Source organism: Letharia lupina (genome assembly GCF_014066315.1).
Source record: "Letharia lupina isolate WasteWater1 chromosome Unknown contig_23, whole genome shotgun sequence".
In the NCBI taxonomy this organism is placed as follows: domain Eukaryota; kingdom Fungi; phylum Ascomycota; class Lecanoromycetes; order Lecanorales; family Parmeliaceae; genus Letharia; species Letharia lupina.
Window position 1 is genome coordinate 277982 of NW_023502992.1, and position 142730 is coordinate 420711.

General features: G+C 42.4%; 29 protein-coding genes across 29 annotated transcripts; 20 read left to right on the forward strand and 9 right to left on the reverse strand.

The window, feature by feature from the left end:
• Positions 1-26906: 26906 nt before the first annotated feature.
• HO133_006108 (uncharacterized protein) lies at positions 26907-27649 on the reverse strand (the record flags this gene model as incomplete). The annotated part of the gene is made up of 2 exons (XM_037297010.1): positions 26907-27345; positions 27504-27649. The coding sequence occupies 2 exons, from the start codon at positions 27647-27649 to the stop codon at positions 26907-26909; spliced, it is 585 nt and encodes a 194-aa protein (XP_037147584.1).
• A 5370-nt stretch (positions 27650-33019) lies between these two features.
• On the forward strand, positions 33020-35363 carry HO133_006109 (uncharacterized protein; the record flags this gene model as incomplete). Its single annotated transcript, XM_037297011.1, has 5 exons — positions 33020-33033; positions 33095-33413; positions 33515-34063; positions 34117-34715; positions 34790-35363. The coding sequence occupies 5 exons, from the start codon at positions 33020-33022 to the stop codon at positions 35361-35363; spliced, it is 2055 nt and encodes a 684-aa protein (XP_037147585.1).
• A 2016-nt stretch (positions 35364-37379) lies between these two features.
• HO133_006110 (uncharacterized protein) lies at positions 37380-38575 on the forward strand (the record flags this gene model as incomplete). Its single annotated transcript, XM_037297012.1, has 2 exons — positions 37380-38228; positions 38411-38575. 2 exons carry the CDS (start codon positions 37380-37382, stop codon positions 38573-38575), a joined length of 1014 nt encoding a protein of 337 aa, XP_037147586.1.
• A 1399-nt stretch (positions 38576-39974) lies between these two features.
• On the forward strand, positions 39975-40797 carry HO133_006111 (uncharacterized protein; the record flags this gene model as incomplete). The annotated part of the gene is made up of 3 exons (XM_037297013.1): positions 39975-40114; positions 40168-40601; positions 40706-40797. The coding sequence occupies 3 exons, from the start codon at positions 39975-39977 to the stop codon at positions 40795-40797; spliced, it is 666 nt and encodes a 221-aa protein (XP_037147587.1).
• A 1868-nt stretch (positions 40798-42665) lies between these two features.
• HO133_006112 (uncharacterized protein) lies at positions 42666-43410 on the reverse strand (the record flags this gene model as incomplete). The annotated part of the gene is made up of 2 exons (XM_037297014.1): positions 42666-42916; positions 43233-43410. The coding sequence occupies 2 exons, from the start codon at positions 43408-43410 to the stop codon at positions 42666-42668; spliced, it is 429 nt and encodes a 142-aa protein (XP_037147588.1).
• A 1167-nt stretch (positions 43411-44577) lies between these two features.
• HO133_006113 (uncharacterized protein) lies at positions 44578-46118 on the forward strand (the record flags this gene model as incomplete). Its single annotated transcript, XM_037297015.1, has 3 exons — positions 44578-44837; positions 45028-45112; positions 45279-46118. The coding sequence occupies 3 exons, from the start codon at positions 44578-44580 to the stop codon at positions 46116-46118; spliced, it is 1185 nt and encodes a 394-aa protein (XP_037147589.1).
• A 297-nt stretch (positions 46119-46415) lies between these two features.
• Positions 46416-48786, reverse strand: HO133_006114 (uncharacterized protein; the record flags this gene model as incomplete). The annotated part of the gene is made up of 5 exons (XM_037297016.1): positions 46416-46477; positions 46536-46629; positions 46695-48042; positions 48093-48356; positions 48575-48786. The coding sequence occupies 5 exons, from the start codon at positions 48784-48786 to the stop codon at positions 46416-46418; spliced, it is 1980 nt and encodes a 659-aa protein (XP_037147590.1).
• Positions 48787-50400: 1614 nt separating this feature from the next.
• HO133_006115 (uncharacterized protein) lies at positions 50401-51144 on the forward strand (the record flags this gene model as incomplete). The annotated part of the gene is made up of 2 exons (XM_037297017.1): positions 50401-50665; positions 50693-51144. The coding sequence occupies 2 exons, from the start codon at positions 50401-50403 to the stop codon at positions 51142-51144; spliced, it is 717 nt and encodes a 238-aa protein (XP_037147591.1).
• A 1786-nt stretch (positions 51145-52930) lies between these two features.
• HO133_006116 (uncharacterized protein) lies at positions 52931-53801 on the forward strand (the record flags this gene model as incomplete). Its single annotated transcript, XM_037297018.1, has 2 exons — positions 52931-53174; positions 53203-53801. 2 exons carry the CDS (start codon positions 52931-52933, stop codon positions 53799-53801), a joined length of 843 nt encoding a protein of 280 aa, XP_037147592.1.
• Positions 53802-55045: 1244 nt separating this feature from the next.
• On the reverse strand, positions 55046-55432 carry HO133_006117 (uncharacterized protein; the record flags this gene model as incomplete). The annotated part of the gene is made up of 2 exons (XM_037297019.1): positions 55046-55246; positions 55313-55432. 2 exons carry the CDS (start codon positions 55430-55432, stop codon positions 55046-55048), a joined length of 321 nt encoding a protein of 106 aa, XP_037147593.1.
• A 1332-nt stretch (positions 55433-56764) lies between these two features.
• HO133_006118 (uncharacterized protein) lies at positions 56765-59748 on the forward strand (the record flags this gene model as incomplete). Its single annotated transcript, XM_037297020.1, has 2 exons — positions 56765-58050; positions 58131-59748. 2 exons carry the CDS (start codon positions 56765-56767, stop codon positions 59746-59748), a joined length of 2904 nt encoding a protein of 967 aa, XP_037147594.1.
• Positions 59749-62045: 2297 nt separating this feature from the next.
• HO133_006119 (uncharacterized protein) lies at positions 62046-64250 on the forward strand (the record flags this gene model as incomplete). Its single annotated transcript, XM_037297021.1, has 3 exons — positions 62046-62321; positions 62392-63736; positions 63793-64250. The coding sequence occupies 3 exons, from the start codon at positions 62046-62048 to the stop codon at positions 64248-64250; spliced, it is 2079 nt and encodes a 692-aa protein (XP_037147595.1).
• Positions 64251-64698: 448 nt separating this feature from the next.
• HO133_006120 (uncharacterized protein) lies at positions 64699-65895 on the reverse strand (the record flags this gene model as incomplete). Its single annotated transcript, XM_037297022.1, has 4 exons — positions 64699-64920; positions 65004-65438; positions 65522-65834; positions 65885-65895. 4 exons carry the CDS (start codon positions 65893-65895, stop codon positions 64699-64701), a joined length of 981 nt encoding a protein of 326 aa, XP_037147596.1.
• Positions 65896-66773: 878 nt separating this feature from the next.
• Positions 66774-68053, forward strand: HO133_006121 (uncharacterized protein; the record flags this gene model as incomplete). Its single annotated transcript, XM_037297023.1, has 3 exons — positions 66774-67023; positions 67085-67238; positions 67312-68053. 3 exons carry the CDS (start codon positions 66774-66776, stop codon positions 68051-68053), a joined length of 1146 nt encoding a protein of 381 aa, XP_037147597.1.
• Positions 68054-71812: 3759 nt separating this feature from the next.
• On the forward strand, positions 71813-74519 carry HO133_006122 (uncharacterized protein; the record flags this gene model as incomplete). Its single annotated transcript, XM_037297024.1, has 2 exons — positions 71813-72125; positions 73090-74519. The coding sequence occupies 2 exons, from the start codon at positions 71813-71815 to the stop codon at positions 74517-74519; spliced, it is 1743 nt and encodes a 580-aa protein (XP_037147598.1).
• Positions 74520-75804: 1285 nt separating this feature from the next.
• On the reverse strand, positions 75805-77095 carry HO133_006123 (uncharacterized protein; the record flags this gene model as incomplete). Its single annotated transcript, XM_037297025.1, has 2 exons — positions 75805-76585; positions 77064-77095. 2 exons carry the CDS (start codon positions 77093-77095, stop codon positions 75805-75807), a joined length of 813 nt encoding a protein of 270 aa, XP_037147599.1.
• Positions 77096-78643: 1548 nt separating this feature from the next.
• On the reverse strand, positions 78644-80319 carry HO133_006124 (uncharacterized protein; the record flags this gene model as incomplete). The annotated part of the gene is made up of 3 exons (XM_037297026.1): positions 78644-78668; positions 78734-80178; positions 80260-80319. The coding sequence occupies 3 exons, from the start codon at positions 80317-80319 to the stop codon at positions 78644-78646; spliced, it is 1530 nt and encodes a 509-aa protein (XP_037147600.1).
• Positions 80320-84631: 4312 nt separating this feature from the next.
• On the forward strand, positions 84632-86514 carry HO133_006125 (uncharacterized protein; the record flags this gene model as incomplete). The annotated part of the gene is made up of 4 exons (XM_037297027.1): positions 84632-85065; positions 85375-85408; positions 85526-85792; positions 85876-86514. The coding sequence occupies 4 exons, from the start codon at positions 84632-84634 to the stop codon at positions 86512-86514; spliced, it is 1374 nt and encodes a 457-aa protein (XP_037147601.1).
• Positions 86515-87875: 1361 nt separating this feature from the next.
• HO133_006126 (uncharacterized protein) lies at positions 87876-88517 on the forward strand (the record flags this gene model as incomplete). The annotated part of the gene is made up of 3 exons (XM_037297028.1): positions 87876-88005; positions 88166-88257; positions 88317-88517. 3 exons carry the CDS (start codon positions 87876-87878, stop codon positions 88515-88517), a joined length of 423 nt encoding a protein of 140 aa, XP_037147602.1.
• Positions 88518-93885: 5368 nt separating this feature from the next.
• On the forward strand, positions 93886-95848 carry HO133_006127 (uncharacterized protein; the record flags this gene model as incomplete). Its single annotated transcript, XM_037297029.1, has 6 exons — positions 93886-93923; positions 94182-94393; positions 94457-94615; positions 94749-94755; positions 94934-95332; positions 95383-95848. 6 exons carry the CDS (start codon positions 93886-93888, stop codon positions 95846-95848), a joined length of 1281 nt encoding a protein of 426 aa, XP_037147603.1.
• Positions 95849-99220: 3372 nt separating this feature from the next.
• On the forward strand, positions 99221-100330 carry HO133_006128 (uncharacterized protein; the record flags this gene model as incomplete). Its single annotated transcript, XM_037297030.1, has 1 exon — positions 99221-100330. One exon carries the CDS (start codon positions 99221-99223, stop codon positions 100328-100330), a length of 1110 nt encoding a protein of 369 aa, XP_037147604.1.
• Positions 100331-102158: 1828 nt separating this feature from the next.
• HO133_006129 (uncharacterized protein) lies at positions 102159-103782 on the reverse strand (the record flags this gene model as incomplete). The annotated part of the gene is made up of 6 exons (XM_037297031.1): positions 102159-102480; positions 102533-102608; positions 102655-102972; positions 103501-103568; positions 103630-103643; positions 103735-103782. The coding sequence occupies 6 exons, from the start codon at positions 103780-103782 to the stop codon at positions 102159-102161; spliced, it is 846 nt and encodes a 281-aa protein (XP_037147605.1).
• Positions 103783-106904: 3122 nt separating this feature from the next.
• On the forward strand, positions 106905-109226 carry HO133_006130 (uncharacterized protein; the record flags this gene model as incomplete). The annotated part of the gene is made up of 4 exons (XM_037297032.1): positions 106905-107368; positions 107430-107955; positions 108039-108225; positions 108301-109226. The coding sequence occupies 4 exons, from the start codon at positions 106905-106907 to the stop codon at positions 109224-109226; spliced, it is 2103 nt and encodes a 700-aa protein (XP_037147606.1).
• Positions 109227-111487: 2261 nt separating this feature from the next.
• HO133_006131 (uncharacterized protein) lies at positions 111488-112504 on the forward strand (the record flags this gene model as incomplete). Its single annotated transcript, XM_037297033.1, has 3 exons — positions 111488-111549; positions 111605-111618; positions 111879-112504. The coding sequence occupies 3 exons, from the start codon at positions 111488-111490 to the stop codon at positions 112502-112504; spliced, it is 702 nt and encodes a 233-aa protein (XP_037147607.1).
• Positions 112505-117771: 5267 nt separating this feature from the next.
• HO133_006132 (uncharacterized protein) lies at positions 117772-118622 on the forward strand (the record flags this gene model as incomplete). Its single annotated transcript, XM_037297034.1, has 3 exons — positions 117772-117844; positions 117909-118403; positions 118471-118622. The coding sequence occupies 3 exons, from the start codon at positions 117772-117774 to the stop codon at positions 118620-118622; spliced, it is 720 nt and encodes a 239-aa protein (XP_037147608.1).
• A 3355-nt stretch (positions 118623-121977) lies between these two features.
• On the forward strand, positions 121978-123869 carry HO133_006133 (uncharacterized protein; the record flags this gene model as incomplete). The annotated part of the gene is made up of 2 exons (XM_037297035.1): positions 121978-122721; positions 122778-123869. 2 exons carry the CDS (start codon positions 121978-121980, stop codon positions 123867-123869), a joined length of 1836 nt encoding a protein of 611 aa, XP_037147609.1.
• Positions 123870-128136: 4267 nt separating this feature from the next.
• HO133_006134 (uncharacterized protein) lies at positions 128137-129096 on the forward strand (the record flags this gene model as incomplete). The annotated part of the gene is made up of 1 exon (XM_037297036.1): positions 128137-129096. One exon carries the CDS (start codon positions 128137-128139, stop codon positions 129094-129096), a length of 960 nt encoding a protein of 319 aa, XP_037147610.1.
• A 607-nt stretch (positions 129097-129703) lies between these two features.
• Positions 129704-130756, forward strand: HO133_006135 (uncharacterized protein; the record flags this gene model as incomplete). The annotated part of the gene is made up of 1 exon (XM_037297037.1): positions 129704-130756. One exon carries the CDS (start codon positions 129704-129706, stop codon positions 130754-130756), a length of 1053 nt encoding a protein of 350 aa, XP_037147611.1.
• Positions 130757-133302: 2546 nt separating this feature from the next.
• On the reverse strand, positions 133303-136611 carry HO133_006136 (uncharacterized protein; the record flags this gene model as incomplete). Its single annotated transcript, XM_037297038.1, has 8 exons — positions 133303-133802; positions 133857-134072; positions 134131-134261; positions 134442-134717; positions 135227-135576; positions 135674-135969; positions 136001-136191; positions 136346-136611. The coding sequence occupies 8 exons, from the start codon at positions 136609-136611 to the stop codon at positions 133303-133305; spliced, it is 2226 nt and encodes a 741-aa protein (XP_037147612.1).
• Positions 136612-142730: the final 6119 nt, after the last annotated feature.

Here is a 142730-nt window from a genome sequence, read left to right on the forward strand (position 1 = left end):
GGGCATCATAATACTGCAAACGCCATAACGCGCGAGCGACCCGCAATGCTTCTACATAGCTCGCTGGCCCAGTCCGAAGAGGTGTACACATGCGATCCTCAGGCCGAGTCACGAACGGATCGTTATCAAAGTTGTGGCTTGGGTTGACTAGGTGCATGGGTCGTATGGCATTGATACGGTTGATGTAGGTTTCGAAGAAGAAAGTTGTAAGATTGTGTATGCGACATGCCACCCGAAGGAGCTCTCGGACGGATACGAGTGTGGGATCGCATAGAAGCGGATACTAAGTTAGCTCGGCGAGAGAGGTTTTGTAGACTTGCTCCATCATATGGGTCAGGCCAGACTCAGGTACCCCATCGTTTGTCCAGGCCTTTGAAAATGAACCAGAGATAATCAGGATGAGCTCTGCCACGTCTGATGGCAGTGTATCGATCAAAGCCTCTATTATTTCGACCGGGAGCTCTTCGAAGATGCCATTGATGGTAGGTGAGGTTTGTGTAAGATGATCGAGAGATGGGAAATCTGGCACGAGCTTGATGATCATGAGCAGGATTGGAGCCGGGAGTTGCTGGAAAGTGTCATGCATCTTTAAGGAACTATATATCGATCAAGGGCTTAGAGGAGTCTCTCCTAAAACAACTGCCGATTAGGTAGCTGCGAATGTCAAGTGAGGTGGTTCTGACTTCACAGCAACCGAAATTTGGCGGGAAGATTGAATACGCCGTGAGCTGTTGTTATGCACTGGTTCTAAGTAAAAGTTACTGCGCCTGATGGATGCAGAAGCACCAGGATCGTGAAGACAGACCATGTTGTTACAGGTCGAGTGTGTTGTCTTCGATCGTGGGGGCAACTCAGAAATTTGCCCTGAGCGATAACTGCGACGTCGGCTTTACCTCGGGGGGTAGATCTACTACGGTGTTCTGTAATAATTGTGTTAGCAACTCAGCTAAAAAAGCTTGGTCCCGGGGGTGTCTGCGCTTGACAGCCAGACACCCCTATTTGGACCTAAATAGGGCCCCGTAGGGCCTACGTAGGGCCCCCGTGGGGGGCTACTGCTAATAACGCCTCCCCCTCTAGAGGGCTCGTCCTCGAGCTTCGAAGACAGACAGTGCTAAAATCGCAATGTCCCGGGGACTCTTCCCCGAAAGATCCACGATTTTAAGAACAATATACCCTATGCTCCGAGGTTCACTCCCCCGAAGACTTCTAAATGCCCGCCTCATTGCGGGGCTTCAAATTACCTCTGGGGCTTTTTGCCCACGAGGCTACCAAGTGAAAGGCCTTTGGCCCGCCTTCGCATCGGCATAATGTGGAAATGGGGCTATATTCCGAGCCTGTGACCCCGCCTTAGCGCATATAAATCAAATTCAGACCTGTTTTTAGCCGGCCTCGAGGTTTCTTTCCCGGGCGTCTATTTTTTAGGCTTTTTGCCCTGGGGCGTTCTATCCGAAATATCCTTATTGAAATAGAGCTATTCTACCCGAAAATCTCATTTATATAAGGCGTCCTGCCCGAAAGTATTCGGCTTCAGGGCACGCCTTCGGCGTGATTATTACCCGAGCGACCCTCTAAAAAAATCAAGTTTCTAATTTTTGATGAGGGATTCAAGTGTCCTTAAACCCCCGACCCTTAGTAGACTAAGCGTGTTACTCTCGACTATGACTAGTGTCGCTCCGGGGTGGCTATTAGTATAGGCTGATCGACTCGAAAGAAAGCGTAGATACTATTATTAGCAACTCAGCTAAAAAAGCTTAGTTTCGGGGGTGTTTACGCTTGATAGTACGCTGCGTAACGAGGCGAGGGACCTCGACGGGGTTTCGAAGGGGGTTGAGGTCGAGGTGGGGTTTCGAATCGAGGTTTCGAGTTTTCTCGAAATCTCGATCTCGTTTCGACTCGGAGCGAGATTTTAGAATATATCTCGTTATATTATTAACTCTATAATTATAACTTAGCGTTAAAAAATAACTTTTATATAAAAATTTATTATAAGATATTTATTTAGTATATATTTATAATAAATAAAAGATTTTAATTATATTTCTTATAATCTTTTAATTCTAATTATCTTTTTTATTAATATTAATATAAAGTTATTCTAGAATATTCTTAATAATAAAATAATTTTTAGAGATTATATAAGATTAATTATAATTTATTTCTTTTTTATATTCTTTATAATTATTATAATTATTATTAAATATAAATAAACTATATTTATATTATTTATTAAATTTAAATAAATATATTTATAAAAAGAATCTTTATTATTAATTCTTAAACATCGCTACTCTAAAAATCTATTTTTTATATTATTATTTTATTTTACTCTCTTAATCTATTTAATTATATTCTTATCTATTATTTAAATTTAAATTCTTAATCTTATTTTTTTAATAATTTTTAATATCTTATCTTTTTTTATTATTATTATTTAATTATTAATAATTAAAAATCTTAATATATATAATCTTTTTTATATTTTTTTCGCTTATAATATTTATATTAAAAATTTATTAACTCTTAATTTTAATCTTATTAATAAAAAGTATATTAATAATATATTATCTTTTATTCTCTATTCTATTATATTTTTATTATTTTTTTTATTATTATTAATATATTAATATCTAAACAAATTATTAATTTTTTTTTTATCTTTTAATTTCTATATTAAGCTCTTCTTTAATAAAATTTATAAAATAATATATTTTAAGATTTTCTTTAAAGAAATAATAATTAATTATTATTATAGCGAAGAATATTTTAAAATTAAAATATTAATTATTTTAATAAATATTATTAATAATATTAAATATATATTTATTATCTACTTTAATAATTAATAATATTAAGATTATATAAACTATATAATTTAATATTAAAAAATACTTATTAAATTTTTTCTAATATTTAATAATATTTTTAATAAGATAAAATATTATTCGCTATTAATTTAAAGATTAATATTTAAAATAATATTTAGAATAATATTTTATCTTTTAATTTATATTAATTAAACTTATTAAAAAATAATATTAAATTATTATTATTATAAGTATATTTAAATAAATATCTAAGTCTTAAAAACGATTATATCGCTATTTTATAAAATTAATAAGCTAAGATATTATTTAAATAAAATCTTTATTATATTTATTAAAATTCTCTCTAAAAGCGTCTTAATAGAATTTATTTTAATTTATTATCTCTTATTAAGAGTAAAAGATTTTATTTTTTATTTTAAAATCTAATAGTATAGCTTTATTATAGAAATATTTAATAAAAAATTAAATTCGTTTATAATATTTAAAAAGCTTATTCTATACTATATCTAGAGATTTATATATCGCGATTTTTTATAATATATACTTCTTTTTAAATTAATTTTTAATATTCTCTAAATAATTAAAGAGTTTATTATAGATTTTAAAGATTTAATATATAATTAGTTTTTTTATTACGCTAATTAATTATATAAAGATATAAAATAATTTAATAATATTAATTAAATATTTAATTTATAATTATTTTAAATTATTAAATTAAAGATAAAGTATTTAAATTTATAAAAAACTCTTTAAATCTAATTTTAATTAAAAGTATCGTATAAGTATATATAATATAAAGTCTTATCTTATTTTTATATTCTAGAAAACTTTAAGTATTTTAAAATTATTAGATTTTTTTTTAAAAATATTATAGAGTTAATAGATTAACTTAATCTTTTTTTACTTAATTCTTTTCTTCTAAATATTATTAAAAATCTCTTTTTAATATAAATTAAAATTAATAAAAATAGTAATTTTTTAAATTTATAATATAGTATTTAATTAGTAATTAGAATTAATTATAAAGATAATTAAAAATCTTATTTTTACTAATATTAATAAGATATCTAAATTTATCTTTTTTTAAACTTTATTAAAGTTTATCTTCTTATTTTATATATTTTAAAATTTCTTATTTATTAAAATAATTTAAATTTTATTAAATAAATTCTTAATTATTAATTAAATAATATAGATTAAATATAAAAGATAATTAAATATTATTATATTAATATTATATTAAATATTAATTTATAAAATAATATTCTTAAATATCTTATTTAAATATCTTTTTATATTTATAATTATAATTTTATTATTAAAGACGCTATTAATAATAATTATTAAGATTAAATATTTAATTTTATAACTTTCAAACTTTTTCTATATAATAGCGATAAATTTTTTATTAATATAAAAATTTAAAATATATTAAAAAATTAAAAGAACTTTATAGAGATTTTATTTAAGATTAATAAAATACGCGTTAATAATAAAATAATTCTATTTATTTTTAAAAGACTAATTATTATAGAATAAAGAAATTTTAATATTATTTTATAAAAAGATATTTAAAAGTTTAAGACGAATTTCTTAATATTAAGTTAGAATTTTAACTTTTATTATATTAGAATTTAATAATTATATAATAAAATCGAGATAAAGATATAATCTTTATAATTTAATATTATTAATATAATAAAATAAAAGTTATAAAGATATAATAGCTCGAATAAGCTAATTATTCTAATTATCTTAATATATTAAAATTATATATTATTATTAATTTTTAAGATTAAGTATTTATTTTATACTTAGTTAATATAATTCTAATTATTTTTCTAAGTATTATTACTTATACTTTATTAATTATTTTTTTATTTTTTTAAAGCTTTTAATTCTTTTATTATTATTAATTTTAAATACTATTTTATCTATAAATAATTTAAAAGATTTATTATTTTATTATTTATTAATAGATATTAAATAATATAATAGTATTTCTAATATATTACTTTTAGCTCTTCTCTTATCTTTATAATAATCTTAATATAATAATTTTATATAATTATAAATTTAGAGATTTCTTATAAAATCTTTTTTAAATTATCTTTATTTAAATAATTTATATATTATTTAATATTTCTTTATTATTTAAGAAATATTTTTTTATCTAAAGTCTTAAATATATAATAAATTTTATCTTTACTTTATATCTCGAAATTAATTATATCTATAAAAGTATAAATAAATTTATTTATATTAAAGAGTTTATTAAATATAATTTAACTATTTTAAAAAAAAGATTAATTTTTAAATATTTCGATTTTAGAGATAGCGAAGATCGTTATTTTAATAATATAAAAATAAATAATATAATAAAAATAAATTATAAAGTAGAATATAATAAGAAGTAAAATAATTTATATTATAGAGCGTAATTAAAAATATAAATAATTTAAAAAGTTTATCTTATTCGATATAATCTAATAGTTACGATAATTATTAATTAAATAATCTTTATATAACGATTTATTCTCTTACTTATTCTCTTATTTATTCTTTTATTTATTCTTTTAAAAATTATAAATTACTTTATTTAAGTATTAATATTTAAACTAATTACTTTAATCTTTTAATTAATTATTCTATTTAAAATCTTTTTATATTACTATATTCTATAATAATAATATTATTTTCTTTAATTTTAAAATCTTTTATTTAATTTTATTTAATTTTAAAATTCTCGATTAAATCTCCTTTAACTTCGTCTTTACTATTCTTTATTAAATTTAAAATCTCTTATCTTAATATTAAAGTCTTTTATTTTAATAATTCTATTTTTTTAAAGTAATATTAGTAGTACTTTAAATAATAAAGATAATAAAATAAAAAAAATAGAATTTAAAAAATATAATAAATAAGAGAAGCTAGATAGTAAAGATATTTAATTTTAAAATTAAAATAGTAAAATAAAAAAAATAGAATTTAGAAGATATAATAAATAAGAAAAGCTAGATAATAAAGATATATAATTTTAAAGTTAAGATAGTAAGATAGAAAAAATAGATTTAAAAAATATAATAAATAAGAGAAGTTAGATAGTAAAGATATTTAATTTTAAAATTAAAATATAAGATTAATTAAATAAAATAATATATAAAGAATTTTCGTTATTATTCGCGAAGAATAAGAACTAATTAATATATTAATAGATTACTACTTTAAATAAATTTATTTAATATAATAATTTAAAAAATATATTAATAAATTATAAAAGAGTTAATATAATTACTAAAAAATTAGTTTTTTTAAAATTAATTAATATAAATATAATAATATATAGAAATATAATTATTATATTATATAGCGTAATTTAATAGATTAAATTTAATAAATTTCGCTAGTGTAACGCTAGATAGATTTTAAAATATTAAAATTATAAATAAAAATTCTCTCTTTCTTTCTTTCTTAGCATCTTATTATAAATTAAATATTTTCTCTTATTAATATTTTATATTATAATTATTTATCTTATTTACTTTAATCTAATTTAATAATAATATATTATTAATAATTATTAATCTCGATAGTAATTTTATTATATTATTATTATATAGAGATAGTAATATTAATCTATATATTAAATCGACTTATTTAAAAAATAATATAGATCTTAATAATCTTTTTAATAATATAAATAATTAGTTAAATAATTACTTATTTAATTTTTATATTAAGACTTTAAATTAAAAGAAAATCTTAAAGTCTTCTAATTATAAAAAGATAATTATAAAAAAAATCGAATAGAGTAAGTTTTTAGTTATTCGCGCTTTTAATATAAAGATTATAAGAAAGAGTATATTAAGATCTTTATTTATAAAGACTAAAAATTAATATTAGAAGTAAAAAAGTAAATATAGTAATATAATATATTAATAAGTAATATATATATATAATTAATAATATTTTAGCTATTATTTTATAAGAGATTAAAAAATATTAGAAATTAACTAATTTACTTCTTTTAAAAAGATCTTTCACTTATATAATATAAGAGATTATTAATATAATATTACTATCTTATTATATTATATGAATTTAAATTTCTATATTAAATATATTATAAGAAGTTATTAAAGTAACTTTAATATTAAAATTCTATTATATATTAGCTTTCTATTAAATTATTATTCTATTAATAAATTATATAATTAATAATCTTTACGCTATTTATAATAAAAGAGTTATATTAATAATTAAGAATATAAAGTTTATATAAATAATATATTAATATATAATAAAAGAAAGTATATAAAAAATAAGAATAAAGTAATTAAAAGTACTTTATTTAAATAGAAGAGAGTTAAAATACTCGATATAAAATAGAATTCTAATTATCTTTCTAATTATCGAAAAATATATAAATTTATTCTTCTAATAATAATCTCTTTATATTTTCTTTATTAATAAGAATTTCTTATTTAAATAAATATATAGCTAATAATTTTAATATAAAAAATAAATTCTTAAATTCTTAAATTTTAAAGTATTATAAATTAAATAATAATTATAAATAATTTTAATATAAATTAAATTAGAAATAAGAATTTAAATATAATTTATATTATTAATAAAAAGATTATTAAGAAAAAGATAATATTTAGCGTTAATCTATATTTTCGAATATATAAATAAGATATAATTAAATTATAAAACGCGTTTAAGAATTAGATAAGAGTTCGAATAATTTATAAATATAATTTTTTCTATAAAAGCTTATTAAGATAATTTATAAGAGTATAAAATCTTTATTATTTCTATATTCTTATATTACTAATAGCTTTATTTATAAAAATATTTAATAAAATAAAAATATTAAGATTAAAGATTAATTAATAAAAATTTCTTTTTAATCTATAAAAGTACGCTAAAAATTTAATTAGACGTCGAGAATTAGAAATTTATATTTAATTATTATAAAGTATTATTTTAACTTTATACGAAGTTTAAAATTTAAGATCTAAATTATAAAATTAATTATATTTATTATATATATAAGAGAAAAGAGAAATATTAAATATAAGTAAATAAAGAAATATTTAAAATATAATAATAATTATTTTAATAAAGAATCTTAAGCGATAATATTAATTATATATATATATCGAGAGTGTAAAATAAGATCTTAAATTCTCGAACGCTATAGTATTATAAGTTAAATAATAATTATAAATAAACTTAATATAAATTAAATTAGAAATAAAAATTTAATATAATAATAAAAATTTAAGATATTATTTATAAGATTAAAGAAGAAAAAGTTAAAAAGTTAAGAAAGAAAAATAAAAATAAATTTAATAGAAATATTAAAGCTAATAAGAAGAAAGATTTAAAGAAAATAAAATATATATTTAATAAATATAAATATCTAAACGATTTAAATAGTCTTCTAATTAATAATATCTATAAAAATATAAATTTTAATTTTAATTAAGAAGTATTATTTATTTCTAAATATATTTATAAATAAAAAATATTTATTATATAAAAAAGATATTATAATTAAAATTAATTATAACTCTTAATAGAAATATTAAAGAGACTTATAAGATAGATAGCGTAAACGACTAAAAACTTAATAATATAAAATTATTACTTCGCTATTATTAAGTATAAGAAATAACTTTTATAAAGAATTAAGAGATTAATAATAAAGAGCTATTAGATAATATATTAGTAAATCTACTATCTCTTAATTATTTTAAAAAAAATTTATTAACTTTAAAACTTCGAAAGAGAATATTATAGATCTTAATAAGATTTTAATAATAATTAATTTAATTAAAAGTAGATAATAGCCCTCTTATTATTAGTTAGATATTTTTTCTTATTTTCTTATCTTCTACTAGTTTCATTTATAAGAAATATTAATTAATATCTCTTTAATAATATTAGCTAACTCGCTATCTTTTAATAAAAAATATTATTAAAGTATATAAATCTAAATTATTATATTATTTAATAATTATAAAATTAATATTAACAATAAAAAATTTTATTCGCGATTTTTATTATATAGCTTTTTAATATCTATATTATAATTTATAAATATTTATCTTATTTAATAATAGATATCTTTTCTAATTAATATAATTATATAAGAAATTTATATCTTCTTTTATATTTATTATAAATTTTTATCTTCTTTAATACTATAATTTATTTTTTTATATAAATTTTAAATTTATTATAATATTAAAATAATCTAGATTTTAAATAAAGAATATAATATATAATATAAGAATTAGCGTTTAATATAAGGGAAAAAAATTTATATTATAAAATTCTAAGTATTTTTCTAATTAATAGATAACGAAATTTATAATAATCTCTTCTTTTAAGCTCTTATACTTAAATATTTATATCTTAATAATAAAAATTAAAAACGATTCGAAATCTTATTATTATAATTATTAATTATTATTCGAAAGATCTCTTTTATCTTATTATTATTTTTATTTAACTCTTATTTATTTAATATATAATTATAATTCTCTAATTATTATTTAGTCGAGTCTAATAAATCTAGAAAATTATTATTATTTATATTAAATTACTATACTATTAAATTTCTTTATACTATATATTTAATCTTATTAAAATAAATATATAAAGATAGTAAATCGAATTTTAATTAATTAGTCTAGGTGATTTTTAATATACTTTTATTAAAAAGAGAATAATAAATAAAAAGAGTATTTATTATAGAATTCGTTTATATATAATTATATATTTTTTAATTTAAAAATTATAAGTTAATAATTTTATATATATAAGAAATAATAATAATATATCTTATAATCGATTTTAGAAGAATAGTCTTATATCGTAAAATCTCTATATTTATATATTTTAATTATATAATAAAATTTATAGTTATAAAAATTAATATATATTATTTTCGCTTATAGAGACTAATAAGCTCTCTATTAAAATTTTTAGATTATTATAAAAATAGAAAGTAATCTCTATTTATAAAATTATTTAATTATATTAAATAATCTAATTAATAGCTTTAAGTTATTATCTAATAATATACTTATCTTTTATTCTTTCTCTTTTTTTATTTATTTTAAAATTATAAGATAGATAAAATTATTTAATATTTTCTTCTCTATTAAATAAAATTATACTCTTATTATTATTAATAGCGCTTTTCTATTTTTAATTATTTAGACTTAATTATATAGCTAATATAAATATATATTTTCTCTTTAGAATATTAAATAAAAAAATTATATATATTAATATTTAATAATATTATAATATAGTTAATTTTATTATTTATAGAAGTATATATCTTTAATCTCTTATAATATCTTTTTCTATTTCTCTAAATTTATATTATTAAATTTATTTATATTTTTAACTTTATCTCTCGCGATTAATATTATATTAAAATAAATATTATATATTTTTTATAAGCGAGCTTTAAGTAAGTTATATATTTTAAAAATTATTATATATTAATAAAATTTAATAATATAAAAATTCTAAGAGAGCTCTTCTATCGCTTTATACTTATAATTTTTAATATTAATTAAATAATTATAAAATCTTAATAACGATAAAAATAAAAAGAATTTAGCTAAAAGATTATTATTATAAAATTTTTTATATTATCTACTTCTATATATATAATTAAAATTATAAATTTAATTTTACTTTATAATAATAAAGAATCTTATCTTTTACTTTTAATAATAGATTATTTATAATTCTATTATTATTTATCTTCTCGCTATATTTAATTACTATTATATTAATTTTATAATATATATATTTATTAGATTTATAAATAATAGTATTTAAATAATAATATTTAAAAGATATTTTATAAAAAGAAAATGAAATATAACTTTTAAATATTTTTCTAATTATTATAATATTATAATAAATAAAAGAAAAAAAGAAAAAAAGAAAAAAAGAAAGAAGTAGTATATAAAAAGTTTATAATTTTTATTTTAATTTATAGCGCTTATATAAAGTTTAAAATAATAATTAATATTATAAAATTATAAGATTTTTAAATAAAGAAGAATAAAATAAATATAATAAAAAACTTAAAAAAGAATTTAAATTTAAATTTTAAAAAAGGTTTATAAGTTTAATTATATATTAATAAATTAGTTAGTAATTAATAATTAATTTTATAAAAAATATAATATCTTATAAATTTTAATAGAATCTTTTATTTTTTAAGATAATAATAGAAATCTATTATTAAATATAATACTTATTAATTAAATAAGAAAATAAAATATTTAAATTATAATTATAATATTTATAATTTTATTATAATAGATTTTTTTTATAATTTAATATAATATAATTTTTAATATAATATAATTTTCTAAAAATATAAATTAAATACTTTATATAGTGTTAATTATAAAGATAATTTAAATTTAAATTAAGTATAATATAAAATTAATATAATAATTAAATATCTTATAGATTTTAATTAAAATATTTTATTTTTTCTTAAAATAATAATAAGAATTTATTATATAATTAGAGTATTTATTAATTAGATAAATAAGTATAATATATCTTTATATAAAAACTATAATAATAATATATATTTATATATAAATTATAATAATAATATATACTATTAATATATATAATAGAATAAGATAGAGCTAAGCTTAAAAATCTTGAATTTGTATATATAGTTAATTATAAATTCGAGTTCTCTACGCTTTTTAATTAGATTGACTAAGTTATTGCGAGTAAATAAATTAGCGTCTATAATCATCAAAATCTCGCCCTCTCGCGCCTCTCTTATTAAAAAAATAAGTATATATTATTAATATATAGAATAACTTTTTAATTTTCTATTAAAATTTTGAGATTTTTTTTTAAATTATAAAACGAAATATGGGCTTTTAGATAAAAAAGGAATTTTTAAATTTAGTCTTATAATTATCAAAGCGCAAGGAATTCAAATATCGCTTATTAAAGTTCGCTCGACAGCTCTAATTAAAAAACAGATGCACATTATTTAATTTTAGAATAACTTTTTTATTTTCTATTAAAATTTTAAGATTTTTCTTTTAAATTATAGAACGTAATGTGGGCTTTCAGATAAAAAAAGAATTACTAAATTTAGTCTTATAGATATCTAAAAGTAAGGAATTCAAATATCGCTCACCAAAGATCGCTCACCAAAGACCGCTCACCAAATTTACTCGACAGCCCTGATTAAAAAAAACGGTTATGAATTTAATTCATAGGCCTTTATTCGTTTTATAAGAATAAATTATTTTTATTTTTTAATATAATATAATTTTTTAGAATTATAAATTAAATATTTTATTTAATATTAATTATAAAGATAATTAGAATTTTAAATTAAATATAATTTTAAGATTAATATAATAAATAAATATCTTATAGATTTTAATTAAAATCTTTTATTTTCTAAGATAATAATAAGAATTTATTATATAAATATAGTATTTATTAATTAAATAAATAAGTATAATATATATTTATATTAAAACTATAATTATAATAAAGATAATTTTATAATAATAACTTATTTTAATTTTTTAATATAATATAATTTTTTAAAATTATAAATTAATTATTTTATATAATATTAATTATAAAGATAATTAGAATTCTAAATTAAGAATTAATATAATAATTAAATATATATAGACTTTAATAAAATCTTTTATTTTCTAAGATAATAATAAGAATCTATTATATAAATATAGTATTTATTAATTAAATATATAAATATAATATATATCTATATTAAAACTATAATTATAATAAAGATAATTTAATAATAATAATTTATTTTAATTTTTTAATATAATATAATTTTTTAAAATTATAAATTAATTATTTTATATAATATTAATTATAAAGATAATTAAAATTCTAAATTAAGAATTAATATAATAATTAAATATATATAGATTTTAATAAAATCTTTTATTTTTTAAAATAATAATAAGATCTATAAAAATATATAATTATTATTAATTAAATAAGAAAATATAATATATATTTATATTAAAATTATAATTATAATATAAATAATTTTATAATAATAAATAATTTTAATTTTTTAATATAATATAAATCTTTTAAATTATAAATTAAATATATTATATAATATTAATTTTAAAGATAATTAGAATTTAAAGTAGAATATAATCTTATAAATAATATTATAATTAAAGATTATATTATAAATTAAAAAAATTAATAATTTAAATATAAAGTTTTTTATTTTATTATTTATAATAATTTAATAATCTATCTAAATTAAATTATAAGCTTTTAATTTATTATTATATTTATATATAATTTAATATTAAATAATTTTAAAAGTTTATATAAAAGTAATATATTTTTAATTTATAATATTATATATTTAATATAAATTGCTAGTAGTTAAATATCTATATTCTATTATTAGCGATTTTTATATAAAAATAATAAAAAGTCTTATTTAAAAGATTATTAGATAAGAAAGCTTTTATCGCCTTCTATATCGCCTTAATAATAAAACTTTATTATTAATATTTAATATAATTCTTAAATTTATCTCTTATAATTATTATAATTTCTTAAATAAGTTTTTAAAATAAAGCTTTCGAAATTAATAGTATAGTTAACTTCTAGAAATATTTAATTTTATAAAGAATAATAGCTAATAGACTATAATTAGAAAGATAATTAGAAATATATATAAAATTAAATTTACTATTTAGATAGAATTTATATAATCTTTTTATTTTAAATATATAATTAATAATACTTTTTTTTTTATTTATACTTTTTTTACTTATAGTAGATTTTTTAAAAATCTTATTATTTAACTTTCTAACTACTTTTATTATTAATAATATTTAAAATACTCTCTTACTTATTACAGCCGCCGCGGGAAGCCTAATAAATTTTCTCTTTTTAAATTTCTTATTATATATATTTATTTTTAATAATTTACTTATAAATAGATATTCTTTAATTATTATAATTTTAATATTTTTATTATATATATTATTAAAATTTCTACTTTTATAAATAATATCTCGAGATTAAAAATTAATTTAATTTTAAAATAAAGTATTATTATTATTATTAGATATATCGTTATCGAATATATATATTAACTCTTTATTCTCTTTAATAACGTATTTTTAAATTTATCTAATTTAAAAAGTTGGATAATTAAAATAATAATTAAAAAAGAGAAGATTATATCTAAATTCTTTTTTATTATAATAATTAAAATTATAAAAATTATTTCTTCTTTTTCTAATTATATTAATTACTTATATATTAAAATTAATAAATTTATATAAATTTATTATAAAATTTATCGCTAAGTTATAATATTACTATTTTTATTATATATTAGAAATTTTTAATCTCGAGCTTTTTTTATAATAAAATTTACTTCTTTTTTTTAATATAATTAAATTTATTAGCGAATTATTATTTAAATCTATTAATTAATTACTTCTAGAACTTTATAATTAAATATCTTTAAAACTTTTTAATTAATTATCTCTAGAACTTTCTAATTAATTACTTTAAAAACTTTTTAATTAATTATTTTTAGAATCTTTTAGCTAATTTAATATTTTTTTAATATTAAGAAATTAAATAGCTAATTAAAAATTTATTAATAAAAATTCTTAATTAAGAGTATTTATATTTATTATTATATCTTTTTAAATATAAGTATAAAATAAATAGTATTCTAAAAGTAAGTAATTTAATTAATATTCTAATTATCTTTCTAATTATTCTTTAAAAGAGAAAATATCTATAATAAATTAAAAGTGTAAAATAAAATTTTAAAAAAGATAAATTTATTTTATAAGATTCTTAGATCTAAATTCTTAGAAGCTTAAAATAGATATTTATTATTATATAAAAGTTATGAAAAGTCTATTATTAATAATAATCTTTAAAGATTTTAATTAAATTATTAAATTCGAAAAAATTTAATTAAGATTTAACTTTATAATATTAAAAATTAATATTAAATATTTTTATAAATAATGTTTTAAAAAAAATACGAAAACGCGTTAATAAACTAGCCTATTTTTTTATTAACGCGTTTTTAAATTTTCTTATATTTTAATTTTTTCTAATACTTTTTCTAATTATATTATCTTCTATAATAATATAATTTTATTTAAATTTTTTTATTATTTTTATTATAATACTAATATACTTTTTATAATATATTCTTTAATATTTTATAATAAGCTTTTTATATAAAAATTATCGTTATAATTATTTTAAATAAGAATTTAATTAAATAAATAAATTTATATACTTTTTATTATTTCTTAATATTATAAAAGTTAATATTATTAATAAAGATAATAACTTTAATTCGTCTTATTATATTATTTCTAGAAAAATAAAAATATTCTAAAAATTTAAATGATAGTAAAATATAAAAAATAGTAGATAAATATTTTAAAAATAAAAATATAGTAAAGTCGTACTAGTATTTAATAAGTTTAAATATATATAAATTATTAAAAGTAATTTTAAAAAAATAAAATAATATAAATATAATAGCGAAATTTATAATTAAAAAAAACTTCTAGCTTTTTTAAAATATTAAATAATTACTTCTAAAAAAAAGAAGAAAATAAAAAAAAGAATTATTAAATATATTATATATAATTAATATACTTATTATAAATTCTAATTATTATTATAATTATTCTAATATCTTTTTAATATTATAATTAATATTTATATATAATATTTTATATATTATATTAAAAATAATAAACTTTATAAATAATTAAATTTATTAAATATAATTTTAATTCTAAATTTTATTAAGAATATTAATATAAAGTATAATAAATAACTTAATATAAAGAAAGAAGATAAAAATATAATTATCGATATATAGTTAAATATTATTAATTAAAAAATTAAATAATTTAAAAATCTTTAACTTTTTTTAAAAAATATAATTTTTTTAATAATATTAATAGAAAAGATATTAATATAAAAAATTAAAAAATTAATTAATATCTTTTTATTATAATAACGAATATAATAAACTATAATTAAATCTATTAGAAAAAAAATTAAATATCTAGAAATTTTTAAAGATATAATAAACTTTTAAAAAAATATCTATTTTTATTATATAAGAGTCTTATATAATTTATAAAAAAAAATTTAAAAAAGAATTATTAAAATAATATTTATTAATATAAATTTTTTTCTATATTAATTTTAATTTTAATATTCTAATCTATATTTAAATAGACTTATTATTTATATATTAATTTTATTTATATTAAATTTATTTATAAATTATTTTTAATTATAAAATCTAAAAAAAGTTTATTATTTTCTTCTTATATATATATTTTTTATTAAAATAAAATATATAGTTTTTAAAAATTATATAATATAGATATTTAAAAAAAAAAAAAAAAATTATTATTAGAATTAATTAGATAATAGTTTAAGAATTGAAATATAATAAGATATAAATTTATATTTAATAAGACGAGTAAAGAGATATAAGAGACTTTTAAACTTATTAATATTAAATTAATATATAAAAATATTATTAATATATTTAAGCGATCTAAGCGTTTTTATAAGAGTATAAATTATTTAAATTTAAAATCTTAATAAATTAATTATATAATTCTAATTCTAGATTAAAAATAAGAATATAAATATTTTTCGCTATTATAATTATTTTTAAATAATAATAATTAGAAAGATAATTAGAATTCTCTATCGCTATAAAAATATATACTATATTTTATAATCTTTTATATAATAGATTTTTTTTTAATTAGATTATATTTAAAAGTTTTAAATAATAAAATATTATTTAATATATAATTAGATATTTATATAAAAATAATATATAAACTTTAATTTAATTAATAAACTTAATAAGAATAATAAGATATTCTTATTATCTCGAGAGGAAAACTCTACTCTAACCCGACTTTACCCCGTTAAAACCCCGATCTAGAGCGAGGTGATATTGGGTATCCAAAACCTCGCCCCACCTCGCTCTGTTACGCAGCGTACTTGATAGTTAGATACCCTTATTAGAACTTAAATAGAGCCTCGTAGAACCTATATAGGGTCTTCGTAAGGGCTACTACTAATAAATAGCCTCATCTTTACTATAAGTATCTTATCTCATTAAAGTTTAATTCTCAGCTAAAATTACAGTTAAAGTTAATTATTATTTTATTTATTTATTTTATATATATATTAATTATATTAATTATCTATTTAAATAATATTATAAAATAAATACGATTATAATTTAAATTTATAATATTATATCTTTAAATTAAATCTAATATAAATTAATACTATCTATATAAATAATTTATATATACTTTTCTAAAATCTTTATAACTATTATCTCATATATATTATAATTTAAATTATAAGTATTTATTTTATATTAAAATCTTTTTATATTTTTAATTACGCTACGTAACGAAGTAAGATAGAGCGAGGTTTTAAGTACTTAATACTATCTCGCTTCGAGACGAGATTTTAACGAGATGAGTTAGAGTCGAGATAAGATTTTCTATCGAGGTAACGGAGATATTTCGTTATTCTCGTTAAGTCTATTAATTAAATTAGCTTCGAACTATTACTCTCGCTAAGTCTATTAATTAAATTAGTTTAAGATTATTATCGCTATAATAACTTTAAATATAAAACTATTATCTTCGTAACGAGCTTTAAATATAATAGAAGTTTTTAGAGTAATTTCGTAGGAATATTCAAAGTGTGGAATTTTCAGAGTTCTTACTATGAAATATTCGACTATTCTAAATATCTTACTATTAAATAAGTTTAATTTCTATTATTTTTTTAGAAATTCGCTTATTAGCCCTAGTTCTAAGTGTAGTTATAACTTAATTATTAGCTTTATATCTTCGAGTATTTTCTAGCCTCTATCGATATAATTATCTCTACTTTAATTCTTATAATTATATAATTTACTCTTCTTATCTTATATATAGAATTAATTAATAATAAGATCTATATCTTATTACAACCATTTAATCTTAGAGTTATAAGTTCTTTAAGTATTAGAGAGAGTAACGATAAGAGTAGTAATGAGAGTAACGATAAGCTTTCTCTTTCTTATTATTAGTATATACGAAGGTCGACATCAAAAGTTCTAGACAGCGCTAAAATACTTGACACTCTTAATATTCTTGGCACTTTCTATATAATTACATTTATTTAACGATAATACTTTATATAATTACGTATATACTTATTAGCTCGCTCGACGAAGTCGTATAATCGTATATTATCTTCTTTATAATCTTTTCTATACTTATTACTATCTTTAAAACGTATTACCTTTATAATATATCTCGATATTTACTCTATTTACTTCTAAATTCTCTTTTAAATAAACTTATAATTTTAATAATATAGTTATTATCTTTTAACTTTCTTATAAGTTTTTAATATATCTTTTTAAATAATATAACGTTTTATTTATAATTAATAAGACTTAATAAGTATTTAAATTTAAATCTTATTATTATAATTAATACTTTAAGTATTAGATATATTAATAAAAGATAATTAAGATAGAGAATAGTAAGAAGATTTCTATTTATTATACTATATAAATAAGACTTATATATTAGAAGTCTTTATACTCTTTCTCTATTTCTCTACGCTATAATTAATACTTTAATATTATCGCTATTATATATTCTATTAATATCGCTATTATATATATACTACGTCGCTATTATATAGAGTATTAATACTTATTAAAATAAAGAATAATAATGCTATCTATGAAATTTAGAAGTATATCAAGTACTTAGTTCTATCTAGATCCTTATCTTAATATATCTAAAACTTTTAATATCGACCTTCGTATAATAGAATAAGATAGAGCTAAGCTTAAAAATCTTAAATTTATATATGTAGCTAATTATAAATTTAGAATTACTACGCTTTTTAATTAGATCGACTAAGTTATCGTAAGTAAATAAATTAGTATTCGTAATTATTAAACGTTCGTAACTATTTAAAAAATAGATATACGTTATTAATATATAGAATAACTTTTTTATTTTCTATTAAATTTTTTATTTTTTTTTTAAATTATAGAGCGTAGATTGCGCTTTTAAATGCTTTAAAAAATTTAAAATTTGATTTTATAATTATTAAAAGGCAAGGCACTTAAATATCGCTTATCAAAGATCGCTTATCAAAGATCGCTTATCAAAGATCGCTTCTTAAAGATCGCTTATCAAATTTACTCGATAGATCTAATTAAAAAAATAATTATAAATTTAATTTATATGCCTTTACTCGTAGTATATTAAAAGAATATAGACGTATAGAAGATAGATAGAAAGAATAGAAAGGCTTAAATAATATACTCGAAATTTACTTAAAATAGTTACGTAAAGTATCTACGACTATTTAAATATTCGAATATTTAAATATTTCATAATAACTATACTTTTTTGAAGGTTATTCTCGAAGATAAAATCGTCGGAGTTTCGAAGTTTTAGTGATTCGCCATTAGATTTTAATAGCGAATTACTAAAACTTCGAAACTCCGACGATTCCACGCGGAAAAAAGTTACTTTGAAAACCTCTAGTCTATTATATCTTTTTAAATATCTTTCTAAGTATCTATATCTACTATATATATAATATTAAAATTTAAGAGATTTACTTAGAGGTACTTAGAGGTACTTAGAGTTCATCGAAGTAGCCGAGATATATCTCGAAACCTCGCCTTCGGGTCGAGGCGGGGTCGGGGTTTTAAGGTGACTCGAAACCTCGACTCGGAACCCCACCCGACCCCGACCCTCTCCGAAATCCTATCGAGGTCCCCCGCCTCGTTACGTAGCGTATTTTTAATGTAATTTATTTAAAATCTTTATATAATCTTTATAGTTTATAATTAATTTATATATATATATAAAATTTAATATTATTTATTATTAAATAAATAATATAATATAATATCTAGTATTTTATTTTTTATATATTTTTATATTAATTTTTTAAATATTATAATTAAATTCTTAAAGTTATTATTTACTTATATTTATATTATATTATTATAAAGATATATTATAATTATAAAGATATATTATATTAAATATTAAAAATATTTCTTATAGAATTATTATTATAGTAAACTATTTTATTTTAATATATTATATAATACGAGTTTATATTTATAAAGAAAGAAATATAATTTATTTTCTTAATTAGAGCTATTAAATAAGTTTAATAAATAAACTTTAATAATCGATATTTAAATTCTTTATCTTTAAATAATTATAAGATTAAATTAAAAAAATTTAAATTATTAAATTATTTAAAGTATAAAATTTACATTCTATAATTTTAAAGATAAATTGAAATTTTTAAATAGAAAATAAATAAGTAATTTTAAATTTAAATAATAGCTATTTAATTTCTTACTTAGAACTATTAAAATATAATCTCTTTTTCTTTAATTAATTAAATATTAGATTTAAACGTTTATTTTAATATATCGTTTTATAGACCTTATTATTTATAATTTATCTTATATAAAGATTTACTAGCCTTTTCTTTAATAGTCGTAAATATCGCTCTCTTCTTATTTTTCGAAAATCTTAAATCTTAATCTTTCTCTCTTTCTTTTCTTCTTTAAAAGTATAATATATATACCTTTTCTATATTTATATTCGATATAATATCTTAAATCTTAATTAAGTATTAGAGATATTTAAGAAGCGATATAGAGAGATAAAGAATAGTTTATTTATTAAGAATAAGAATAACGTTTATAGCGGTAATTCGTTTTTCGAGTAGCTTAATATAGATAAGATATTCGAATATCGTTTCGAAGCTAATATATTTTAGAGTATAGAATTCTTTAATATTTATATAAATTTACTATTACTCGTAAGTTAATAAAGTATAATTAATCGAGATAGTATTAGAAAGTAACGAGTAAAGGCCTATGAATTAAATTCATAATTATTTTTTTAATTAAGGCTATCGAGTAAATAGGTAAGCGATCTTTGGTGAGCGAACTTTGGTGAGCGATATTTGAATTCCTTGCGCTTTAATGATTATAAGACAAATTTTTAAAATTCTTAAAAATTTGGAAAGCGCAAATAGCGTTTCAAAATTTAAAAAAAAAAATTTAAAATTTCAATAGAAAACAAAAAAGTTATTACTATTATGAATAATATATCTATATTTATAATTTAATAAGGGAGGCGCGGGAGGGCGAGATTTTGATGGTTGCGGACGCTAATTTATTTACCCGCGATAACTTAGCTGATCTAATTAAAGAGCGTAGTAACTCTAAATTAATAATTGACTGTATATATAAATTCAAGATTTTCAAGCTTAGCCCTATCTTATTCTTTTATATATACTAATAATAAAATTCGTTAATAATAAGTTATTATTTAATAAGATAATTAATAGTAGTTATTATAATATTAATAATTTCTATAGAGAATTCTTTTTACTTAGTTAGAATTATTATAGTTGAGAACTCGAGAGAATTCTCTTAAGTATACTTCTATAGCTTCTATTTACGTAATAAGATATATATATCTATAAGCTATTTAAAATAGTTATTCTTATATAATTAATAAATAGATAACTTAAAGAATAGATTAAGGATAGCGCGTTAAGATATAGTAGTAGCGAGATATAATAATAAGATAATATAGTAATAAGATGATATAATAGTAGAATAATATAACAATAGCGAGGTATAGTAGTAGCGTTTAAATCGAGCTTATAATCTATTAAAATATTAGATATATATTATATAAAATAGATAAATTAATTCTCTAATTCTATTCGAGACTAGATTTAAAATATAATATAAAATTAAGTAACTAATTAATACGATAACTGAGAAGCGTAAGAGTTAAATTCGATATTAGTATATATAATAGAGTAAGATAGAGCTAAGCTATAAAATCTTAAATCTATATATATAATTAATTATAAATTTAAGTTCGCTACGCTTTTTAATTAAATCGACTAAGTTAGCCCGCTAGCTCTCTCGAGCTCTCTTATTAAAAAAATAGATATATATTATCAATATATAGAATTACTTTTTTATTTTCTATTAAAATTTTAAGATTTTTTTTTAATTATAGAATGAAATATGAGCAGATAGTGAGCTTTTAGATAAAAAACGAATTTCTAAATTTAGACTTATATTTTTAAATCGTAAGAAATTTAAATATCGCTTATTAAAGTTCGCTCGATAGTCGAATAGCTCTAGTTAAATATATATTATCTAATTTTAAAATAACTTTTTTATTTTTTATTAAAATTTTAAGATTTTTTTTATAAATTATAAAACGAAATATAGGCTTTTAAAAAAAACCTATATTTAATCTTATAAATATTTAAAGATAAAAAATTCAAATATCGTTTATTAAAAATTTATTTACTTTATTAAGATTACTCTTTTATATAAGCTTAGATAGTCGAGTAGTAATAACTTAATAAATCTCGATCTTCGAAATTATTCCGCTCCGTCCTCGGTTCGAATTCATAAATCTCCCTCGCTAAAAGATTATAAAATCGTAAAATCGTAAAATTCGTAAAATCGTAAAATTCGTAAAATTCGTAAAATTAATAAAAATTCCATGAATTATAAAATTTAAAATAATAATAATTAATATAAAAGAATTATTACTAATTTTAAAATTATCTTCTTATTAATTAAATTTAAATTAATTTAAAGTTAATTAATTTTTTAGAAACTTATTATTTATATAACTTCTCTTATTTCTATTATTTTCTTTCTATTATTATTTTTAATTATAGAATTTTCTACGCTTTTTTATAATTTAAGATTTATAAAATTTAATCTTATAATTCTAAATAAATCTTAAATTAAAGTATTTTCACTCTTCGAGAGTTAAATTCAATCTCGAAATAAGATATAAAAATAAATTACTTTTTATAATTTAATTTATAGATCTAAACTTATATCTCTATATTAAGTTTCGATAAGATTTATTTATAAAATAAAAGATAGATAAAAGTAGAAAGTAAGCGCTTAGTGTAAAGATAATAAGTTTTTAAGATTATATACGATTTAAATAAAGTTAAAGTAAGTATATATAAATAACTCGATATTAAAGATCTATACTCTTTAAATTTAAAATATATATCTTAAATCTTTTTAAATATTATTATTAATAGCGAGAATCTAATTTTCTTTACTTTCTAAGTAATTTCTAATTAACGAGTTAATATATTAGATTTATTACTCTCTTTAAAAGTATTAAATTTTTAATAAACTTCTAGATAAGAAATAAGATAAGATTTTAAATCTAAATTTAAGTATCTTAATTTTAAGAGTTTTTAGAATTTATAAGAGATAGAAATTCTTCTTTTCTTTTAATAATAGCGAGAGTTTTTATAAAATAAGAGAAGTAGTAATATAAAAAGATAAGATTATAGTTAAGTATTAGAGTAAAGTTAACGTTAATAATATAATAATAAAGTTATAGATATCTTAAAATTATAAGATAATAATTTAAATCTATAATAAAAAGAAGTAGTCTCTCGATATAAGTATTAATTATTAGTATTATTTTTATAATATAAGTAATATACTATTAAAATTATTTATTTATAAAAAAATTAGAGATAATAAGAATATTTAGTTAATACTAAGAAAAGTTTTATTATTATATAAAGATTTTACTAATAAAAGCGTAGATGAAGATATTATAATTATTTAAAATAAGAGTTAATATTTTAATTTATTATAGAGTATAGAAAATAGTTATATAATTATCTCTAGGAATAAAATTAGATTTAAATAATTTTAAAATATAAGTAATATATTATTCGTTTAGTCGATAACTTATTTCTTAGTCTCTTACTATTACTTAATCTCTCGTAGTAATATATATAATAAAATCGATATATCTATTAAAAGAATCGATTTAAATATAGAATTTTAGTTAAATAATACTCGATAATTAACGAGTATATATAGGTTTAGGCTTATAAATTAAATTTATAAAAAGTAATTTATTTTTAAATCTAATTTCGAGATTGAATTCGATTCTCGAACTTCGAAGAGTGAAAATATTTTAATTTAAGATTTTCTTAGAATTATAAAATTAAATTTTAAAAAAACTTAAATTATTAGAAAGCGTAGATTAAGTTCTATAATTTAAAAAAAAGTAGTAAAATTTTAATAGAAAAAAGAAAAGTTATATTAATAATAGATTTCTAGAAAGTTAATTAACTTTAAATTAATTTAAATTTATTTTAATATCTATTATAGTCTTTTTATTTTAATTACTATTATTACTATCTTTATAAAATATGAAATTTTTATTATTTTACGATTTTTTACGAATTCTACGATTTTACGATTTTACGATTTTTATATTTTTATATTTTTACAATTTTATAATTTTTTAGCGAGGGAGATTAATCAATTTAAATCGAGGACGAAGCGAAGTAGTTTCGAAATTTATTAAAATTATTATTACTCGACTATCTAAGCTTATATAAAAGAGTATTCTTAATTAAGATAATAAGTTTTTAATAAGCGATATTTAAATCCTCTACCTTTAAATATTTATAAGACTAAATTTGAAAATTCTTTTTTTATCTAAAAGCCTATATTTTATTCTATAATTTAAAAAAAAATCTTAAAATTTTAATAGAAAATAAAGAAGTTATTTTAAAATTAAGTAATATATATCTAATTAGCGCTATTCGACTATTAAGCGAACTTTAATAAACGATATTTAAATTCCTTACGCTTAAATAATTATAAGATTAAATTTAAAAAAATTTCTTATCTAAAAGTCTATATTTTATTCTATAATTTAAAAAAAAATCTTAAAAATTTAATAGAAAATAAAAAAGTTATTTTAAAATCAAATAATATATATCTAATTAAGGCTGTCCGGCTATCGAGCGAACTTTAATAAGCGATATTTGAATTCCTTACGCTTTAATAATTATAGAATTAAATTTAGAATTTTTTTTTATCTAAAAGCCTATATTTTATTCTATAATTTAAAAAAAGAATTTAAAAATTTAATAAAAAATAATAAAGTTATACTGTATGTTAATAATATATATTTATTTTTTTAATAATTATAGATACTAATTTATTTATTCGCGATAAGTTAATCGATCTAATTAAAGAGCGTAGTAAACTCGAATTTATAATTAACTATATATATAAATTTAAGATTTTTAAGCTTAGTTCTACTTTATTCTATTATATATATTAATAAGAGTCGACTTAAAGCGAAGTACTATTAGATTTTAATATAGACTTTATATAAATATCTAGAATAACGTCTAAATACTTTATAAAGTAGAATTAGATATTATTATTATTTATTTAAAAATAATATAATATAACTTATTATTATAATATAATTAAAAAAAATTCATTACTTTATATAGTTTATAGATATAAATATATAAAGAAAAATATACTTAAGTTTAATTAGAAAGATATATCGAATATAAAGAATTTATTCGTAATAATATCTCTATATAATATTTACGCGTAGAGATTATTCTAAATAATTACTTTTCGAAATTATAAAAATAAAGTATTAAAATCTATAGAGATATATCTCTAGCGAGTATACTCGAAAGATCGTATAGTAAAAGAATCTTTCTTTTTAATTTAAATAAATAATTAAATAATAGTAAATACTTAAGAGTATAAAGTTCGCTTAAAAGTTATAGAATTAATTCGAGGGTTATAAACTTAATTTAGATCGATCTCGAAGATCTTAAATAAATTCGAAAATTCGAATCTAATAACTTAATCTCTCTAATTATAATATACTTTAGATTATTAAAAATTATATATATTTTATATATTTTAATTTTTTTCTAAGCGTATAATTAATAAGTGTATTTTATATCTAGTTTTAAATAGCTTAAAGATAAATTATAACGAATTAAATTGTAATTACTTCGATGATTTAGAAAGTAATTCAAGAAGAGCCTCGAGCCAGCTTCGAACTCTCAAGGCCAGATCACATATATACTTATCAGCGAAAGTATTTCGCACTGATTTCCAAGACATCTACAAACACCAAGCCGCATATTTCCAGGAACACCGTTCCACAAACGTTCCTTCAATAATGTACCCCAGAGTGTTCGAAGACACCAAAACACACCACAAGAGCTCCTCCAAAGACTCAGACTCCCTTACCGATCCACATGTGTGATGATCCGAGCTTCCCTTGAGCGTAACATACAACGCCGCTATCACAACCCCACCTCTAAAGTTCAATAGTCCAACGGCGTCGACGTCTTCTCTTCTCGTACCAATCCACAACGGACGAGCAGCCAACTAAGCGCCGAGCGGTACACATATCATCCCACCTTCTTAGTCCCTTGACATGCAGAGCAGAAAACCCCCCGGCGCGGAGTACCACGTCCGACAGACCCTCCCCTCCCATCTTCAACCGTGGAACCCCAAATCCGCACGACAGCCTTACCCTCCCTTTGGCACTCCTTGTTGTGCTCTGGGCAAGCTCAAAAATCCCTCAATACCATGCATCAAGAGGGCATTGCTCGGGCCCCGCGCCGGTTTCTCGCTCTCGACGGTCCGTGTGCAGGCGGACGCGATTCTCGTAGTCTGTAAAGAAGGCTACAAGTGGAGACAGGAAAGGACGACTTCGCTGCTGTTCCCCTCCCAGAGTGCGCCGGCAATGCGTCTAGTGACATTAGCAATTTTAGCTTCAGCGTGAACGTTCTTTGCCTTGAGCCCAGGTGCTTAGCCACGAAAATCGAACCTCCGAAACGGAACATACCCAGCTGACTCCATGACCCTCATGGACCGTGACATCTTTCACACATTCCCACATCCTGGAAACACATGAGACCAATGTCAGGATTCTCCACTTTCTTGAAAATGCCGGCTCTTGTGTTGAAGTGCGTGGAATGTGCTACAGACTTTTCGGACCGTGTGCCATCAAACTACTCTACTGAACGTTCACGGTGGTATGCTCCAGGAACCACGTATGTTTTCATGAGAGTACCGGTGACTGGACTGTACCAACGATGATAGTTGAGCGACCTGAGATTGGCTTGGTAGACTGTGCCGCCAACGGATTGTGGTGCGAGAGCGTCGCCGGCAACCAGACAATAATGGAACCAGTAGGGTTTTTCGTTCAGCCGGCAACCATCATATGCTTCGATATCCCGACCTCCACGGGATGGAGCAGCCTCGCAGGCATCGATGACAACGCTTTCATCTCCAGTGCATGCAATAAGACGGACCCCAGGCCAACACTGGTGCGTGAAGTAGCCATCCCGGAAAGTGAAGCCGTGGTACGGAGCCGCCGGATCGCAGAGCAACTCCGAGTCAGAGATTGGCATGGCAGCCATTGCAGCTGGACCGAGCCAAGCTGTATCCCTGTCGCTCCCTAGCACACATCTTGGGTCTGACGTGGCGAGAAAAAGCGCCCACTCATTGAGTATCTTGCGTGATTAGGCATTGACCTTGGGATGGTAGGATAGTGCACAGCTGGTAGGAGTGCCTGTAGGCTATTTGGCCATGTGGAACACCGGTACGTCGATCTGTGCTTCGCTTTGGCAAAGGCGGGTGCGCCATGGATGCTGAGGTTGAGGGTCGTTGGCATTGTTCTGTGGTCACAGATTTGGGGCTGCCTAAAGGGGTCGTCGTCGTGTGGCGGGTCTGTGGGAATTTGATCGTACATCTGGTGAAAGGGTTTGTAAAGTCGAGAGTCTTCTTTGATCGTGGTATTGGAGTCTGCGATGACAGACAGTACTGGAGATCAAAAGTTCGCCTCCGATTTCATAGTCCATTTTGGAATTCAAACTTCCTCAGCAGTCTGTTCTAGGGCGGTAGAAGTGCCGCAGGTAGGATCTTGGGGCGGCCAAAGCTGATGCAAAGGATGTCTGAGTGTGAAAATGTTCCATCAGGCGATTCGGAGAGTCAACTTCAAGGGAACGATGAGCAGGAAGAAGAAAGAAGTTTCTTTTATCACGAAGATACTCACCACTGTTCGGATTGGCGATAGCTTTTTCGTGTTCCAGTAAAGCCAAAGACACTGAATGAGGGTTCACCGACGCATGACGATAATCAACTTGAATGCTACTGGTGACAAAGGTAAAGATGCTGCGAACCAAAGAAGAACGGATACTGATTGGAAAAATCATGATAGGTCAAGCAACAGCAGCCTAAACCATACTGGATCTAGTCTCCTGCACTGTGACCGCAAGATACTTTAGCGATGTTCTTGCCTTCTCTCTTCCGCTTTCTTTTCTCTAGTGTCACTCAGAATCAACCAGCATTTTCCCACTTCTTATTTCTTCTTTTTCCTTCCTCATTTCCGTCTTTCCTACATGTGCCCTCGGATTGGAGTAACGTGTTGAAAAGGAATGACAATGTTATGTTGGTTTCTTCGGCCTGACCGCCATATGCACACCTTCGGGCTTCAGCCTGACGTGCCGATAACCGATTCCGCTCTTTCGGAGATTCGGACTTGAGCGTCACACTTGTGCGTCTCGTCTTTTCCAGCATCCTCGGTCATGGTTTGGCTGTAGGAATTTGGGTGGAGGAACCTCCAAAGAAATGCGCGAAATGAAGGGGCCAGCTGACCACCATGCAACGGAGCCTCCATGTACTACCCTGCATTTAATCTCGCTAGCCTTCTCTGGTCTTTATACATACTGATATTTTTACCAATCGTTTAGCTTTTTATCACATCGCACATATGCTCTCCTTTCTTGCTGTGATAAGCCTCCCACTTCCTATCACTCTTCCGCCGATCATGTTTCACCACGTGTATGTGTTGCTCGCCTTTGCTAGCCTGTAAGATCTCCTCAAGAGGTCAGGAGTCCTGATCTCATACCTACGTGGACCTCGACAGTTTTGTGAAAGCGTTGACATCTAGACCTCGACGGGCTGAGGCTGAGCCTGGAGACCGTACGCGAGTCATCTCACGTAAGGACATTTGTGCACCTATCAATCGAGGCTTTCGATGGTCCAGACTATCAGTCATTCTAAGGAGTCAAATCAATCATGACTGAAACTCTACAAACGGTCCGCAATCGCACCAAGTGCTAAAACGTCCAGGTTGGTCTAGATGAATAGTCCAAGATCCGATCCGCATTGAGTTTTATTGGAAATGTTGCTACCCAATTCTGACATCTGTGCCCAAGTCGTTCATCCACTATACTGTGAACGAGATTGAGGTTAGACCTGCCTTGTCATGAATCTGCCAATCAGGCCGCCAACTGACAATTCCCATTACGAGGCGAAAAAGATCACCGCCCTGGACCACGTGGCTATAACCTGGAACTGCTCCGCGGACGAAGTCCAGAATACTACTCCGAGAATTGAAGACGTACCATCTCCAGCATTGCCACTATGGGATTAGGAATCATATCCACTGACGCAGTCTTGGTCAAGAAGATCCCTAAGGATGCCGGCCACCGATCTTCTAGGGGTCTCCGGTGCGGAAAAGTAGCTAATGAGCTCGCCGCGATGTCGGCATTGGTCGACCGCCGAACGTTTTGAGACAATGATAGGCATCTGCTTACCATCCACAGACTCCTTCACAGCTTGTAGAGCATGGATAACCAGTCCGCTTGTAACGTCAAAACGCCGTGCCGAAGATTCGGGTCGGCATTGAAGGTTTGAAGGAAGCGGAAGATGGGGCTGTGAAATTTGCTAGGGTGGAGCGATTGATCGTCTCGGTGACGGTTTCGGGGCGACCGTTGAGAAGTTTGCAGGGGGCAGTCTTTCCAAACAGAGACAGATACGGAAACCAAAGCCATGAGTAATTACACGACAAAGGTATGTCAAACATTACCTGAGATGTCTCTGCGCTAAGTATCTCGCGTACAGAAACTCCCCTGCCACAAGTGTGGAGCTAATCCGCAAGGCTCTGTTCTCTGCAGGCACATCCTGAATCAAGCCTCCGCAACAACTTCAAGGGCGCATCTTCCACAATGTCAACACAGTGCTCGTCGGCGCTCAACTCATTCTTTGGAAAGCGCTCGACACCCGCAATCAGACAATGACTTATCTTGCTCTACGTCTGAGTCAATGCTCCCCACTATCGATTAACACCACATTGCCACGGCATAGGACGCAAGCGGCTCATAACCGGACGCAAATCATTCCACAACGCACTCGCATCACTACAAACAGCCTCGGAGACAGACACCATGTTGCGAGAGTGTTCTCCGATATGGCCTTTGACACGGCCTCAACTACCTCCAAGCGACCGGTGAACGTCCCCATGCACGACATGCTGCCTCGAAGCCTGAGTTGACCGAAGACACGCTCCCTGCCCTCCTTACTATCGCCCTCGCTTCTTTCAATCGGCGCGGAGCTGTCTCCTACTATCGAGGACCCCACACGCGCTTATCTTGTCAAGAAGGACGGCTCGGGTGAGAAGTTCGGTGCTCATGAAATGAACGACTATGTGGTCAAACGGGCTAGGGATATGTTCCGGTTGCCGGGCGGGATCTGTGGAGGAGGATGATATACCCCCTAGGAACAATGGGGAGGTAAAGAGAACAGGGCTGCAAGACAAAGCACATGTATAGTGGCAATCGGTGGATGCGATGAGGAGCGCAGGCTTCCACGACTTCAGTCTCGTAGATGACACAGTTTGGCCATGATGGTAGTGATGATGATGTCCGTTATACTGCGGGACAGGCAGTCGTGATGGTAGTGGTGGCGATAGATATCTGTTTACTCTACCTGTGTGTCCGAAGGGGGTGTGAAGCCTGGACGCCAAGCCGGCTAAGGCTGGTTACACGGTAGAGGGAGTCGGCGATGCCTAATGCTTGACAGACAGTCTTTTGAATCCACACCTGCATTTGCGTTAAGAACTCACTACATATTGATTCGCTCGACGCGAGGTTTGACTGATGGAATCAGATTCCACATACAAGGTTACTGAAGATTTGTGTCAATCTTCGCAGTAAACATGGTCCTCTGATTTGCGTATGGAAAGTTATTTTACATGAGATTCGTCTATTGGAACGCAATGTTTTCGTCAAAACATGAGCATCATCTGAATGAATGCAATATCTGACTCCAAAGCCATTCTCCGATCGTAAAATACAACGACATCGTTGTTGAATCTAAGGTTACTCTGTAATGTATTTTGGAAATTCTGCGCTCAGACGTTCAGCCAGTCAGCCAGGGTCAGAGCTAAGGTAACCTGAAGAGGCTTAGCGAGCACGTCTGAGGAGTTGATCGCGATAGGATGTTTGGCCCACCACGGCTAACTCCGAGCTGTGAAGTCTTACTATTTCTGGCTACCTATTACCCCATCCCTCACACACTTTTTTCGAAGTGTTTGTCGAAAAATAATTCGGGGGCATAACCAGCGCTCCAAGTTGAGGACAAGATAGCTCTTGAGGCACCGAGGCAGAAGATACACTTTCCATTTCCCCATCATCTGCAGCGAACGATGAGCAAAGACGCATGACATAAACATGCATCGGAGGCGGCTCGAAGGAATGAATCAATCGTTCTAGAACAACTCTCAGCCTCACATGCAAGTCCCGGGCACATGCATGAACTCAATGCATCACCAGCATCAAAGAGCGGTCACCCCCGATGCACGACGCATGTGGCACAGCGAGGGGGTTTTGGCCCTTCATTGGTGCGGATATAAGTTAAACGCCAGAGCGCAGAGATGCGATTGGCTCCTCCGTTGACTCGCCCGTGTAAGAAGAACACGTAACTCCCAAGCATGCACGTCGGCGCTCCCTATCAACGCAAGATCTCCCTTGCGATCGGTTGCGATTGGCAGAGATGCCTTGGGACTCTCCAGCTGTTCTTCACAGGTTCACAGCTGATTGAAGGTGTTGTAGGAAAAGGCAGACAAGGCAGCAATGAATTTGTCCCACGAAGGAATTCACTGGATTACAGGCTGAAGAGTACTTAGACAGCTGAGCGATGATTATGACTGAAGGTGAATTCGAATTTGAATTCGCTCTCTTTGAAAAAGGGGAACGAATACGATGTTTCAAGGCGTCTATAATCTGATCTCTGGTTTGTGTTTACTGTGAAGAGATTAGATTGAAAAGAAGGCGAGCGGTGAAGGATTTGTAACGGGTGCCGGGGAGAATAGAAAATCCTTTCGCTTTACTCCGGCTTGAAGAATGATAGGTGCGCTAAGCCTCGCTTAAGCGGGAGCTTACCTTATCAGAATCATAGTGGAAGCCAAGAGTCAGCCTTATCCGAACTCCGAGATGCCGAAGCAGCAAAGAAGGTCACTTCTCCGGTCACCCTCCTTCTTCTTCATCATGCATAATGCATAATTGACAGGCTTGCTCTCCAATCAAATATCTTTCCATCTGCGCGAAGATGACCCATGATTCAAATATCTCTCATTCATCGTCAAATGCAGACCGCTATACGTGGCAGACTCTAACCTGGAGGGAAATGAATATCCCCTCGCCACTTCTAAGGTACTTTCTGGTGCCCAGAGAAATTAAAAAAAAAAAACAAAAAAAAAACACGGGACCTTCCTGATGAGCAGCCCAGTGATTGGATATGAAGTCCTCGCGGGATACGAGCATATCACTCATCCCTGAACGCCCATGCATAATGGAATTCTCCGACTGGACAACCCTACGTCTCGGCTCGACTGCTCCGGAGAGTCACGAGCAACAGTCCTGCACCCCTATGGTCCCCTATGCACGCAGGGTATAATAGGGGGTAAATCGATCCATGTGGGATAGAAGGCTGATTGGTACCTGAACATACCGAGGATGATACAGCACTGGGTGAATACCTAATTTTGATTAGGCCAAGCGTAAGCCTGACGTACATGAAGTCTGAAGCGACGCAGCCTTCTCAAAAAGGTTCAGCTTGCGGATTTCATAATACTCTCTTTACCTCAGGTCTGAGACGTAAGTCTTCATATTAAACTCCAACGACTTCTTATGATTGATCGGACATCCGTGTGTATCCCTGGCAATATCATGTCCTTGACAAAGCCCGCCCCCAGGGCTCGCCCTGCGGTCCCGGCGACCCCGAGCAGTCCCCGCGCCGAAGAAAACCAAGGCTACCGTAGAGGAAGGGCTATAAGATCATGTCTGGAATGTCGTCGCCGGAAAATGCGATGCAATAGATCACGGCCGTGCCAGAATTGCAACAGATTCTGCAGGGACTGCGTGTATCTTGCCTTCCCTGACTGGCCGTCCGGTGCGCCAAATAACGCCAATGGGGAAGGCAGTGCGCAGAGTCCGGCCCAAGGTGGCGGCCGAGCTTTTCCATCATACGAATCCAACCAACATACCGGTCTTGTCCAAACTTCTCCGTCTACTCACCACCGCCTTGGCTGTGACTCAGACGCGCTTGCCAAGCACAATGGACTTTACGACATGGATGCAGATGACGAGCCTTTAGATGTGGCCATACAGGTTGGGAGACTTAGCATCACGGAAAAAATCGGAGGCTTCTTCAGGCCTCATGTCGCCAGTCAGGTGAGTACCTTTCCATTCCCATCTCGGGCGCAACCTTCTTCGGTGGTACCTGAGACACCCGGAGAGCACCCACAACTCAGAGCTAACATTATTCTCTGTAGCTTGATGCTCTTCTATCTGACACAGATCATACCGCGCGCCCATACACCCTCCAGACTGCCTATGGCGCACCCATGATTCAGCGTCCAACCCACCTGGGGGCCGCATCTACTTTTGCTCTGGTCAAACGGGTTCTACCCCTCGAGCCTTCATCTGGCTTTCTGACCACGGCATCACAGTCCTTTCTCCCTCAACCCGGGCTTGAGCTCCCAACTGGCGATGAGCTCACTCTACTTTACTACCAATATTGGTCTGCTGTGGACTCTCTTGCTCACATCATTCACAGGCCCTCTTTTGAAAGAGATTGTCGCAAGTACTTGCTGCATAGTCAGGTCATCGACGCTGCTCCCGTGTCTTTCAAAGCCCTTCTTCTCGCAATGTGTCTGGCCGCCGCAGTCAGTCTACCATCTATGCAAGCCGAGGAGGTATTGGGCGTCACGCAACAGACGCTGGTCGGCAGGCTCAAAATTGCGACCGAGAGGGCTCTGACCAATGCCAATGCCATGAGCTCTGTCAACGTACAGACTCTTCAGGCTTTCACTGTCTATTTAGTAAGCTCTCCTTTCTTCGGTCAAGAGCAATGCACTTGTCTAACGTACGACAGATCCCTCAATATCGTGCAGAAATCTCAAGGTCGCATACCGTCTACGTCGGAACACTCATCCGCCTTGCAATGAGTGCTGGTCTCAATCGCGATTCTAGTGGTCCAAGCATGGATCCCGTCGAAGGTCAAGTACGCAGACTGCTTTGGCACCAGATTTGCTTTCTCGACCTTCTCACTACCGAGGCTCAAGGACCTCAACCGGTAATCCGCGATGGTAGCTTCGATACGACACTGCCGTTGAACATCAACGATGACGCTCTCGACTGGCCAGACAATAAGTCAGTCCCTACGTCTGGGTGGACAGACGCGACTTTTTCTATCATACAATATGAATGCTGCATAGTGATCAGACTCATCTACGCACAGCGGTTGGCAATAGAAAATGGCCAGACTGATCTCAAGACCGCCCGGAAGAAGGTTGGTGAGCAGGAAGCTCGCATCGAGCGCAAGTACCTTCATCATCTCGACAAAGCCATACCCATCCAGCGCTGCGCCAAGCTTGTCGGGCGGCTCTTTACCGCGAGATTCGATGCGATGCTATTACATCAACATTGGCAAATGGACGTTAAGAGTGAATTGCAGATGAACATCCGAGAAACGTACGCCTATCTCCCTTCCCCACAGAGCCAGCAGCAACTTCTCCAACGTTCCGAGGCTTACTTATAATCTATAGACTCGTCGAATCTTGCCTCGCAGTATGCGAATGCGCCGTCGCCCTCGACACCGACCCGGACCTCGCACCCTGGGCCTGGTACGCCAGAGCATACCAGCAATACCACGGATCTATCTATCTCCTCATGGAAGTCTATCGCGAACCCTCTACCCGCTACGCCGATCGCATCAACCAGGTCCTAGACCATGTCTTCGAAGCTACTCCCCACCTGAGCAGCACGGAGAGAAGCAGAAGCCTTCTCCAACTCCTAGCCGAGGAACTTGACAAGATGACGCAGCTTCCCAAAGTCAAGCATTCACAGTTCACCGTGTCGGATAATGGCAGTAGCAGTCCGAACGACCACACAGGCATGGCGAAAACCCCAGAAGACGGTCAACATTGGAATCATTGGCAGCCGGAAGTGATGTATCCGCAAGCCTACAGGCACAATCTGCCTCCTATGAGCGACGAAGGGTGGTGGCCGATCCCAGTCCAACATGGGATGCTTTGTGACTCTACGGTCCCAGAGCACCATGGGTACACGGGCCCACAACACCATGACTACGGCTACGGTATGGGCTCAGGTCCTATGTAAAAGGGATCCGAATAATAAGTCTGACTCGAGAAGTCTTTGCGGGGAATTGACGGAAAGATGGACGTGTGGCTCGAGCCTTCGGAGGATTCATGCGTGCTTATCTCAAAGCCTTGCGCAATCCCATCCCTGTTCAATGTAATATTACAAATATCTTGCCCCTTTCATTCACCCAATCTAACCGCACTTTCCCTCTCTCGCCTGCACTGATTAACAAATCTCCCTGCCGCATTCTGCCAACCTTCCCCGCCGCAGCGAATAAATGACAACCGATTCGACAGAAAACCTTCTACCCGTCCCCCTCCCCCACCCCACTTCCCACGAACCGCATACCCGTCCGCAGCACCTTCGCATTCCACCCCGGTACACAACCCCTCTCCTCTTCGACCCACCCATCCCAGACCCATCCATCCATCGATCGATCCGCAGCGAGGGCCAAACGGTAGACCGATCACAAGACCAATGATCAACCATCCTCTCCCTCCACTTGAACCCCCAAAATGGCGATGCATAATGACGCACACGTCAGCGCGGGGCCAAGCCTCCAAGTCACGCAGATGGAATTTTTTACCCGCCGTCAGCCTTATGTGCTTGCTTGGCATGGGTGGTACGTGTATACATGTTTACATAGTACTTACCTCCAAACTTAACAATCCCTAGAATATCAAGCACAATCACATCTAGCCGTTCCATTGTACGTACATGCCCTACCATATCACTCGCCACGTCCAGCGCGCGGACGGAGGGACGACGGGGCTCGGATACGAAGGATGGGGCTGGGAGGGGTGGGGTGGGGCAGACTCGGCACAGCACAGCACGGTGGGACGCTCGTATTCGCGACTGTGAAGGAGACGTTTCCTTGGCGGTGGTGGTGGCCGGGGATATCGGGTTAGGGTAAAGTAAGTAAGTAAGGAAGGCGTTTGTATGTTTGTATGTATGTATGTATATATAAATAGAAAGATAGATAGATAGGTACATAGTCATCCTACACACATATACTAGCCAAAAATTCTGAAAGTGGGAAGGGCGAATCATAAGCCATGTTGTACTCTTTTTTTACATCCCGCGCTCTCTTATAACTGGCACAACAACGTTCTACGAGGTTGTGCGCAACGGGCCGCAAGGTGTTGCGCAGAGGGTGATGAGTTTCGAACCGGAATCGTTGAGGAAGGAGCGCCGTCGGAGCTTGGGAGAGGAGGTATCCCTTGGGTGAGGGTGAATAGAGGAGGAGTACGAGGCTCCTGCTAGAAAGTATTGGGTACTTTAGGGGGCAAATCGGATTTCTGCCATTGTATACTAGCTAGTGATTACACTGTACTCCACAATAGCTTATTTGCGCACCCATAGGAGTAGTATTTACTTCGGGATGGTACCTTCGTTTACAGAGATGAGGGGTGAAAAGCGACTTAGAAGGCGGGTGTGTCGAGAATGTCTTCAGGTGACGACGACGCTAGGGCTGGAAAGGGTCTAGCTGATTGGTATCGCAGCCTCGCAGAGTTGGTGGGGCTTCGTTCGCTCTTTCTCCATCGTACTTGCCTTCCATCCTTCCACTGCCATCTTGAATTGAGAATTCAGTAGTCTGTATAGACTTACGAGAAGCTACTGCCGTATGGCTGCACCTCGTGAAGCAACATACTGGCTCCCAGATAAATCTCGGCCGTACGCTACCTTCAGCCTTGTATTATCCAACAAAACATCGTCCTTACCGTCCAAATTCCTCACTACAGGCGTCGTTACTCGTTCGAAGACGACCAATGGGTCTGGGCATAAGCTCAGCCAAATTATAGGAGTCCAGAAACCTGCCCCAAAGGCCAAGGCTAGGAAGCCCACCGCAGCCGAAATGAGGGCCCTGTTAGCTGCAGCCGAGGAGACTTATCAGAAGTCCTCCCCCGGACTACTCCCCGGTCCACTGGTAATCGCTACAAATACACACCTCTCAACAAAGAAGCTTCGGAGATAAGGCTCATAATTCTGCTGCATGGAATTTCGGGAACAGAAATCCACATCAAGCTTGAGACCATGGTACTGTCAGATGGTCAAATCCCGACGTACGAGGCGCTTCCCTACACGTGGGGTCCCACAGAGAATCCTGTTGACCTACGGATTGACGGAGTGGACGGAGGCAGCAGGCTTGCTGTGACACAGAACCTTGCAGAAGCGTTGCAGTACCTACGGTATGATGATGGCAGGTCACGCGCTCTGTGGATTGACGCCATCTGTGTTGACCGGCAGAATATCTCCGAGAGGGGCCACCAAGTCGCTAGGATGGCTGACGTTTACTCCAAGGCTAGAGTGGTCATTGTTTGGCTAGGTCCCGGACGTGATGGAAGCGCGCTAGCAAGGGGGGCATTGACCGATCTGGGATCTGAAATTGAAGTCAATTGGACGACAAAGGGCATTACCCCGTTGTCACGAGAAGATTATGATCAGTGGACCAAGGAACCACTTCTCTTTGCGCGCAACCAGGACATCATAAATTCAATAGCACATCTACTAGACCGTGCCTGGTTCACACGTCTCTGGATTTGGCAGGAGATTCGTCTGGCCAGAAATGGAGCTGGGATCCGTTGTGGTTACAATAGTATATCATGGGCCAGCTTTCGTAATGCTATTCTCTGCTTGCACGTCAAACCTACACGCAAAGCAAGCAAACTCCTCTCTGGCATAGAACGGGTGTTCCCCATCATCATCAACTATGCTGGAACACTGCGCAATTGGCATGATCTTCTGGAACAAACCAGCGGATTTCAATATTCCGATGACAGGGACAGAGTGTTTTCAAATCTGAGCTTACTACGTATCTCTGCTCGGTCTGGTCTTGAGCCCGATTACTCGAAAAGCACAAGTGAGGTCTACAAAGGGCTCATAGTACTTGATCTGAATTTGACACACGGGTTGAGACTTGTTTCTCAATGCGAATTGGGCGAAAGCAAAGTTAAAGCTCTTCCGTCTTGGTTTCTAGGTTTTACCAGGAGCAGGAAATGCACAAGACTCCGGGGATTCGGGGGTTCTTCAGGGTCTAAGGCACATGCTGTTGTCCAAAATGAAAGTGTCATGATAGCGACCGGTTGTCGCGGAGGAGATCTACACCTGGTGGCACTATCGAGGCGATCCCATTCTACCATGACCTGGACGTATCCCTACAAGCCGGCACAGCATCGTTATTCCAGCAGCTTATGGAACCGAAGCTGAAACGAAACAAAAGGAATATATAGCTGGGGGCGACATGATCGAGGCCCTTTGTCGCACACTATAATGCAACCAATTCTTTGAATCTAGTCTGCCCCCTCCGCGAGGATATCCAGACTTCGAAAAGAGCAAAACTTACCTGCTCAGATCAATAGAATTAAAGACACTTATCCCTTATCGATGGTTTACAGGGTATGTAATTCGAGCGGTCCAGGAACGGGTGTTTTTCATCACCACAGATGGCTACATCGGCTCAGCACCAAGCACCATCAAAGCCAGAGATCACATCTGCGTCCTTCTCGGATGCCGCACTCCAATAGTCTTGCGACCGAACGTGCTTGACAGTTACAAAGTGGTAGGAAAGTGCTACATGCGTGGAATGATGGACGGCGCGGCCTTTCTTGGTCCCATGCCGAGTAACTGGCGGCGCTTATTGCCCACGAGCTTGCCAATTATACGCGGTGTTGGTGAACGACATGACTGGTGGAGCTCGACTTGATCATCCTCGGCTTGACGATATACCTATACCACCGGGATGGTCTGTGGCGGGTCATCCTTATGATAACGTAGTCAATTGTTTTTCGAATGTCGACATTGGTAAGTAAAGGTCGGATACGACCCAAGGATGAGCCCGGAGGCATCAAAAGAACGCGGGGTCGATCTACAGGATTTCCGGCTGGCGTGAATGGAAAGGCCTGTCACCTTTTCAACACCTGCGTTTGGTCTGTCATCATATTTCCATGTATGACTTACTAGTCAACTCACAAAACAGCTTGGAAACGCCGATAATACGGCAACCCATTTGGACCAGGGGGTCAACCACCGAAAATCCGTTTTTCATTTTTCCATTTTCCATTTTCCAATGTTCGCTTATCCCACACCATTGCTACACACCAAGGCAATTACTTTAGATTCTGAAGAGTGTAAATTATAGCGCGTATTCTATAATATAATTTAGAATTCGAGATTATATAAATTAATTTAATATTGGCGAAGTAATATTCAATTAGAGATTTTAGAGTCATCTACCTTAACTGCAATCCACTCTTTAATCAGTGATAATAACTTCACAATAATTATAGGAGCTTTGGGTATAATAATTCCAAGTCTTCTTTCAATAATAGAACACTATTAAATAAATTATATCTGAGTATTATAGAGCCATCGCTTGCGTTTTGATAGATCGATAAATAAATTGGGAGGTGGCTATGAAAAATGGTTTTGCGATTTTGCGATTTTCAAAAATTCGAAATTGCGGGGTTGACCCCCTGGTCCAAATGGGTTGCCGTAGATAAAAGCTAACATCAGAGCTTTGTAACGAGTCAATTTGAATTCGGTCCTTACCATCTCGGCAGTTTCAACGTGGTATGCCACCCTTGAGCAGTAGCTGTTCCCTCATCCTACATTGACGCCACTGCAGCAGCCATGGTGTGCACGATCAAAGAATGGCACCCAACAACAAGATGGGTAGATTCTGAAGAAACGGAGGCCCGACGATTCCAAAAGCTCGAATCCGACCTATTCAAACCATATAAATGTGACGTATCAGCTCCCCAAAAAGAAACGTTTGTTGCCCCTCTTTCTAACTCTCACTCGAGTCACTGCTGACCAGTAGTAGTATGAGCCGCAACTATGCCGCCTCGCCTCTCTTTCGCCTCCCTCCCAAAATCCGCGTCCGAATCTACGGGCTTGTGCTCGACGGGATGCAGTTGTGGATTGCCCACAGTGAGTCCAAAGTCGAATTGGAGAAGCCAGAAAAGAACTCACAACCCCAGGGACCCCAATCAGCACAGTACGGCCACTATCGTCACCGGTGTGGACGTTCTTATCAATCCACGGCCGATTCTTTCCCCAGGACCAAGCCTTCCATCAATGTTCTCCACCTCGGCCTTTCGCGTGTCTGCGGACAAGTCTATACGGAGACTGCACTACTGCCATTCACTCTCAATACTTTCACTTTCAGCGACGATTTGGTGAGGAGAGAATTCGAGCAGACCGCGCGGCCGGGGGAGAAGAGGGTGCAGAAGAACGCGGTTGGGAAATATGAAATCGGTACGTGATTGGAATTTCATGCTCGGCATCGCCAGGCCCAAAACTCGGAGGATCAAGTCACAGGTTGCTTTGCGCGGAGTACGGGCACGCTTGAACTTGTCAAGGCGCCAAGGAGAATCCAGCTGTTGTGCCGTTCCAAAGCACGCACGAGCTACAGAACAATGAGATAATGAATATGGTAGTGCTATCTGGCTAGATCGGACATGGATTGACGCAAGTCTTGCATCTTTATTAGCAGCTATTAGGTTATGAGATCAATGCCTGATTCCAAAAGCCTCCACAATAACCACTGCATGTCCCACGATCTGTCCGACAACATCCCCACCATCCCAGCCTGCTTTTCTCTCAACCCTCCACCTCTCCAACCGCGACGAACACCGCCCTCCTTTTTCCAGCCCAGTAAGCCTCACAGCCTCTCAATTCTCTACCCCTAGCCCCCGTTTCTCCTCCCTCCTAACCACAATCCCATTCCTCCACACCGCACCCCAGCTCCCCTACCTCCATAATTCTCCGCCAGCATCGTCACCTCACACCCGAGACTCACTACTGGCAGCACGGACACACAGCCGTAATAGCGATAAGTGTTTTCAGCGAAGAGGTGGGCGAGTTTTTGCTCGGCATTTGGGAGTAAGTCTTTCCTATCGTCCTATGATCCGGATTCGAAGGCGCGGTGGTCGGGGAGGTTGCAATGAAGGATTATGAGGCGGGCTTCAAGTGCCATCGCCGTCGCGTTGCTGCGCTTCGCAAAGGAGTGTGAGATGGCGAGGTAGGAGAAGATTGTGAGCTTGGGGTCGGTTGGAAGGAGATGTGTAGGGCGCTGATAGTAAACGAGGCTGGGGGTGAAGCCATATCGTAGGTCTATTTGGATGCCTGGGTTTGTTCAACTTGACAGTTTGCTGTTGAGGGGAGGCGGGATGGTAAAGCTCGGGTGGGATTGGTGATGCGGTATCACTCCAGCCTAGTCATAGTCGAATGAACCTTGATGGAGGTGGAGATGGTGAGGGAGGGAGGGAGGGAGGGGGATGACTAAGAAGGGGTCAATGATTGTGCTATTGTGGGGTATAGACATCACGAGTGTCGAGGAGTGAAGCGTAGTGCAGCAGGAATGACATGACAGCTTCAGTAAGCTGGGTTCATGTGTGCCTGTCTGCTCTCAATGAGTCATTGGGTCTCAGGAGGTCAGCAAGAATTAAATTGAAGATTCGACAGTTCTGAAGTACATCGCCTTTCGACGACGAACTCGGTTGGTCTGGCCGAGGCTGACTGCCAAACGCGGACTCTTCTTGGGCCATGAAGTTGCAAGTGACTTGAACGATGATTTCGAAAATTGGGTTATCGTCGAAATCACTCTGACTCGCCAGATTCTTGTAAAGGAGTCCGCGGCTACCAGAGTACTCTCCAGTTTTTCAAAAGTCTTTCCGAGTTGTTCAGCAATCTTTCTTCATCGACAGCTTCCCGTTCTCTAAGGCAACCGCATCATCTGAGTTTATTCGTCCAGGCAAGCGAGTACCCTATGCGAGATGTATCATCCTACCACTATCCACTGGAACGATGGATCACAGACTATTAAGCAGGTCTCAGCAGAACAGAATAGAGACTTCGAGAACCTGTCGTGAAAGAAAGACCCACATTTCAAACCCGGCCCGCCTTTCGCAAAAACCTCCAATCATGTCACAGATATTACAAACAAGAACAACCAAAATGTCAGACACTCTACCCAGCTAGCCTCCCCACTTGAACCCTCAATGACAGGATCGGAGCGCGTTGATGCTCTTGACTGGCTCGATGAGCGTTCGGACTTTGGTCCGCTCGATCGGCTTGCAGGACAGATTGCTTAGTCGGAATTAAGTACCATGGAACTGAACGGAGGCACAGAATCAATGTATGTGATGGCGGATGCTCAAATACTCCAGGGAGGAAGGTAGGCGAAGGTAGAAAGACGAGGGCAATCGATGGGGAGAAAATTCAACGGAATGCTTGGGACCTGGCATCATCTACCTTGCAGTACAGGGTGTCGCCACGTGTGGAAATTCATGGGCATTGACTTGCCATCTGTACGCCTTGTCAATGAATCTCTTCACCATCAGATTCTGCCAACGCATCTTCCTCGGCATCTTTGAAGCCGCCATCGTGCCCTCGCCGACGCTCAGCAGCAGCCGATGGTACACCAAGTCCGAACAAGCGCCACGCTTCAGCATCTGGTTTGCAGGACTCGGGCTGGGGCAGATCATCGGTGGTATGCTGTCGTATGCGTTTCAGCAAGTCAAAGATGAGAGGAAGGAGGGATTGGAGGGCTGGCGCATCATATTTGCGGTCTTGGGGGTGGTGACTGTGGTGATTGCGGTGACGGTGGGGGTCCGGTTAGATGCAGGCGCGGTTATAGGGGAGGGGGAGAAGGTGGTGTTGTTGAGGCATGTGGCGGTTAATCGGACTGGGATTCGGGATACAGGGTCCATGCCTAGGCAGGGACTTGAAGTCGTGCTTGATGGGCAACTGTGGTTCATGACGTTGCTGACTATCCTGATATGCGTTATTGGTTTCCGACGATATCTCATTGCTGATTTACCCTGCGACTTAGATCTCAATCTCAAGCGGCGTACTAACAACGTACTCCGCAACCCTCATATAAACCATCAGCTTCTCCTACCCGAACTCCGCTCGTCTCAACACTTCCTCCGGTCTTGTCTCCATTGCCAGCACCCTCACCGCTGGTTACGACATCCGCTACACCTCGCATCGCCGGGCCTGGCTCGTCTTCTGCTGTATACCCGGCATCTTCGGCGGCGCACTCCTCTCCTTCGCTACGCATAGCTCGCAGGCATCTATCTCGTCAAGCTCACCTCACTGATCATCATATATCAGTGGACTGCATCCAACGTTGCACGACAGAGAGTGGTTGCCATGAGCCTTGTATCGGGTAGTTTTAGCGTAGGGAATGGTATTGGGCTGCAGACTTTCCAAGCCAGAGATGCGCCGAGGTACATTCCGGCTAAGATCACAGTGTTGGCGACCCAGGCTGCCGCGGCCGGGGTCGCAGCAGTGGTGTTTTGATACCATGTGTGGGCTAACAGGCGTAAGGATAAGGCAATGCATTCTGGTGTGGCGGTGGCGGTAGAGGATCGGAGCGAGCCAACACATTTCGAGGGGACGGAACAGCGGTTGTGGGAGGATCGCACTGATAAAGAAAATGAGATGTTGAGATGTGTGTACTAAAGGTAGGCAAGCATTCCTAGAGGTTACCAGACTCGGTTGGCCGCATGGCAAAATGTTTCAAGACTGGATTTCTTGTTTCAAATAGCACCGAGATTGAGAACTGGCATGGCTGCGGCGAAACTATTTTTGGGGTTCCGGTAACTCATCTCCGTCCCTGTCCTTCTTCTATCATTTCCGCAAAAGCTTTCGTTCTGATACCAGATGGGCTTCTTCTGAAGCAACCAAAGCCTCAGTGTTTGGTCAAGAGAAGGCAATATCGGCGTGTCAAGTCTCTTGACCGAACGACTTCAATGCACAGCCAATGTGATTCCGCGCCACCAGTAAGTCCAAACAAATCAGTTTGGGAGCAGAAACAACAAGGCCAGCGGTGCACGCCTTGATACCACCAACCAAAGAGGAACCCCATCATGGAAGTGTCAGCTTGACGCCTCCACTGCAAAGACCGAGTGCGTAGGGCTCGATACAGTGCACTGAGTGGAGGCTGTTCTTTGTGTCCACATAACACTGCTTCGTGGTTCGCGAACAATGACGGAAAGCGCGGTGAAAGAAGACACAGCGAGCGGCGGACCACACAGTGAACACCATTGTATAATGTCACATGGAAAGTCATAACACACCACATCCATATGCCACCACAACACCTCTCCCTCGGATCTCGTCTTTATATCCCCTCCCGAGCACCAGAGCCAACTCATTCTCCCACCTAACCCACCACCCCTTAATCTGTGCTCTCCACCACTACACTCCGCTCCACTCAACAACAATGGGCTGCGCCCAATCCCGCCCCTCCGCAAACTACTACGACGAATACTTCCGACCCGCCCAACCCCCTCACCGCCGTTACCGCAGCCACCGCATCGCCAACGTAGACGGATACAAACCTGGACCCGACTACCGAGAGCATCGGCAGCAATACGAGCAGGATGTCGCGGCGGACAGGTATGAGGATGCGTACGACCGGCTGACGGCGAGGAGCAAGCTTTCTACGGCGCATGGATTGCAGGAGTATTATGAGGATAGAGGGTGGAGTTGAGAGCGTGGGGGGTTGGGTTGGAAATGTGTGATAGATGCGCCTGGCGTTTGTTGGGGGGGATGGCGGCGGTCTTGAGGATGTGAGTTTGATTTCGTCGTGGGTTATGAGTTAGATTGTTATCCCGCACTCAAGGCGATATCACTGTGTGCTTCACAAGCAATTCACAGTGTTTCGATCCAGGTGTCATGTCAAGTGGTGGGCACAGCAGAAATCCGCGTGCGGCTACCAAGCAGGCCTCGCGGCACCTGGGCGGATAAAAGCAATAGTAGCCATCCGCACCACTTTCGCTGCTTCACTTTTGCATCAGCCTGGACTGTTTCCGGCGCTGAACCGGAATGCATGCTGGATCAATCAGTAGTGTTGACGCCAATGAATGTAACTCAACACCCAGCTCTCACCTCTTTCACAAGACCTGCTCTGACCACTCACAGCTCCCTTTCAAACGCCATACTCTTCAACTCATCACCACAAACCATCCACCAATCCACCACGCCCACAACCCAATCCAGCAACCGCACAACCCTCCACCAAAAATGGGCGCCACACTCTCCTGCCTCGCCAACGACGTCTCCATCGCCGACCACCCGCACGAAGCTCCCCTGCCAGCACGTCCCGTATCACAACAACAGCTCTCCCGGCGCCAAATCCAAGTCCCGCGACGTCAGCCCCTGCAGCTGGAGTACTCGAGCGAGCACGGTGACGAAGTTCCCAGCTACAGACGCCAGGTCGCTCAGCGTCCACGACGCGAGTCTCTGCCCGTGGACTACGTGGACGGACACGAAGAAGACGTAGCGCGGTTCCCCGGCGTACGATCTCAGCGGCAGCGGCAGCGGCCACAACGTCTGCGGCTGGACTATCAGTACGGCCACGATGAAGAGATTCCCAGATTGCCGTATCGATCATCCCCGCAACGTGGCGCTTTGCAACGGGAGGCGTCGTACGATGAAGATGGCGACGACGAGGGCGAGGCTTCCGTCTCCCCACCGCAGTTCCCCCCGCACCAGCTCCCACGGCGCTCCTCCCTACCCCCACCGCACTCGTATTCGTACGAATATGATAGCGATATCCTTCGCCACGAACGTCGTCCTCGACGTCAGTCCACGCGACCACGGTACGAGATCGAGGCGCTGCCTGCGCCTGTGTACGGAGATGGGTTGCCAGAGCGGCGGATGAGGCGGGATCAGGGTTTGCGAGGGAGGGAGAGTGGGTCCGGAGACGCTCCTCCGAGTTATGAGGATCATGTTTTTGATCGGGAGGTTGGAGAGGGGTAGGGAAGGTTTGGTGGGCAGGGACGGTGGGGGGTTGGAGGTTTAGGAGGTTGAGAGGAGGGGTGTAAGGGGGGGGTGAGGGTTGTGGATTGAGGGCGAGGAGATGGAATGGGATAGGATTGGATTGGGGAAAATACTTGTGCGGTAGTGGATTGAGTACGAGTATCTTCAGCGATACAAGGATAAAAGAAGCATGCAGCAAAGTCGAAGATAGTACTAACAGACAAATATTCTTTCATACCGAAAAGATCACCAAAAGCCTAAGAGTTAAGTATTTGAAGCGGTCACCATTCCCATAGCTCATGGCATACTCATGAACAAACTCAACATCGCAGGATAATTCGGCGTGCCCAAACCAGTGACTAGCCCGGGTAGTCTTGTCAGTATCACCGTCAAAGCTAGGCGCGCAGGTGCACTCACCGGGATCCCATCCCTTGGCGACCGCAAACCCTTGAGTCCCACAGCCAGGGTTGCTGCCGTTGGTGATGTCATGAAGGACCTGAGGGTTGGAGTACTTGAGGCGCAGTCAGCAAGGAAGTGGCCGGGCATCTAACGCTCAATGACTGGGGGCCCACTCACCAGTGTTGGGTTGACGAATCCAATGGTCTTCTTTCCTACGGCAATCCTTTCCTCATTGATCCGATTCAAAATGGAGGCGAAAGTCGGCGCTGCAGCCGATGTACCACCAATAAGCGTTGCTGCGCCCATATTGAAGATGACAACGTTGTCACCAATGGCAGAGACGTCTGGGTAGCCCCGTCCATTTTTGTTGTAGATGCCTCCATTGGCGCCGAAGCTGTTGTTATTGGTGCTTGAGTAGTACGGATACTGAGTCCCAGCGGTCGAAAAGTAAGTCGCTACAGCACTGGCTTGGTAGCTGGGGATGGCGTAGATGTTGGAGAAGCCGCCGCCAGATGGGAAACGCGTGACGGCAACTTCTTGGTCTTTGGTCACGTCACCGCCTGGCGGGAGGAACGTCGCACCGGCGGTCGTAAGATATGGGCAAGTGGCTGGGAAGTCAGGGGAGAAGATGTTGCCGGTGGGACCAAGACAGCCGTCAGCACTGTCGTCACCAGCTGGACCCGCTACGCCGGAATCGCCTGAAGCGACGACGAGAGAGATTCCCTGCATGCCGAGTTTCATAAATTCGTTGCATTGGCGTTGCTGGTAGGACGCCGGTAGATCGGCTTCCTGGCCACCGTACGATATAGAGATGACATTGGTTGGCTTGTAGACGCCGCATTCGAGCGAGCCCTTGAAGCCACCGGGTTGAGGGTCGGGGTACGGAGGATCGAGAACGCTGTTTCCGGTCTCATTAAAGGCGGAGTAGGTGCAGTAGGAGCCATCAATTGCATCGAGGAAATTGTTGAGGAACCCCTCGTAAGTATAGTTGGCCTCATAGACATCGTCGTCGGTCTGGAAGAGAATAGAGTTTTGAGGGTAAATGATCGGATACGAAATTTGGAAGTCCAAATCAGACTCGGGTCCGGCATCTGTTACAGTGGTTGGAGCAGTTGCACCATCAACGCTGTCAAGGGTAGGATGGGTTCCTTGTGGGATATTGGGAGCAAGGGTCAAGAAAAAATCATTCAGATCTGTTTGACTGTACATGTCATCCAAGTCCTCAAAGATTCCCAGTTGATTGCCAGCGGCATTCTTGGTCGGGGTGGTGATGTTGTAAAGAGTCTTGATACACAAGGGGATTGCAGCCACATCGCAAATAGAGCTTAGAGGTGCCGCCAAGATTGAAGCGAGCGTTTCGGGCAACGCCTTCATCTTTGGTTTAGTGATGTGCTGATTTTTGCTCGTTACACCAAAAGTTCGCTTTTGCAATTCCGGATCCTTCCTAGATCTCGAAGGGGTCAAGAGCTTCAAGCCCGGAGTGATGTAATCTACATGCTCCCGGACATGGTGTGGGAGAGAGTATCTATCTCTAGTCAACGCAGGATCTCGCAAGTATGGCTGGTGGTTGCTTACCCGTCGCATCCAATATTGGTTTTGCCAGTGCCATAGTGAGCATAGTTGTAATACTCGGCCTTGATCAACGCTTCTACTTCGGAAGTGGTAGCATCGAATTGCAGCCATTGCTTGTTGACGGATCGAGAAACGCGGTTTGCTGCGATTCCGGAGTCTTGTAGCCATGCGCTCACCGTTTCGACAGTGTTTGGTTGCGGAGCGAACATGTCATGGATTTCTTCCACGTTGTAATGCTGGCCATATCTATGTGATGCTGGGTTTGAACTAAACTTCCAGTCAACATAGAAGTCAGATAAGTGACCTGGGGCGTTTCCCGTGAAAAAATTTGGACGCTGCGTGATGGAATAATCTGAGTTGGCAAGCTAACAATATAAATACTACAAAAGCCTGAGAAACCCAGGATGAAACAAGGTCTCAAGCAAAGACATCCATCGTTGACATGATAGCATAGGGGCAAGATACATAAGAGGAGGCATGCTCACACTTCATCAAGCAGGCGTGGGCCATTGTCAAGGTTGCTCTGCGTCAAGCCGATGCGAACGGGTAGGACAGTCGAAGGATCAACTCGCGAAAATTTTACCCAGTTGAGAGGTTCCGATTGTCGCTTCTCGTGCACGACATGAGATGTGGAAGTAGGAGCGGCCGTTGCAGTAAGCGCAATGGCGCCGAAACAAATGAGAGCTTGAAGATGCATCTGGAGGGCGTGGAGCAATCAAAGGGAATTTGGGATGGGTAAGCTGCAGAATGGCGACCATACCCGGATACATATACTCGGCCATGGGAGGGGCAAAATTCTCACTTAGCTTTAGGTTTCGCCTTCGGAGAAATTCCCAATTGTCGCTGAGCTTCCTCGTTCGATGCAGACACATGACAGAACATGGTTGCAACCGAGCGCATCCGCTGGTGATGCTCATGCGTGGTCGTTACAATCATTGGCTCAATCTTTTTTCTATGACGTCGATCATGCGCAAATCGGAATTCAAGAAAATGCGCTGTTTCTTTTTAGATAGGAGCTGACAATCGCCTTTGTTGATAATCAATTGGTGTGGTGGCTGCAGCATCTTGATAAGGTCACGGACGGGTTAGACCGAGAAAGCCAGTTTCCTGTTCAGGCAGGTCAGTCTGCACCCTAGTCTACGCCAAGTCCGAGGGGCCCAAAATGAATAGCCAATCAGCCACGAAGCTCTTCACAGAGCAAAAACCTCATCTCGAGATATCATTCGGGGAGATGTTCGGTAGATGCTTGGTCTCACGCGTATATCGGACCATGCCGATCTCCCGAATTCGAATTAGCGCGAGGGGCCAAAGACAAACAATGCCTTGTCCAAATCAGATAGATGTCTCGGACCCTGGATGCCAAAATGTGGATTGAGGATATGGCAATCATGCGCTCAAAGGGATATTCTTCGCCACGGCATTTGTCGAGCTGGACCGAGTTGATGTTTTGCGTTTGGATTGTCTCGCTGTTTCACCACACACCCAGCTGAGAAGCTCCAGACCTCGACATCGATAATGCACCATACCACCTGGAACAGACAGCCGGCGAGACATCAAGATCCATGGCATGCTCCGTACTCGTACGTGGCGCCGTGATTCATTGTATCAGAGGCAAGTGCCGCCTTAAACGCATTGATGTGGCGTCCAAGGAGTCTTAGATCTCATTCACCATCTGACAAGAGTAGTCCCAGTGGGTGTACTGTCTCAAAAGATCTGCACAGACATGATCGTTCAACGAGGGTATCATAATCAAGTACTCAGAGACAGTCGATGAGGCTAAGAGTGAAAACTGAGAAAATCTGCCTCACTTGCCTCCGTGATTGCTGCAATCACCATATGAGTGGAAGTGATAAGCTGCGCTCAAAGACGCAGGCAACTGGCGTCACTGCTGTGAAGTTGACACCTCTCATTACCGCTCATGCAACAACATCCCGTTCAATCTCTCTTTCGAGTTCATGCTGCTTGCAGCTGCAGTGAGTAGACAATCATATGCGTATACATGATCATTGAAAGCGACGTATGTCTGTTTCTTCTGTCCTTTGCAGGCTGAAAGGTTCATTGGTGAGAGAGTGAGAATTTTAGCCTGGTGAGCCTTCTGAAAAGATTACTTTAGCATGCGATCGGGATCGACAAAGCACGGTCTTACGCTAACCTGTAACAAGACTAGCTTCGTATTCGGGAAATCGGAAATTGAACGTTTACTTTACTTCGTTAGATCTATCATCATCCATCAATACTTCGAGATACTCATAGTAACACGCACTGATGCTGCACTTGCCTTCCGTTCTTCTGTGGGTGACTATGATTAGAAATGCCTCGAGGACGTCCACCTATCCAACGAAGCGAAGAAGAAGCCAAGATAGCTCGAAGAGCTCAAGTACGCCGCAATGTTCAGGCTTATCGACTACGCAAGCACTCCAATGGTGTATCCGGAGAATCTCAAATATCGCCTAAGGAGCCGTTCAGTTTCGTGTTCGAAGAATGGAGCCAGGATGATTTTACGCGCCCATTGGACACAAGTCTTAATGCGCCACCAGAGCAACAGTATAACCTCACGAGACACGATGGTGGCCGCGGTTAAGTGGATCATTCTTGCAAAATAGACGCATCTTCGGAGATCAACCAGAACTCGCCCATGTTCCGAAAATTCAACTTGTTGGTGGAAATACCTCCGGAGATAAATGCTGCTCGAGTATCCCGCCAGCAATTCACATCAAACGCTGCCACTGCATTCTTCCCCACGGTACAGAACGGAGATCCTGTTTCCTTAGAGACTGGCCCGCACTGGGCTCAACTGATCCCAGACCTCGTCAATAAAAACGATGTCCTGGACTCTTCCATCCAGGCTCTCTGCCTCGTGCAGATCAGTCACGTCATGCAGGAACGTTGGCTATTACGAAGCAGTCTCACATTCTACGACAGGGCACTGCAAGCGTTTCAGGGAGTGATAGCAGAACCCACTCAAGCATTCAAAGCCGAGATCTTCGCAACGGCCATGGCGCTTGCTACTTACGAACTGCTCCAGGGAACTAACGCCAACGAAAGCCGTGGCTAGATGTACCATATCGAAGGAGCCTCTTCCTACCTGAACGCCTTCCCGAAGTTTGGTGTGTGCGCTTTTAGTCATCAATTGTCTTCCCATTTTCTTGAGACTATCTGCATTTTCGACGCTCTTGGTGCTCGAAAACCATCTTGTTTTTCCACATCCAAGTGGTGGCGAAGTACCGTTGACCGGTTTGGGGACGATATGTATGGAGCACTATTGCGCATGATCACCTCTCTCCCGACAGTACTTCAGCTGTGCGATGAATCAATGGTGTTGCCAGCGAGCGTCGAAGCGTACGCAAGGTGGTCAGCCCTTCTTCAAATGGCTTTCCGACTGGAGAAAGCATTTCTAGACTGGTTCCACACGATGACGGCTCGTCTGTCACTTTGCCAGCACACTATTACCTCAACACTACAGGAGACTTCGGATCCTGACACATCGCAGCCCGAATTCTCATTTCCGAACCTATACACTGCGCGGCTCTACCTTCTGTATTGGTCATCCATGATCCTTCTCTACGATACCATGGTCGATCTCCTTCGAACAACACAGTCATACTCAGAAGCTGCAAATACTGAATCAAGTGACCTCCGTGATCCGCTCTACAACACCTCCAGGGTCGAAAGTTACATAGGACTTTCTTACATATTCGCAACTAACATTCGCCAGTCTGTCCGCTTCTGCCTGAAACCTGAGAATGGAGTCATCGGTAAGACTCTCGTTTTGCTGCCGCTGTGGATAGAGCGGAATCGTTTTCAAGAATGTGATGGCGACCAAGCTCGTTGGTGCTCTACTTTGCTCGATCAACTTGGGCAGCGCAACCTTTCTTTTGGCTTGCGCGTTAGCCAAAGTACTCCGTATATCGTTCTCAGATAATCGTCGGGGTGAGTTTAGCGCCGCACCGGACTTATATGAACGCTTTGGATATACGGGTTATTGGTCACTGTCTCACGACTCTCGCATGAATGCACGAAGTCTGGGTTTCCCGTACCATCCGTTGTCTGCAAAATTCTATCCGGGACACTGCCGGGCTTCGCAAGCCCCTTGCGCCTCCTCCTTCCGGGTTCAGACAAAACGTTGTTCGTTGTTCCTCCGGAAAGAAGGCAAGGGGTACCACGAACCCCCTGCAAGAAAATCAATAACTAGAACAAAGCGGTTCATCAACGCTGCCCGAGTTGAAATAAGACCACATCTAAGAGGGGTCATCGACACTGCTAGTGCTGTAAGCTAACGCCGTGTGCACGGGACGTTGGGGCCAAATGCGGCCTCCGTGGCGGATTCGACCCGGCGGGACGGGACGGTCCTCAAGAGTGTGCCGAGCCAGCCTTTCGCTTTCTTTGATGGCTTAACCGTTTGTAGTTGAGCTTCAAAGAGCGAAACCCTTTTTTCATGCCGTCCCCGGATTTCGTCGGAGAATTTAAGGTCAATGGACGGCTTATGCAGAGCATGCACGCCATGAAGGGCTTGACACACCACCTTCATCAGGAATGATTTTTCTTTTATGCTGATAGCCTCATGAGTAGACTTGGCATCATCTAATTTGTCAATGCAGTCTCTGAAACAGCCTTTTGGGGACGCTGCTGTCTCTTCCTCGGGTGAGGCAGTGTTAATCGGCCGGGCTCGTATGGTCGTCCTCGGCGTGGAGACCTAAATCGAGCTTTTGCCTATTGTTAGACTGTATTCATTATATACAGTGGACATAAAGCCTGATCATCTACCCAGATCTTTCCTAAATCACAACGCTTTGTATTTCCAGAGTCTCGGTTCTTTGCGACAATACTAATATGTCCCCACAATGTCACCAATGGCTTTGATCAAGCTCGGTGTCTTACCCATCAGTGTTATCTTTGGATGTTCCCTTCTTGCGAATGCTGCACCTCACGATATCAACTCCGCCGCTGATGATGCTGCTCTCATCATATCACTAAACCCTCTCGACCCTGAGGCCCCTCTGCCGGATCCGGCGAGAGGCGGTACGCCGAGATCAATCGATTCCCCTCTACTAGTCACGGAAGTCTTAGGCTTCTCAAAATCCGCAGGTTCAGAGCCAACAGTCAACTCCCTCAGCATTCTTTGAAATGCTCGTTGAACTCCGTTTGATGATCTACGAACATCTCATCGAAGCTGGAGATCTCGGCATTCTCACCTGCTGTAAGGAGAGCCTAGGCACAACCGGAACGGAAAGTCTAGGCGTTCTACTTGATTTCTGGGACCAATCTGTGGTCACGGAGGAAGGTTTCAAATGGGTTTATACAGGCAAAAGTGTTTACATGATCTGCAAATTTTATGCCAATCACCAGAAATCCGACGGCTTCTGGGACCACGTGAATTGGATCCGGGCCCCCACACGCGCCAACGTGGGCTATAGTCCTACCAGCAGCAGCCTCGACACCAATGGGTGGACATCTTCGACGAAGATCGACCCGTCTACACCTGGATGGGATACCCTCAAGCAGATACGCACTGCGCAGCTTCCTACCATCAACATCGGCACTCCTTCAATCCACTGGCGACTAGATTTCGACGCTGCTCAATCCAGTGGGCTCACTTGCAGTGGCTGTCTAAGGTCCTGGTCTGATGCGGAACGCTGTGGAAAGAGATTCCCTACGAGGAAGATTCCTCTAAGCTTCACGTCTTTGATTATGTCCTTGGAGATGTTCGGGTGAGGACCAAAGGGACCGCAGTGAGACATCAAAGCTCTTTGTGTTTGTACCATGCGCAAACAATCCCATTGCATTGCGGAAACGCTGGCTTTGTTCTTCATAAAGAGCGACTCCCAATCCTTCTCCCCTTTGTTACCAACATAAGGCAGCACAACACCGTAAACCTAATCCTCATCCCATTTTCCACACGAGATTTTCCTCGCGCAGATCAGCCAGACCCTTCATCAACTCACTCACACACTCCTCTAAAATTCCCGGCACCACTCAGCCTCGCATACAAAGAACGTCAAACGCTCCAATCCACTTACTCTGAAACACTCAACCATGGCAAATCCCATCATCTCAACCATAACCCTCGCCCCCCGCGTCCCAAAAGGCCGCGCAATCGTCACCGTCACCGCCACCGACGAGGTAACAGTCTTCATCACCGACGAGGTAACAGTCTACATCACGGACACGGTTGAAGTAACAGAATCAATCTTTGACACCTCATTCATCACCAAGACCGCCACCATCACAGACATATCCACAACTACAGAATCAATCACAACCACAGAAACGCAAACCCCCACTCCAACCCCAACCAATCCCACCCCAACCAATCCCACAACCACAAAGAAAGAAACAACCCCTCTCATCCCCTTCATTCGCCCAATCGATAGCAGCACGTCCCTCCTCTCCGTCCCCACCCCCCTCTGCTCAACCATCCCCGCGCCTTCACATGCGTCTGTGGCGAAACACCTCGATCCGTTCCAGGTCCTGTCGATCGTATTCGGCGTCTTCATACTCTTCCTGCTAGCACTGATGTGGTTTCTAGTGCGAAGGTTCTACAAAATGTACAGGGCGGAGCGCGTGCTGAGGAAACAAATGCAGACGGAGGGGACGGAGATGCCGGCGATGAGGGTGGCGGCGAGGGATGGGGAGGCGCATGTGGTAGGGGAGGAGTGAGTGAGGGATGGGACTCGGGTGGGGTGCGTGGGTTGGTATTCTTGGATTTCAGAATGGGTTCTATTGTAGGGCGAGGTAATTACTCATAGCGAGAGCGGAAATCTTTGGGCTTTTGCTTGGTTTGCGCCTCCGGTTTCTTCCTCGAAAATCCAGGAACAAATAAACCAAACTCCTCACTCCTTTGATCCCCTTCACATCATTCAGAACCCATCCATCCACCATCGCGCAAAAGTCTTTCCGCCCGTCGTAACCCATATTACATCCCACCAACCCAGCAAGCTACAAAAAGCAAAACAACCTCAACACTCCACCCCCGGACAACCGCACTGCCCACCAACCAACGCCCCAACATCGCACCCGAACTTATCGAAAATATGCCCCAGATCCGCAAAGACGTCGCGCTTGGGCAGGACGACGAGGCCTTCCTTGCCATCCGTGTGGATGGCGTCGTGGACGGATCTGGCCTTCACGGGCGCGGTGAGACTGCTTTCTTGGCTTGACTTCAGAGAGAGAGAGAGGTGTGTTAGCAATCTTCTTGGCGGTGGGGTGGAAGGGGCTCGACTCACTAGAGCGGGTGCGCGGGCTTGGGGAGTGTTGCTGAGAAGGTGAGGGAGCGGACCGGCCGCTGCGAGGGTGGAGAGCACGATGGGGAGGAGGGGGATGAAGGGGAGGAGGAAGTGACGCATGGTGGTGGGTTTCTTTGTGGGGTATGGTGGCTGGTTTAATGGAAGGGAGGATGGAGGAATGAAGATTGGGCGTGGAGAGGATTTTCTGAGGAGATGGGACTTGATATAGGGGTCCTTAAGGGTAGGACTTGACATTTGTGACTACGTCCGCTATGAAAAGTGCTATTAGTGGAGTAATGGCGCTAGGGGCTGGAGAGTCAGCATCCATGGATACGAATCGATTTTTCAAGGCAAATTTGAAACGATACAATCATTGTTTCATCACCGAAATGAAATGTTTCGACACGGATGTGGGGAAGGCGCTAGGAACAAAATGGTTGTTTCACAATGGCGCAGTGTCAGAGTCATGCATAGAAGGGAAGGTGGGCAGATAGTTGATGATCGACTCTCTTTATATCTGGCTCCGGTTTCACTATCCATTCGGTGTGCCAGTCTTGCCTACTGGCAAAGAAGCTGATTTGGGGCAACGGCACGGGGCATCAGTATGTGGACCGTATTACTGGCCAAAGGAAGGTTAATGATGAGTGAGCCAGAACAGCTTGGGACGTGATACGTTGACAAACCCCGCCCCCCACCCTCGGCATCCGGGTACGACTTCCAGGCTGGTCGGGTGGGGCGCAGTCTTGAGTGATTTAAGTGCCGTGGTCTTGCTGGCTACACTCTTTCGGTGCGCTGGATCGTGAACAGACTAGCCCTTTGGGGGTCAACGGTAGGCTGATCCGGAAAGTGCCATTGAAAATGCGAAGCAGAGTATGTCGGGTCTGACCCCCATCGTACCCGGACACAGTGCCCGGATGTGAGGCGGGTGTCAACGTATCAGACGCCAACAAGTTCTTCAGCTGTGGCGTTCGCGCTCAAGCACCTTCCTCTTTCGGGACTTGGCATTGAGACTAGCTTCATGCAGAGGCGGGCTGACAGGCTGAACCATTTGTCGATTTGCTTCATGTTTCTTTTTTTGTTCTTGGTGTCCCCTTGAAGCATTATAATCTACAGTCAAAGCGGTACAAAATCCAAGAGTCTGAGACGGAGGCGACAAATGCAACACTGCCAAGTGTCCTCCTGCGCTCAGAATTCGTTTGGAAGCCTTGCCGAAGTGTACTGCCGCGCTCGCCAGCCCAGAAGAACGGTCTTACTCTTCGATTCGAAGCCCGCGCGCAGTGTTTGGGCAGGCTTGAAATTCGGCTCAGATAATGAGTCAGCCAGCTGGAGGCGTTGGATTGCACTCTCGACAGTAAGTGCTACCCTTCTCGGCAGCTAGCCTCATTTCCTATCCTCGGTCGGTGCTCAAGTGAATGCATGTACTCATCCATACAGTTTTAGAACCTTTCAGTCATGGAGGTGATAGGAGCTGCCTCCTCTATCATTACTATACTTCAGATCATCGGAACCGTAGCATCTTTCTGCTACGATTACCAAAGCGGCACTCGGCACTACCCCAAGGACGTCGTCAAGATCACACATGAGCTGCGGAGCCTTCGAAACATTCTTGAGAGACTTGTAGATATCGCAAACTCCCAGGACGACTCGGCCTCGATAGCCTTGCCCACATTGGACTCGCTCAACCATTCCGGAGGCCCCCTCGAAATATGCAAGGTAGAATTGAAGCAACTAGAACTCAAGTTGGCCCCAGCACAAGGTCGCCTCAAGCAGGTTGGGCGAGTTTTAATCTGGCCTCTCAAGGAGAAGTATGTCCAGAAGACCCTTGGTACCTTAGCCCGCCAGCGGGGACTTTTCCAGCTTGCTTTAACAGCGGATCAGACCACTATCACCTTAGCAATAAAAAACGTCACATCCAGGACCGAAGAGACTTTGGTCACTTTGACCGAAAGACTTCAAACTGTGGCCAGAAAGCAGAGGATCGCACAGATTTTCGGATGGCTAGCGGCTCCAGACCCATCTTCAAACCATATTAAAGCCTGTCAGACCAAACAGCGGGAGACGGGACGTTGGTTTCTAGAAAGCTTGAACTACATCAACTGGAGGAACCAAAGAGCATCATTTCTTTGGCTTCATGGAATCCCTGGCTGTGGTAAAACTGTACTATGCTCTACCATCATCGACGACATTGCTCCCACGTGCCAGACGAATGCTCACAGCATTCTAGCGTTTTACTATTTCGACTTCAACGAAATCAAGAAACAGACTTGCGAGGGTCTCGTGCGCTCGCTAGTTACTCAGCTATTTGGTCAATGTTCAGAGAGTTCAAAGACAATGGAGGCACTTTTCATGGAATGTGGCGAAGGTCAGAGAAAACCGACCACTAAAAGTTTGGCTCAAGCTTTGAGAGAACTCACTGAGCAGTTTAAGGAGATTTACTTCATTGTGGACGCACTCGATGAGTGTGTAGATATACCAGCAGTGATTTCATTGATTGATGAGATTCGTGGCTGGCAGAATCAAAATCTGCACATCCTCGTCACAAGCCGAAAAGAGATAACTATAGAGAAAGGATTTCGACTCTTAACCACTGACCAGGTCCAGATTCAGAACCATCTCGTGGATGCCGACATAAAGCTGCTCGTTCGCGAATGTCTTCGCGGTGATCCTGAATTGAGTCAATGGTCTGAAGATATTAAAGTCGACGTTGAGAAGACCCTATACGAAGGCTCCAAGGGAATGTAAGACTATTCTCTAATCGATTTTTCCTCGGATCTTCGGTCAACTGCTGTCCATTGCTTCCCTAGCTAATTTAACTAAGGTTTCGTTGGGCTGTCTGTCAATTAGATACCTTGCGTAAGTGCATCAAGCCATCCGCCCTCCGGAAAGCTTTGGCTTCGCTTCCAAAAACGTTAGACGATACTTACGAGCGTATACTGTGCAACATCGACGAAGACCATGCTGAAGACGCCTTGAAAGTTTTGCAGTGGCTTGCTTTTTCTGCGAGACCACTGGAATTAAAAGAAATCGCCGAAGCTACTGCAATAACACTGGACGATCTACCTAGATTCGATCCTGAAGATCGACTCCGTCACCCCACAGATATCCTAGCCATCTGCTCTAGTCTGATATCTGTATCGACTAGACCCATCGGCTTATCTTTCAAGTCATCATTAAGGGGAGGCTCTTCTCTCCCGCAACCATTGCCAGAGCTGGTGTCCACATATGAAAATACCTACTTCCATGCTAGCCGGCCGAAGGGGGATACGAGCTCGTCTGGTAGTATCTCTTTAGAGCATGGTTCCACTTTTCCATCTGGTGTGCCAGAGCGAGTGTCTGTAGTCGAAGATGCCCGTTCTGCTGACAGCCGGTCAGAAACAGAATCTTCGGACGAGCATGATCAAGACTATCCTCGTCACTATGAGGTACGCTTGGCGCACGACTCCGTCAAAGAGTATCTCGTCTCGGAGCGAATCAAAACAGCCAGAGCGGCTTTCTACAGCATCAGTGAAGCCTCCACAAATGTGTTTCTAGCCAGATCATGCCTTGCTTATCTAATGCACTTCAAACAACCACTGAGTGACTCTACAGCTGAGTATCTGTCCGAGTATCCTCTACTCCGGTACTCTGCCCAAGAGTGGGAGTTTCATGTCAGCGGTTCCGGAGATCTGAACCGCGATACTCGTATCATTTCTATCTTGAAGGAATTCTTTCTCGCCCAAAACTTTTCCTTCGCCAACTGGCTAATCGTGCCTTTCGGCCCCTATTTTAGCAATTTTCAAGTCATGGAAGAGACAGCAGACGATGGCGCAGACCTCAAACTGGAGGGGCGCCTTTATCACGCATCTAGACTTGGCCTACTCGATATTTGCAAGATACTTCTAGAGCAAGGAGTGAGTGCAGACCCTCCCACCGAGTCCACTACCGGCCTGGTGAAAAGTCTGAGCACTCCTCTCCAAGTTGCAGCGGACAAGGGGCACGAGGGCGTGGTCCGATTGCTGCTCGACCACGGTGCAAATGTCAATCAGCGTAGTGTCTACGCCTCCACGCTAGACTACGCAGTGATGGAAGGTCGGGAGTCGATCGTACGGCTCCTCCTGGAAAGGGGCGCAAAAATCACCATTGAGGCAGCCTCGGCTTATTACGGTCTGAGGGGCCTTGCTTCCTTGGTTCTCGCTGCTCGTGCCGGCCGCGTTGGCATTGTGAAGTTGATACTCGACAACGGAACATACCCGAGGGCGAGAGAGTCATACAGTGAAGCCTACCAAGAGGCGATTACGCAAGGTCATCAGGTGGTCGCAGATCTTTTGCTAGAGTATGGGGCAGATCCGGACTATTTCACTGGGATCAATGACTCAGATGGCTCAGATGACGAGTACTTTGACATCGAAATAGGAATGAGATCTCGAGATGGGCAAGGAGAAGTGAAATCTATCTGAGGCGATGAGGAAGGTCTTCACGATATTTAACGCGATGAATGAAAAGAGCTACTGAAAGTCTATCGCCTATTCAATGCTCACACGAGACGCGATGCTAAGAGAGGCAGTTTCGGATTCTATACATATATGGCTTTCTATGCCGGGCAGTCTTCACGACGGTGGATTTTGACTCTAGGCCATTCAGTATATCTGCGCTGAAGTATGTGAAGCAATCATGTCAATTCTGAGATGCTTTATGTTGTTACTGACGCTTTGCCTGTTTTCCTAGCGATAGATACTTAAGATACTTATCATATATAATAAGGATCTCGTTCTTTACGATCACTTCTCCATTCAAGACACCTACTCCTTGCGTCCCAGCCAAGCAACAACCGCCAGCATGACAGTAGGCAATCCTCGTAGACCACCATCTCACCCAGCGTCTCATGCATTCTCGTCAACCATGAGCTCAGCTCGATGAATTACTTTCATTTCTGCGAGTGTTCCGACCACCCATTTTTCGCGGATGCATGTCCGAGCTCGGTATCTGCCGCTTCAACAACGCTCACTCTGAGCTCGCCGCTCGCTGCTGTAACCCCAGCCCTCACGAAGGGGGATTTCACCCCACACACCCCCTCCCCCCCCCGGGAAAAAAAAAAAAAAAAAGGGGGGGGGGGAAAAAAAAAAAAAAAAAAAAAAAGGGGGGGGGGAAAAAGAAAAGAGAAAAAAAAAAAAAAAAAAAAAAAAAAAAAAAAAAAAAAAAAAAGAAAAAAAAAGGGGGATGTCATGGAAGAGGGCGTAGAGCGCGACATCCTTGCCGACGAGGAACATACCGGCCTCGATGGTGTCATTGATTCAGCGCGTAGTTTCCATAACGATGGGCACCACTACACCTTCTCATCAAAAGTTTCACCATACGATCTCATCGTCTCCAAATCATCCTTACTCAGCAACGCCTCTCCCTCTCTCAAGACATAACTCGCCGGATACACCAACCTCTTCACCCCGCCTTCTTTGCCATCTTTGGCTCTCTCCTTCGCTCCCAGGCCCTTCACAGCCGCAGAACCGAGCAAGCCGCCGTAAGAGTGCAGTAGCAGGAGATTTCAGCGCGGTCGTCTACCAAGCTGCTCACGACTTTGCGGATAGCGGCGACATCTTCGTCTAAGTTCTTCAGACTAGGTGATGCGCCAACTGATGGGAGTGGAATGACTGCAACTGTGGAATTGGCGTTTTCGGAAAGCGGATGCGATGGGCTGGTAGTGGGCGGGTCTTTGGCAGGCGACGGGGACGATGACGATGGTGGGGAGAGGCATTGTAGATGATGGATTTTGAGATGAGTTGGAATGTTCTTGTCAAGATGGATGAAAGATGGATGAAGATTGGAGGGTTCTTATGTTGTTGAACGCGGTCCCCTTACTTACAAATCTAGATCAAGCCAGTCCACGTGACTCGGGCCGGAACTGGCGTTGTACCGAAGAGCAACGGAACTCTACCAGTCAAGGTTAGAAATCAGGAAGGTAGGGGCTGTATAATCATCCAGAAGCAAAGATATGTGACACGTTTGCTTATGGAAGTTCTGCTTACTCGCATGCCAACGCGCAAAGACTGAGAACATTTCCTTCATCATCACCATTCATTCACTATGTATTGGATGATGGCGGCATGCTATCTTGTCTGCAGTCATATGATCTATTCGTACATGTCGATTTCCTCTAATTACAAAGCGCCGTGAATGGCGTGAAAGCTAACGCCGGAAGACTGATGGCTTTATCTTTTCAACCCTGTTTGCAGCTAGCTGTAAAATGATGCGCTCTATGATGGAGCTTGCCATACCGAAGAACCTTCTCCTTATTATTTGTGCCGAAGCCATGTGCTTGAAAATCACCCGCTTCGGACTGGTTTCCTTTGTCACCCAAGCCGAGCTTGTGGATGATGTGGGATTGGAGGCGAACACAAAGGCCTAATTCTGTGTCCGGATGCGGCGATGGTTCAACGCGATCGCTTTACGAATCGTGTCCAGTCTCAAAGGATATACATATACGCCATTGCTTGACCTTTCTCGATGTGCAATTCTAGGCTTCTAAGCTTTTTCGGAGTATAGCGCAAGTCTTTGGACGAATTGCCATCGAGGGCCAGTATATGGCTTCGATGATCCTTTCTTAGTGCATCCTCGTTTCCGGAGTCGTCTTTGAGATATTGTAGTTGGATGCGACAAACCTCTTACATCTCTGTCGAAAAAGTAGCAGGCCTGCGACTGGTTTTCCCCAAAAATTTGTTACTTCAACTCTACTGTCCTGTGCACAATTGCAGAAGCGGCAATGGCACCAAGAAACAGTAAGAAAGAGAAGCTGGAGGATAGAGTCGAGATGGTGGATAGTGTAGTGATACCTGCTGATCCAGACGATGGAGAAGGCAAGGCAGAAAGTGACGACGGAGACAGCGACAACGGGGAGAGTGCTGCAGGGATGGACGATCGAGAGGATGATGAGCAAACGCTGGTCCAGCATGAAACGAAGAAAAAACCTACAAGAGTGCTGAAAACCCCCGAAGAGAAAGCTGCCACTACAGCGCGTGCGGTAGCTGCAGCAGAAGCTGTAGGTCATCTCCATGGACTTTGATGGTCGGAGTACGTGCATGAAACCTACTCGCTAACAACCTCGACAGCTCTTGAGTGACCGTTTTGTGTGGAAAGGTGGCAAACCAGAACCCTTCGAAGATCTAAGACGGGGGCCAAAGGATGATTGGGAACAATCCACGGATGAAAGTCACTGCGATTTCGTCAACCGCCTGCATAGGAATTGGGAAGAACTCGAACAGAAGACGCGAAGCGAACTCATGGAACTCAGAAACTCTCAAGCACCGACTCCCATCGGCGATGACGGAGAAGTTGAATACGTCGATGTCGAATGGAAGGGTCGGGACATTCACTGCGAAACCTTTCTCAAAATTGACTTGAGTGACCCAAAAGATGGTTTCAAATCTAGCCAGATACTCAACGATGTCGACCTGAAAATGGCGGATTATGATGAGTCAATGACCCAGGAGAAAAGAATCAGGACGAAACTCGTCAAATATCTAATAGCCTTAAAAGCAACGGAAGCGAAGCTCGCCACGGAAAAGGAAATTAAGGAGCTCATTGAATCAGCATACGAAACAATGGGCAGCCGCGAGCGAGACCAATGGGAGGACTGGATCGCAGACGGAGAAAGAGCCTTGGAAGGGGAGGACGTTGAAGGGTTTCCCAGAGCTAGAGGCCTCTACAAGAAACGCTATGCTGCCGTCACTGAAAGCTGGGAAAGCTGGGGAAGCGGGGCCAAGGAGTGGACCAAGGATAAGAAAATGAACAACGACCGCAATCTGTTTGCCTCTGATTCGACGAATAACATCCTTCGCAGGCCCACCGTGGATGGCAACGCGAGTGCGATCTACATTGCCTTCGACCGGAACGACAAGATCATCGCTTTCCTCGATCCTCAAGGCATCCCGTGGTCCTACGATGACGACGTCCACAGGCGCATGAAAGACGACTCGCACGAATTCTACTCGAAGATAAAGGCACCCAACCCCAAGAGCAACAAACGCCACATCTCCCAGCGGGAACATCTGAGAGACAACGCGGCACTCAAACCGTACTGGTGCGGCAGCGATCACTACGGCCACTGGCACGCCCAACAACACACCCGGGATCCGATCCTCGAAACCGGCGACTCGCACAATCTCAACGCGACGCAGAAACAGCTCTTGCTCCAGTTCCTCCAAGGCACGGGCGGGCCCATGACCAGGGTGCTGGATTTCTGGTTCGGGGTGTGGGAACCCGAGCTGCGACGGCGCTACCGCGACATCTACGCCCAGTCGCCCGAGTTCGCGCGATTGCCGCCGGTGAACGAGGACCATCCCGATACGTACAGTCTGCGCGTCAGTGTCTGCAACCGGCCCACGGACGAACATCGCGATCAGATGGACATCAGAGGAGGTCTGACGGGGCTTGTGCAACTGGGTGATTTCAAAGGTACGCAAAGCTGTCAGCAACAAACAAAAAAGGGACGAGAAGACTGATCAGTGCAGGAGCGGCGATGTGTATCAACAAGCTCGGCATCGCTCTCGACGGGTACGGCGACGGCGCCGTGCTGCTTTTCAGAGGCACCGAGATGAAACACTACATCTCGCACTGGTCGGGCGCTTATCGCTACGCCTTTGACCACACGACGCACCAATCGGTGGAGGACGCGATCAAGGAACACGAGAGGACCGATAGGTGGGGACCGAAAAAGGACTCCGCGACGCCTAAAGCTCCCAAAGGCGGCAGGAGGACCAAAAAGGCCGACGACGGGGACGACGGAAAACCGGATGGTGGCGACAAGTCCGGGAAACCGCATGGCAAGACGAGGAAACGCCCGCGCGACGAAGATGAGGAGGAGGAGGGTGCTGCTGCTGCTCCCGCGCCTATGAGGGGGGGGGAGGAGGGCGGTGGGGAAGGGGAAAAGGCAAGGCAGGGCGGCAACACGGAAGAGTGGTCGGGTTGAGGAAGAGCAGTTTGAAGGTCAGCTGTCGGGGAAGGGTGGGCACAACCTTCGGCGGAGAAAGGGTGTTGGATCTTCAGTGGAAAAGGTTGAAAGTGACATTGCTGGGAACGATGCGCCCGCTATGCTTGGAACGATAACGACGGGTAAGAAAGGAAGAGGGAGGAAATAGAGGGAGGAGTGGGAGAGTCTTGGTGGGTTGAAAAGTGGTAGAACGGTGAGAGAGCTCGTGATTGGACTGTGGAGATACTATGGGAAGCGGTGTTTTGGGTAAGGAAGTTTGCAAGATGAGCACGATCTGCGGTGGTGGGGGGGGGGTCTTTTGCTGTTTTGACTATGGGACAGGCGTTTCTGAACTCAACTTTTGCTGGGCTTGCAATACTCATGTCATCTTGTCTCTGCTCTCCCAAAACGAAGTCACACCTATTCAAAGTTTATCTTATCTCAATACTTATTCTTTGAATCCTACATCGCGCTTGAAATACCATTGAGACTCGGTGCTTCCACTCGCGACGGGTGAGTAGCCGAGCACGCTTTCGATGAACGAAAGGATGAGAATGGGATTGATGCTCGCCCAGCCGGCGCGAGAGTCACCGGGCGTGATGGTGAGTGAATCGAACAGTGCACCATAGCCGAAATGCGAGGCTTGAAGCTCGGATTTGAGAATGGGAAGCTGTGCAGGAGTAAGCCTGCGGCCCGCAAGCTGCCGTGTAGAAAGAGTGGGATTTATTCGCGAATCAAAGGTGTAGAACCCACCTTGACAGAGATGTTCTCGATATCCCTGGTATACTTCTGCAAGTAGCCGGTAAGAAGTTCCAAACTCCCCTGATGACTTCCTTGCACTACCATCCCATTATGGACGACCTTGACAATCAGATGGTACGGCGTTTGGGCGGCAAACAGCATTTCCGGTCGTGGGAGTTCGTCCAGGGATGGCATTGTAGTTGACAATATATCAGTAGTTTGTCCGCGCGTTTTTGATGGCATTGTCACGTCGGCCCAGTCCTCGTCTTCAGCGCCTTGCGCCTGAGCTGAGCCAGTCTGCTTGGAGCTTTTGGTGAAGAGCTTTTCAAACTCGGTCATGAAGCACGCAGATACGTTTTTGTATGGAGGCAATGACTCGGGGATGCCGATAGTGAACGTTGCTCCTGTTTTCGCGAGCTCCGTTTTGACTTGAGTCCCTGGTCGCGTCTGATCCCATGATTCAACATTGGCCAAGTAATACTCGAACGCGCTTCGAAACCAAAGCATTTCGACGTAGCGTTTAGACGTACCTCTACTCTGGCTTTCAAATTCCTACCACTTTGATTGACATGCTCAAGAAGTTGCTCGGTCCATGCCGCGTTCGCATCGTCTGCCAACCTCTTTGTGAGACAATCGAGCCATGCTTTGATCACAGTGGTGATGCATGGCACAAATGTACTCTGGTCAGAATAGAACTTTTGCAGCTCGCTCCATAGAATCAAGGGTTCCAATTGTATAGTGACGGGCAGCCCCAGCAAATCTTTGAGAGCTGCAATTGACTTTCGAGCTGGACAATCTTCTTTTTCCCAGTGGTCACGAAGATCCATTCGAATCTTTAGGGGGCTGTTCTCTGTGTCAGCTTCATTCTATGTCGGAAGAAAGTGCTGACTTACATTTTTGCCATACTGTAAGTCAATCTATAATACTGCAACTTTGATATGTGTAAACGCACTGCTGAGACAAGCAACAGTAAAGGCTTGATATCACACAACTACAGCTTCAGCCTGATGAAATTATGCACCTCGTATAAGATGCTCCGGTTGGAATCCATCCGAGGCAGGCACCTAGGCAAATCCATCATATGCCGGTATATGGAGCACATGGCGAGTTCGTAGGTCAAAGTCAAGTTGGCGATCAAAGGCACAACCTCGTACTTTACTGTAGTGCATTGGGGGCTTTTTTCAGACTTCACAGAACCAGGTTGCTTCGAATCCTGGTACCTTAATATACTAGTACCCTTGTGGGAGAAAGAAGCGAAGGCTGTGTAATGGTGGACCTAAATTGTAGGGGCACCAGGGGCGTGGTCCACCTCAAGAAATCCCTAAAAGACGCTAAAAGCTCGCTAAGTATTTAAGTAGCGGCAAGTCAGCGCTCAGCCGCTCCTTAGCCTGGGAAATCCCCCTGGAAACCATGAGATCTGGGCTCTAGCCCTCGACTCAACCTACCCCACCAAACGACCGTCTTCAAACCACCACCTGTTCGACATGCATCAAGCCAGTCTCAAATCTTCAATGCGCGTTACCTATGGGGTCCAAGGACGGTGGGCTAATGTAGAGGCAGATTCCAGGCAGCGAGGCTAGGCCTCACCACCACTGTTATCGATGTACTCAGGGGAAATGAACCGTCGAGGACAGAGACATAAAGAGCCCAGCTCCCACGCCATGGTCCGTTCATCATCACCCAGACACATCTGCCTCTCGCCGGAGCACTCAGACCCCTCAACCCTACCTTCTTCATAACAACTACCAGACTCAGCCGAAAACACACCCTTCCTAGCCAGCCATGGATTTCCTTAAGAAGGCCAAACAGACCATGAAGGAGCTGGAGGGAGACCTGAACAAAGCCACTGCTCAATTAGGCTTCGGTGATAAGTCTCAAAACGGAGCTCAGGTTCCTGTGGCCGTAGAGCCCGCATCCAGCAACAGCACCCCCGCTACCAGTACCATCAATACCCCATCGACTTCTGTTGCCCCCAGTACCGCTGGAGGAGACGCCCCAAAGACCAAGCTGCCCCTGGCCATCCGCAAGAATGGTATACAACCCTTCCAGCCAGATATTCGCAGACCTGAACGCTGACTGCTCGCTCAAACCAGTCCGTGACGAATTCGAAACCAAGATCCCCGAACTCGAAGCAAATCTCTCCTCCGTCCTTGGTCAGCCATGGAAGATCAGTTTCGATCCAGGCCATCTCTATACCCTAGCCGAGGACCGCTTTTCCAAAGAGAAGCCCGGCCAAATGTTCACCCAGTACATGATCCCAGCCCCCTGCCTCTTCCCAATCCCCATCCCACACAAGCTAACGTGGCCTCCAACCCTAAAGATACTGTCAAGGCGCCACCAGAGGCATCTCAGACTACATCGAACAGTTCGGCGCCGATGGAAAATCCGAACTCAATACTCTTGCCACGTCCCACACCATGACCCTCGAGCAGACCACGAATCCCAAAATCAGCTACTCGGGCTGCGAGATCAGCGGCGGCATGCTTCGTCTCGTCTTCCGTGATAAATACCTCGGCTCCAACATTAATACCGTGTGCGCCGAGCTCGCCACCGCTGTCAACAACGCCGGCATGTCGTCCAACCCCGAGGGTGGTGCGGCATTGGACTTTAATGCCAAGAACGGCATCAAGAAGGACTACGAACCTGAGATTGGCAATGTCAAGGCGAAGATACAGTCGATCCTCGGCTTGCCGATGTTGGAACTCCACCCCAACTTCGAGCGCAACTTCGCCGCCATCGCAGCCTACACGGCCTCCGGGAAGCAACCGACGACATACCCACGCGAGTGGCAGAAGAAGCTCGGGTTTCATACGTTCAAATACTTTGAGAGTCTTGTCTCTTCGCTTGAAGAGCAAGGCTTCGCCAAGGACGACATGCTGCAGGAGGGATACCAAGAGACCGCGGACAAGAATGAGATCGGGCTCAGGATTGTGGATAAGTTGCAGAAGGGTACCTATAACGAGTGCGTGTTTGAGAACGGGGTCATGTATATCCAGACAACGCCGCAGTACTGGACGTCGAACATCCGGGATGCGGGCGCCAAAATTGTGGACTTGCTGTAGGCAAGGATCGCTGAGGATATCATAGAGCACGAGGTGGACGCCGGGAGTAGTAGTGTAATTATAGATGTAGGAAGGCAACCTGACTTGTGTTCTAGGGCTTCTGATAGCTAATTGCCTCCTCCCCTGCCTCTACTCACACTGAATCTACCTTCTCTGGAACCTGGTCCTCTGGAAGCTGTTGGTCACAAGAGCCAACTTGAATCTAAGGAAGGACCGTCCTCGCTCTCGATTGAATGCTAAAGCCTATTGTATATCTTTGCTGGCAGCTAAGGGGATTGCACATTGAACGCTTTTCGACACATTCTACCCCCCACACTAGACCGAGAAGAGTTACTTCTTGATATCTGGGTATTCACTTCTCTTCAACACTTTTAAAGAGCGCTAGACCAAATGGAGGAATTTTGACAGCGTGAGCTTTGAGATTCGGGTTTGCTTTCATCTCATCTACTTGTGCTTGACAGCTGAGACGTTGCGAGTTTTTATAGGATTCGTACGATACTTTATCTTCAACACCTTTATTCCTGACCACTGCTCTTCAACACTTTTCGAGAGCGCTAGATCGAATTGAGGAATTTTGACAGCGTGGGCTTTGGGATTCGTGTTCGCTTTCGTCTCGTTTATATCTTGATTGTTGAGGTATTACGACGCCGCCGAGCTTTGGAGGTTTGTCCTAGTTTTCAACATTTGTATTCATACGTTAGATCCATTTTGGGCATTAGATTTGGATTTCGATTCAACACAATCTCTTTTCACAAGCGCTCGATCCATCAGACATCTCTTGTCACCGCCAGCCTTGAGTTTCTTATTTTCTTGGTTGCAAGTCCCGGCTCCGAGTCCGCTTTTTTTGGTTAGACTCAGCTCCGAGTATGGTAGCTTTGCGGTATCAGATATACCTGAAACGCGTTGAGAAATAATTGATCTCATACCGTTTTTGACCCGACTCGGTCGACGGTTACAGAATATGGAATATTTGTTTCTGTCCTGGGAAACATCCGTGCTATAAACATGTTGGTCAACACCCATGGCTCCCGGAACTTATATCTTTCTCAATTTTAATCAACACCAGTAGAACGCAATATTTGAACGATACATTGAAATCAACATGGCGGCAGACTCCTTGAATCTACTTACCCACCGTCTCGCCAAACAAACTACCTGCTAACTACGAGTGCATTGTAGGCCTGCTCTCATTTGCCACAGTAAAGGCTGAAGCGAGGATCGAGTTCGGTTCTGAGGAGACTCTTCCACCAAACCATTGGCCGATGGAGCGAATATCTCAGTGCAACAACATTACAGGCAGCAACTGCATTTCAATCTGCTATCACTCAGACGAGGAATCCAAGAATCCTTGCCCTCTCTCGCGGCGAGTTTTTTCGCCTACATAGGGATTGCGTGCTAAATCGTGCTATCGTCGACTCTTTGCCATGAGAGATATCGAACGTCATTTTGGATTGTCTCCAAATAGCGATCGATGAGGATCGTCGTAGCCTAGCGTCTAACTTTACAGAAGGGAGTTAGTTGGATTGGAACGGACGTTGATTGCTGGTATTGCCTTGGGCGCGGAAAATGCATTCAGAACCGCATGAAAGTTTGCGGGTGGTTTCACACAGGCCTACAATCCTACCGAAATATCACTCGTCGAGGAAGCATTGAATTTTTTTGGCGGCTATGTCATGTGTTCGAAAAGATCGAAGGGTTCTTCCCACCTTTGATGCACGTTAGAGAGAAGTCTCCTCAATTGCTCTATCTAAAGTCTAATACCGATGACGAGGGTTTCTCGTTGGTGCATAATGATCCCCTCAGCCGTCTACATTCCGAGACGTAACAATCAGTGCTTTGGAAGCAAGGCACAATGGCCATAGTTGACCCATCATACCTTCTGAATTGACCCGATGACAGTAAAAAATTAGCTATCCAGATACATAGGCAAAGCTGGGGTTTGACCCGTTTGTAGTGCAGCTGTTGTTTTGTCATTGTGCACGAACGTCGAGGGTTTTCCCTGCGTGAGATGGGATTCCATGTGCGCCTTTCTTGCTCGACGGTAGTTTGGCGTAATATCCCTTTTGGTTGGCGATAACCCTCTTGCCGGTCTCCTCATCTTTGAAATCGACACTGTAATGCGTGTGGCCAAATGCCCACAACTTCACAGTCGACCTTTTCCAACATATCTGACCGCTGAGGTCTGTCATCAACCCCGGATCGACCGTGCTCTTTTCGTATCCTGGATTCTTGGTCCTTCTATCTACCGAAGGGCTATAGTGAGTTAAAGATGAAGATCTGTCTTTCGGGATCTGCCTCGCTGATTTTCTCGACCTCATGATTTAACCACTGCACGTCCGCTTGGTGACACTCAGTGTGGTCTTCCACGTCCCATTCAATGATGTCTTTGAAGTCGACAACGCGATCTACCACTTCCCTTGCCTGTTCATGAATCACTCGCGAGAATAATGTACAGCCCAGAATGGTCACGCCGACATTTGCGCCACTGGGGAAGTCGTATCGCGTCTGGTGCCGGAACACAAATCGACGAATTGATGCCGTGACGCGGAGCCTCTCGATTCTGGCAGCAAAAGATGTCATGCGTGATTTGGCACTGGATAAGCCGAATAGGGATATCATGAGCATAAGCTTGGTACAGTGCCAGAGACGTGATTGGTGTGCGAGCGCTATTCGCAGGAGCGTTCCGAGCTTATGGAGAATGCCGCTCGAGATACTCGATATTATTATCGAGAAAGTGAATGGCTATCAATTTCGATGGAGGAGGGCCTGAGGATGCGAAAAGTGCTCACCAACGAGAGGAGAGAGTTTCAGGAACGGCATACAAAGACTATAACGCAGTACGCAGAGTGGGACTTTTATGGGGAGCCGGGGACAGAAGACGGTGGTGATGGCGTGTGACTTTGTCTCCCGGTGACTCAAGGAGTAAGAGCGAATCAGGATATGCACTGGAAAAGGTTGATTTAGGTCTGTACATGTGTGAGGAGTGATATTGACCGGAGTTCTATACTTTGAAAGACCCATATGGATCTATTATATGTATGAGTGTGAAGTTTTCAAGTAGGAGAATGTTGCAAAAGTCATGCATGGAGGAGATTTCGAACTTTTCACATTTTAAGAAGAGAAAAGTTCTCTTTCCTTTCGCTTAGGCATGAATTTTAGGAAATTGGTCAGGACAAATTGACTTCTGCTATCAAACGAAAAAAATCAAGAGAATTATACGCGTATGAACAAATCCCCTTGCAGATTGAATGACGAACTTTAGGAAAGGGTGATAACTTCGCCCTCTTTGTCTGGCACCGCGCCTAGAATACAGGACTTCCGTCATATTATGAAGGTCTTTCGCCTCCTAGGAATGAATCATTATTAGGAAAAGTGTGGAAAACGTTACTTTTCTCTAGCGCCGCGTGGGACTTGTACAATTTCATCACCGGTTTTCGCCCTTCTATGATCCAGCGGCTACAGAGCCTCGGTATCCCTCAACTTAGTCTCAAAAAATGTTAAGAAAGTGTTAACACATCTGAGGACACACAATGTCCATTGTGTTAAAGTGATCGGGCTATAAGATCATGGCCAGCATACTTTCTTACTTTCTTTCTCAGCCTTTGACATCAACGCCAAAAGCGACAACACCTCATTCTCCGCGACACATAGATCCGTCACTCGCTCTAAGCTCCACTAGAACTCACCAGGATGTCCCTTCATGTCTCTCACTGCGTCCCCTCAGATGGTCTCACCATCGCCACCCTCGAAACTGCCACCATGTCCAGGTGTCTCCAAATCGAGCTCGGCTCCGCCACCCCTAAAGCTATGAGAGAACATCTCGCGCAATACTACCCTCTATTCATCGAGGGTGCTGTAGCTACCATTGTTAAACAGGTCTGTCTCAAAGTTGTGGACGTTGAGGGAATGGTCGCATGGGCGGCATGGGAGCTACCATATGACGGACCGGCAAACCATCAACCCGTAAACGGTGTGCCTCCAATTTGGGGCATGAACATGGGATTTGTGATTTCGCTGAGTCGCGCCGAGATGAAGATGCGCAATCGAGTTTTGAAGGAGAAGATGTCTTTTGGTAAGTCCTACGGCTAATTGAGCTTACTCCATGAGACTTCTGACCAGGTTCTGTTTGACGGTCAGTGCTGAACAGCCTGGCTACCTCTCCCACCCATAAGGGTGATGCTAGTACCCTGCTTCTGTCATGGCCATTCCAACGAGCGGATAGGGAGGGGGCGATGTGCTATGTCGATTGCGAAGAAGGAGGGGAACGAGCGAAGCTTTGCGAAGAGTTGGGGTTCGTAAGGATGGATGAGTGTCATATTGACCTAACGTTGGGTGGGTTGGAGGGTATTTATACGCATGTGGCTATGGTAAGGGAGCCAAGAAGAGATTAATGCTGGAGGGTTAGGAAGGGTTTCGGGTGACCGAAAGGATTGATGCCATACTGGGGTTGCTTGACAGGAAACATATACCGATACAACTCGCGTTCTAGCATTGAGATAGAGCTGGTGGGACTGTCAAGAGCATCTTCCCTGAATCTTTGATAGTACCAACAATCACAGTGCAAAACTTATTTGGGCGTGGGAAGCAAGGAGTGCCGGAGCAACATCACTAGGAAGCCGAATGCACTGCCAACTCGTCGCGACTTGATTGTATTCCTTAACGTATAAAGATGGCGCTCTTTACAGCCTTTCGGGGCATAATTGCAGAGTTCTTCCAGCTAAGGAGTCCAGTCTTGAGCTCTTGAGAACAATTCGTAGGGCTCAAAAGCGCAAGAGCATAAGTAGCATGGTCTTTCCACAGAGAGAACCACGAAAAACCGTGCTGATGCCAAGAGACTAAGGTATTATTGAGATTTAGCGCTGGTGTATCCTATTTGCCATTACACCGACCCGCCGAGCATGTTGTCCTTCCTTCCTCTTCAATCCCAGCGTCATGCCAGCCTTTGACTAGAACGCTCCCAGCTTTCCACAGTCATTTGACGCAGGACTGAGAGTCTACGAGAAAGCACAGCCTGGACCTGCTCTATCCACGCTCAGCGTCTGCCATTAGAGGAAGCGTCGGCACGAACCATTTCTACTCAATCGAACCTGAACCGCAAGCTACCACCCACATGGACTGTCTCAGTGCTTTACCAGAAGAGCTGACATCCGAGATTGTTCAACGGGTGGCTCATAAATCCCTACCTGCACTGGTATCAGTCTCCCGTCAATTCCACCGTCTGGTGCTCCCTAGGCTCTACCGTTGCGTGCATTACAGCGGAATCGATACATGTGACAGCGGCAGAGTCAATAAAGGATTTCTCGTCTGTGCAAATTACGCGACAGCGATAAGACCCGCTCGTGGAGATTGGCCACTATGCCAACCATCGAGGATTGTCAGGCTCAGTCCTTTCCTTGAATGCATCACCACGCGTCCACAAATCCGCTCCTACATCGCTACTGCAGGCTTTGACTTGTTGGACACCGATTCTGAGGCTACAGTTGACATGGTCTCTTACATCATAGACCTACTTCTACCGTCGCTGCAGACATTGAATATCTCACCCGTCTTCTACAAACTTGACCCCCTAAGAGACATAAAACTCAAGTCACTGAACATTTCTCACGAAATATGGGCGAACCGGGATCCTGGAAACTCCTACGTCTTCGCTTTGTTCCGTATATCGACTCTCCGAAATCTCTCCATCGAGATTGCAGCAGATTGGGACACGTCTCCTCGGTGGCATCGTCCTCAACATTCTGCAAGGTTGAGAACTTCAAACGTGACATCGTTGTCCTTTCCGACCGGTATTCCTTTCGGAGATGACTTGGCAGAGATCCTGTCGTGGCCTAAAGCTTTGGAAGTCTTTGAGCTTGGACCGCCTCCTGTTCGCAATAAGAAAGTCCTTGCAAATGTGCTCTCCCCCCGAAGACTGGCCGAGTGCATTGGTTTACAGCAGAGTTCACTCCGTGAACTCTGCATTATCGAATATCCATACAAGCGCACCATAACAGATATTAATGACGCCACCTTCGGAAATTTACGTAACTTCAAGGCATTGAGTCGCCTTTGCGTGCCAAAACGTTTGCTGGTGGTCTCAGATGAGTACAGAGAGCTGTACTTCAAAGATAGCCAAACGCCGCCACAGATCTGGGAAGTTCTGCCTCCAGCAATACGGATGTTGAGACTGGAAGGTGAACCGCACTTCACGTGGATTGTTAGACTTTTCCAACCCATGTCTCCTCCCCTGCCAAAAGAGCTCATGATGCAGCTGAGTGAGATCGCTAAACATAAGAGATTGCGATACCCAAATCTGCAAGAAGTCGTGTTGGGGCAGCCACGGTTGGCCGAGCCTTTTCAGACCTTCATTTTGAAGAGCCTTCGCGGCAACTCCGGCATTATCAAGGATTTCGAGGAGAGTGAGATACGGCTTACGTTTGCGCAAGACCCCGAGACGAGCGCACCGAGAAGAAGAAAAGTCGTCTAAAATTTCCTGCGACGTGGCACAGGTGTGTTCAACTTTCGGCCGCGGTGGCTGGTGCTGTGCTGCTCAATTAGGGACGAGTTGCATCTGCCTGCTTGGAGGCCGGCGGCTCCTTGATTCACGAGTCTTATATGGATGTTGTATCGATGCATCTACGAAGAATTGCGCAAGAGAGGAGCGAGAAGGTGGGGAGCTGGAGGGGGTCGCTCGTAGGGAGTAAGGCTACGGAATCCGTTACACCTGACTCAGTCTATACAGAAGACGTATGGGCTGTCTATTTCCTTCCTCGAAGCTGTTGCAAGTATGAGCATTTGCGATTGCTACACTTTAAATATCGGTCAGGCGCAAATCAAGATGCCACGCATTCGCAACAATTCTGTACACATTATACGAAAACAGTATCGTGACTGTAGCTGCCATTCGCAAAGAAAAGCGGGGTCAAGAGACTATAACTCGCCCAGAAACCCTCCACGAGCATTCCAGACGTTCGGCTGAATATATCGTGCAAACAGAACTCCCGTTTACGTATAGCATGAACCCTACAGCCCCCCAAATTCTCAAATCAATGTGCCCCTTTCCCACCACTCCAACAAGCAAACCCTTGCGGAATCCTTCTGAGAAGAAAATAATGTAATCCCAGCCCCTGCGTTCCTCATCTGCCACAGACAATCGTTGACAGTCACCGTGCTATATTTCCACAAGAGGCTCTGGATCAGGCCAAGCCTGTCCATAAGAGACGTGGAAAGCACAATAGAATCGGACCAGTCACAGCCGTTCTACGCACCCTCCGACCCTTTTTGTGGACTTCAATCCACCCACGGACCGCAAACACTCAACGAGATGCATGCGTGAGAGTATTCAGAAACGGAATTGGCGAACTAAAGAACTTCAGATCCGGAGCAGCTCCATCAAATAGTAAAGAGCTTTCATTCAGTCAAAAGCCCAAACATTAATCAAGGTCAATCACGGCCAATCAAGTTCATGAACATCTCCCAGCGAATGATTTCTACCGTATCTACCAGCACAACTATCTCACTCCTTAAGCATCTTCTCGCATCTCAGGAACAGGCTCTTGCCAGGTGTCTCCCAATGATCCGGACAGGCTTCAAGCACTGGTTGGAGCGCGCCGCACCTCTCATAATGATTTTCCAAGCCCGAAACTTTCGACGTCAGGGCGAGCCCACGGTGCACCATGTATGCAAGGACAGGATAAAAAGCACAATCTGCCAGTTCAAAAGCATGTCGAGCTGAAAGGAACCCTCCATTGGTCAAATATCTTTCCCAATGTTCAAGTTCTTTGAAAATTATCATGGTAGGCTTGGAGAATGTTTTCACGATGCTTTTCCCATTCTGCATCGTATAGCAGTTCTGTAGGCTCGCGTATGCTGTGAGGGTTTTCAGACTCATGAAACCTCACAGTCTCTTGTGTCCATTCCGATTTGGAGAGATCGCTTGGGCGATTCTCCGGAATGCCTGGGAAGAACCGCTCGAGATACTGAAGGATGGCCATACTTTCTATGACAATCGTGCCATCACTGTCTACAAATGTTAGGGTCTTGCATCTCGGATTGATCAGTGCGAACTCGGGGCTTCGAGTTTCCTTGGGTTCAGTCATGACTCTGAGGCGCTTGCTGAGATATGGAATCTTCATCCATGCGAGTGCGATCATGACTCTCCAACTTGGAATGGATCCTTTGACCCAGTATAGCACAGGAAGTGTCTGGAGCTGCTTGTCGTCGCCAACATAAGAAGAAACGCCATCGGAAGTGCACCAGTCGACGTCATATGGTTTCTCAGCGAGAGTGAGTATTGCTCGATCATGTGCCTGTTGTTTGAATGCCTTGACGCCGTCCTCGGCAATTGTGACCTCGTAACCCAATTTGCGTGCATCGACGGCAGTGGCAGCGATGCATGTGTTTGTTGTGACTCCCGCGAGGAAGATATGTTTTGTGTTTATTTGTTGGAGAGTGTCGTGGAGTGCTGTCTTCGCGAACGCGGAGTAGTGGATCTTTGTTATGCGTGTGTGATGTGCATGGAGAAAGGGAAGAAGGTCTTTGTGGATTGGATGCCTGGAGTGTTGTGGACACAGAAACGGCCGGAACGGTGAGTTCCGGAAAGGTAGAGCTCGAAATCGGATTGGGGTAGATCGTTAGAAGACAGGTCTTCTTCGTATGTTCCTTTGCCTTGTTCGTACGCGCTGTCGATCCAGACGATGGGTCTTCTTCTCGTTGTGATTGTCGTAGCAGGGGTGGAAGAGAGTCTATGAATGGTTTTGCAGGGATTCGTGTTGGACTGAGGAAATCTTGTTGGAGGTCGATGAGGAGGAGGGAAGACCTCGTTATGAAGGAAGGATCACGTGAAAGAGACGCCTAGGAAGATGGCCATGGACGAACAGTATCGAGAGCTGTATTTGTTCAGCACCGACAGAGATCAATTCCCAAATCCACCAGCCTCTCTCATCCAGTAAGGAAGGTCGCAACGTATTCAATCAGAGCTTACGGTCAACCGAATACATCGAAGGATTTATGATGTATAGCATACGTATACTCTAGTATAAGCCTGGCATCTTCATGAATCATATTCTGGAGGATCACGTGATGTTTTCTTATCAGAGGCTTGGCATTACCGCAGGCCGCAAAAGTAAGTATGTACTTTAAGAGTGAATGGCTGAGCTTTTTCGCTAGAACTCAAGGCTTTGATTCTAAGAATAAAATGTATATTATTCGTTTTTCAAAACTATCTTATAAGTATTTGCCGCACCCTTCGGCTTCGGGCGCCCTTAATGTACTCCAAATCGTCTGAATGTTCCGTAAGACGACGCCTTGCCCTACTATGCCGAAATCGGTGATTCACGTAGACTGCACAGGGCCGAGCCTAGAACTCAATCAGATACTCATGCGTACTGATGTCCGATATGAAATACCGACGCGGCTTTGGAGTCAGTGTGGTTTTAAATAAGGGAAGTGGGCTGGGGAGTTCAAGGAGTTTGTCTTTGGCACGCTCGCGTGGTGAGTGTAAGGAGTAGCGGAGGGAGCAACGGGAGTATACCTCAGACAGCAAGACATCGTCGAAATAAGGTTCCCAGCCTCCTCCCAGCCACCTGTTGGAACAACCACCTAATTTGTGAGGGGTACAAATACTGGCCCAGGGGAGTCCTGAGATAGAGAATTCATGCAACCTACACACCACTCTTCCTACCATACATGAATTCTGACAGACCTCTCATAGACAGACTCCTATTCCTCTGCTCTGTTGCTGACAGGTTCGCATTTTGGTTCCTCTCTCACTTGTTCTCCGAACAATTATCCTGTGTATGTAGCCTTTTACACATGTACCTCCCCATTCGAGCTGCGACTCGGGATATTTTTAAGCACCAAAAACTCGCGGCAGAAAGTCCTGTTGGATGATGTTGCCGACTCAGAGCGATGTATTCGAGCGTGTGGCTTTGCGATCCGAGTAGTTGGTCGGTATCGCTACCGATAATACTAGGGTTCAAGAGTGTGGTGCCGTTGGTGGATTAGGTGGTAAGGTAGCGAAGGGAGGGGCGGATGTAAGTAGGAATAGGAACAGGGAGAGGAGGACGAGGGTGTGGGCTCTGTAGGAGGCAAGGTTTGTTCTGCGGAGAGGGTTGAGTGCTATAGATGCTGTTTCAAACGTTTTGGGAAGAAATTAAGCGATCTTTCGCTTGCGATTTTGCTAGGAGTCTGAGAAATAAGAAATCAATTGGGTGTTTAGTCGTTCTCATCATACTTGCCACGCAATTTTGAAAGCATTACTCGTTCTCTGTGAATGGCTAAAAGTAGAAGAACACTCCTGAAATCGTCGAATCGTCAGCTTGAATAGACATCGAGAGCAAAATGCTAGCTAGTCTTTGATGAAGATGACGGCTGGTTTAAAGCAGGAACAAAGAACCACTCTGAACATGTTTCGCAAAGTCTCCCCCAATGGTCTCTGACAGCTGTTGTCGACGGAATCTGCACGACTTAAGCGAGAACTTGCACTCGGAAGCTTTGTTTCAAGGCAAGAAGAGGTGAGTGCTACTGCGGCACATCGATGGATGATCGGTCTGTGCGGACGGGAAGGCCGGTGGTGGTCAAGACTCTGCGGAAGGAGCTGGAAGAGAATGGCTAGAGCAGGTGACACAGATGCATTCTATGCCAATACGTTAGCAAAATTAGCAAAATATAATATAAGGTTTGTCAGAAATATCGAATTACCTTATGTCGACGTCCCAATTTCTCTCTAGTATCTTCACAGCCAATAGCGCCTGCGGATTATTCATTTGCCGGCCAATGTACTGCAGCCGATTGATTATCCACGCACGACGAGAACTATGGCAGACGGGGCAAGTGGCAACGGACATCAAGGGCCAAATGACTCCATAGCTGCGGGCTGCATGCGTAAAGCCGGACGTAGAACTCTCTGTCTTTGGTAAGGGAATATCGGAGATGGTGGAATGTGGAGGCTGCGTTTTGGACACAGATATAGGAACTCTGGCTGGGAGTTCGACATATTGCGGGATGGTGGCGCAGATCTCGGAAGCAAGTTGTGTTATAATTGATTCGGCGTGTCGCATCAGCGTGGTGTAATCTTGAGATCGCAGGGGAGACGTGTGCTGCCGAAGGATTTGTTCCCTGATCGTCAGTTTGAGTTGCATTCGAAGCATGCGCCAAGCGTTCATGCTCCGAGCAATGCCATGGGTAGAATACAAATGGTAATACCCTTCATAGACCAACGTCCCATCGGCGTGTTCTGCCAAAACAGTCTTGAATTGCCATGACGGTGGCAGTGTACTCGACCACAGCACAAAGTCGTGGTCCAACTGCATTGCGGCCGCAATTATCACGTCCGGGTCGGACAGACTGCCTGACCTGATCGCAGCACGAAGATCCGCAGCGCGGAATGAGATAAGTTTAAGACTCCATGATGGATCGTTCTCACTTGCGTACTGAAGAGCGTGGGTGACGAGAGAGGTAATCTCTGTGGGGACTGCGGCCATGTTGCGATGGGCGCTGATGGCGACGCTAAAGGTGGTCTGACTGAGTAGTTGAAGACCAAGCTGGGTATTCATTTGCTGACGGCCACGGAGCCGGATAAGTGCCATGGCGCCCTTGATATGGCTCTCCCATAAGCACAAAGTGAGCTGCGTTGTGCAGGTGATTGCTTCGTATAGACTGAGAAGCAAGACTGAGAGTAATGTACTATCCTCCGTTGCCCTGACCGGAGATCGCAGAGCCGTGTTCGTCGCCTGGATGGCATGGATATAGCGCTTTCTGCCTTGCTTCGAGGCCTGCAATGATCTGAGCTCATTTGAGAGACTGGCTAGTCCTACAGCTTCGATACTGGCCGAAAGATGTTCCTCTCTAACTGAGTACGGAGCGTAAAGTGAAGGCAGGTATTCGAAGTTGCTACCTTGAATAAAATTTGAGAGAAAGAAGCTTGTTGCTCGGGCTTCAATCGGCAGCGAGAGGCTGCGGGGAAGTTCTTTGGTCATTGCTTGATCAGACTGCCTTTGCTCGGTCCGAGCGTCCTCTGCGAGTCGAGCTTTGAACACCACTTCGGCCGTCTGATCAAGGAATCTGTCATTCGACTGGGGCCGATAGCCGGGACATTTCCGCCCGGCCCGCAAGCATTGGGTACATCTGGGCTTGACCAAGTCGCACTATGGCCTGTTTTAGTAACCATTTTGGAGTCCCGATGTCGTCCATATGCATTGACAAGAGTTCAAAGTGGTGTGTTTTACCTTCAGCCGACGTTCCCTGCATCTATGACACGCTTTCGACGGCTTTCCGCGGAATACCATGTCGGAAAGAGGAGTTTTGATCACTCGTGCACCATGCCAACAATTCCCTCAACAGGAAGGGGCCAAGTTATCCGATCTGGAGACGGCTTATGATTGCGCCACTAATCAAAACCATTAAATTCAGGCCCTTCTTCCGTCCATTTTGAGCCCGAAATAGCTATATGTCAAGGTCTGGTTGGGGAGCTAGTAATGGACAATTTAACGTCGGAATACTTGAGCTGTTGAACCGTGGAGGGGGAAGCAAGAGGCAAGGCTTTCAGATTTATGTTACAAAAAAAAGCGTTTTCCAGATGTACAGGAATTTGAGATAGTGATGTTCACTATCGGTGTAGATTCCGAGACCTTCTACCTATATCTTATTGATAAGCAGAGAACCACATAAAAATGTTGAGATTAGCATGATGGAGAAAAGCATGCGAAGAGGATGGGAAAGCAACGCTGTTGGCGGATGACAAGAGGGATAACCTCGGAAGCTGCGATGCGAAGTTGCTGCTGCTGCACGAGATTGGCCAGCTAATCCTAAAGTCGTCTACTCAAGCCAGTTTTTAATGTTTGGCCACCTTACTACTTTGAGAATACCTCGGCTACCGACTAGCTCAAATAAATAAATAATCAAAATAAACAAATAATTACTCTACGCTCTATATATTATTAATTGAGCTAATTCTTTTATATATATCTTATAAATAGTATAACTATAAGGAGCGTAAACCTCGAAAGTTATTATTAAATAGATAATAATATTAAATAGATATTAGAATTAGTAATATCGCCCTAATTAAAGCCGATTACTCGCAATGAGAAATAGTAGAAAATTATACTCATATATATAAATCTATTGTTAACTATTATTGGAGAAAAATTAAATAAAGATTAGAAGAATAGAATATCGATATTTATTATAAGGTCTATTATATAGATACTTTATGTATTAATTATCTAAGTTATTCTTTCGAAGTTAAATAGAAGAGAATCTTTAAGTATATTATTAGTACGTTAGAAAATCGAAAAAAAACGGTTTTATAGTATATAAAAGAGATAAAGCTTCTTAATATTAAGCGCGATATAAATAATAATTAAAAACCTCTCTCTAAATCTTATTTTAAATAAGTAATATATGACTTCGACTATAATAGAGGATCTCGTTATTAGAAACCTAAATTAATTAATTAATATCGAGAGTTTCGAATAGCTTTTATTAGAGCTTATTTATATTAAAATTGAGTAAATAATATCGTATTTATAGACGAAGCTAAAGTTAAGCGTATCGAGTATGATTATCGAGTTATTTAATGTACTTCGAGAGAGTAAATAAGCTCGGAATTAATAGAATGGACTAATTAGAAGGATAATAAAGCTATATATATAATTTTTGATAAGATCGCTTATAGTAAAAGCATAGTTAATAAGAAAGGAAAGCGATTATAAGATAAAATTAACGATAAAGAGAAACTAATTTTTCTATAAGATGAGACTTAGAATAAAAAGAACGTAGTTAAAGAGGCTCTTATTATTAAGAATTATGAAAACTAAGGACTTTAAGCACTTATATTTATCTCTCAAATACGTACTAACGAGAATAAAGAGAATAAATCTAGATAAAAGAAGCCTAGCCCGAAGCCTCAGTTCGAGACATATCTGAAATAAGCTGTTAAGAAATGAGGTAATCGTGAGAAAGAGAGTAGAGTGAATATCTATTAATATAGAGAGGAAGTTTTAAAAGAGAACGAAGGCTTATTAGAATTCTATCGAAACTTACTTAATTAAGATTATTCTATATATATAATATAGAATAAAGCAGATAATTATATAGTAGAATTCTCTTATAAGGAATTTAGTAAGTAGCGAGTTGTATAATTCGAGGATTAGTCTCTCTATAGTCTAGATCTAAATTCTATTAAAAAGGCCTAGGATTAATATTGTAAATATCTTTAGAATCGAAATTTTTATATTAATAGTAATGAGGAATTGAAGGCTGATTAAAATGAGGCTTAAGAGGCCCTACTATAAGAGAAAATTGATTAATAATTTAAGGTAATATTAGAGATCCTTTAGAAGATACTTAATCATAAGAGACGTAACGACTTTTAAGACTAGATTTTAGGCCTTATAAATGTTAATAGTGCCTTTTATATATATATTACCTTCTTATTATCACTAAAACACTCTAATAATAGTGATAATACTTTCCCGCAGCGATTTTTCTTCGAATTCTTCTCTATTAAGGCTTCGAATTATATTAAGATCTTCGATATATATTTAGTTTAAGAAAAGATCCTAGGCTTTAAGAGTATATCTATCACTCTATTTTATAGTATTAAACTATCTATATTAAATTATAACGTTATTATTGAGTTAAAAATGGCGGTGCGCGAGAGGGAAGTTATTTAGAGCGTCTAGAAGTGTATTTAGTTCTAAATAGCTTTATAATTTCCGAATTAAGATACTTATAGATAAAATGGATAGTGATGATATTCTCGGTCATAACTTGTAGAATATAGAGTGAGGATTGTATATAGAACAGATGTGTGTGGGGCTTGAAAGTGTGCCGAGGCGTTCCTAAAGTAGTAAGGTAGCCAAACATTAAAAACCGGCTTGAGTAGCGTCGATATGCATTCCCAACTTAGATTAGACCGTCTTGGCTAATAAAGCCTCAGGATTAGAACAGTGACTTATCTTTCAAAGGCGAGGTACAACACGATGCCGGCAGCGTGAATACCATCGCAGCACCTAAGCACAGAATTCGGACTGTACTCAGCACAACATTAAGCAACGTCTCTACGCTAGATAGATCAAGTTTTCAACTCTAGATGCTAGATACTTGAACCTGCTTTGAACCCTATTTCGTGTCTGCTCACCGCCCAACAGCTGCATACTTCTCTATGGCATCAGAGGAAAGGACCGGTTCAATACAACAGTACCGTGCCATCCCACAGGACTCTCGTAGGTGCCATTAGGACTGGACAGCGTAACGTTCGCCTTCAGGACACACTCATTTGTTCCCGGATTCAGATTGGCGAGCCCCTCCATTCATCCATACAGCCCCATTGCAGCCTTGGTAATAATTATAATCCCAGCGTCTTGACTGCGAGGTGAGGTAGGTGAACTGCGCGCAACCATCAACGCACTCTCGCAGCAGAGATGTCACGTTGCCAATATCTTGCAAATCGACTATTGCACCAGCGCCTGGCCAATTGGTGTCGTACAGTATCTCGAATGTTAAAGTATATTTTGCAAGGCCGGTCTGTGTGGGTCGTGGCAGGGTCGGTGTGTTTGCCACGGTGTATATCGTGCCGTTTGCGGGTGGACAGGCTGCGATTGTAGTTGTTGGAGTGGGATTGGAGCTGGTGCTGCGTTCTGGTACAGGAGTATTTGTTGCCTTTGTCGAGCTGGTTGCGCTGTGATACATCAGGTCTCATCAAAGAGCGCTGTCGAGCGACTAGATTACTCACACTGAAGGATACTTCCGGTGAGCCGCTAGACCTCCACCTATCCCTCCACCTATAGTTCCGGCGCGACACTCATCGGCTATACTCTCAAGCATCCACGCAACCGGTGCACAACCGCAGATTCGCCGCTTATTAGATGGAATTGACCGAATTAATGAGGCCTTGCTAGCGGACTTCGTCTCGCGCGTGATTCATAGCATTTCTTTTCCCGCTAAATGTCATTAGGGGTAAAGGTCTCGAGGCTAGAAAGTGCTGCGACTTCTAGATCTGATAAAGGCCTGGCGTTCTCACTTCCAGACACGTTTATAGTCTGACAAGAATTTTGGGCGGTGATTTGTCGATTTTGTCGCATTTGACGAATCTCCAAATATGCCAGACATGCTGGGTGGTTTATATACATCCATTGCTGTAGCCGGACAGGCTGAGGCGGTGCGAATATTTGTCTTCCATCCTTCGATCCTTTGTGGCGAGGTGCATAGCTGTGTCTCGCTGTACAATGTACAACATGGCGGGGTCTCTTCAGGGTCCCCTTCAACGAAGGGTTGCCAACAGTCTAGGCAGTGACTACTATGAACCCACTTGGACGCTTCACTCTTTTCGTGAATGCTCGATATATATTTCGTGGACAGTTGAATGAGTCTTGCGACTATCACCTCATGGGGCGGTAAATGGGCTTAGTCATTTGTCCTTCAGCCTCATGTTATCCCAGCTTCATTATTGGCTGGTCGCCCTGCATTACTCTCGACCGATTGAGTTAGTAGCATCGTAAGGCCGCGCGGAGAGGCTGTGTCGCTCAAGAGACATCTCACAGATATCTGGATAGTGAGTTTTGAAAACGAAAGGCTCTCGCCGTCGTTGCCGCTATGGATCCAGTCTCAATTACAGGTCTTGCGGGCTCAATAGTTGGTATTGTCGATGTCGCTGTCAGAAGCATCAGCGCATTGCGCGCTTTGCAGCAGCGACGGAAAACGGCAGACCTGACAATCAGCCTTCTGATAGGCCAATTAACAGCGCTCAGAGCGGCATTGAATCAGATCGAAGAGTGGATTTCAACCAGCCTGAGCGCATTCCAGCATTACCAATTGGTCATGGACCTAGAAGCCTCCCTAGAGAGCTGCGAGGCCTTGCTCCTATTCATAAACGGGCAATTGACTGGTCTCGACTGGAATGACAGCAACGCTCTATCCTTCGAGAATAGAATCAAGGCCGTGCTGCAAGAAAAGACTGTCAAAGAATGCGCCACTCATCTGGCAAATCAGTCAACGGCTCTTAACTTGTTCCTCACAGCCCTGAACTGGTAAGCTAGCCAAAGAGTAGTTCCCTCTGTCTGACCAGAACTAACAATGCGTCTGTAGTCGATCTTTCTCTGAGCAACACGACCTCCTACTAGCAAAGCACAGCAGAAGGGTACTTGACCAGGCCAAGTTGACTCATCCTCGTTGTTCTGCTTGAGGGACTCGGCATCTTTCCGTAGTTCATTGACAGCAGCAACGGAACGGTCTAATCTGCTCGACATCTCCTTTGACTTCGATGAAGAAGTGACGGCAACTAAGGTTTACCATCGACAGTGGGGTCCGCTCATGAGAGGGGCCCTTCGTAGGCGCAGGAAAGTCAAGGACCGTTCAGTAGAGTCGCAAAAGGTATGTCCCAACGTGCTAGCGTTCATCGTGAGCTCAAACATATAGATTGATTCCTTGGCCATTGATGTCAGAATCGTGGCCCTAAGACAAGGTAGCCGAATTTCTAAGCTACCGAAGGTAATGAGCATACTGTGTGAGGGGTGCTATGACCCTGAACTGCGTAGAGGTCACATATACCAGATCATCTTGGATACTATCAGTGCCACCTTGGACAAGATGGCGGAGCTATCTTTGCCTTTGGGGCATCTAGAGACCGAGACTCACCCTCAGATAACTCTGTGTCAGCGAGGTCCAATAAATGGTGCCGGAATGTCAGAAGAGCTAAGGAAAACGCTTGTCTCCTTGTGGGATGATCCGGGGATGAAAGGATGCTACCAGGACAATGTAGAAGGCACAGCGCATCCTTCAGCTACCTAGTATGTACACCAGCCCAGAGGTCGGCTTTATATCTGCCACACACTGACTAGATTCGTAATTTCCACAGCTATCTAGACTCAATTGCTCGGATACTTGGCGCGGACTTCGTACCAAGCTTCGAAGATGCCGCCAAGTCTCTGGTAAGCAGGAGCCGGCGCTCCGACGTCCTGACATTACCAGTGAGTATGAGTTCACGACGTTACAACTTCGTTACGTGGAATCTACCCAAAGCCTCATGCCGAATTCCACCCGATACTTCATTGAGGAGTTGGCGGCAAGAGTTTGACGGTCTGGACGCTATCATATTCATGGCGGACATGGCGATCTACAAAAATCGTTCCGCTGATGGCGCAATTGTGGATGAAATGGATCATACTCTGCAGGATTTTCGCCGTGTTTGCAAATTTGGGTGGCTAGCCGAGAGGGATATCATCCTGTTCTTTTTGAATGTTGGTGAGTACTCCACAAAGTCGTCCAAAGCTCACGGTCCGAGGCACAAATACGGAGACCACGGGAGAAGCACTGCGGACGACATCGTCAAGCGGTTCGTTTCCCTAAACGAGGATGAGTCCCGAGAGATACACGTAATCTTCGCCCATAATGACGAGAGGGCCAAGAATCTCGAATGTCTTGATGGGGCAGTGGGGCGGATTTTGAGCAAGAAGGCGATTGCAGCTCGAAACTCATGAAGTATCCAAAGTATAGGGGTATGAATCGGGTTTTCCGGATAGAATGAACTTTCCTTGTCAAGACATAGACCAGTTTTTCAAGGACTCCCGAAAAGAACGCAATCAAGCAGTGGTTTGGACATATACTGGCATTGTTGCAGCAACAGTGACGGATGATATGTCTCAACCCAGATCTCTTTGTGCTTTTCCGGGTCGAGGAGGAAACACAGTCACTGTGAGAACTCGAACACATCTAGAGAGGCCCATTTAAACGCGTGGATTGGAAGTCATGGTTGGAGGGAGATATGGCGGGCAAAAGCGGGCAAGTTGTCAGAGAGTTTGTAGAATGAGGCGCTGGATGTCGTTTTTCTACGCCGGTTCCTGGCTTCACCCCTAATAGTATTCGATATGGATGAGATTCACCACAGCTTTGCATAGAACAGCGAGAAACTCCTTCCGTCAACGTGTTCAAGATTTATGGCTCGCTATTTTACCTGCAAGACGAACGTTGGCTATCAGAAACCAGCAGGAAGTCTACAATCATGCAACACGCTCATGCTAGCTACAATGTGTCTCGACACAAAGGCTTTAGTCGGTCATGGCAGCTGTCACTAGTGTATTGCTAACCCAAAGCTGTAGTGGCGCCTTTTTGAACTACAACATTAAAGTCGCTACGTACCCGACCGCAGTTGCTCTGAGATAGCACACTGTCGAGGAGACCCATTTAGATGTCCCTCTAACCTTGACGCATACTCAATCCAGGCCGACCTTAGCACTTCGCATCCTCATTCGTCTCACAGCCAGAATCGCTGTCTAACTCAGAATCAGGACCTGTTATGACCACGTCTTCTGAACGAAATTTCTATCAAGGACTAGACCATAGAAAGAAACTGAGCTGAGGACCAAAGCTTTCGTGTTTGGAGTGAATACCGGAATAACGTTTGCCCAAAATTGACGATATACTTCTTTTTTTGACGCAGCGCAAAATACAGCGGCTTCAAATGTACTGATGCCTAAACACATAGTCACTATTAACACGCAAGGTTGCTGCATCACCCTTACGTACAACACCCTACTTTGACACCTGCTATCAATTTTGATATGAAAAAACTCCTACGAAGAACAACTCCACCTTTCTTAACGTAACACCATCACCATGACTTCGCCGAAAGACTTCAGCTACAACCTCTTCTCATATCGCGTGCGACCTCACAGACGCACAGCGCTACTTCAATAAGAAACCCAGGCATAAATCTGCCTCGAGGCAACGGGAGGACGATGTCCCTAATGCAACAAATGATGGGATTGGCCAACGTCTTCAACCGGCTTGAGATGGACCAGATTCAGTAAGCAACTCCATACGCAACGAGATAGAGGCAAATATGGCAGCACGAGATGCTATGTTGGCAGATGCTACCGCTGCAAAGTCCAAGGAAAAGCCAAAGCCTACAACTCCTGCTTCACGCCAACGTACGCAACCACAGCAACGAGCTCGGTTTCAGCAGCCTGATGGTGACGGACTTCCCGAGCCTCGAACACCGGAGTAATACAGGTGAGACTTGCCATCCATTCTTTGAAGTTCATGAGTACTGATGGGTCTGCAGCCGCATTGCCAACGTTTACGCGAAGCCTCCTAGCCAAGTAGCTTGAGGAGAATGGATGAAGGATCTAGTCAATCAAAATAAGAAATGGATGGGTGTTAACAAGACTAGTGCTGACTTCAAGGTCCTGGATTATGGTGCTGGCACCGGTTTTCTTAGTATGGTAAGTCATCCGGTCAGGTCAGCGAGGTAGGCAGTCACTGATTGCACGTGTACTTACAGGCTTTTGCTCCTCACGTTAGCAAAGTCCATGCTATCGACAGCGCTCGCGGTATGGTGGATGAATTCAACAAGTTCGCGGCAAAGACAGCTACGAAGAGAGCATACCCCAATTGCAAAATGAAGGCCGTGTGGGGTGGCCTCATTGATCACGAGAAGCCACAGGATCCCAAGATTGCGAACGCTCAGCCGTCATGGGACTAAGACGTTGAGTTTGGGACATTCGATATGGTAGTCTTGTGTGTGAGTGGCTCCGTCTCTCAAGAGTTCAAACTTGTTGAAAGCTAGACTGATTTCCTGTATCAAAGCTCGTAGTCGATTTATTTTATTCACAAGGATCCTCCCGACCCGAGCAAGATGCGCGACTCAAGCGCGGTTTGCAAGCCCTGATCAACCGCCTCAAACACAATGGCATGCTCATCATTATCGACATCGAGAAGAATTACGATGAATCAGAAGCTTACAAGCCCGAAAGGATGGCGCGCACTACAACAAAACTAAAATCGAAGGCAGAAAGCCTGACGGTTCTGGAAGCAAGGAGATCGTCGCAGCATTGAAGGAATTGGGTATGGAAGATGTCGGGGTGATGAAAGATCAGCATTTTCAGTGTCATGCGAAGGATGAGACAGGAAAAAACTATCAGAACGCTCGGGCGGAATTTATATGTATGTAGTTAGCAATAGCCATTGCTCATCATTGCTATTTTCACCAAGTGAACTTTGATTAGCGGGCGTATCAGCGAATGAAACACGCTTTGGTGTTAAATGAGGATATGAGGAACTGCGGTGGTGTAAGGGGGATGAAGGAGGCGTAATAATGGGCCTACTAGACGGCGTTGTTCGTTGAAAGATATTGCGACTCCACGAAAAATGCGATACTGGCTTATTTGGTGGGTTTGTATAGTTTCAATTTCGACTAACCGGTGACTTGGTGGAGTTTGTCAATGGTGGAATCAATTGCTGTTGCTGACTACACACAAATTTAGGTGGGGAGGGCAACAAGCGAAGATGCCAAGCTTTGGGATGCGTTTTGCACACCGTAAATGCTGACTAATTGGAAAGCTTGCTTTCTCATTACTCAAGACTGAAATCACAAAATGTTCGACAACCATAAATTTAAAGTTGACCAATCAGATCTTCAGATTCCGTGATTTTGAAGCTAAAACTCATCTTATTTCTTCATTTCTAAGCTAAAAGCGGGTGCACACGGGTACGTCCAAAAGAGGAAGCACCATAAGGCTGAACCTCGAATATCAACTTTATTAATTTATTCTATTTAATTCCTTTAACGTTACGTAATAAATGATAATAAAGTAAATTTATAGAGTTATAGAGTTAATTATACGCTTTCAAATAAAGTAGCGAAGACGAAATTTGATAAAGTATTCGTAAAGATATACTAAAAACGAAGATTTTTATTCAAATTATCGAGCTTGCGAGAAGAGCCCCTCCGGCAGGAGCCCTCGGAGAGCCCCCGGAGGGCAAGGGGGGTTTCAGGGGGTCTCCCCCTGAGTATATCAAATAAATTACAACGTCTCTCTCGATTCTCAGGGTTAGATCCTCTAAAATCCCTTAAACCCTTCGAAGCTCTTTAAGGGCTCTCCGAGAGCTTCTATCGAGGGACTGTCAAAGCAAGCTTGAAATCAATCAAATATCACTAAAATAATCAAATTTCGAGCTTGCTTTGACAGCCCCTCGACAGAAGCTCTCGGAGAGCCCTTAAAGAGCCCCCGAAGGGTCCGAGGGGTTTTAGGGGATCTCCCTGAGAATCAAAAATAGTTAAAAACCAGTACTTGGCAAGCTTTTCACTACTGGGAAGGACACGCCCCAGCACATATTTAAGGTTCCAAAATTTCTCTCCACTCTACACTTCATTCCTCTTTACTGTAAAAATACGGGGTCACTGATACTAACCCTTAGTAGGTACGTGGATCGCTGCAAGTAAAAGGTTGATTTCCCGGAATATAATATCGTGCATAATTGTGTTTCCCGCATCGGTTCTGGAAATCGGACCGCAAAAAGCTCTTGATCATGATTCTGATCGTTGCAGGAAGAGCATTAGTTGTGGAAATCAAAATGCCGAAGATAAAAACAACGCTCATGACTTCCGTTTAAGACTCTGACAGCTTAGGAAAGAGATTTAGTTCTAGGCTTTCGACGCCATAGCGGAATGTAGGAAACAAGGCTCCGATATATACGTATATCCATTGTTAGCACTGTTTCGGGATGTGGGACACTGGAAGGAAATACCAGCTTACGATGCACGGTTGAGCTGTTGTTTTTCTCCCCGTACATGCACTTGTGCAGATTCCTCGAGCATGAAAACGACGCGCCAGTTCGAAGGACAGCAAAAGCCATGGCCATTTGGCTCTTTAAGTATGATTGTATTGAGATCTCTTCTGACTCACTCTCTCCCCTTGCCTCACCCAGTACCAACACGGTACAGGCTCTCCTGTTCCCCACTAATATACGGACTCCTCAGAACGTCGAAATGCCCACAACTCTCATTTCCGTATTGAGTTCCGGCCCCCTTCGCAACTCTGCGGGCAGGTAAAATAGTAGCATGGTCTGTCGTGGAGAGATTGAGTGCAGCTTAGGCAGTGGATGGTCGTCCCTGATCTTCTTTTGACTGTAAATACCCTTTGGAACGATGATCCGCCGACGCGGAACTTTTGCGTGATATGGAGATGCAGTCCTGAAAGGTCTCACCGCTCAATGTATGTCAATACTTATCCACTTTTCTAACAGCGTGGGGACCATCGGAGGAAATGGGTTCCGATCGTTTGAGGGGCTCAGTCTGGCCTTGTTTCTTGGGCGCCTCGATCTCTGCTCCTTCCTTCGTGTCTGTCCACACCGCTTTGTAATACGAAGACCACATTTTTCGCGTGAATAAACGGAGGAAATGATCCTAGCAATCTTCCGGTACTTATGCGTTTTGACGTTCGGTGACTCCGATAGTCACCACTACAGACTCAGTGGACCTGAGACGCAAGAAAGCACAATTTTCGGAGGGGTCTGCGTTCTCAGCCACCGCTTCGTCGGCGTCGTGTCCCGGGCTCCAGCAGACACGAATAGCCATACCCAGACCAGCATGTTATCAGACCAAATACTCTCTCAGGAACGTTCATTCTTTCAAATCAGTACCCCCAAAATATAAGGCTTATACCTTCATCCTCAAAGACTCTAAGCACGCACAAAAGCAGCCAACAAAGTCTACCTCAGCAATGCATTCTTCGATTTTTCCTTCCTGCTGTTTCCGCGGCCCTGATAATCGCCACACCCGCTGCTATCATGTAGACCAGACAAGCTACGGAAGCGTGTGACTCACAACAGACATATCCTGGTGCTAACAGCTGCCCCGATGAATGCTGCCTAGTATGTGGATACTACTTCCTTCAGGTTACATCTGAGTCCGGAAACCACTGAGCTGACAAGGGGTGGTGCGCGATAAGGGGTCCTTAGCGGAGTCACACAATACGTTGTCATGGGCAGTTGCATTGGTGAGAACTACATCACAACTGTACTGTGGATTTGTCCAAATCCTACGTGACACCCGTTTATCAGAGGGTGGGCATCAAAGGCGAAAGGGGCCTGGGATGAGTGGTTGGCAAAATCATTTTACACCAACAAGGTCTCCGTGAACATTGTTGGATTTTATTTCAATGCGTCTCAAAAGTTCGACACCTAGAAGCTAACATGCACTTCTGAATCTGCGTACGATTCTGCTTGCACATCCAATACGACAGATATTCGAGGTTAAGGTCAGATAGAGTTTGGCACGGTGCAGCGTGTCTCGCTGATCTCGTATTTAATACGAAGTCGCAAAAGATCTTGGGGAATTCGCGAACTACAAGAGCGATGACCATCCTCGGCTCAAAGACACAATTTTCACACTACAACCTTTCGCGGATGGCCCTCTCTTTCCTCGCTAGGATATTTGCCCATCCCAACCCTCTCAGCCCCAGCGTTTTCGACATACTTCGCGAAATCCTGACATGTACTCTCATCCACGTCATTCTGTGCACTGCATACTGTCATCTTGCTTGCCTGCTTTGCGATATCATTAACCTCTGCTCCGTAAAAAAAACGCGTCGCGTTGAGAATCTCGCCGCAAACCTCGGTATTTCTCACACCATCTGTGGCGAACCGACCGTGCTTTTTGCGTACATTACTGCCTGGATTCTCAACGCCCTCTTATTACATCTACATGATCGTGACCGGTCGGGTTCCTACGGGTTTCTGGTAAAGTCCATTGCGTGGGTCTATGTGGAGACATTGTTCTTCTTCGGCATTGCGCTCGCTATGACGCTGCTGCTTCGACTTCTGGAAACTGTCACTGGCGCCGGACCAGACGACGATGCAAACAGGGACAAGTTCAGGATGATGAAGGGGCGGAATGGGTCTGATGAGGAAACGGGGGAAGCGATGGTAGATAAGAAGACGATTTTGTGACTTTCTAGCCGAGAATGTGGACATTCAAGATATACTCGTTGAGTATCTTCAGGGGTCGGAGACAGGTGTCCAGCAACACTAGCTGCAAGTTCGGCAATGGCTTTGACAATCTGATGATCTCTGTTGCTGCTAGTCAATAACCCACCGCAGGACAATTGCACAGAGCTACGACTTCTCGAAGAACCAGCTTGGCAAAGACAGCTGCCCTTCATCGAGCGTACCAGGATAGGTAATCCTAGGCTTGAGCTCGCTCTCGTTTATGTGCATCGCCGTCAGGCAAGCTGCCAGAAAATTGGGCAGTCTTGACACACTCTACACAAAGCCAGCTCAAAATTCGAGGAAGAGTTGATCTTAGTAGCTACAAGCCTCATCGTTTTTGAAAAATGTACATAGAATAGCTGCGACTTTTTCCGCAGCGCCTGCCATGAAGGATAATCCGCGACTGAGCTGCGGAAGGATCGCGAGCTGCATGAAGCTTACAGGCACACCAACCTATAAGGAAAGGTCTTAACGGTCCAACAAGGAGCAGCTTTGAAAGATAGAGGGATAGCGAGACGAGGCAAGTCTCGCAGGGATGGAGCTGGAGTCCTGCGAAGTTGGGGCGAAGTTGGGGCGAAGTTGGGGCGAAGTTGGGGCGTGGTAGCTAGAGGGATAGCGGCTGTAACCTAACGCCCTACTCAAGTCTGCTTCATTGTATCTTGACGCCTTTGATTTCCGGTCGATCCCTCAGTGTCTCCTCACTTTCATTCCAATGGCCAAACCTTTCTCCATAGCCACCGGTGTTGCCGGTCTCATCAGTCTGACCATCGAAATTACGAAGATGACTCATGCATATGTGCATGAAGTCAAATGATCCGATTAAGGCCAGAGAGCTTGATCGAACTCTCACCGCCCTTGCGACAATACTCCAGAATCTTCAAATCCTCTTAAAGAAGGAAGGCTCTGGACGAACAAAATTTTTAACACACTTCAGTGCTGTTCTTGAACTATGATGTCTGTAAAGCCACCTTGCAGGAGATCCGCTCAAATTCGAATCACCTTTCCACCACAGTGTGGCAAGCCTAATATGGTCGTTTAGAGAGAAGGAACACCAGAAAGCGGTCTCGGACATTCACCTGTGGATGCAAATTTTCCACTACGCACGAGACATTGAGGCTTGGTGAGCTCTGTCTTTCTGGTCGACATTCACCCCGTTTGTTTTGCAATAAACATTCTCAGGGGAATCCATGATTCCGCCTCTTACGCTTGCTCGATGAGTCTTTCTTATCCCATCTTCAGGATGCACTCGCCAATCCAAATGCATAATTTATGAGGTGGGGAATCCTCGAGACAAAGAATCTTGTGGGAATCTTAGACGTACTCTCTTTTCTACTAGTTGTTCAAATATCCCTTGCTGTTCTGCGACTAATTTTGGTAGTGGAATTCTCGCCAACACAGCCGACGAGGTATCTGCCACTCTGCGCCTTCAATTGCGGACTTTGGATGATGCGAAGAAGATCTCAAAATCCATGCCAATCCTGCTGGAAGGCACAGAGAAAACATTGAAGGCTGTACTGAAATCGCTTTCATCACTTTCACGAATGGAGACGGATGACGAAGATATAAAAGCCGGCATTCAAACTTTACTTGGTATGAAGAGCTTAATCTAATGTGTTCTTACTTCTGTCGTCAGCTGATTTGGATCCTCCAAAGACAATCAAGTTGCAGAAACCCACGGCAAAGAGAGAAATGAGTTGCTACAATGGATATCCAAACTCGACTTTTCATCAAAGCAGACAGACATACTTCGTCGTCGTTCACCTAATACCGGCACCTGGCTACTCGAAGACGAGAATCTTCAGCAGTGGTCAGGTGGAGAAGCGTCGTCTTGTCTAAGCACGCAAACGCGTATTCGAGCAAACCACAGAGACGGCGCGGGCAAGACAGTTCTCACGTGTGTTGACATCACATCTGCTCTCCCGTTGACCTGACAAAGGTCGTATAGCTCCGCGGTAATTCACTACTTGAAGAAAAATCTTGCCGCGGATGGTACTGCAATCGCATATTTTTCTTCGACTACAAAGACACATAAAGTTAAAACGTCTCGGCAATGTTGGCCAATTTACTTTGGCAGTTGTTAGAGCATCTCCAAAACATACCCCGAGAGATCCAGTCTCTTTACGAATCTAGCTTTCTTGGCCAAGATCGGAAAATTCTCACCACAGAGCAAATGATCGCAATGATCCAGCTCTTGTGCAAGAGCTTCCGCAGAACATTCTTGATTGTGGATGCGCTAGATGAGGGTTTTGGACTCGATGACCATTCCGACGAAGTCAGAGCCAGGATGGTCTCTTCGATACTCAGGATTTCCAAGAGCGCACATATCTTTGTTACCTCTCGCCCTAACGTAAATGTGGCCGCAGAGGTTCCGGGTTGCACAACCTTAAAGATCCAAGCCAAAGATTCGGACTTGCGTTCTTATCTCAAGGCCGGAAAGACTGACCATACAGCCTTGGGGAGAATAGTTGACCAGGATCCTGCGCTGGAGAAGCACCTCGAGGATACAGTTTGTCAAAAATTGAATGGAATGTAGGTTCTCCAATTGTATAAATGTTTATTATCAAAGCTCACAAGTTTAGGTTTCTACTCGCGCGCGTCCAGATTGATTTGTTAGTACACCAGACCAAGGCACGGAACATATACAAGGCTTTGGATTATTTGCCGGAGAAGCTGAACGAGACCTTCCACGACGTCCTTGAAAGGATCAGAAGTCAGCCGCCAGGATATTCCACACTAGCAGAACAGGTCATTTCTTGGATCTTCTATGCCAACAGGCCTCTGGGAATGCCAGAGCTGCGTGAGGCTCTAGCTGTTGAGCCTGGCGACATGGAGCTCGACCGTTCGGGTTTTTACGAGCCCAGTCTCTTGCTCCTCTTGCTAAACATATGCTGTGGTCTTGCGACAGCCGAGAAGGGAGACGGAGTAATTAGGCTTGTCCATTACACCTTTCAACAAGTTCTTCTCGCCTTTTGGAAAGAGCGGTGTCCAGATGCGGAGATTAAGACGTGGCCACCTGCCAAGATTGTACTCATGATGCATGATTGACCAGAGAAAGCCCTGGCAGAGTCGTTTGACATTTGCTGGAAGAGAAGACTGCAAGCGTCTCGCTTGCTGAAAAATCGACGAATGGTCAGGGCTACCCGATCGAGATATGTTGTTGGGCTGAGGCTGAGGCATTGGTACTGTGTATGTCGTGTGGAGTAATTATGGCCGAGTGAGAAGGACAGGCGGTTGACATTTGCATTACGGATATGTATTCGGGAAAGGAGGCTTGCTGTTAAGGTCAGGACAGGCAGTTTCATCACAGGGAGCTTCAAAAGACTCGTTTCCAGAGCATATTGATAGGTTCTCCCCTTCACGCTTCGCTCAGCGCCTTAGCATAAGCCAGAATAGCTAGATTCTTGCAGGTCATAATCATTATGTTTCGGAACTCCAACACATGTTGTTCGATTTCATTTGCTTGATAGTTCGCGATGACGCGAGTGGGTTGGCGATGAGATTGACAAGATTTTTGCAGAAAGAGTGACGCTTAGGATTACCTAGTAAAGTGAACCCGACTTGGTATTCACAGTCCTTAGGTCAGATATCACATTCTACTATTGAGACACGCTTCTCTACCTGCGGACTACTGTGACCACCGTTGCATCACACAAGGTGCCTCTGCATATTCCTCGTTTCACACAAAAATGCTTGAACTGTGGGGACAAAGCGCAGTTTTAGAGACCATAGCTTCAAAACTTTACTGTCAAACGTTTTGCACATAGGAGAAAAGCAAGCGATCTTCGATTGAATTTCTAGTTCCTTGGGACTGGTAGCTGCACACAGGCTCCTATCACCAGAACCCGAACAAAAATGGCGGTTGTGGAATCTTCCCATCTGTTCCTCAAACCACTGAGCCGGTAGTGCAAAGAAATAATGGCCGTCGCATCGCAGCGGGGAGATTGTAACCATTTAAACAGCTGAGGGTTAAGCTATGGCTACTTGCATCAAGCCAGGAAGCGGGAGAGCCACGGTAGGTAGCAGCGAGAGCGTTTGACTCTACCAAAGTGCGGAGCCGGGCAACTCTGACACGAAGCAGAAAGCTGTGTCGCCACCACTTGGCTATTGAAACCTCTCTGATAATTGGCAAATGTGAAACTAGTGATGTTTACAGGCTTTCACCACGCCCGATCATATACTTGCATATGGCGGAGCACGATTAATGTCTTTTTGATCCGGCTCTTGCCTCCCCTATGTAGTGAGAAAATTCTATATACATGACGACTTTGACGATCAAGATGCTCCGATTGTACTCATTGACACATGCTCGGAGGTACGAAGTCCTCGACTCTCGTGACACATGCCATCTAGCTACGCAGAGAAAAAGACTTTCGGTCAGTTGCGTAGCCATTCAGCAATCTTCGTATCTGACAGCCAATCGATCTTCTGCACGGGATCTTCTTTGGATGTGAAACCATCATCTTGTGACAAGTCAAGCTGGCCGCAAGCGGCCAGCAGCTCATCCGTCATGACCAGAATTTGACAAGGGCTCTCAGCTTTAGCACTTTTCTCTAGGAAATAGCGTTGGAAGAAGAACTCGGCTTCCAGGTCTCGAAGCGATGTCACGATTTCCTTACGGACTTTGTGCGAGCAGCCTGCTTTGGGTTACAATTTTTGTCGGATGATGGCAATCTCTTCTTGAAATTCGGGGACGGCTTCTGGTTCGAGGATTTCGGAACTCATCGCTACAAGTCGATCGAGCAGCGTCGAAGTAATCGGCCCACTGGGGTTCTCGATCCCAGCGTTGACCTCATCCCAGTATTTTTGACAACGTAGCAACTGCACCAATCTTCGAGTCTGAGGGTGCTCCTGCCCGAGATTATCTCGACTCAAATTCACTAGTGATGTTGTCAATGACTTTAATTTCTCGTTTGTAATCAACGGTAAGTGGTGCGATGTAAGGACTGAAGAACATTCGAGAGAAACAGATGACAGGGCAATTTCCGCCAGACGTAGGTATATCTCTTGGCTTCAAGAGCGTTGATCGAGCTCCAAGTAGCCTTTTGTGAGTACTCGAGCAGTATTCAAAGTCGGAAGATGCTGGGTGCTACACAACTGCTTCCTAGAGGAAAACACTTTTCCGCCAGCTCTGTTGCTTCTTCATACTGGCTTGCACTGTGATATAGGGCAACGAGCACGCCCATAGGGCCAATTGTGGAAGGATGCTATCTACCTGCCACTCGGATCCAGGCATCCACGACTGATTTATATATCCAGACTGCACGTGCGAATTTACTCAGTGTTTCAAAGCACTCAGCAATTCGTTGTGGGATCTCCAGGTCGAAAACCTCTATTCGCATCTACTCAGGCCGTAGTCTTTGCGTACGCTCATTAAATTCGCCATGTAGCAGGAGGATGATCCTCCAGGCCATGGATTGTGACGACACTACATGCCGCAGGTGTCGGTGATAGAGTCTATAAGCAGAAATAGTTTCAGCATCTTACTCAACGTTCAGTTTAGCCCCGTCTCCAGCATCGCCGCTGGGATGAATTATGTCAAGGCCCATTGTTCAATTTACCGGCTTTGGTACCTGGTCGAAAGGCTAGCGACCACCATGCATGGTTCCGGTATTTCTAAAGGGAGATACGGAAGCCTACCGGTTTTTGCTCCTCAGAACATGAAGAGAATCCACTACTGGGTTGACATCGGCTGAATTAGCTCCTGAGAAACGTTGTGCTTCCGAATAACCTATTACAACAGCAAATTCGGAAGGTCATGGTGCAGCGTGCAAGTACCAAACGCTTTGGCGCATGGGCAACGCAATGGAGCCAAAACAACACCGGCTTACACTCCACGCTATCTGCAGCCTCTGGATGACTGGAAAGCATTCAACAATTGGATGAGGAGATTCGAGGGGTGTCTGAAGGCAGTAACATGTAGATTAAACCCCCAGCTGCTCACCCAGACGCCAGAAAAATTTGATTGGCGAATTTAGAGTCTGACCAATGAGCTCCAGCCACTGAAATCGATGATACGAGTATGCGGAGGATGGCAATTCGCGACTGATACCGAAAGTAATCATCTGGTGTATGGATATGTGTGGAGAGCCAGAGCCAGGTAGAAACGACAATCCAGACCGCAGGAGTGTCACGTGACTTTGAACAAATACCCTGAAAGGCAAGACCCAAGCGCGATCCTTCTGAGAGGGAAATTTAGCCGAGCAATTGCCTCAATCGGCTTCTGACAAATCCATCTGCCGTTATGACGAATTGTTGATTAAAAAGCATCTGCAGCTTCTACAACAGTCTGTAATAGTCAGCACAATGGCGACAGTATATATTCCTCCTTCTTTCCATTGACTCTCTCTACTCTTCCCGTCGTCATCATCTTCCTCCTCCCTCTATAGCCAGAACCAGCCAACATCACAATCGCCCATCATGTCGCCCAGCCTTTTCGACCCCATCCACATCGGCTCCATCCCCCTCTCCCACCGCGTCGCCATGGCACCTCTAACCCGCTACCGCGCCAACGATGCCCACGTGCACACCTCTCTCGCTACAGAATACTATGGTCAGCGGGCCTCCGTCTCTGGAACCCTCCTCATCACTGAAGCCACCTTCATCTCTCCCCGCGCCTCTGGCTACGCGAACGTGCCTGGTATATACAACAAGGATCAGATTGCGGCGTGGAAGAATGTCACGGATGCGGTTCACAAGGAGGGCAGCTATATATTCTGTCAGCTGTGGGCATTGGGACGGACGGCGAAGCCGGAGATTGTGAGGAAGGAAGCCGGCGAGAAATGGTTCGCCAGCAGCAGCAGCGTCCCTATGGAGGCTGGGACCGAGGAACCGAGAGCCCTAGACGAGGAAGACATCCGGGGCTTAGTAGGAGACTACGTGCAAGCTGCGAAGAATGCGATTGAGGCTGGGTTCGATGGCGTGGAGATCCATGGCGCCAATGGATATTTGATCGATCAATTTATACAGGATGTGGTCAACAAGAGGACGGATGCGTGGGGTGGAAGTGTGGAAAAGAGATCTAGATTTGCCCTTGAGGTTGCCAAGGCGGTCGTTGAGGCTGTAGGGAGTGAGAAGGTGGGGATCCGGTTGAGCCCCTTCAGCACATTCCAGGGGATGAAGATGGCACATCCGGTACCACAGTTCAGCCATCTGGTTGAGGGACTCAAGGAGCTGAAGCTGGGCTATCTACACTTGGTGGAGTCGCGCATTTCAGGCAACGCAGATGTTGAGACCACAGAAAGAGTTGAGCCTTTGCTGAAGATTTGGGGCAAGACGAGTCCGGTGCTTCTGGCTGGTGGGTTCCAGCCGGACAGTGCGAAGCGCGCGGTTGAGAAAGAGTATACCGGACAGGACATCATGATTGTGTTTGGCAGACACTTCATCTCGAACCCGGACTTGCCATTTAGGATTGAGAAGGGCATAGAGCTGACGAAGTATGACCGTGACACGTTCTATAAGACCGAAAGCCCCGATGGATATGTCGACTATCCTTTCAGCAAGGAGTGGGAGGCGCAGAGCAAGCTGTAGGTGATGGCATGACAAATTGGGACTTTTCATATTACCTCCATAGACCATGGGCATAGATCAGACCATCTGTTTGGGTCGTTAAGTCATTTTTCTGATGCGCCTTTGCACGCGAAGAAGCTTTGAATGCTACGATCCGACCACTGTCTCAATCAGAGACTTTGTCTCTATGCATTGCCCCAGAATGAATGGCATTGATGGCGGTAACAGTGCCGACATAGGCCCGGAGTACTGATATGACAAAACCTAGCGTTCAAGACCGGCAGCATAAAGGGCGCATGTATCAAATCACTGAGCCCCTTCGACTGAGATCACCCGAGGGTCGGGAACAGGTAGGAGTTCTTCGCGGGCTGAGACCTAGCGGAACGAGAGTCGGAACAATAAGCATGTGTTGCACTTTACTGGTGGCTATCCTCTATCCATGGGTAGTACGGTCACGGTGGACAATACGGTTATGGATAGAGAACATGGTACCGTATGACCCATCTCAAAGACAAATCTTCATCAGTAGCATATACCTTCTCGTAGATTATAGATTCTGCCCTTGAATAGATCGGCTTGCTCAGGAGAATAGAAGATCAATTACCACTGCTATCTACTACCTTTATTATCCCCCTTGCTGCTGGTACCGCGTACTATCATCTATCAAATCATTGCTTTTGCTGATAGCTCTTTGTTCTACAAAACTACGTCACCATTACCTTATCTCGCGGTCTTCTGAATTATTTACGCCCCAGTCTCGTTTAGTTTATATAATTAATATATGCTGAGACGCGGGCTTCCCAATAATAAAAAGCTTATCGAGTACTAGTTTTTAACTATTTAATTCTTAGAAAGACCCTCTAAAACCCCTCGAACTCTTTAAGAGCTCTTTAAAGACTCTTCGAGAGCTTCTATCGAGAGGCTATCAAAGTAAATTTAAAATTTAATTATTTTAATAATATTTGATTAATTTCGAATTTACTTTAATAGCCCCTTAATAGAAACTCTCGAAAAGCCTTTAAAGAGCTTTAATAAGTTTAAAAGATTTTAAGAGATCTAATTCTAAAAATCGAGAGAGATATTATAATTTATTTGATATACTTAGAGAGAGATTCTCTAAAACCCCTCTAACCCTTCGAAGGCTCTTCGAGAACTCTTCGAGGGCTTCTACTAAAGAGACTCTTCTCGCAAGCTCAATAATTAGATGAATATATTATCAAATTTCGTCTACGCTATATTATTTAAAAGCGTATAAATAATTCTATAACTCTACGTACTTAGTTTATTATCAAATTTTTAATAAAAGAAAAGAAATTAAAAAAGGTGGATTTGAGGATTTTGAAGTTATTTTCCAGCTTCCTCTTTTGAATATACCCGTATATACCCGCGTTTAGATCGAAAATGAAGAAATAAGGTGTATTTTAGACTGAAAATAGTGAAATCCGATGATTTGATTGGTCACTAGCCTCTTAGCGTAGCACCCATTCTTATTTTCAAGTCTGAAGCATTGAGAAAGCAAGCTTTCCAATTAATGGGATGCTTGAACAGTCAGATGTATTGTTCTAAATCTTTTCGCCATTGATGGAAGCTTGACCATGACATGAATGATACAGCACTATAAGTAAGTATACTCTTCACGGATAAATCTTTAATTCATTGGTGATATGTCTTGTTCAAGGATTGAAATACTGCACCGTTGAGGTGCAACAGATGCATTTTCTTCTCTGCAATCGCAATCGAGCTACAACTGTACAGAGCGCACTCTTCCTCACACGTCGCAAAATTGAACCAAAACTTTCTGAACACGCCTCCAAGTGTCTGTCCAAAGGTGCGTCTGTTGCCACACGTTCTAATCCTTCCAGGCCATCAGGGTTTCTTTCTTAAGGCTCCCATCTTTGGCCCTCAAATACTGTACCTCAACGCCACCAGATGACAGCCTTCCTCCTGTTCCGTCGATCGTGCCTACGGTACCATAGCGGTCGTGACCATTCTCCTCGCCGCCCTTGAGACACTTCAAACATCTCACTCCGCTGGAAGAGACGCGTTCCACCAGTGAGCCTTCAGTTGATCCTTCAAGTCCAAATGGCGCCACAACCTTCATAACCTCTCCTCTGCGTTCACCCGGTTTCAGAGAGTCCAATGAAACATTTGCTAGGGTCATCGAGACACGGCTAGTGAGTTTGTCAGCAGGTGTCTCTTTTCGGGAGCGGCTCAGATAGCTACCTGTTGTTCTGATGCTGCTTTCTCGAGTAAAGTAAAAGGGTACCTCCAGCCTTAACCGTCAACTCTGCATTCTGGACTATGGAAAATCTGACCAGGGCAGAAGCATAAGTACTTCCTTTCACCTTCGTATTCGACGCTGCTCAAGCTTTCAATGTGAAGCCAAATCTTTTTAAATTGATTGAAATGCCCTCTTTCAATCGTGTACTCGTCTCCGTAGCCTTGCGCTTTAAGTTTCGCCAAGGAAATGCTCCCTGTGGCCTGTCGCATACACATTTCCTCCTCATCCAAGTCTTCCTCGAGGGCTTCTACGAACCACTTGACATATTCTTCGTCTAGTAGTTTGTGGTTCATCATAGATTGCTCGTGCCTTGCTTTCATGTCTTGGAGGGTGGATTTGCTTTCTTTGTGTAGAAACAAATTGTCTGGGATCGAGCCAGGGACTTGAATGGTGGCTCTGGTAAGGTTTGACAAAGTTGCGAAGAGGACAACTGATGATTGGCGAATTCGATAAGAGGCCGACGAGGTTCCGAATCACGTTCGATTGACGCATGGTTGCACCAAATTGACTTCGTCTTCAACGGCGAAATGACAATTGCTGTCAATCCTCAGAGAAGAGCTTCTTCATCGTCGAAGTTGAACCATGCTTCGAACGAGAGCCTCTGAAATCTGGCAAAGACGTGGGACTCCATATGGCCAATCATCCGTCGGAGGCATAGACCTGTACACCTCTTGCATCACGAGACCCCATTCCGCGTAGAAATTGTGTCGCCATACATTCGATCCCCCATGTATGATACCATGTACACTAGACGTGTCCGAGAAGCAGACGACATCGCAAGTTTCCATGCCACTGATCGTTTTTGTATACAAGAACGGCGCGGCCTCGAAATCTATGGCGCGACTTGTCCGTAGGATCGTAGGATACACGCGTCCTTGCCCCTGGGTATTCCATTCCCACTTGTGCTCACGCCCCTCGGCCTTCTTTTCCAGCTCTCTTTCGTCGTTGTCTCTGTAACCCTCGCTTACAATTTTCTCCCTACAGTTGTATGAGGAGTGTGATTTCAAGAAGCGGTGGGATTGAAGAGTTAGCGGTATACTTGTGAGCGGATCTCTGTAGACCGCGATCAGTATTTGAGTCGGGCCAATCGGTCAATAACGTTAACAGCTCACCAGGTTAAACACAAAAAAGTGGCACTCCGTACCAGCCGGGGTTTCGAGGGTGATGCCATACCTAGATGCTGGTCGAACATGGCGCCATCCTCCAGTCCCATTTCGCAGTGAGGATGGCAGGCTGCCAAAACACCTCAATTGGTGCAATGCCCCAGGCTTTACAATTGCAGGTGCCGATGGGACTACGCTTCAGTACACAGTCAAACAGACTGAACACAATCCCATACGCGACGCGAGGAGCTAAAGGCTTGGCATTCCCTATGCCCTCAAGTCCAACTGTACGTTGGTAAGGAATTAGGAACAGGCGGCAGACCCAATGCATGTCTCAGCGTCTGGGAACCACGACCTATGCCACGAGCCGTTCGACCTGCTAAAAACGTATACGAAAATTGTGCTAGCTGCGCCACCAGCGCTGACAGCTCGTCCGAGCATGTCCTTACGCAAAGCCTGCCGTGCTTACTTCTCCAAGCAACGTCAATCGTACAAGTTGACCCTCTGTTTCCTCGATACATGGCCTCGTTTGGTCCAATAATGTCACAACAAATGCAATGTCGCCTTCAATGACTGAAGACTGCCTGCCTCGAATGTGCTAGCTACAAATTGCTTTCTTGCATCCTCCGTCTTCGAACTCCGTCCCAATATCCAGCAGGCTATGCACGGGGCACCAAACAGGAAAGATAATGGTTGCCATTGGCAGAACGAGGAGGGTACCCGAACAAAGATGGTAACGTCCCAACAACATAACCCAGTGTGGGATCAAGCCGGCAGCCGCAGAATCAGACACGGCTCTTACCAACAGGTTGCGCTCTTCCTTGGGTCAGACGGATCGGTTGTGGATGCGGGCACGTGCTGATGGCAATGAATCGAGCGGGCATCTGGTATCTCACATCGCCAGAAGACATCCGTGGAGGATGCAGGGTGCTGGATGGGGGATCCTGTACGATCTCATGATACGAGTCCGCCGGAGTCGTTGCCGAAGCGGGGCAGAGTCTACGTACTGCGGCTAGACAGCGACACCACCTTGACGGTGTGGTGACATTGCTTCTCAACCAATAAGGAAGCCTGTGGGATGTCGAGAGAAGGCTCCCACAAATTGTGAGGCAAAGCACAGAGGCGCACAAAGTCACCATCACAAATCGTCTTTGAAGACCATCAGAGACCACGGCTTGGTCACACTGTAATTTGCGCCACCTGCCATCCCCCGCCCATAGGCGTCCTCGGAAAGCGTGGCGTGGTAGTCAGACTCTGGCGCCCGTTGAGAAGCGGAAGATCTTCCGAGGGAGCTTCGTGGTGAAAAGTCTCATCAATAGGTAAATTCTACGACATCTTGTCCACTTGGCCATTTCATCGACACACCGCCAGAATCCTGGTGAATCCATCGAGGTCAGGCCTCGAAACAATGATAGGATGGCTCTTTGGCTACTGGCTGCTCCTTAGTTGCATTTCTAGCTCCTCTGCTTGCTTACCATGCAGCGAAATCTAGGGGAGTAAAGACGGATTCCTCCGACGCGAGCGATCATGCGCTACATTGGACTTGCCAGCACCTCGCTACACGACAACCAATGGAAGCCTGTGTGGCAGTGGCCCGATCTCCGATGCTACAGTATCTTTGTGTTTTTTCTTATTCCTACCGAGGACAAGCGCGGGTGGGCAGTGAGACCCTCTCCTACCGTTATCGATAGCGGGATTTATGACTTGCACTATTTCTCCGATGGCTCTTCCAATCTACTTTCTTTTTCGTCGCGTTTACTCGATTCGTTCGTCCGACATAGAAGGAGGAATAACATGCCGGCCAAAGATCTTACAATATGGTTTGGCTGGCAAAACACTACCGCCGATCTCCAAGCAAGAGAATGCACGTGCGATCTTACCACGGCGTGCTGACCGCATTATAAACATAGCTAAGAACATTTGGCAAGCTCACGATGTCAATCCCATGAGCGGATGATGCATGCCTCGCACCAGCTGCTTGGCTTTTTGAACGTATAGGGTGGGTCCACGAGGTGCATTAGGGGCAATAAAAGATCTACAGGGTACCGGCAGCGCGTCCAGCCCAGTCAAAGAACATGCATCTTTTTCCAATTCCTGAGTTCCTTCCTCTACAAGAATAGGTCGGATGGATTGATGGTAAATTGTTGAATTGATGGAAGGATGGATTGATTGATTGCTGCAGTCGTGTCAATCAACGCTGTCTTGTCTCCAGCTTACTTACAGCGCCTCAAGGCGGCCAATGATGATATGCCTCGGCCCACTCATTCGCCGAACGATTCGCTACCCGTTCGCACCTTTTACCGACAGTCTTTCCTCTCACATGCACTGTTGATCCCTCTGAATTCGGGACCGACTGATCTTTACAGAAGACTTGCATATTATACTGCATATCGCAACCTTTTTTAACTGGGCAGGGAGCTACTTTAGGAAGTGGCTTTTCCTCAAGCGACAAATTGCGTCCAGAGTTGATGCGGTGCAACCCACTCTCGAGTCTTGCACCCCGCGCTTGCTGCAGGCTGCATGACATTGATTTCCCAGCGCCAACAAAGCCACCATTCAGCACCATCACCATAGCTCTTCTCGCTACTTCCGAGATGCTCATTGTACGATTCGCTGGAAGACATAATTCATGGTGCGCTTACAACTCGCCTTATCTAAACCGAATGGGCCAAGTCGCCCGACCCCACAATGCATCTGTTCTATTCTCGGACTCGGAATCTCTGTCTTCCCGCCAAGGAATAGGTCATCATGCATACTACGGCCCTGTCAGCATTGGAGAGAAAGAAAGAACAGAAAAAAAAAGCCGCACGTACACACTTTACCCGTACGTAAGGAGATGCTCGACCGCAGACGGCCCATCTTGAATTCGCCTACATGTCCGGCTAGGTTGTCACCCAGCTCACCGCACGATTCCTGTAAACAAGGCGGTCATTATTCGTTCTAAGGTTTCGATAGTCTTGCAGATACGAGCTGTCAGCTTGGTCCTCGTCTTCTTCATCCTTCTCGTCCTATGACCACCATGCCGTCTCTACCGCGACTTTCTTGCTTGGCGTGACTTGTTTACCTCTTCTCTCATATGCCTCTCGAGTGCCTTCACTTTTTTGCTTTCTTTCGCGTTGTTTTCTTGTAATTGACAGCGCACATGTGCACTTCGAGTACCTTCCTAATACTAGTCTAATTGTCGTCTCGCCATTACACCCCGCTTTTCAAGATGCTTCGACGCCTTGCCCTGATCCTCTCCCTCTCCTCTCTCTCCTCCCTTTCTCATTCCAAACCCATCACCGCTGAGGCTGCCAACGCTGGAGCTGCGTCCAACTCAGCGGCCAGCCAAGGGAAACTCTCAACCGAGGGCTCTACAACCTACGATGGCGTCGCGCTCGCTGGGATTGAGGCGGCCCCTGCGGTCTCAGATGTCATTGCCGCCGCTATCTCCCAAGCCGGCTGGACTATCGTTGTCGACAGTCAGCAAAGTGCCAATGGTTACTTAGGGACTAACGCCATCGACGGCAACACCTCCACGTTCTGGCACTCCGAGTACTCACCAGTACTTGTACAATTGCCCCACAATGCCACCATTGATATGAAGACTGCCAGCCTCGTCGGCAGCATCACTTACCTCCCAAGACAAGATGGTCAAAGCAACGGCAGGATTGGTGAACACATTATTGAGCTCAGGTAAGCCAGAAACCTTGAATTATTTCGTAGATCAACGCTTATGTCGCTCGCGCGTATGCAGTCCCGACGGCGTCACCTATACAACAGTAGCCTTCGGGACATGGATCGATGACGCCACCCTCAAGACGACGACCTTCACCCCCTTCACCGCTCGGTATCTGCGTATCATCGCCCTTTCGGAGGCCGGAAATAGAGGGCCCTGGTCCTCCGCCGCAGAAATCAACGTTTACACTGCCGCCGGTTCCGCGCCTCCGTCGCCTGTTGGGAAGGGCAAGTGGGTCATGACGGTTGATTTCCCCCTCGTACCGGTCTCCATAGCTCATGAATGGTCCACTGGTTCGCTGCTCGCTTGGTCGTCATACACTCCCAGCTCCTTCGGGGGCTCCCCAGGCACAACCACCTACACTGCAACCTTCAATCCTGCTACAGATCTTGTTACACAAGCCGTAATCACCAACGTGGATCATGACATGTTTTGCGAAGGACTGTCATTGGACTTCACTGGACGGATTATTGCTACTGGGGGAAACACTGATGCGGCCACGAGTTCTTATGACCCTACGGCCAGTGATTGGACTGCTCAAGCAGTAAGTTTTTGCTCCCCGGCCAAGGCCTATAGGGTTCCATACATTACAAATGGGAAACCCTCGCTAAGTTCTAATGTCTCCAGGCCCTGAACATTCCCCGCGGCTATCAAGCCCAAGTGACTACCTCCACCGGCACACTGTTCACGATAGGAGCATCATGGAGTGGAGGCCAGGGTGGCAAGAACGGCGAGCTCTACAGCACTAGTGCCAACACCTGGACCGAACTTTCTGGTTGCCCGGTTGCGCCTATCCTCACAGCCGACGCGCAAGGTATGCATAACTTTCCTTCGTCTGGTCCTAGCGATGGCCGACGACGATGTAAGCATGCTGACGCTTGATTTCCAGGCGTCTATCGCGCGGATAACCATGCCTGGCTTTTCGCCTGGAGTTCCGCCTACGTCTTCCAAGCTGGTCCCTCACAGGCCATGAACTGGTTCCTCACCACCGGAACGGGGTCCCAAACTGGAGTTGGGACCCGAGCATCGGATACCGACTCCATGTGTGGCAACGCCGTCATGTATGATGCGGTAGCTGGGAAAATCCTCACCGTTGGTGGATCACCGGACTACCAAGATTCCAACTCCACCGGCAACGCCCACGTCATCACGCTCGGCACCCCGCCCGCGACTCCCACCGTCCAAACCATCGGCTCCATGGCCTACGCGCGTGCCTTCGCCAATTCTGTCGTCCTCCCCGACGGCACCGTCTTTGTCACCGGTGGCCAAGTCTCCGCCGTTCCCTTCTCGGACGCCACGTCCCAGTATATCCCCGAACTCTTTAATCCGGCCAGCAACACCTTCACCCAAATGGCGCCTGCCTCCATCCCCCGCAACTACCACTCCGTTGCGATTCTTCTCTTCGACGGGACCGTGGGCAACGGTGGGGGCGGTCTCTGCGGCACCTGCGCCACGAATCACTTCGACATGCAGATTTGGAATCCGCCATACCTCTACACCAGCTCCGGCGGCCTCGCCACCCGTCCCGTCATCAACAGCATTTCGGCGGCCAGCGTCGCCGTCGGCGCGACTTTCTCCATCACGACCAACGTGGCATGCTCCGCGTTCAGTATGATCCGCATGACCAGTACGACGCATACGGTCAATACGGACCAGAGGAGGATTGCCTTGACGGCGGGTACGACGGCCGGGACCACGTACACGTTTACGGTGCCCAAGGATCCGGGGGTGGCGGTGCCGGGGCACTGGATGGTGTTTGCGCTGGCGGGTGGAGTCCCTGCGGTGAGCAAGCAGCTGCAGGTCACACTGACGTAGCGTGCAGCACGGGATGGATGGAGGGTCGACTTCGGCGAGATGAGGGATGTGGGATGCGGGATGACATGAACGCTGCACTGCTCGTTACGAGAGCCGGCTGATAATTGTGATAATTGTAATTCCCGATAGCTAAATAATGCCATGATTGACCCTCTCCGCCGCTTATTCTGCAGCCGGGGTGTCCCAGCTCAACAAATGGAAAGTCTAAAAGCGCCTTTTAGCGAAGCTACCTTAAAGTATCTTATCTTACCTTAGGTACAGGTCATTGCCTAGCGCGGATGGTAGCGGGATGACATGCATGAGCCGGGTTCACGTGGGGGGCATGACCGGGCTGGACCCTCGTCTAATTTTCGACCAAGGAGCTACTTACCACCTTGGATGCATTAAAGCTTCTTGGCATTTTAGAGTGAGTAAGTACTTTAGGTCACCGATTATTGAGGTCCCTACAGTAGGTACCTAGAACAAGTCATCAGTATCACCAGTGAAGCTCCGAAACATCTTCCTCTAGACCTCACCGAGCCGATTGCATGCTGAGGCCGAAAACCGGTTTTCAGCTTCGTGATCTTTATCTTTTGGGGCCTTCAACCGGTTGAGGTTGTTTTCGCCTGCCGGAAAACGCCTCTGCGTGGCATGACATTTCCTCCAGTCTCTTCGTTAGCCTTGGATCCATCTCTTTACTGTCTTTTGCCTACATGAGATTCTGACATTCAGCTACAGGCTACCTTGACTAAGAAGGAAGGAAGGAAGGAAGGTTGGAAGGAAATCATGTAATGCGGTGTACGAAGGTATGCGAGGCAAATGCAATGTCATAATTGAAAAAAGATCCATAATTCCATCTCTGTCGTAATGCATCAAGTAATGCATCATGTAAAGTTTAACGGAAATTTAAGAGAAAGGTTTGAACGTACCAAGTGAAAAGTACTTTTATAATAAGGCAGTGGTCATGCGGGCTGTGCCATGGGCGCCATGCGGCTAGGCTCTCTTGGAAGACCGATCCGCGCCCTCGGGATTGTTTTGTGGATCATCTTGCCGATGTGTGTGGGCCTGTGCCACGGGTGTGGTGCCTGCGTGAAGTTGATCATCCGATGAACACATTGTACTTTACTTTACTTTACATATGCGCCACTTAAAATAACTTAGCCAGCTCTCCCTCATATAACCGCACTGGGTCCTTCCCGGTGTCGGCCCTTCGGCTTCGTTCCGTCGTTCTTCTGGTAATGATCTGCCATCTTCTCGTTCGAGAGAGCAAGATCGGAGATGCCCCCGTGGGAAGACTTGGAACATCTACCGTTTACCTTAGCTCTTCTCCACTGGCCGATAGAACCGTCGACGACGTTGCGGCTTGCAGGACGCAATGCGAACGCCTATTCCTGCAAGAGTCATGATGGCATTTCAAGCGGATGGCGTATTCCCCCGTTCAACATCCCACGTGCAGCTAGCTGGGCGTGGTACAAGATTTCAATTTCGGGGCTGCAGATGGAGGAGGAGGAGGATCTCGCGAGGCCGAGGACGTCCAGCGGGGAATGCGGTCCTGGCCACTGATGGTAGTGCGGCTCAACGGTGCATGTGGCTGCACGGTGGATCAAGTGCAAGGAAGATCATCCGAAAGTGTCAGATGATCTGCACCAACTTTCCCATGCGATTGTGAAAGCTTGATTGTTCGTCGCTCCTATCTACATCCGGCTGTGGCGGAGGGGGATACTAGAATCTTAGAAAGCGGCCTCCTTCGACTAGGATGAGGAAAGAGTCTAGATTCTATGTATCGCTTCCACTTCTATATTTCCTCGATTCTACTAATTAACACTTTCGAGACTTTGTAGAGCTCAAGCCTGATCACAAGACAGATCCCTTCAAGCTTGTCATCCGTCTATTGCTACACTTTTTCAGACTTTCGTGGCTTGGTCTTTATCGGGCCTAGATCAAGCACAACATAATCACTGACAGTAACGGCGCTTTATTAGATCTGGCAATCACAACGTGCAATCCCGAACTCTGTCTGCGTGGAGAATCATCCGCTTTGTCCGCAAGCCACTTCGGCTTCTTGGTCCGGTTCTGTCGCAGATTACACCACATCTGCTTATGGTTCCTTGAACCAAAACCATACACCAGAGGTCGGAATGAATGCATGTCGTTATAATTTATAGTCCGCAGCGCAATCATACGGGCGAACAACGGAAGGGAAGAGCAGAGAGGGAGAGCGTGGAAACAGCGAAGCTGAGCTAACTTCCTGTGCTGCTTACGACGTAGAAAACGCTCATAACATGACTCCGATCGACAACTCGACATTCAGGCCGCAGGCTTTTTGGTTACAGAAAGCGACAAGGTGAGCGTAGAAAGCAAGTACTTATTTGAAGCTTCTGAGAAACCCTCTTGCACAGATGGTTTTTCCTCAGTTATCCGCATTAGAACTCAAACTTGCGCAGCGGTTTGAACATTGCTCGATGACATGACTCTATACGAAATAATGCCTTTGTTCTCTTTCATGGCTATGCATGGGTCCTTGCAAAGACTTTCTAGATTATTTCTTTCCCCCTGGACAATCATTCTCCACTCGCATACGTTATCCAAAGTGTACCTTCCACATGGTCATGATGCCTTGCCAGCACACCGCGTTCGCGATCTTGACACTGTTTGCCCACCTTGGCCTAGCAGTCACACCGGTGGCAATACCCCAAGACAACAAGATAGATGGCTACGTCGGATACATGCCCACACCCCCGACCAGCGACTGGTTGACGACGACATACTGCTACTGCTCCCAACCGCACCATCTGCAGGCTCCCGCCTTCGACGAGGGTTCCTTCTTCCAATGGGAATACTACAACTACCACCAGAACGCCACCTTCGTCATGCATCGCCGCTGTCAAGCCAACCACGCGGAGACGAGGACGTGCGTCAACTCCAAACACGTGCACTGCGACCTCGCCGTCGACGGCGATTGCGAGGGCAACATGCTCTGTACCTCCTGGCCCCGAGCGCGTGCGCTCCGGAAGAGGGACGCTGGGGGTGTGAAGAAGGATCACTGGTGCATGTCGCTGGATGATCGGGGTTTCTTGGGCGTGAGTGACAGCATCATATGGAACACCCAGGAGAGGGGTTTGACGCGGAAGGGCGGGCAGGGGCGCCGTGGGACGTCGGACGGGGAGGTCGAGGCGGTTTGCGGGGGGCTGTGCCGGGGACGGGTGGGGATGCCGATGTTGGAGGGGGATCGGAATGCTAGGAGCCATCAGGAGGTCTTTGAGGATTTGGACGACATGTGCGACTCTTGTCGCAGATAGAGGTTTTAGGTTAATCATACTCCGGAAGGTAAGGTTCTTCACGTGTCGAGAGGTCTTTGAACCGCCGTCTTCTCGTACTAGTACCCATCATTTCACTCCTACCCATGCTTCCTCTACCGAATCTGCGTCACGGACGCGTCTTCAGCCGCGACTCCTATACACTTCCACTATCCTACGTCCATCATCGACACCATCATCGACACCACCCATCCGAAACAAAAACGAATAACCCCAGGGAAGTGTGAACAAAAAGCGCAAATATCGAACATGCCCGCCCGCCCGCCATCCACCCATCCCCGCCAATCCGTCATGAGTCCAGACCAGCGCCCCCCTCGCACCAGAACCCACTCCTCGCCCCATCATCATCTCGCACCCGTCCCATCTCGACCCACAGCCTCCATAAAGTGGAGACACCGACGACCGAAGGCACGACCCCAGACCCAGCTCCCGACCCCATTCCCATTCCCAACCTAGGGGCATCGCTACACCGCGGCTCAGCCCTCCCTGACCCATCGCGCCAAACGACCAAGAACCGTCTCCGTAGCACCCACCCACCTGCCCGCACCGCATTCCCCCACCCGGATCCCGCCCGAAACACATCCGCGCCGGAACCGGACGTCTGTTCTTTCTTTCCCACGGGCGAGCTTTGTATCGTACGCGAACGGGAGGAGGGCAGGTGGGAATCTTTTTGGTCCTCCGCGAACGACGGTTGCTCGATGGTGTTGGGTCCGGGTTTAGGGGCGGAGAGTGGTGCGGGATGATGGTTTGATGGTTTGGGCCGGTGGTGAGATGGGGGGTGGAGGGAGGGAGGGAGGGAGGGAGGGAGGGTGGGGGAAGGGAGGGAGGAGGGGAGGGAGGGAGGGAGTGTGGTTGTTGGTTGATGTGGAGGAGGGGAGGATGGGGGGTTGGTGTTAGGTGAGGTGGTTTGGTTGCGGGGGGTGAGGGATGAGGGAATGGGTCCTTCTCTCTCTTACTTACTTACTTACTTACTTACCTACTTACTTACCTACTTACTTACCTACAGCAGTGGGATCGCGATCGTTCTTTGAACGAGCAATGAACAGACCGTGTCTGAAAGATCACCCTTCGACGAGCAGGACGCACAACCGAGATCGTGTCCCCGGTTGCCGTCCGGTTGAGATCCGATCCGGAGCTGGTTCACCGCGGGCTGGAAGAGAGGTGTGTTGCGCTTGGCCGGTCGAGGACTGCAAGGATCGTTTAGCCCGAGGTAAGAGTGTGGAGTTGACCGATCCTTTTGCAGAATGGGGCTGCGCACGGACGGTAGCATGTATCCCGGTTTGCGTGCAGAGCACCATGCGGTGAGCTGGGGCTACGATTCAATCCGACTGACGTTTACTCGGTGTGGCGCCGGCTTTGGTGCCTGGGCTGAAAGCAGTCCGGTATTGGGAGTTGTTGATGGTGGGATTCTAGAGATCGTGATCGAGCTGAGAAGCACGGGGGTTGGTCCTGTGATTTTAGAGTCGGTTCGGGGTCTTTTGAGAGAATATTCTGTGAGAGGAAATGGGCTCTGCGGGGAGATTCCTACCGGTCTTGTCATGCTGGCGAGCAAAGCCCAGATGCGATGCATGCCCATGTACTAGGTAGGTGGGCTTTCATTTGACCTTCTTCTCCGTCCTGTTAAGCTAAGCTAAGCCATCATTCCTGCGTGCCCTCTTCGTCTAGATTCAGGGAAAGGATTGCTCAGCTTGATGTCAGCGCAGTTGCCCCAAGATCCTACATTGAAACAACCCTCATAGACCAGCAGCATGTGAGAATGTCTCCGATCTCAGCTTCCGGTAATCCCACTTATGTCCACGTTGAAAGTTCGTGGGAGTCCGATTTCAAATCCTGGAAGCTTCTCTGCTGGTTTCACTACTACGATCCCGTAAGTCTCATGATCGCTGTAGGATCGGACCCCCGAGCCAACCTCGTTGGCTTGAGACTCGTGAAATTCCCCCAAGATCCGCGCCGGGATGAGATAAGCGAGAGTCTTGTTGATGACCGTGTGGTAGCGGTGGATCGAACCGCAAATCACATCGCAGAAGCTTTGAAGAAGCCCTCGAGATCCGCGTGCATCTTGACGCATCGCTGAATCAATTCAATACTTTCCCGAACAAGAGAAATCATTTCAAGCTCTTTCGAGGTCTCGTTCAAAGTGATAGGAGAATATAGATTCTTTAGCTTGAGTAAATCTTCATTCGCCAGAGCCTCCAGGGTGAATTCAAAGGGCTCCAGGACGCGAAAGTGCCACCCCAAAGCCTTCAACTACTCTGCTATCCTGCTATTGTAGCGCGCTTTGTCCAAGAGGTGAGAGTAGAAGGGAACCTTTTCTCGTCGTTTCAAGCAGCTCATCACCAAAGATAGAGATTATCGAAGCAAGGGGGAGGACGAAGATTTGTGAAGGGAAGCTGGTACGGTTTTGGTTTAGAGAGGCCTCGATGATAACGAATCCAGTGCACATGCTGAGCGCTGGAGCGGTAGGACCGAGCAATCTGGAAGGTACATTCACCAGCTGTAGGACTATCGTCGCCAGCAACAGTCCCTTATACATGTACTCGAAGGAACGATGAGGAGGTACGGTGGATGTTGTAAGTGATGAAACGACAGATCCGTGTGTTAGAGGGGTGAAGGCCCGGTGGAATGATGTATTAGAGGTCTAAGGCAGCCTACTTGATGTAGGATGATGTTTTGGTAGGAGGAAAGTGTGGTCGTAGAAGGTCCTTTGCGTATCATTGGCGCCGAGGTGATAGCATACGGATTCTAAGACCCTCTGCATAGGGACTATCAGGTCCAATGAACCCAGCCGAATGCCAATGATATCCAACGTTCTGGTTCGTCACGGGCGATCCCAGCAGATGACGACTCTTTCCATAGAGCTGATCGCTGCAACTCGGTGCCTTGCAACAACAGTGCGTGCTTTCCAGGCCCGTGATCGGGTCTCCTGCCTCTCCCAATCGTAACAGACGCTGAGCTCCTCAGCTGTTTGGTATTTGAATTGGCATGTATTTCCTAGAGCCGTTCGATCTGCCGCGGTTAATGCAACGCACGATGCTGATTGAGATTCACATACCCTCATTGCTGACTTGCTTCTAGACTTCGTAACCATGGTCGTCTCTATTGCTGAAGATTCCAGCGAATTCGTCATCATCGGTTGCATCTATACAAACAACATCCTTGCTGAATTACGTCAAATGTTTACCACTGCTGCACAGCGGAGGAAAATCCCGGGCCGATCTCGAGGAGCAGCACTCTAAGAGACATATTTGTAGGAAGCACTTGAACGACGATTTCGCAGATGCCTGATTACATTTATGGAGGAACAAGAGAGTAGACGATTGGACGGGTCGGTGAAAGGTAGCAGAAGCAAAAGCATAAGCAGAGGCGGAAAACGTGGGGTCCGCAATAGCTTCTTTAAGTTAAAAGTACACTCGGATGCTGAGATCATTACTTGCGAAGAACCATTCACAAGCGATCAATGTCAATGCTGAAGGGCATCTTGAGAAATAAGGTCACTGAGAGAAGGTCGTTCGCAACCGTGAATAAGATTGAGGGTGTGCATTCCCATATCGGTTTGACGGACTGGTGAAAGATAACGATGCCTCGCATAGGATTTGAAGACAATTTTATAGGACGTATACTTGATACGTACGTGCATTCTGATTTGGCTGAAGTTGAAGGGCGCACAACTATGCTGCTGTGGAGGTGGAAGGTGAGGGGAAACGGAGATATTGGGTTGAGAGGAAGCCCAAACAGGTTCCGAAATTCTTGAGATATGACTGAGCCAACAGATGAAGTAAACATTCTCAGGTGGATCAGCCGCTCAACAGCTCAGCCGAGAAACAGTCTCAGCCTGATCCATTACATGCCGCGCGACGCAAGGACACCGATCTCCCATAGTCGTTCTCAAGAGAATCCCGGAAACATGCACTGTTTTCAACTGGTGGTGATATCAAATGTTTAAATCACGCTTGACGTTAGTGCTAGCTATGGGGAAAGCTAGAGATTCTTGAAGCCTCAAACAGTGGCTATCTTGGAACGTCCACCTAGAATATTGATGTTCTATGTTTTTGGACGACGTAGGCAGAAAGAGGATTGACGGAATGGGTTACATTCCTAAGAGAGAACGCCCAACTCTTCTGTCCAGGTAAATTTCGCAATCTTGTATGACACCTATTAAATCCACATAATGAAGTGGCCATGTGTGCCACTCTTTGTTACAGTCTTCTAGTCGTATGCCGTGCGTTGAGGCTAGAGGTAGATGATGGGCGTCCATGGGAAGACTGCAAGTTGCGTGATGTCAGTGCATGTGCGGCACCATTGGAGTGAAGATGAAGGTCAAATTAAAGGCGCCTTACCTTAAGCATGGGCGTGCATCGAATCTGGGCTTTGCTCGAGGTTCCCTGATATGTCAATCAGTGTAGTCTGGAAGCCTGCCAGGGCAAGGCAATGCGACTGATGGTTAGGCTCCGACACGTTCATAGATGGGATTGTGGTCGTGAGCAAGGAGACTGATGGCAAGATTCATGCAAGTAGCGGACTTGACGCAGGATTAAAGATGCAAGAAGTCTCGGGTAGGACGAAGCCTTGATATAGTCTTCTCTGGAGAGGTGTGTCTCATGGACGGGTTCTGATGAAGCAGGGGCCAATGTAGGCCTATTGTTGAGCTTTTAAAGTCAACATAGGCTCCATTGCAAAAGACGATGCCATTAATTGAGATGCAAGCATCAGCTATACCTGTGAGCAACAGTGACGGTAACGATGTAAGCTCAAAAAGCAATGTTGAGACTAAGAATTAACCCTAACCCTACTTTGCCAGCCCTGCACCAAATGATTTTGATTCGTTCACCTTGATATATAACTGTCAGTCTCGGCACGTTTGTTCTCATCACCCTTTTCATCCTCGCCCATCCTTACTTTTATCTGATTCCAGTGGCAGTCTCCTACGAATTACTTCCATGATCAGTAATCAAGTAAGCTACGTACCCGACAGGCTACAGCCAATACCTCTTCGGTGTAATAGCCTGACGGATTATGACTTCACCATGCATCATTTGCCAAAGTGTGATGCAGAGCGAGCACATTGTCTCGTTGTCTCTCGGACTCGGGTTGAAACAGCCAAATCCGTCCCCGAGGATCCCAACCGCCTTCCATACATGACTTGACCGCTCTTTCTCCTCGGCTCTATAAAAGATTCGATCAGTCTCAAGGCTGTCATCAAGCCAATCTATCCTTCATCACCAACTTGACCCATATATCCTGAAACCGCCATGTCAGAAGTTATTCTCTATGACATTCCGAGCAAAGATCCCCGCCATTGCTGGTCATTGAATCCTTGGAAAAGTTCGTTACATGCCATGACTCTCATCGCTATAAAAAATCTGAAGAATACTGACCAGTGTGACAGCCCGGCTCATTCTCAATTTCAAAGGCATACCCTACAAGACCGAATGGCTCGAGTATCCAGACATTGCGCCGACTCTCAAGTCATTCGGAATTCCTCCCAGCGAGCCACCTTGTACAGCCTATACTAGCCCCACCATACGTATCTCAGACAAGTATGTTATGGACTCTCGGAAGATTGCCGACGTGCTGGAGAAGGAATATCCCTCCCCCTCGCTACATCTAGATTCGCCCATACTGAAGAAAGTGGAAGAGCTTGCACCGCAGTGCATCACGGCACTTGTACCAGTCTACATTCCTAGAGCTCCACGATACGTGCTCAACCCTCCGTCCGCGGAGTACTTTGATCGTACGCGGGCGGCAAGGTTTGGCATGCCTCTATCACAATTGGAGAATGAGAAGGGCGGCGAGAGCGCATGGAAGATCGCGGAGCCGAAGTGGAAGGAGCTAGGAACTTTGTTGAAGGCTGAGGGAGGGCCTTTCTTCATGGGCAAGACAGGTATGCACATCGGAAGCCTTCTTACCTTCCAGAGAGCTTGGACCATGAGTGCTGACCACCATGACAGTGTCATATGCAGACATGATTGTTGTTGGTGCATTGCACTTTTCTACCATGCTCGGTGACGATGAAGTGTTTCAGCGGCTGAAAACCATAGAACCAGCCTTCTTGACGCTTTACGATGCTTCAAAAGCTTGGCTTGAGCGAGATGACCACTAGGCAGCTTTACAATGGGGAACTATAGTTAATGGCCTCCGACTGCGGCTCCCTAGTCAGTCCACAATAAAGCCTCGGTCTGAAATTTGCTATTTCTGAATTGTGAGGTATACTGTGCGTCGCCATCTCTACTGCTAGCAGCAAGTCACAATGACATCGACCTACAAGCCATTGTCTTTACACCAGCAAATAGTATGGAGTGTTGCCGAGTGAATAATTCACTTCTGACGCTCCAGGGAGTCTGAAAAGCGCCTAGCATTTTTGCCTCTGCACTTGCCAGACGATATTGTCAGCAGGATTTATAGGCCAGCTTGGCTAATGCTTAGCTATCACCATGGACCCTGCACCGCCGACAGCCCTTTGTCAAATTTAATCTCTCGGCTCGGCCTCTATCCAAAGAAAAATTGCCTACTACACAAAAAGGTCTGTGGGTTTAGGGGACTCTCAGGAGCCCCCGAAGGGACATTGAGTAGATACGTGATTTACTGCTTCGCAGAAGATTATTATCGCTTCGCGGGAGATTGTTATTCCCCTACGAGAAGCGTTACCCATCTAGATCCGCATCCTAAAAGGCTCCATCCCATCTAGATCCGCATACAACATCTCAACGTCGAAGAAGTGGGCACCGCCCAAGCGTTGCTCCTCATTCTCCATTCTCGTGGGCACCACTTGCCGGGAGAGTCCGCCAACGTTGATTTCGAATCCATGCGTTCTGGGCTTTCAAGCGGATCATTTCAAGACGGTCTGATGCCCCGTTACATCGAGTTTTTGACTGGACAAAAGACTCTCAAAACGTATGGCGAAGTGCTGTCTCTCGATGAAATTAGACAGAAGGAAGCCCCCGAGCTGAACCGTGCCATTGGCATCGCTCCAGGCGAAGGTCTTTTAGTGTGGGAGGTCCAGGAGAAGCTGCTTCGATTCTCGATCACCTTACTCTTCACGATTTACAATAGACGATCCAGGTACTCCCGATCCGCCATCACCTCGTAGTCTTGCACCTAGTGAAGCTGAAATTGAATGGCTATCAATGTGTCCTGCAAAGCCGGAAGCTATTTATCGCGCGCCGTGTCAACAATTCCGACCTCGATAAGACGCCGGAAATCCTGGTGAGCAAGTTGGCGTACAAGGTCTTTGCCGCCCTCTCGCGCTCAACCAGAGAGGATAGAGGAGCCGCGGAGAGTCCGTGGCTGGACTTCCTCCATGCAATGTTCTCCGTGTGCTTTTCAGTCGAGAAATTGCATGGCTTAGCATGGGTGCTTGCTCCCAGAGACAACGGATTTAGGCGTAGTATCGTCTTTCAAGAACCACGTCCTTGCAGCATTACCCTTTTTTGGATGGCAAGGCGGTACGGCGCTTTGTGCGGGCTTTTGGGTGGAGCGCGGATTACTTTGTGAGGCAGTGAGTGGAGAGGTGTTGGTTGGAAAGGTGGGAAACTTGTACTTGATAATGTAGCAATACTTGTGTATTGTCGGCCACTGATACTGAACAGTATCAGGAACCTCTACGCAAATTGCGTTGTGAAAGACCCTCCAGTAAGGATGAAGCCGGCAATTACACTAGAAAGTTGCTGCGACAATAGATGACCGCTTCCGCATCTTGAGATGACGATAAATCTTTGACAAAGACGAAAACACTGACTGCTCTTTGACACAAACTTGCTTGTAACTCCATCTCCCCTTTCATACCCCCTTTGTGACAAGTCTCAATCTTCGTTCATTGACAGCGCCAACATGGTGAGGCGATGCGACGCGATGCCATGCAATACCCTGACGATACCGCATTGGTATCACGCCTATGCCGAGGCCTGTTGATGCTTGGGACATTGGAGAGCATGGCCTTTGGGAGGCTTTTGATCAATGGAGTAGAGCTAGACCCCTTTGCGTCGCGGGAAGAGCTGGCGCTGATCAACTGAGTCCCCTCGACTAAAGTCTCGCAACACGAGCTGTTATAAGGAAAGCTTCGCTTAGAAACCCCCACAAATGACAACGCGTTCGATCTGTTGTACTCACGAGGCAATAATAATACGTCTCTCCCAGATGAATGGGTGTTCGAGCGACGAGACCTGGCGACTTTGGAGACTTGTAAAGTGCCTGAAGAGGCTCTGTAGAGATCGGCACTGTTAGTTGATGTCGTGTTGGGACTTCATGAGCGAGTCGAGCCTCGAATTATCGGTGTACCGCACGATTTGTCAAGCGAAGCTGGCCCCAACTTTCCAACCAATCTGTCGTCTCCATCAACTCGGGATTCGACCACCAACCACCAACGTCTTTCACAATGCCCGCCAGAAGGGTCTGGGACCCTCGGACTCTGGGTAAAGTATATTTAAGTTATCTTATCAGCGACGCCGATCGTCTACAGTAATGTAGATAACCCCAGATTTCGAGGAGTATAAATTGTATAGTCAAACCAATGGTATGGATCAGCCTGGTCCGCCTCCGCATTATTTCAAAATTAATCCCATGAGAGCCCCAGCTGTTTCAGCTACCTATCCGTGTCCCAGCCAACCGTGCCAACCCCCTTGACCAACAAGTGTACCAGAGGAAAAGCAGCTCGAAAGGCTTGTTGGAGACGTCATTTCGTGTTGCAAGTCGAGGCTAAGGTAGAGCTTTCAGTTTCACACTAAAGCTGCAGGATCTGTGAAAACCGCCCAAGTTCGCCCCTACAAAGTCCGTGCCGCACATGGTCAGTATCATGGTCAGTATTGGGGATAGAATACGAAACTTGCTTGAAGAGCTGGCCGTAAACTTACCGTCATGTTGGCCTTGTTGGGGCATGATTAGGCCCCCAATGGCTAATGCGGTAATTAGCCCGCAGTTTGAGTGGGTGAATCGATACAGGAGTGCAATAATACCTAGTATCATCATCCGCCTATGAAAAGGCTTGCCGAATACCGTTCTGAGGCACAATCAGAGGCTGCCAGAAAGTCGCCTTGGGTGACGTAGTGACATTGTGACCAATAAAAAGCACGTGCCACACACAATTAGTAGTGCCAAGACAATCGCCATTCTCTCCAATCCTTCCCGCTCAGGCTGACACCAACACGCAGGCGTGTCAGTTATAATAAATCACACCCTTCCCCGCCTTTCCATTTCTTTATCTTTGTCTCCCTCCTTTGCTCTTCAAAGATCAAGGTACTTAGCCATCACTGCGGTCACTGCGGTGTGGATGAGTAGTCGTCCTTGCTCTAGTGATCTTACGGTCGGTCGTTTATTGAGCTCGGTGACCCCCGCCTTTGAAAGCTGCAGACAATCCCACAACCCTTCCAACCGTTTGCCAGCATCTACGCCATCAAACGCATCCTTATACCCTGGCAATCTTATCACATACCTCAACACGGCAGTAGCCGGCGCATTTCACCATGCCTCAAGTCGCTCACTTCCCCACCAATGACAGCCAGCTGGCCCACACGGCCACTGACCGTGCCGGCGATACTTCCTCAGACTCATCCAACGCCAAGGCTGAAGCCTATGGCGATGAACATGTCGCGCAGAGCAACATCAACGAAAAGCAAGCGCCAATCCCTTCAACGCAGGGTCGAGTACTGGACGATGGCAGAATCGAAATCACCGAGGAGGATTGTTACGACGAGCTCGGCTTCAGCTTTCCATCATGGAAGAAGTGGACCATCCTATCCATCATTTTTGCCGTCCAAGTATCTATGAACTTCAACACCAGTCTATACTCCAATGCCATCAAGGGTATCTCGAAAGAGTTCGACGTCAGCGTACAGGGCGCTCGATGCGGTGCCATGATCTTCCTCGTTCTATACGCTTTCGGTTGTGAGCTCTGGGCACCGTGGTCCGAAGAGTTCGGACGCAAGCCGATTTTACAACTCAGTTTGCTCTTGGTCAATATTTGGCAGCTACCTGTCGCTCTGGCACCCAACTTTGCCTCCGTCATGGTCGGTCGAGCTCTTGGCGGTCTTTCTTCCGCCGGAGGTTCCGTCACCTTAGGAATGATTGCAGATATGTGGGAATCGGACAACCAGCAGTATGCTGTCGCCTTTGTCGTCTTCTCATCTGTTGGTGGTTCAGTCCTCGGCCCCGTCGTGGGTGGATTCTCTGAGAAATTCCTCGACTGGCGCTGGAGTATTTGGATCCAAGTATGCTAATCCATCTTCCTCCGCCTTGTCACTGAGCCTTACTAACCTGGATGTAGCTGATCTTCGGCGGCGCCGTTCAACTCGCTCACCTGATCTTCGTCCCCGAGACCAGAGTTACCATCATGATGGACAGGATCGCCAAGAAGCGACGCAAGGACGGCACAAACCCCAACCTCTACGGGCCCAATGAAATTACGCCCTTCAAGGAGCGATTCTCTTTCAAAGAGGTCATCATCACCTGGATCCGTCCCTTCAAAATGTTTCTCACCGAACCCATCGTCCTCACCCTCTCCCTCCTCTCCGGATTCAGCGATGCCCTCATCTTCATGTTCATCCAATCCTTCTCCCTCGTCTACACCCAATATAACTGGGGTACCATCGCCCAGGGTCTCTCATTCATCCCAATTTTGATCGGCTACCTGATCGCTTACCTTATGTTCATCCCAGCCATCCGGCGAAACAAGAAAGACCGCGAACAACACCCTGATGATGAGAAAGCTCAGTACGAGTCCCGACTTTGGTGGCTCCTCTTCACAGCACCCTGCCTTCCAATCGGCCTCATCGGATTCGCATGGTGCTCCGGAGGTCCACCTATCCCATGGATTGCCTCTAGCATCTTCGCCGCCGTCGTGGGTATCGCAAATTACAGCATTTACATGGCAACCATTGATTACATGATCTGCGCCTACGGTCCTTACTCCGCATCAGCTACTGGTGGAAATGGCTGGTCTCGTGATTTCCTTGCTGGTGTGCTCACGATCCCCGCGACGCCCTTCTTTACGAACATTGGTGGAAAGCAACATCTACAAATCGCCTCTACAATCCTCTTCGCCATCTCCTTCGTGCTCGTCCTTGCCGTCTATGCTATCTACTGGTACGGTCCCACCCTGAGAGCACGCTCGCCATTCGCGCAGCAGCTTCAACAAGGGAGAGAAGAGAATGGTGGCAGGAGGGTCTCGGTGATCCCTGGTCCTGGTTACGGATCCCAGCCTGGGTCGAGGGGACACAGTGCAGCGAACAGCAGGATGGGAAGCAGGCAGCCTAGTTACGCCCATTCGAAGCCTGCGGCACCGGGTATGGGGAACAGGGACAGCAGCTATGTGCACAAAAGACTTGCAAAGATGAAGGATGAACAGGAGGCCATTTAAGGCGTTTGATGATGAACGGAAGGGGTGCGAGCTGGTGACGGAGAGTGGAGCCTTTGGGAGTGAATACTTGTGATGCGAGGAGTTCACGGCCTTTGCGCATATCACTATGGATTGGAAATATAGCAGTCTGTCGCAGTCCATAGTGAGAATCAATGCATCACTTGTTGACCTGAACAATCAGACATCGTGAAACCACGCATGCTTTGATTAGATATTGGACCTGGGACTATCCCGCCGCCTCTGGTACACACCGCGCCTGGACCTCAGACATTACTTACAGCTGCAACGCAGGGAGCAGTCTGTCAAGAGAAACAGCAGAGTTCGAAGTGCGCGGACCAGCTAGCTGTAAGCATCACCCCAGCCATGATGAACCGTGCTCGATGGCTGTCTTCTCGAATCGATGGACTTCGTGTATGCAAACGAATGAACCTATGCTGGGTGATATGGATGCTGTAACATCGCCCTCTTGCATCCCTGCGCGCTGTCCTCCCCGTGGCGACTTTCAGACTACGAATAATTGCCGTGTCTGGGACTCCATGCTGCGAGGTATTTTGATCTCCAAGATATGGCAGCTGTGATGGGAGAGATGTGCTGATTGTTGTGAAGATAGTGACAGAGAATAATCAGATGGGATGATCGATGTCTGCTAGACACGTATCCTCCTGCACAGTTGTTATATGACAAGAGTCTTCGGCTGAGCTTGGGGGAATATGGGAATCTGTACCGAAAGAGTACAGTGTCCAAGGTGATCGCCGCGTTCTCTTGCAGCGCAAGACTCATGCTCATGAGCACTTTTAGGTATCCTAAGAGGTGGCAAATTGTTTCTTTGAGCTTGTATGGTGACTCCATAGAAGGAACTGACACAGTAACCCTGGATGGTCGCAGAGAAGCTGCAGAGGAAGCACACTGCACACTTCGTGGACCCTCTTCCAGTACACACCAGGCTGATTACTGTACCGCCTCAACGAACAACGGATCATCGCAATGCGCAAACCCTCGCTCCTTTCGGAGCGACACTGCTAGTAATGGCACATTGGGTCCACGTTCTTGGGTACTTACGTGGCATGGCATCACAGCACGAAGTGACCGCATCGACATTGCCACCATCATTCTGTCAACTCCCGCAGCCTACGTACGATACAAGCAATGAAATGTTCCCCATCTCAGTCACTCTGTCCTACATATCTCAACGCAACCCACCCAGGGTCCTCCCCAAACACGCTGCACGCCCCGCCAGGGAAATGCTGGTAATTCTGGCATGCGGGAACGGTCTCATCGTCGTACGTTGGCCTGCGAGCGAGCAGAGCAGGTGCGGCAGACCCAGCGTTTGCTGTTGCCGTTAGGGTGGGTTGCAGGATCTTGAGAGATAAGTGGAGAAGTGCATGCGATGAGAGAAGGGAGATAAGCTGGGGGTTGAATTGAGTCAAGTTGAGTTGAAGTGGAGGGCGGATGTGGGAGATGATGGATTGCCCATTTGCGTCTCACACGAGCCTGGCCCTGCTATGAAGGAGAGAGACTCACTAGAGGTGGGGTTTGGGACAGTCATAGGCAAGGCTATCTCGTGACCTGTTACATGCTCTTTGATGCTGAGACCAGGAGTACCCACTCCACGCTGTGGTTATCAGGGCCTTCCTGACATTGTCGAACCTACTCAACAACCGCATACGAGGAGCAGCGATTGTGCCCACAGGAGCATCTGGGGTTTAGAGTGGTCTTGTAGGGCGCGGTACAGCAGCAGCATTTCCACTTTGCGGATTATGGGGGTCTGGATATAGGGAATGTTGACTGAAAAGTTTGCAGACTCGGTAACCGTTCAGGTGTAGGAGGAGAAGAGGCGGTCTGAGGGGGGTTGTGATACCTGAACTGTCCCAGATGGCAGATGGGGGTGCGTCAGGGTAGAAAGTGACATGCAAGAGATGAAAGTCGTGGTCGTGGCTGCAATGATTTGCCGAACTGTCCCCCATCGTGTACGGTGAGGTTAGAGGAACGTTATCAGTAGCTTTTTTGAGTTGGGGTCTTGACTGGAGAGATGATGGGTAACACTGTCTAGTGTGGTAGAGAAGAATTATGTGTCTTAGATGGAAGAGTACTTCTTCTCGTCGGTATAGGACAGAAGGAAAGAGAGAAGATGTGAAGGACCTAAGTCTTGAGGCAATGGACGGCGCCATTGAATCCGCCGATAGGATGACAAGGATCGGCAGCATTCCAATACATAGGAATTTAATGCTTAATAAGAGTATGGTCAGATGCATAGACCTCGTCAAACCCGAGGAGGGCTACGCTCTCGGATGGCCAAGTGAGCGTGATGCAGCTCCAGTCGCGCGGTCACGAACACTCACTGGCTTGGACTGGCAATGCGGCCTTGGTTGGAGGGTGCATTGGATTTGTAGTAGAATTCGACAGCTTGGCCTTCCGAGACAGCATTACAAGGTGATTTGCTATTGACAGCTCCATAGGTAGTATAGGATCATAAAACCCTGACAGACGACTTGCTCACTACATGTAAGTTCATTTGTGGAGTCCACCACACTTTCTTTTCTTTAGGTGTGCGGCAGTCAAGTCGAATGCCATAGTCATTCATGGGAAGAGAATGTGAGCACAAAACGTTCATGTAGATTTTTGAACATTCTCAGTCTGGCTCTTGGTTACAGTCGCAATGATTGGTTTGTCTCGGCCTGGCCAGATGACGGAATGAAAGCCCAAAGCCCAGTAAGTAATACGTTGATTTCTACTCAAGCTACTACCTGTAGTACCAGATCTTGATCTCACTCCAGTCGCATCAAGGTAGCGATCCAAGCATATCAGTCGGGACCGTAAAGCTAGTAGGCGACTTTTAATATAGCTTCCGTGGACAATACTGTATTGCTTCGCCTACCGGAAGAAGAGGCTTACTAAAGAATGGGGGGATGAGAGAAAAAAAAAAAGGTGGTTGATTGCCAAGCCTGACGCTGATTGGTTAAGGAATACCGTGGCTAGATTAATTGAAAAGCTTACTTTCTTAATACTTAAGAGTTAAAATCTTAAATAGCTTCTACGCTAAGATGCTAGTAATTAATTAGATTATTAGATCTTACTATTTTTAGTCTAAAATATATCTTATTTCTTTATTTTTAATCTAAAAGCGAGTATTTATAAGTATATCTAAAAGAGAAAGTTAGAAAAGAACTTTAAAATCCTTAAATCTATCTTTTTTAATTTCTTTTCTTTTATTAAAAATATAATAATAAAGTAAATTTATAAAGTTAGACGTCTTAAAATCCCTTAAACTCTTTAAAGCTTTTTAAGAGCTCTTCGAAAGTTAATATCGAAGAGGCTGTTAAAGTAAGCTCGAAATTTGATTATTTTAATAATATTCATTTAATTTCGAGTTTATTTTGATAACCTCTTCGATATAAGCTCTCGAAGAGCTCTTAAAGAGCTTTCGAAGGGTCCGAGGGGTTTTAGGGGGTCTCCCTAAGAATCAAATATAGTCAAAAACCAGTACTCGGCAAGCTTTTCACTACTGGGAAGCCCGCGCCCCAGCATATATTAATTGAAAAGTCGGAGCAGGCCGGAGAATTGAGTAGCTTCTTCGTTCGTACTTTACTTTCCAGACGCCGCAGAATGTAGGTGGTTCACTGTTTAGACACCGCTCAAGTCTGACCTGATTCAATCAAATCGCTCTTCTTTAGCGGTAGTTACATGGATATTGTATACCAGCACTACTTGTCAAGGAACTTTGCAGCGGCTTGAAGGAGGGCAAGGAAGATGGCAAGAAAGACGGCAGGAGATCAAAACCTCCGCAGATTGCTTGATGCCTCAATTGGAGATGCACAGTACTAATGACTCTGGGCAAGATCTAAGTATCTCATGAGTGTTGCTTAGAGCGTTCGCATGATCATCGCTTCACTTTCAGCCTATCGAGTGATGAATGATGTGTTCTTTGCACTTACTAGAACAGGTATTGAAGGGTGGAGTCTTTCTTGAGGTTGGAACGCATGAATCAGCGCCCAGTGACCACGATACGCCTAGTGTAGGCCACGGTGCATGTTCCTTTGAGTGACACTCAGTGCGGCAGGTTACTAACTGTGTTGGGTGCCGGATTCTGGGTCAAGCAGCGCTTGTGTCATCCTGGCTCCTTCCTGTTCAGTTTTGACGAAGGACATTGAGCAACTGTAAACAAAGTGTTCAACGATCTCTACCCAATTCTGTCATCCATCTCTTCCTCCCAACACTCCACTCTCTCCACCATACCCACAATTCCCATCATTGAAATCAACTTCACAAGATGCCGTTTCGCCATCAGCCAGTCACCAAGCCGATCCGAACCAAATACGACAAGCTCAAAGTCGACATCCTCCGAGGTCTTCTTGCCCTACGCGTCCTTCCAACTACAGGCAAGAAAGCCGACTTGACCATGCGTCTGTTCCAGGACGACAATAACAATGAGAGATTGGCAGCTCTAAGGGCTCTTTGGCAGCAACCTGCCGTCGTGAAGCCATCGTCAGACCCGGATCCAGGACAGGGCCCAAGCTTATGCTATCCACGACAGAACCATACCTCCTATTACGAGAGCATCAGTATTGCCCAACTTGTCTACCACCTGCACGAGCGTGCACTTTCCGTCCATGGCGATCAAGAGGACTTGGTCAAACGGCTCAGAGATTACGACTGGGATGGTTCCGACTCAGGCTACAGCGAGTCCGACGACGAAGAAGAGGAAGATCACACCGCTAGCTTCTACCATCGCACGCTAACGCATCAGAGCCTCTACGACGGTAAAGGTCTTCACCCGAGTATACTCATTGGACTGCGCATCCAGGGGTTCTTCTACGATGCAAAAAAAGGGCTGCAATTACACTGTGATCGTGGCTGCTTTAACCTCACATTTTGCGGCTGGCCATGGCCGACATCCGTTGGCTTACCGTTGTGTCATACAGATCGGATCAGGCTCGATAAGGTCTTGTGGAACGGCTTAAGATCTGTCCAGCAGCTGGATGAACAGGGTCTAAACAACAGTATTGGTCTGGACAAGGGGGAAAAGGGAGAAAATTTGCTTATTGTCAGTGCTGTGATCGCGGTGAGGAAAGGGATGGGAGGTGATTACCGTGTGCTTGGGCTGCAGTGCGAGGGGATGAGCACGATGGGATACGTGTACGCTGATGACAGAGAGGCCTGTCGCGTCAAATGTCCGGGGCGGTTTGTTCGCTTTTTCGACGTTGCAGTTGATAGAAGAAAGGATCAATGAGTCTCGCTTAATGCTGCCATGACGCTAGCGATGGCTTCTGGCCTGACCTTGAATTATTTCTATGAAGAATTTCATCTTGCTTCATTTTTGTTTCCCTGTTGAAGATAGTACATTGAGAAGATCATTTGCAAGGCAACAGTCGCCAAAGAGTCTCTTGCACCGTCAGATGCCTCTACGAGCTTGACGCAAGAGGGCATCGTCCTTCTATACAACTCCTGAAATAGATGCAAGGATGGGAATGAGTTTGAGTATAGCTACGTTATCTACTAAAGGTAGGGGGAGCAAGGACTCGGGTACTTCTAGAATGTATGTCTAAAGTACCTCAACAATGGTGACAACGAGTGCGAAGAGCAACTGGGCTCCGTCTAGCACTAGCTCACGGCCAAATCTAAGCGTGGTTCAAAAGATTTATGAACCTTAGGTTTGGTAACGGGATCTCGCCATCCGATACATAACCCGATTCAAGACTCTGGTTGGGTTGCTTGCAGCGCAAGTCGCGAAAGAAGAAGCCGCTGCACGCGACAGTTTCGACAAAATGCCCTCATAATCACAAAAAGACCTTCATTCCTGCCGAGCCCCTTCCATTTGATCCTCCTTCTACTCCACCATGTTTGGCATCTGGCTACTCCTGTTGTTCTTACAATTTTACGTCTTCCCCCTGGCGCAAGCTGCTTCGCTACCGCTACCATCCCAAAGCGACCCCATCACACTCACGGAAACGACGAAATTGACGAGAGCCAACCATGCCAGCATTTCCCTTACTAAACCCAGCAACAACATATCCGTCTTCTTCGGCAACCCGGGAGATCCCATCCCAGCTGCCGAATTACGCCATACCCTCTCCGTCGCCAGGGCCAGTGTCCAAGCTTACCTTCCTCGCTACGCCAATGAGCCAATCTCTGACAGCTTTTTCAAAACAAATATTTCATTCCCTGAGACCGGAAACAGCGTCTGCATTTCCGTTTACGCCTACGGCTTTGGTCTGTCGTGGCTGCAGCTAAGCCAAGTGCTGGTGATCCTCGAGGGGTACATGCGTGGGCGAGGGCCTGGTCATCCGCATACGCACTACCAGCAGCTTGAATTTTACGTACAATTAAGGGCTGGAATTGAGGTGGCGCATGGTGTGGTGGAGTTTGCGCCTGGAGCGAGAGCCGTGGCGAAGCGCACTTTGGTCACCACAACCCTTCTTCAATTACCGCACGCAAACATCTCGTCACTCGGTACTGTCGCCCTACCCATCACATTCCACATCCCCAGAACGAACCTCGACCTCAATATCACCGCCCTCGGCCTTCCCATTCCGCAAGATACCATGCTCACCACCATCGAGTCAGCCTATACAGAGGTAATCTTAGACCACACCGACATCGACTCTCCAATGCCCGCCAACCCACCTTTTTCTTTCACCGCCACTTCTGGGAAACGGCCTCATCAATTTAAGACGGAAATCCTAATCATTCCTTATATTGGCAAACAGTTCTCTTGGGCTTTGCTGTGTATTGTGATGTATGGGTTAAGAGACTTTCTACATCAGACGAGTCATTTCAACTCGGTGAGCTTTCAAATTATAGATGCGAGTTTGGGGAAGATGGGGTCTGGGGATGTGCTTTATTGGCCTGTCAATGAGATGGCATCAACGAAAGGATTGAAGCTGGAATAGGGGAGTCATGGAACGCGAGCTGCTATACGAGCAAATTCTCCGATTGGATATCCGAGAGATACGAATCAAAACCCTCGCATGTAGTCGCTATGCCTTCCTACAAGGCTGAGATTTTACACATTAGGAGTCGTCATATAAATGGGGCGCCTTGATTCTGTCTCTTGGGTCCTATGTCATACCAAAGAAGAACACTTTCTTCTCAAAGCTCACATTTCCCAAGATCGTGGTTTCCGCCTTTCAATCACACCTTTCTAATCTAACGAGATCGTATTGAGTACAGTACGTCACAACGTGAGACCGATTGACCAGCTTGGCATCGTAAGATAACCGCATCACGGAATATGTGTATTGTATATCTGGGATAGCGAAACCACAAAATAGGATGAGACTGAGAGGTACGAGACTTCAGAATCAGAATGAAAGCAAACGTAGCCAGCGATAAAGTACGCAGCTTGACTGTTGCTGCTCCTCAAAAAAGTCGCCTTCAGCATCTCCTCACGTGTCCCACAAGCAGAGCCATCTTCTTGTTTGATAACATCTCTTCAAGTCGGTCACTTGCCACTTCTCGGATAGGAGCATCAATCTCGGCTGCACGATAGAGCCAGCACAATTCTTCATGAAATCCTAACTCTTTTCAGATTCAGTCGGTCAATGACTCACCTCTTCTCTCCTTGCCGCCACTCATATGGCCGCCAACTCCACGATTGATTCTGCACTGACCGAAGATGGGGACATATAACGACAAGTATATGCATCCTCGCGCGTCGGCGGTTTGCGTTGTAGACTCCTACTCGGGCTATGCCTACGAGGAGCGTGTCGTCAGAGATGCTAGGGTCATCGCTGTGTTTACGTTTGTGTTTATATTTTCAAGATCTCTTCTCGGTGGTGGAAGGAAGTGGTCCGACGAGTGGGTCTCTTTTCATGATCTCTCAGGGGGTGCTCCAAAGCTTGAGAGCGACGCTGGGATTTCTCTTCGCCGTCTTCTTCTTTTTCTTCTCTTTCTCCTTGAGATTGCAGATGGCGACGTAGGAACCATTGCATTTGACAGTGGCAATACCGCACGTGAGATTCAAAGAGACAGTGAGCGCAGTACAAGCGTACTCATAGTCTTCCTTGCGCTTCAAGATATTGAGGGGGCAGCCTGGTTCGTGGTTGTTCTTCTGGAGTTGTGGGCGCTGCCTTAGGGGTAACAATGGCTTGATGATTCCCCATCCTGACGTTTAAGCTTCACTCTATAAAGACAGAATGGGAAGAGGCCCCTCAATTGCAATAATGAGACTGGTAGAGTTTATTAAGGAGGTACTGAAAAGAATATAGTGGAGATGTATCGTTGCTGATAGATGATGGAGTGAAGCAATAACAGATGTAATGGCTGGCATCGCCTTGAATACAAGAGAGATATCTCCAATATCTGGCGATGTTGGCATAGAAGCTGACAGGTAATGATTGAGATAAGGGCGAACGTGTCCAAATAAGTACCCGCACGATACTTGGATACTTCACCCTATACTGAGCGAGGCCTTCCGTTAACCGATTCTGTAGATCTAAGCATGGAAGAGAGTAGAGTAGTGCTTGCGCCGCTGCTACAAGTTTGAGACCAGCGGAAGTGTGAGAGGGTGGAGAACTGATGGTGAGTCGAGATGAGCCGTGTTCCTGCAAAGCTTCAACGAGTGCGGCATATGGTCAACAAAGAGCCAGAAGAGAAGGATTCAGGGCTGATAGTCTCCTGCAGCGGAGAAGTGAAGCTCCACCCCCAACAACTCACAAGGCTAGTCTGCAGAGTCAAAGCCATATGCTTCAGGTATTTGCTATCGAGCAGGTAGTAAAGTTGATTCGAAGCAACTTACACAGCAATAACATCTCGATTGCTGGCTACAAGCCTGGATCACAAGTCATGCAAGCAGGTAGTATTTTGCCCACCGTTTTGTATTAAGTGATCGATTGTCGGCTCCAAAGGGGTACGCTGAGAACCCCGGAATTCGGCCTCGTACCCTCGCGCCTTTGAAGGAGTACGACGATATAAAGGTGTGAACTTTAGGGTCGACACCACCGAGGTGTCGGAGCTTCAAAGCCTGTAGTGCGGTAGGTAGAGATAACAGGCTTGAAGAAGTAAATTTGAGACGGCTCCTGACCCCACAGAAGTCTGTTTGGTAAAATATCACGGGGTTGTAGCCAAAGCACCGCGATCCTTCCAAATTACGAAAGCTGCTTTCTGCCATGAGATTTTCGCCCTATGCATGACACTTGCTGATTCTCTTACACACCGTCCTTGAGAAGTCGGATGGAAGGACTCGTCTTCTCCTCGCAGGCCACAGTTGGAACAAAGACGACATCTTCATTTCGAAATGTACTTAAGACGATATTTCTGAGCTCCAATAAAAAGACGAAGGCTGAAGGCGCTACAGTCGCTGACTGTAAAGTCTTGAATGAGTAGCTCAATGACACCACGTCCACGCTGAATTGCATTTAATAGGAGTCTGTTGACCATTTTATGAAGTGGTATGATGACGTATCCATTTATATCCATACTATACGACCAATACTCCTCAAGGCAGACAGGAGAGTATGCTCCGCAATTTCTCCAACACGACTGCCTGCTCAGTCGCATTCGCATCTGTCTTAGCGACAGCGTTTCCCACACTGATACTGGCATAACACCCCGCCGTATCAACAACCGTGGTCTCAGTCGGAAGCCTGGTCGATCCACATGTGTTGACATCCTTTGCGGTACTGCTCGTTGCGCTATTGATCCTGGACAAGACGAACTTGAAGTCGGCAGGCGATGAACAAGTACTGCAGTTCACGGCGGGGAAATTAACGTTGAGCCAGATATCGGATGGAAGGTACGGCTTGCCAGACGCCACGAGGCTCTGAGTGACATTGGTCGATAGGTCTGCGTATACGGTCATATATGTCTGCACTGGCGCAGTGTATCCGGTCTGCGACCCTGTGGTGCCGCTGAAGGCAATGGCGGGGATTCCTTCTTTTGAAGCCTCCGTCGCTGCTCCAACAGTTCCAGATATGAGAACAGTGCTACCAAGGTTTGCTTAAACGGAGGTTGTCAGATGAACCCTCCAACCCAACAGAATAAGACTCTTACCTCCCACGTTAAAACCCGCCACCGCAATATCTGGCGCACCACCGAAGAATTTGGGAGACAACGTCTGGATGCCGTAGCGCATCGATGTGACTGGGTAAGAGTTGACGTAATTGAGGCGTGTGTTGGATGCATTGTTGCCCTCGGCCGGAGATCCAGTAGGACAAGAATTATACTCGCAGGGCTCTGTGAGCGGCGTTGCTGGCGCGTCTGATGAACCTGAAAATTCTCCATCAAAACAACGGTTCTCCTGAAGATGCGGAGGGCAAGTGCATACCTGTCCCTGACTCGTTTTCAGCAGGAGCACTCAGGACAACGGAGTCGCCGGCTGCTGTTAGGGTGTTGTAAAACGTCCGGATATTTATCTCGGCCCAGCCATCATCATTTGAGAGAACGACATTTGTGGCTCTTGTGGTCAATGGAAGCAGCGCAAAAGATAGGGTGAAGAAATGCATATTATTAAACAAGATGGGGGCAATTCTTTTGGAGAATGAGGAGGAATGTTGTTCTACTGCTGTGTACTTATTGAAAGGAAGGGGAGACTAGCTTGCGCGTTCCGAATCGATGATATGGCCGTTGTATGTATACTTACACACCTTCCTCTTATCGAAAAGGTAAGGTGCCAGCGAGAGACCCACGTGCATGAGCGAGCGGTCGCCGGTTGGCCGACGGACCGTGGGAATGCATACCCGCAGCGCCACTATGCCTGACGCCGATCTTGTAGATCCAATGACGCAGCCTGACGAACGACTCTCCGCATTCATTTGCTGATTCGTCGGCCATCGAAATCCATCAACACCAATCGAAAGGTGCATGTGCGCTCCACTAAACCCTTGGCCCAAGGGAGTCTCCTTGTCATCCCAACTGCGTCCTGAAGTAGATAAGCCCTAACTCTACACCGTTCAAGTCACATAGCAAATCAGATAAACCGGTGTGGGTATGATTTCGACCCACCAAAGGGCTTCCAGAATACATGGACTCGTACTTGCGAGGGTTACAGATCTCCAAAAAATTCGCATTGGCGTTCGGGATTATGAGTTAGCTAAAGAGCGGCGCTGCGAGAAACTCTCTCCCGAAGATAAACCTACCTCTGTGCCTGACTACTTTCCCCTTTCAATGCCATATGCTGATGATGGAAGCCCTGAAGTACATGGAAAGCTGTCGATTTAGGCGATGGGACCGTAATTGAACCGACCACTCCGCGCGTTGTGGAAAAATGCGTATTTATATAGATATAGAAAGTATCAACTCAAATATCTCATCTAGACAAAGCCAGCCGGAAACAGAATAGATTTCCTCTTTCAGCATTCAAAAGATAGCAGCCAAACCTCATTGGTCCACCCACAGAATCAACTCGATATCAGGGATCGAACGTCACCTTGGCCATTTGGGTATAAGCACCGCTGACTGTCCAACTCACCAAAACATCCTTTGCGTCGGTGTCGAAGAATTGCGAATAAGCGTGTCCCCCGTAATTAAAGATCCCCTGGTCCCATGGGGGATCAAAGATCTTCTGCGCTTCCGTGTAAGGCCCCCACTCGTTTCCGCTTGTAGAGATGCTAACATAGAAGGTCGAGCCGGTTGCCGCTTCACCCATGAACATGGCGACCCAGCTTTGGTGGTGTGGTGACCAGAAAACGTCGCCAGAAGCGAAGCTGCCGGTGGCGATGGAAGCTGCCGAGGCCTCTTTCTTCGACCAGCTTGTGCCATCCCAGTAAGTTAACTTGGGTGTAGATGTCAGCATTGTGCAGAGGAGGAGTTAAAGGAGCCGCAGGAACTCTTATCAAGTAGAACGCGTGATCGCATCCTCATGCGCTTACCTTTGAAGTATCTTCCATCTCGTCCCAAGGGACCTTGGCAATATACAGGTTTTCGTCTTGGACGGCGAAGAGTCGGATCTCTCCGTCAGTATGGGAAGCGACGGCCCAACCCCACTTATACTGGAAGTCCGGAGTGATGTATTTCTGAACAGGGCGCGTGACAGTAAGGCCAGTATCGTTGGCCGTGATTTTGCATAGCGTGTTGTAATACCAAGTTCGGGGTGTACGTAAACCAACCCCATAGACAGCGTACGCCTCTAAGTCGGATCCATTGTTAAATTGCGTGGCAAGGGGATCTTGTAACATTATTAGTGTACATTGGCTTACAGTTTAGACCATCGTGTTTATCAAACGTACTGTCGGGCCAAATGAACCAGTTGCTATGATCCGTCGGGTCAGTGGCATTGCCCTCGCCTTCGCCCCACGGCACCATCAGTTCCGGGTGGCCGTTGCTTCCAAAGTCTTGGACTGCCAGAGGGTTTGAGGTATCGGGAACGTAAGTGTATGTATTGGATTCCCTAGAAAGACTTCAGTGTCAGCATTCCTTCAAGGCAAAAAGCCGAGCAATGGGACAACCCGAAGTGGTATTGAGAGCCTCTTGTTCGCAGAATATATCTCGCAAGTCGCAGGATGGTCCGTCATAGGAAGCATTTGCTCCAGAAAGGTGCGTACCAACTGGAATTCGTCGGCCCGTCAATTGGCGTCTGAGTATCGCCAAAGACAATGACATTGTGCCCGTTAACCTTTCCGCCGCCTCCGTTGTCTCTGGTAACACCTGGAAAGCCTTTCGCGGTAGCGTTTCCAGCGTAGACGGTTGCCGCAATTGCAAGGGACGACGATGAGGCTGATGCCGATGCTTTTCGTGCCACGAGGGCAGAGGAAGTGTGGAAGAAGATGACGCTCGCCGAGAGGACGCCGACAATCCTTTGAATAAACATACCGTAGAAGGGTAAAAAGGATGTCAAGATTTACCGTAAAAGGTAAAGAACGTGTAGTTACGCTCCGCGACTATACGACTATAAGGGTAAATGAATGTGATGCGCACCCTGACAGACGCAAAAAGCTGAAAATACTGTAAAGAACGACTGGCTGCAAATGTAATTGAATAGAGAAGGAAATGGTAGAAATGCAAGAAGGTATACATTTTACATAGTGAATACCAACACAACCAAATCAGTAAGGGCACGGATTTGCTAATTTACCATACAGTCACGCGCCTTTTCGTATTTGTGAAATGAGAGGATGACAGCATTGCGGTGACGGCGGCACAGGGGTGAACCAAAAGTTCGGGCTAGCACTTCTCTCCAAAGTATAAGGAAACTCCACTTGCTGTCATTACAAAACGTTCTCTGCTTCTCTGCTTCTCTGGTTTCCTGTGCACTTGGAGGCATCCAACTCGTCGTCATTCTGTGCAGACTCGTGCAGTCGAAAATCCTTGTGTAGCTCTTGGCACGGAAGTATGTGGTACCCACCAATCGATGCCGATTGTAGTACCCAATAATATAATAATAATAACGATGTTGTTAACAATGCGGGAGGGCGGTTTCGAATAGAGCAACATATTGGATTCGCCCCGGCCTAGGCCCCTCGGGTGAGAAGATAGGGGTGGGCGGCGGTGAGGTTACTTAGAATACTCGTATTCACTAGGATTTGCAATCTCGAAAATCGAAATCAAAGACTAGAAAAAAATTAAAAGAGCGTAAAAGATAATTATTAGAATTCTAGGAGTTTTTTGAATTTGGATTAAGTTTTGCAATCCTAGTGAATACGAGTATGTACCTTAGCCCGGTACCTTGCTTTCGCCACATCGTCGTGCAATTTTTAGCATCCGCGGTACTCGTACTTGAGAATACTTCTCTCGGTCTCTGGGCTCATCTTAAGATACCCGATAACCTCCCGGATCTAATGTAACAAATCTACCTCCACCCCCTGTTATTATACTATCAAGGCATTTACGAGGTAATCATGACTGGCAGGACTTGAAGGGTAGTCGTACGTGTGTTCAATGTCGTATAGACATTAAGGGCCAGTTCGGTAACCACATATTTTGAAAATAACCCCTACTTATTTTCACTAAATAACGCTACCTCTTGGCAAATGAAAATATAACTTAAAAATGACACTAATTTATATTCAAAATATGTAAAATATATATACGGTTCCGTTCGATAACTCTGTTTCTGAGGCTGAGTTAGAAACGTCGCAAAAAATTGAGAAAATCATCTTCTTTATTAGTGACCATTGAATTTCTATAATTTCACGTCATTATGGCGGAGACATCTGCTGCTACTACTATATAGGCTTTAACTATTATTAATACTTCTATTACCTTCGTTATTATTATTAATATTTCTATTAATATCTCTATTAATATTTCTATTAATATCTTTATTAATAAGATTAAAATTAGAGTAATTCTAATATCTATATATATATTAATTATAAATATTTATTATTTTAACGTGCTTAGCCTTATTTTACTAAAAAATAAAACTCGAGACTTATTTTTAGATATTTTGAAAATATATTCTAAAAATATAATAATCGAATAATATTCTATATATATATAACGCTAAGTTAAAAATAAGTAGAGGTTATTTTTAAAATATGTAATTATCGAACTAGTCTTAAGAGAAGAGATTTTAATAGAGAGATTAATAATAATAGTAATATTTCTCTAAGAATTAAGAGAGGATATAGTATATATAAAGTCTTCTTATATCGTAAAGGGAACTATATAAAGCGATTTCATAATAGAATAGTTACTATATAGTCTCTAGACTAGATATAAGTTATTTATAATAGATTATATAATAAGAGTAAAGTGATAGTAGAGATAATAGTAGAAAAAATAAATTTGTTATATGTGGGAGATTATCGAATACGATACTCGAGTTATAAGAGATTTTATAAGTCTATCTTATCTTCGATAACTAAATAGCATAGCATCGTTATTAGAAGGTTTTAGACTAGGGAATCTATATCTACATATACTAAATTAGCTATCTTAAGACTCTAATTTAGCGATAAACTTTATATATTTTAAAGTCGTTAAATAGCTAATTTACTATCTATACTAAATTACTAATATAAGTCTTCGAAAATATCTAGATATATTAAGAGATATATATATATTAAATTACGCTAATAAAATCTATAATTTAAAAGATCTTTTAAAAATATTTAGATATTCTAGCTATTCTATATATTATTATTATTATCTCGTCTATTAACTATAAATTAGATTATTTAAAATCTTTAAATTATTATCTTTTAAATCTCTTAGACTATTTAAATTATTAATCGCATTAAATAATATTTAAATAAGATAGATATATTTATTAATTAATTATCGATTCGCGATATTAATAGATTATTTCTTAATATTAAATATTAGAAAAGATATCGCACTAAGATTACTTATACTTTTCTTTATAAAATTATTATATTAATTATAAAGTCTAGAGTAATTATAACTACGATATTTAATAAACTATATATTATATATATTATCTATATAAGATAAAGAAATAAAGCGAAATTAATAGATTAGAGGGTAGATTTAAATAAATATAACGATTTAATAAATAGTCTTAGAACTAAGACTATTAAGTTAATTCTTTTTAAGTATTATATATAATATTACTACTTTAAAGCTCTCTTTAATATTAATTCTAATATTATAACGCTCTTTTTAAATAAATCTAAATAATTTAATTATATAAATTCGAAGCTTATTAGTAAAGAGAAGAATATTATAATAGATAATAATAAAGATAATATATTAATTAAGTAAGATAAGTTATTAATTAAAGATATTTAGAAGATTTCTCTAAATAATAATTTTTTAAATTTAGACTTTAAAAAAGCGTTAAAAGAATTTAAGTAATTAAAGAATATCTGATAATCGAAGAATATTTAATTAATTTAATTAAAGATTATTTCTAATATATCTATAGCGAATAATCCTATCACGCGTATATTAATAATCTCTTATTTTAAAATTCTTATTATAAAGATAAAGAAAAAGCGAAAAAAGCCTATAAAAGTAATTATAAAAATACTTTTATTAAGCGATAAAAATAATTAATAAAGAAGATTAAGACTTAATAGTATAATATTATTAATATAATAATTAAGATAGAATAAATAAGAGATATAATAAGATATTAAAATATAAAGATATAGACGAAAGTTTAGAAGATATAATTTAAGACGAATTAAAAGTAGAGAGATTAATAATATATAACTTTTTTATAATAAGATTAAGAGAGATTAAATCTATAGTAAGAGATTTTTTTATATCTATAAATAAGAGTATAATTAAAGATTTAGAAGAATTAAAAGTAAGATTAGAAGTAAAGCGATTAAATATATAAATATATAAATATTATATTTTTTTCTTTAATTTAAGAGTTCTTTATTATCTCTATTCTCTTTATTTAGAGATAAAAATTTATATAAGAAGTTAGAATTTAAGATGGACTATATAAGATTAAAGATATTATTTCTTCTTATCGGTAGATCTCTTTAATATAAAGATCAACTATTTAAAGTTTATTTATACTTATTTTAAATAAGTCGTTATTACTAATTATCGATTTTTTATATATTGAATTATTTAAGAATACTTAGTTTAAGTATTAAGTAATTAATAAATTTCTTTTATCTTCTTTACTCTCTATAAGATAGTAAGATCTCTTTTAATAAAACTACGTAGTAGCTATATAATTACGAGGTCTAGATATATAGTTAATAAAATAGATAGATTAATTACTAGATAAACTAATAACTAAAAAAAGAAAAAGAAGAAAAAGAACTTATAAGTATTTAAGACTTTATTAAGTATATTAAATACTCGTCTTAACTACGTAGCTTATAACCTAGTAAGCGACGTAAGCGAGCCTATTAATTCGCTTCGAGTACTTTTACTCTTATAATTATATCCCTCTTTAGAAGATATAGCTTCTAAACTTTATTATTATTACGTCTTATAATTAAATACTATAAACTTATTAATTCTATATATATTATTTATTATTAGTTTAAATAAAGTTTAAACTAATATATACTATAATAACATATTTAGATTACTTACTCTAAGATCTCTTTAAGTATATTAATATATTTATATATTAAATCGCGATAATATTACTTTATATATTATTATCTTAATTAATAGAATATAGATATATTACTATTCTATTATAATATATTATTATCGCTATTATAATTATTATTACTTTAGTAATTATAATAATTCTATTATTATAATTATAAAAGTCGCGCTAATAAATATAAAAGTCTTACTTCTAGTCTAACTTTTTATTCTTCTTAGTAATAATGTTAATATTAATATTAATAAGTACTTAATTCTTCTTTATATCTACTATCTTATCTTTATTTATTTCTATTATAATATTATAATAGCGAGTCGCGTATTATCGTAATAGTATAATATATATATTAATTAAGATAATAATTAAGTAAGATTAAAGTCGCTTAATTTAACTTTATATATAATAAGTATTTTAAAGAATACTTTATAATACTTTCTAGATAATATAAAAAGTATATTAATATATTAATAGTAATAAGTAATCTTCGCTCTTATAGTTCTATAGACTATTAAGTTTTTAGAGTTTTTATAATTTCTATTACGCTTACTATAGCTAATAGATATTTATATTTATTCTAAATATATACTTAGCTAAAAAGACTTAATAGCTTCTTTTACTATTATTTCTATCTTTATTTATAAGTAAAAGAGATATTAAGTAATTAAGAGGTTACGCTAATATATACTAAGACTTCTTTTATTCTTATTATATATATATACTTATATATAATTCTTATATAATTTATATTATATCTTCTATTAACTTATATTAATATAAATATAAATAATACTTTTATAGAAGTTATATATATAGAGTAGATTCGATATTTTCTCTATTATTAGACTACTATCTTCGCTATAATTCGCTCTAATAAGAATATTTATTCTATTCTTTAGATATAAAATAATATAAATTTTATTTAATATATATTAGAGTATATAGCTAATATATATAGCGATTTATCGCGTTAAGAAATTTCGATATAATATTATTATCTTCGCTTTCTCTTTAATTACTTCTTTCGCTATCTTTTATATTAAGTCTTTTACTATCTAATAAATCTTCTAAATAAAAAATTATTTTTTAATATAAGAAGAATAGATAGATTAATATTAAATAGTAATAATTATATATATAATCTTAATAATTACTTTTTTTATTATATATAGCGCTTTAACACTTTAAGATTAGTCTATAAGCTTTTTAATCGTACTCATTAAATCTTTTAACTATAATTTTATTTATCTATTTAAACTTTCTATTACTATTACTTTCTTAATCTATCTTACTTCTTAATTTCTCTTAATAATTATATCTTTAATTTTATCTTAAATACTAATTTATATAACTTCTTTATTTATTTAAAATTCTTAATTACGCCTTTAATATTTTCGAGATACTTTATTAATTCTTATAAAGCTTTATAAGATAAGAAGTCTTTTTAATTAATAAAATACTTAGTCTCGCCCTTACGAACTCTTTTATCTAATATCTTATTAACCTTTTATTCTTCTTCTTTATTAATTAAGACTATTTATAACTTTAAATTATTATTATATAAATATTATAACTCTAATAATAATATATAAAATATAAAATAAATTCTTTTATATTTAGTAGAAAGATCTAGTTTATAAGTCTATATATCTATTTTTTTTAATACTTTAAAAGATCTAAACTATTTATAATTTAGTTTCTTCTTTAATTATAAGATATATATATTTAAACTTTATAATAATACTTTATCTTTTTTCTTAAAGATTATAATCTTATAATTATTATTATAATACTTTACTTATTACTTTAATACTCGCTTCTATAATTCTTTTAAATATAATCTTATCTCTTATAACTAATCTACTCGCTCTATAATAAGTAATACTTCTCTTCTTAAAATCTTACTCTTAAAAGTATTTTCTAAATCTATTATATATTTT